This window comes from Narcine bancroftii, chromosome 10 (genome assembly GCF_036971445.1).
Source record: "Narcine bancroftii isolate sNarBan1 chromosome 10, sNarBan1.hap1, whole genome shotgun sequence".
Classification (NCBI taxonomy): Eukaryota; Metazoa; Chordata; class Chondrichthyes; order Torpediniformes; family Narcinidae; genus Narcine; species Narcine bancroftii.
Window position 1 is genome coordinate 34,915,006 of NC_091478.1, and position 130,278 is coordinate 35,045,283.

The following is a 130,278-nucleotide window of genomic DNA, read 5'->3' on the forward strand; positions in this document are numbered from 1 at the left end:
CCCATTTTATTTTGGATAGCTCCTCCCTCATAGCTGCAAAATTCCCTTTATTTAACTGAAGTACAGATGCTTCCGACTTCCTTTCCATTTTCCTTTCTAATTGCAGCTTAAAAGTAACCATACCATGGTCACTATTCCCTAATGGCTCCCCTACATCAAGGTCACTTATTAAGTCTGCGTCGCTGCACAGCACCCAGTCCAGAATCGACTTCCCCCTGGTAGGTACCTCCACTAGCTGTTCCAAGAAAGTATCTCGTAGACATTCTATAAACTCGCTCTCTTGTGTTCCTGCCCCCGTCTGATTAACCCAGTCCACCTTCATGTTGAAGTCCCCCATAACTACCATATTGCTACCACTTTGACATGCCACTCTTAATTCCTGATTTATACTACTACCGATATCTGAGCTACTTTTCGGAGGCCTGTAAATGACCCCCATTATATTCCTCTTGCCCTTGCAATTTCTTAATTCAATCCAAACAGACTCTACCTCACCTGTTTCAATGTCCTTCCTTTCAAATGCCTGAATCTCATTTCTTACCAACAGAGCTACCCCACCTCCTCTTCTTAACTTTCTGTCCTTTCTAAAGGACGTGTACCCTGGAACATTTATTTCCCAATCCTGCCCTTCCCGCAGCCATGTCTCCGTTATTCCGACAATGTCATAACCTCCCATCGCCATTTGCGCCTCAAGCTCATACATTTTATTCCTTACACTCCTTGCATTCATACACAATACCTTGATGCCATACCTCCTTTCTCCCTCCACCTTGGTTCTTGGTGCATTCGTTCTTATTCTCCTATCACTTTTAGCTCCCTTATTCCTTATTGTTTCACCGTCTATCGGAACCACCCCTATATTCTCTCTCCTATCTACTTCCCTATCAGTCCTGTTCCCTTCCCCCTGCCAAATTAGCAATGATCATACACTACATACTATGTACAGTATTTAGCAATACCCTTACATACTATATAGAGTATTTAGATGAAGACACTGCATAATCTAGAGCTAGAATCTGCTGCAGGTATTGGCTTTGAGTGTTTTACATTCAGGGCAAAGAGAAAGGATCATATAAATGGCAACTTGCTAAAGGGTGAAGACACGCTGATAGTATAGACAAGAATAAAGATCAGGGAAGTTACCTGAAAGAGAGGTTAATGAATAGAGACAAAATATTGCATTACTTAATGGTAAACCTAGCAAAAAAATCGAATATAAAACTATCACACAATTTCAAAGAGCATGAATTATGGTTTTGTCTGGAAATCAGACCCGATTCTTTCCAACATGAGTGTTGATACAATGGCCTATCTCTCAGTTTCTTTTTCAGCATAAGGATCAAGGTCTCGGTGCCACAAGGAAAACTCCAAATGCCATCAGATGGCTTCATGGAGCACGAAACCAATATTCTTTCTCGGCAAACACAGAATCTCCATTTTCCTCCACAGATGCTGCTTGACCTCTTGACCTGTTGATTTCCTTCTGCAATTTGTTGGGGGTTTTTTTGCTCCAGATTCCAGCATCCGCAGTTTCTTGTGACTCCAGAGTTTCTTTAACTGTTGTGCTAGTTTTTTCACTCACAGTCAGCATTCGTTCAAGAATTTTAAGTGCTAATTACTTTGAGGGAAACTGATAATTGTTTATGATCATTTGCATTAGCTTAAAAAAAACACATCAAATCTAGGCCTATCCCTTGCTCAAATTACTCATCACAGTGAGTTTCCACAAACTGCAAATACTTGGATTCTCTGTAATAAAGATTCAAAAACCTAAAATGTTTCTTCATGCCTTAAAAAAAGTTAGCGGAAATATTTAATTCAATTTTACTAAGAAATTGATCATCTTACCTAATGATTACCAGGAAATTGCACTCTGTACTTTTATGTATCATTTTTAGTAACTTTAAAACAACCTTAACACAGATGGTGGGTGGGTGAGACAAGGATCAAGAATATTTCCGTTTTAAGCTTCAAAAAGCTTTCAGTTGCTCTATCAATTTGGTTGCCATTCATAGCTGTATCAAAACAAATTTATAGAATAAAATTGATATATGTTATTTGTAAGTGTAGGTTTAACATCTGAGTTATTGTTCTGCCCTGTGAGAGTTTTGCATTTTCCTTTTCTTAGGTTTGATGAGAACATTTCTCAAAATTTGAATAGTTTCAACACAATCTAGCTCAGTTTATCAATTTGTCATCATCTTGACTACCTTCAAGGTCAAGGATAATGGCCTTTGTTCCTATGATCCCAAGATCGTGTTGTATGGCGAGCTCTCCACTGGCCACCGTGACAGAGATGCACCAAAGAAAAGGTACAAGGACTGCCTAAAGAAATCTCTTGGTGCCTGCCACATTGACCACCGCCAGTGGGCTGATATCGCCTCAAACTGTGCATCTTGGCGCCTCACAGTTCGGCGGGCAGCAACCTCCTTTGAAGAAGACCGCAGAGCCCACCTCACTGACAAAAGACAAAGGAGGAAAAACCCAACACCCAACCCCAACCCACCAATTTTCCCCTGCAACCGCTGCAACCGTGTCTGCCTGTCCCGCATCGGACTTGTCAGCCACAAACGAGCCTGCAGCTGACGTGGACATTTACCCCCTCCATAAATCTTCGTCCGTGAAGCCAAGCCAAAGAAGAAGTATTCAAGGTATACTCCAAGAAGCACACGATACTTCACAAATCAACCAATTTTGAATTACACGCAAAGCAGAAATACAACTTTATTTTATCATAAAGGAGCTGCTTTTCAATCTGATGCAATAGAAGGAGAGTCACTAAATGATTTCTCCGTGAGATTATGGGGAGGGGTGCAGGAAAAAAGGAAAGAAATGGAGGGCTGGTTTCAGGAAATTTATGGTCAAAAAGTAAGGTGAATTGAAAAGATATCGGCTGGTAATGTTGGATTGGAATGATAAGTGTATTTTAATATGTATTACTTAACCTAAATTGCTATTTTGCACCATGTAAATGCGTTTTAGTAGATTTAATATTTTGAATGATTTTTAACAATTTAAAAAAAAATAGGTTTATTCATTCTGAAATGTAAATAAAACTGCTTCGATGTCAGTGGTCTCCACCTGTCCTGTTATGTCTGGAGAAATCAGCAAGAAAGTGTTTAGCATCCACCCCTTGAAGCCAAGATGCCATTCATGGACCATTTCACTTTGTCAAAGGGCCATGGCATCAAGGCCTGGAGCAAAATATTTCCCATTAATTCTAATCCAGTGGTGCTTAGTTTGTTTGGGAAGATGAACAAGCAAAAATATTACATGGACTATTTTCAAACATTGTCTTTCACTACTCCAGTTTTTTTTTAAAGAAATAATTTCATGTCTAACATTGTAAATGTAATGTGGCACACTATGTTTGAACTGCCTAATAAAATTGATAAACACAGACTAAAAACCTATATATTAACTTTTGGCTGTTGATACAGTCAACGATCTGAGGTTAAGCACTTGTGACACAAGGTAAGAGCTAGGAGAAAGACAAATAACACTTAGCGTTGATAAAAGTTTGGCAAATAGCAAAAAAAATGTCAGAACAAGTTAGGCATTTCAGATAGGTAAGATGCAACTAGTTGGGTGACACATGGAATCAGTAATGAGGACTCTCAAACATTTATATGTTTGGCTCCGATAGCTCAGTGAGAGTCTTGTAAACCAGAGGTCGCGTGTACGTTCCTCACAGGGGCCTCATTTCTGTGAGGGGTGCTTGACAAAGTGGCGACTCTCTGTCTTCCTTACGGTAGACAAAGTTCAATATAATTATAACAATAATGGAACTTTTACCTTTACATCGCCATCCCCTCCCCTCATTGCACCCACAACCTGCTTTCATCCTATTACTTTCACCCACCTAATTTCAGCTGCCCATAACACACAATTAATCTTCTGGGTCTCCCAACCTCTTCTCCAACTGATTTCATCTGTCCATCAGCCTCCCTTATCAATTTCCTGATTTCTATGTTGTTTCTGAGTATCATCTTCCAGCCAATGTCTCGACCACCCCTCTCCCCTCCCCCCAACCTGGCTCCATCTGCTCATCATCCTCATCACCTGGGTCAATATCGCCTGCCTCCCCCTCACCTCTTTATATTAGCTTTCTTCGCTCTACACTCTTAGGCCTGATGAAGGGTTTCAACCCAAAATGGCTCTCTGCTTCCACACTGGTGCTGTGGTGATATGTAATTACACCACTAGGTCACTAGGGGTCATCCCAGTGACCTTGTATATAAAGCAGTCCAGAGCTACAGTCTAGCCTTCCAGGTTGGTCTTGCAGAGAGACAAGACCTCTTAGTGTACATATTAGTTTATTATAACTCTCTTATACTCGCACTACTGGTGTGGTTATTGTCAGTACAGGTACTACAAAGTTCCTCCAGCAATTTATAGTGTCTGAAGAAAATATTTTGTTAAACTCTCATCGCCATATCCGACTGGAGTTCAGAAGAATAAAAGCTGATCTAACTCAATCATATCAGATTTTGAGGAGACCACAAAATAGATTCTGGGAGGATATCAGTAATGTTCCATGAGAGGACATTGTTCTTTTAAAATATTTTATTTATAATTTTTAAATCATATAATATTAATTATAACATATTCATACAAATATTGTATCATTGAATTAAAAAACCCAACCTCCGTCACCCACCCCTCAAACACCCTCCCTCTTCCCCCTTCCACAAAAAAGAAGAAAGGAGATCATCACTTAAAGATAACAATAATCAACTTTTTAGTTGCGGAGACGGAGACACCCACCGGAGCGGACCACAAGATTAAATCTTCATACTAAATGTATGGCTCCATACTTATACAAACAAATTATATTTATCCCTCAAATTATACATTATCTTTTCTAAAGGAATACAGGATTTCATTTCAGCTTGCCATCTTTGCATTCCTAAAACTAAATCAGATTTCCAAGTAATAGCCAAACACTTTTTAGAAACGGCCAAAGCCAAACATAAATTGGATCAAATGGTAAACTCACTTTTAATACTTGCTCCAAAAACAATTTAACTTGTATCCAAAAATTCTTAACTTTAGAACAAGTCCAAGTCAAATGAAAAAAAGTACCCATCACTTGTCCACACCTAAAACACAACTCTGAAGAAATTAATTTAAATTTCCTTAATTTCTGAGGGGTTAAATGCAATTAAATTGCATTAATCTCTATCTTACATTTATAACCTTATACTAACCTTACATAAATTTCTCCAAACATTTTTGTCTATCTTTCTATTTAAATCAGTTCCTATTTCATTCTTGATTTATGAACATCCAACTTAGGCATTTTATTTCATAATAACTCATACATCTCAGAAATAAAATTTGTTTCTTCCTTAGTAAGCAATAATTCCAAAGCAGATGGTCTAGGTAATTTTAAACTATAGCCTAATTTTTCCAATTAAAAAAGTTTCAACCTGATAATAACAAAAAAAGTATTACCAGGAACTTGAAATTTCTCCTTCATTCAATTAAAAGATAAAAGCTTCCCTGCTTCTGAACAATCTTCAACTTTTTAAATCCCCAATTGACTCCTTATCTTTAAAAACCGATTATTTACAGTAAAAGGAAAAAGTTTACTTTGATATAAGGGCATTTTCGCTGAAATCTTACCTTTTCCAACTATCTCATAATCAATTTTATTCCTTTTTTTTTAATTAAATGTTTCAGAATTAGTGGACCCTTACCAATTAACAATTTGGAATTCCATTTATAAATAAATTCTGACATAGACCTCATCAATTATATCTAACTCTATAATCACCCAAATAGAAGGTTTATTTCAATCAAACATTGCATTAATAAATTTCAATTGTGCAGTTTTATAATAATTCTGAAAATGTGGAAGTTGAAAGCTACCTAATTCAAATTTCCAAGTTAATTTCTCCAAAGATAGACCCTATTCATTTTCCCTTTCCATAAAAATTTCCTTACAATTGAGTTAAGATCTTTTAAAACATTTTTGGGGTACTAAACAAAGAATAGATTGAAAAAGATATTGGATCCTTGGAAAAACATTTATTTTAATTGTTGTACAATTTGGATCACTCCATTTAAAATGGAAGTGAGGTGGTTTTCTTTTTTCTCTCAGAAGGTAAAAAAAAAGAAAATTGGCAGATGCTGCGGTCTAGTGCAGTACACAAAAGTCCTGGAGAAACTCAGGTCATGCAGCATCCACAGGAAGTAAAATGCAGTCAATGTTTCAGGCCTGAGGCCTTCATCAGAAGTCTGTGAATCATCAGAGCTTTTTTTTAAATGTCAGAAGGCAGTGGAAGCTGCATTACTGAATTTACTCAAAGCTGAGTGAGATAGATACTTCGACAATTCAGGGGATAAGGGCAATGTGGAACAGGTTGGAAAAGGGATTTGAGACAAAAACCAGATCAGCTATGATCTTACTGAAAGACAAAAAGATGCTCAAAGGAACAGATAGCTGAACCCCACATCTGTTTCTGAGGTTCCAATATATAATCCTTGCTATTTTTAGCTACATATTGATGATCAGTGACAGTAAATTAGCAGCCTTGATAACACATTTTGCATGATATTCCCATGGCAATCTGACACTGTGTCCTCCAAGTTAATGTAAACAACATCAGAAATAATGTCAATAAATAGAATCATTGGGGGTGCATATCTCTGTCTCTGGGTTTTAACTACCAAACCAACAGAACATGATTGAAGTTTCTGAGGTGTTAGAAATAAAGAAGCAAATGGCTAATTTCAATTTTGGTTGAGATAATCCAGCCACTCCTCAACCAAAGTAGTCAAGCGATTCCCATGATTAGAAACAAAATTAAAAATACCATGAAACATTAATTGGCAATATTGTCCTTGAGATGACCACATTTTTACCACTTCCACGCAAGGAATGGAGAACCATAGAATCACTAACAGCCACAGCCTACTTCTCCTGTCACCCTTCAACAGGAGCTCTACTGAGCACATCCTGGCTGGTTGCATCACAGTGTGGTACGGTTGCTGCAGAGAAATGGATCGAACATCAATCCACAGGATTATGGGTGGCAGAGGGGATCACTGGAGTCTCCCTCCCCCTGCCCCATCGACATGATCTACTGGGATTGTTACCCGAAGAGGGTGCGCAAAATCATTGAGGACCTCTTCGCACACAGTATCTTTCAGCTGCTCCCATCGGGAAAAAGATACAGGAGTATCAGGGCTAACACCACCAGGCTTGAGGAACATCTCCTACCCTCGGGCAGTGAGAATGCTGAATGACCAAAGGACCTGTTCACACTAATCATCCGAGACTCATACTTACAAAACTATATTCAATATTTGTATAGATTAACGTATCGTCTCTCTGTATGTGTGTTAAGTCTTGTTGTGAATCTACGTGTTTTGCCCTGAGAACCAGAGCACGCTGTTTCATCAGGTTGTACTTGTGCAATCCTATAACAATAAACTTGCCTTGCTTGGGATGCCCCACACTTTCAACTAAAGCCAGAGATCCTACACCCGAAAATAAATAGCCAGCAAAGACTGCAATATTTTGGCTCCTCCTGGTCCATTGTTTCTCCATCACAGTTGCTATTGTCCCAATATCCCACTTGAGCTAGAAAATTGACAAGGTCCCTGGAGAGGATATTTCAACCTCCTCCTTCATTCTGTGCAAGAAGGGCTGCTGCTCTCCATCACTTCATGGCAATGAGACAGACAGACCCTGGTCACATTTTCGGATCTCACCATTGACTGTGCTCAAGGTCTGACCTACCACCAGCAATGGAGCTGGTGATCAAATGAGGACTCTCTGATGAGTCATCCTGCCGCAGAAGGGAACCCCCAAAATGCCCAGAGTTTGTAATATTGTTCCCTCCTTTCGTTTCCGAACTGCTAAAGTATGAAAGACAGATGGTTTCCACTCAACAGTAAAACCTCTGTTATTCCCCGTTTGTTTTTGGAACCGCATACCGACCGGGTTGGAAAGTTCGGTGGAGATTGTTACAGCCTCCAGTTGCCAGTCTTCTCAAATGACTATTTATGGAAAATATAATCACTTACTTTCTCTTTACAAGAAATCTGCTCCGATCCGAAGTAGGCGGCTCCGACTCCAGCTGTAAATTGTTCGCTCACCACACCACGTTTAACCCGTGCTGAACAGTTCAATGGAACCGTGGCTCCTGCTTTTCCAATTTAGGTAAGACCGCCTGCTGGAGAATCCTTTAACAAGAGAAGAGTGCAATATGGGGGGTGGGGGTCTTTTGCCCCCCCACCCCACCCCACAATGAGACCGGACGTTTCACGATAGCTTTACCTCGAATTGAGCAACTCTTGAATTCCCAGGCCAGCGCATTCTTTGCACATTAATGGCTAAATAAGGAAGAGAATGTCAAAAATGATTTTTAATTCCCTGAACTTTGTTTACAGATTAAATCAGTAGCGTTGATGCATTCCTTATATGATGCAAATGGGAAGGATATTATTTGAACCTGGACGTGACACCCTTCAGAGGAAGACCATCACCCACCCCTTTACCCAACAGTTTTGGCTGCATTTATTAATCCCGATAAAAAAAAAATGTTGGCGAGAAAAAGTTTAGATTATGGGGGGCTTTTTGTATCAATGAACGGACGAGTAGACTGGCCAACGTGTTTCATACAAAATCTTCGCTTCTGTTTAGAATTTACAAGTATTAAACCAGGAGTTGGGGGGGGGTCCGCGTTTTTTCCCCGGCTGGACTCGGCACCGAACAGTTTGGGAGTCATTTTCAAGCCAACACTGAAGTTGATGAAAACAAATCAAACTGGCAGAACGCTAAAGCTGCGGCGGGGTGGACGCCCTGGCGCTGCGCTGCGCTCGGGACGGTCCCATACAGGGATATCTGCGGCGTGCACCGCCCTATACACGGCCGCTTCTTTTACCCAAGAAGGGGGAACAATCCTAGCCGGTGGCGCCCACCATCCAGAAAGTGAGTGTCCCCTATTGTTCCCAATGATTGGAAAGTCCAGTTGGCAAAAAGTGAGAAATAGCCGACAAAAATCAGATGAAGCCAGGTCGATATTTGGAGTGGGGCAGACACAAATTAACTTTCTTTTTTGGAGGGCGCAAACTGCTGAACCCGAACCAGGAAGAGCTGGCTCACTCGGCCATCCATATAAGGATTTTGCTGACGATGTCTTGGCTTGGTCAGCATCCAGCTTTTGCGGGAGACGTTCAGCCAGCCTCATTCGGCAGGGAAAGTTTCCCTCGGTCTTTCACGCACTGGCTGGTCAGATTCCACCAAAACTTTACGGAAAAGCAAAAACAAACTACTGCAAATGCCGGAATTGGGAAACGTTGGAAACACTCGACCAGTCAGGCAGCATCTGTGGAGGCAGAAACTTGAGTTAAGGTCACATCGTGATTTTTACGTTGGGAATTCACTTAGGGCATGAGAGCAAGTCTCCGTGGCTTCTTTCCAAGACGTCAGACACCAAGATCACCTTTGCCATTAACTCTTTCTTGATTCCCACTATATCCCAAACATTCTCTTTGTCCTCTCTGCCCCTCCTTCTGCTGTACAACTTAAAAGATATTTTATTTCTAACTTTTCCTGGTTAGAATGAAAGATCAGCGTGGAAAGTCTCCATTGATGCTACATGATATGTTGAAAATTCCTACCCCTTTCTGTTCTTTGCATTAATCTAAATAAGATTTAGAATATCTCATTAAATGGTCCAAATCCTGAATATCATCCAAATGCACTAACCATTCAGCGTAGTTTATGGATTAATGGCCTGAGGTTCTAACTGATCAGGGAATGAATATTATCTATCTTGTACTACAAATAGGATCGGTATTTGACATTTAGTGTTCTGCTTAGTTTACATTACCATGTATGATTCATTCCAAAACTATATTTTATTCATTAAGTTTAAAAATATTCTATTCAGTACATTTATAATTCCAATTTGAATTATAAGATAGGAAATATTCACTCTTACGATGCATGGCAGACACGAATGGCATACAAACTTAGCTTTACATCTGGTTTACAAATGTTAGTTCCTTTTATTGCCATGCTCGTCCTTCATTGTGCAATGATCTGCCTTTCTGAATAAACCTATTTTTGTGGGGCCTGTACTGTAGAATGTTTCAAATGATTGGAAGTTTCCATGCCAACATGGCCATGACCTTAAACTGTAGCCTTTCCCCTACTGTGAAACTGCAATGTGTCCTTAGCATTTCGGTCCAAGCCATGGAATGTGCCTTCCTTCATTTGGGAACCACTCCTTGCTCTGGAAGACCAAAGATCTGTCTATCATTCCTTGAAATTAGCAACAAATCAATTGGATGGTGAAGATCAATGGCTTCATACTTGCCTGTAGAATGTAGAATATAAGAGTTGGGATGCCGTGTTCCAATTCTACAAAGCACTGGTCCAGCCGCATTTGGAAGATCATGAACAGATCTCATCATTGTACTGGAGACAGAACAAAGAGGTTCACCTAGATTTTGCCTGAGTTGGAAGGTTTTACACATGGGAAGATTTTAAATGCGCTGGGCTTGACTTTCCTGAAGTAATGGAAGCTGATGGGATGACATGATAGGAGAATACAAGATTATGAAAGGCATGGAGAGGGTCAGTGGTGCAAATATTTATCCCATGGCAGGGGTATCAAAACCAAGGAGGGATGGGTTGAAGGTGAGAGGAATGAGATGTAAAAGGTGTCTGAGTGATATTTTTAACACAGAGTGGTTGATATCTGAGATACACAGCCAAGGAGGTGGTGAATCAAATACAAGTACTATGTTTAAAAAGCATTTAGACCAGTGGTCTAAAAGCATTGAGACCAATGCCATAGGTGCTCTGTGATTAATAAAGGATTACTTAAGGTGCTAATGTGAGTGGAAAGAAAAAAATTGAAAATCACTGATTTAGACAAACAATTACGGAGGCAAGGCACTAAAAGATAAATCAAAACACAAGAGATGCTCAGGAATTTCGGCCAGTCTCATAGCGTCCATAGGAGGTAAAGTTACATTACCAACGTTTCAGGCCTGAGCCCTTCCTTAAGGTGTTAGTGAAAATAAACAAGCATCTGAATTAAAGGCTGTGGAAAGAAAGAGGAAGAATGAGAAGTAGATGAGTACAGACCAACAGACACCTCATCATCTATCTGGGCACCTTCCAACCAGATGGCATTAGCATCGATTTCTCAGGTTTCTGTTAAAACCCCTGCCCACCATCTTCTTCTCCCGATTCCTTTCCTCTAGCTCAGTGGTTCTTAACCCTTTTATTTCCACTCAGATCCCACTTTAAATAATCCCTAATCTGTGATTAGTAAGGGATTGCTTAAGGTAGGATGTGAGTAGGACGGTTGAGAATCACTGCTCAAGATCCAATTGTTACTGAAATATTTTGCTTGAGAAAAATTGTCATTGGCCCATTTCCTTTGGAGTTAGGAAACTGTGCACATAACGAGTCAATTAGGTACGATTAAAACTGTGGTTTTCAACCTTTTTTATTTCCACCCACATCCACCTTGAGCAATCCCTGTCAAAGGTGTTTGTTTATGTAAACCTTTCTCTGAGGGACAGGTGGACAACACAGTGTAATTGAATGGGACTGAACAAGTCAAACATTTCCGGGACAACCAAGGTGAGTTCGATACTTTGCCGGCCTCCAATCCAGTCCATGGAGCTCAAGATGATTGTAATAGTAACTTGTCACAAATTGACTATCCAATGGCTGTTACAATATCTGCTGCGAGCAGATAACAATCACTGAAATTCTTACTGCTGGCAGCCACACAGGTACATAAAGTGCGAATTTCACTGCATTTGTACATTGTACTTGATAATAAACACTCTTATGCAAAAATTTTGATGAGATGAAAAGATACTGAAATAACAAAAACTTTAAAAATATGCAGTGGATCAGACATTATTTATAGAGAAAGCATTGTGAAATATTAATGAATTTCTTTTCAAATATAAAACTAATCATTTTGTGGTAATTCAGCATACCCCAAGATGGACTAAAAATATGCGGTTCTTCCACTGCCACTGGAAGTGTAGTGAGCTGGGGATACAGCTGACAAGTGGAGGCAATGTTAAACCAGCCCCAAGTGCTGAGAACATTTCAGTAAATAAGTGTTTTCCTTCAACTTAGTTTCATTTTTAAATATTCTTCTGGTTTTTTTATCCTCATTTATCTAGCCTCCACAATGCAACATTCGCTCCATCCCGCGTTCATCCCATCTCTATAATGTCCCCTAATGGTATTTTACAACAGTTTACAAAGAAGAATTCTTTGTTAGGGAGCATTTTAGTCAACTCAATTTTACCTGATGGGTCAATGTGCTATCACACCAGGTACTTTAGCTGGCAATTTGCTAAATACTTCAGAATGTGCTATCTTGATTACAAGAATAGAGTCTGAACATAATCAACTTCTAAAAATTAACATGTAACAACCCTGAATGAAACTTGACTGGCAAAAGATTTTATTTGACCATTTTAGTACTTCAGTGCTAATATTTTTTTGTGAATAAAAATTTATAGCCTGGCTCTTGCAAAAGACTGCAATGGTGTTGTACAGAGTCAGAGAACCATAATGTGTACAGCAGAAAAATAGGTCTTTCAGCCCACCACATTGAGGCTGAACTTTTTGCCCATCTACCCAAATCCAATTTGCTTGAATTTGGACCATTTCCTTTCATTCCTTGCCTATTTATGTTTATCTAGGGGCCCCTTTAACATCACGATTGTATCTGACTACACAACCTCCTCAGACAATGAGTACCAGCTATTAAACACTCTTTGTGCAAAATATTCATGCCTCAGATCTTCTGTAACATTTCTTCTTCTCACCTCAAACCTATGCCCTCTTGTTTTTGATATCCACAACATGAGAAAATGGTTTTGACTATCCACTTGTTTATGTCTCATAAACTTTTATGCTTCTGTTAGATCATGCCTCAGTCTTCCTTTGCTTCAGGGAAAACAAGGCCAGCCTATCTAATCACTCCTCCAGTCCTGGCAAATATTGGGTGAACCACCTCTGCCCTCTCTCCAGCACAATCATATCATCCCTGTAGGTTCATGACCAGAACAACAAAGAATATTTCAAATGTGGCCTAACCTGTGTTTTGTAAAATTGCAACATAAAATCCCCAAACTTACATTACATGCTTTGACCTATGAAGATTGGCGTGCCATATATTTTCTTTTCACCCTGTGTTGGCACTTTAGGGTTGTATGGTGCTGAACCTCAAGGTCTCTCTGTTCATCACTATTCCTTAACATCCTTCCATTTACTATATGTCCTACCCCTGCTTGACTTCCCAAAAGTGTATCACTTGACACTTGTTGGGATAAAGTTCCATCTGCCAATCTCCATCCTGCTATGACCTTAGACAACCTTCTTGATTATCCATAAACCTACTGATTTTCAAACTTTTGTTTTATTGCACCCCACTTCACAGGAGTTTTTTTGCACCTCCTTCTCTGTAATTAGATTTTTTTAATAATTATCCAACTCCTTTCTAACATTATATGCTCTCCTGAGGACGTAACTTAGTGATAATTGGCCACTCTGATCTGAGCATGGCCATGTCATCAGAACAGAGATGCTCTGCAAATTTTCTCTGGAAAATGATAAGTGGGGCCAAGACAGAGCAAGATTTTTCCACCTTCTGGGCAAAAGCCTTCCGTTTTTTATTTTTTGTTTTCTGTTTTTTATATTTTTTTCTGTTGAAGAAAAGTTAACGGTGGACCTGGGTGAAAGGAACTAATTTAACAGATCCACATTCCCAAATTTCTCGAAAAGGTTGCAGACCGTTTATGTTTTGAATGGAGAGCCAGCAGAAACCAGCAATTCTGCCACAATCCAAAGCAAGAACCAGTGCAACATTAGTTTTATCTGCTAACTTTAGAAGAACCACAAAATAAGTTTGATTTGCTAAATGAGAAGTGGGAGAAATCCCTTCTGGAAATACACAGACTAGAATGTGTAAGAAGAATGGTTGGAAATAATTTATCTGAGAGGAGACCTATTAAAACAATTATCGCAAGGAGTAGTTGAGAGATGGGTATGGAAAGACCTTCAATGCAGAGACTCCAGCAGTTCACCAAAACAAGCACCATGTTCAGACCAGTCTGGAATGGAAAAAAAAAACCCTGATTTTTGAGCTAGGCACATCCAGAGGTGAAACTTCTCATTCGAGCTTTTAATGGAAGATCAGATAAACAATTGAAATGTAAGAAGAAACAGACTGAAGGGAGCTAAGAGTAAAACACAAAAATCTGTAGACACCACAGTTGAAGTAAAAACACAAAGCTGGAGAAACTCAGCAGGTCAAACAGTGTCCTTTATATAGCAAAGGTAAAGCTACGGAACGGACATTTTGGGCTTGAGCCCTTTGTCAAAGTATGAAGGGAGCTAAGATTTGTGTTGGATTTTTCTGACAAAAATTCTTCTTTGGCTTGGCTTCGCAGACGAAGATTTATGGAGGGGTAATGTCCACGTCAGCTGCAGGCTCGTTTGAGGCTGACAAGTCCGATGCGAGACAGGCAGACACGGTTGCAGCGGGTGCAAGGGAAAATTGGTTGGTTGGGGTTGGGTGTTGGGTTTTTCTTCCTTTGTCTTTTGTCAGTGAGGTGGACTCTGCGGTCTTCTTCAAAGGAGGTTGCTGCCCACCGAACTGTGAGGTGCCAAGATGCACGGTTTGAGGCGATATCAGCCCACTGGCAGTGGTCAATGTGGCAGGCACCAAGAGATTTCTTTAGGCAGTTCTTGTACCTCTTCTTTGGTGCACCTCTGTCTCGGTGGCCAGTGGAGAGCTCGCCATATAACATGATCTTGGGAAGGCGATGGACCTCCATTCTGGAGACGTGACCTACTCAGCGCAGTTGGATCTTCAGCAGTGTGGATTTGATGCTGTCGGCCTCTGCCATCTCGAGTACTTCGATGTTGGTGATGAAGTCATTCCAATGAATGTTGAGGATGGAGCGGAGACAACGCTGGTTGAAACGTTCTAGAAGCCGTAGGTGATGCCGGTAAAGGACCCATGATTCGGAGCCGAACAGGAGTGTGGGTATGACAACGGCTCTGTATACGCTAATCTTTGTGAGGTTTTTAAGTTGGTTGTTTTTCCAGATTCTTTTGTGTAGTCTTCCAAAGGCGCTATTTGCCTTGGTGAGTCTGTTGTCTATCTCGTTGTCGATCCTTGCATCCGATGAAATGGTGCAGCTGAGATAGGTAAACTGGTTGACCGTTTTGAGTTCTGTGTGCCCGATGGAGATGTGGGGGGGGGCTGGTAGTCATGGTGGGGAGCTGGCTGATGGAGGACCTCCGTTTTCTTCAGGCTGACTTCCAGGCCAAACATTTTGGCAGTTTCCGCAAAACAGGACGTCAAGCGCTGAAGAGCTGGCTCTGAATGGGCAACTAAAGCGGCATCGTCTGCAAAGAGTAGTTCACAGACAAGTTGCTCTTGTGTCTTGGTGTGAGCTTGCAGGGGCCTCAGATTGAAGAGACTGCCATCCGTGCGGTACCGGATGTAAACAGCGTCTTCATTGTTGAGGTCTTTCATGGCTTGTTTCAGCATCATGCTGAAGAAGATTGAAAAGAGGGTTGGTGCGAGAACGCAGCCTTGCTTCACGCCATTGTTAATGGAAAAGGGTTCAGAGAGCTCATTGCTGTATCTGACCCGACCTTGTTGGTTTTCGTGCAGTTGGATAACCATGTTGAGGAACTTTGGGGGACATCCGAGGCGCTCTAGTATTTGCCAAAGCCCTTTCCTACTCACGGTGTCAAAGGCTTTGGTGAGGTCAACAAAGGTGATGTAGAGTCCTTTGTTTTGTTCTCTGCACTTTTCTTGGAGCTGTCTGAGGGCAAAGACCATGTCAGTAGTTCCTCTGTTTGTGCGAAAGCCGCACTGTGATTCTGGGAGAACATTTTCGGCGACACTAGGTATTATTCTATTTAGGAGAATCCTAGCGAAGATTTTGCTTGCAATGGAGAGCAGCGTGATTCCCCTGTAGTTTGAGCAGTCTGATTTCTCGCCTTTGTTTTTGTACAGGGTGATGATGATGGCATCACAAAGGTCCTGAGGCAGCTTTCCTTGGTCCCAGCAGAGCTTGAAAAACTCATGCAGTTTGGCATGCAGAGTTTTGCCGCCAGCCTTCCAGACCTCTGGGGGGATTCCATCCATACCTGCTGCTTTGCCACTTTTCAGTTGTTCAATTGCCTTATATGTCTCTTCCCGGGTGAGGACCTCATCCAGCTCTAGCCTTAAGGGCTGTTGAGGGAGGTGAAGACAAAAATTAATACAGTCACAACTACTCCAATATTTACAGGGAAGTGTCAAGTGTGAGTGCATTAAGCAGTAAGGGAATGCAAAGGAACTGTTATAAAATTAAGATTCCTTTATTTTAATGTAATAAAATAGTTGTAATATTACACAAGATTCACCATCAGCAGAAATTGCCAGGCTCCTCTTACAGGCAAAGAAAGAGAAGCAAGAGTCTCCCAGAGTCAGTGAGTGTCTGTGGATTCACCTCCAGTGCTCCCACAGGCTCTGCAGCCACACAGACTCCAGTCCAAACCACTAGCAACCTAAGCTCCAGATCCAAACATCTGACATGATCAGGAAGCCTTCAGCTCCCTTGGCAAATAAGGGACAAAGAAATCCAGACTAAAGCCTACAATAGAGCAGACAGAGTGATTAAATAGGAAAAATAGAAGAGGAAGGGTGAAAGGAATTAATGAATAATCAAGATCAGTTTAGATAGGGTGTAACTGAATAATTATCTGAATTAGCCTGAAGAAAAAGAATATGAGTTCAGAAATGTGAAATGTACTCGTTGGTTAGGAGACATTGTTGAACCCAGTTATTGAACTGGTGTAACTAAAATATGTCCAGTCACAAGGTGTGGTTCCTGGAACTTAAATTAAACTTAGCTGGAGCAGAACAGGAGGCTAAGATCAAGGAGTCAGAGGTAGTTAGATGGAGAATTTAAATGAAAAGCCTTTGGAAGCTGTGATTGTGCTTGTGAGAGATATGTGCACAGTAGCTTCCGAAAGTAGGTTGATACTGGCCACCTGTTCCTCTTCCATTAAAATAGGTAATGGATGTCTTTCACCCAGGTTTTAACTTCAGAAAAATCCAATCTTACCTGCACTGAGGATTTAAAAATTCCCATTGATTCTTTAAATTTTTTAGTGTAATTCTGTAAATCTATGCCCAAAAATGTTCTTATGTGAGATCATAGGCCTGAAAAAGATAATTCCATTTCCGTCTCCATGGATGGTGCCTGACTTACTGAGTGATTCCAGCATTTTTTTGTTTATGCCTGAAATATTTGTTCTTTAACGGGCCTGGTACTGTGCTGTATGTCTATTTTAAACTCATGGCTCGCACCTAAAACAAATGACTGGTGAAAGGGAAGGCTATTACAGAATTAACCCATTGAAATGCTGCATCTTCCAAGGAAGGATAATCCTGTTACTACATTGGAATCTACTGATGTCAGTCTTTCTGTCTCGTTATTTTACAATTCATTACTCCTTTTATCTTAGTCTGCCACATTGCCTGATGTTGTTAGCCAGCCCATTCCAAACGGAGAGCTCATTTTCCACACTAACGCAAGATAATTTTTACCCGTTGAAGCCAGAGAAACTAAACTTATTTAACCAGTTAAATTTGTGAAGCATCCTCTTGTTTTACAACAGATGTTTTTAACATATCAAATATGTTCCATTTTACTTATGTCACAATTTTGAACGAGACTAGTTTTTCTTCTCTATTCTTGGGAGTCCCATAAGGTGATTTGCTTCCACGCCATTTCTGTGATTCTGAGATGGCCGATGGGGCCCTTGAGTGATCTAGAGACTTGGCAGGACAGGTCAAGAAAGAGAGAGAGAGTTTGGGAGGAAGTGCTGTTCTTCTGTTTACACTGGATTTAAAGTTATCAGTGCCCGCCTAAATACGCCTTCTCTGTTTTCAGCAGGTTCCAAGAAGTTGGCAGGTACATTGCATTTGGTCAAGGAGGCTTTGAGGCTATAATTGAATCCTTTCCTCCAATTACACAAAGATTTCTTACTGTAACAGAGCTCAGAAGAATGTTACTGTTTCGAGAGTCGAACAGAATTGTAGTGCAATGCACAAAAGTTCTGGAGAAACTCGGCAGCTCACACAGCATCTTTAGGAAGCAAAGGGATAAAATCCACATTTCTGGCCTGAGCCCTTCATCAAGACATGAGCAAAAATGCAGACAGGCATCTGAATAAAAAAAGGTGGGGGGGAAGAGGTGAGGAGGGAGGAAGGGGCAGGGGAGAGGTACAGGTAAACAGATGATATGGATGAGAGGGTAGAAGAGAAAAAAACTGAGAAGTGCTGGGGAAGGAGGTAACTCTCTGAATGGAGAGGGAAGGGGTTGGAGAGCTGGAAGAAAGGAAAAAGGGATAGGGAAAGAGAGAAACTTGGGAGAGGGGTTTAACAGAAATTGAAGGTCAATGTTAATGCTGTCTAGTTGGAGAGTGTCCTGGTGGAATATTACGTGTTCTCCCTCCAATTTGCAGGCAGCCTTGGTTTGATACTTCCTGAGACCATGGATAGTATGTTAATGGTGTGTGGAAATAAAATGACTGGCCACTGGGAGATCCCTGCTATTGCAGTGGACAGAGCAAACATCCTCAATGAGCTACAGTAGCTCCCAGTCTCTCAAATGTAGAGGAGGCCACAACGACAGCACTGGGTGCAGTAGATGGCCCCTGCAGATTCACAAGTGAAGTGTTGTTTCACTTGGAAGAACTATTTGGGGCCCTGAATGATGGTGAGGGAGGAGGTGTGAGAGCAAGTGTAGCATTTGTTGCGGTCACAGGGGTAGATACCATGGGGGAAATTAGTGGGAAGGGATGAGTGAATAAGGTAGTCCAGAAGGGAGTGCTCCCTATGGAAACAGAGAGGGGTGGGGCAGAGAAGATGTGTCTGGTGGTGGGATCACAGTGTAGGTGGCAGAAATATGTTGGATGCAGAGGCTGGTGAGAGGGAAGTTGAGGATAAGAGGAATCCTGTCATTGTTGCGTCTCAGAGTGGAGACAGCCAGAGCAGATGTGCAGGAAATAGAGGGCAGAGCTGATGGCAGAGGAGGGCACCTCAGATGTTCTGGTATGGAATACCTCGTCCTGGGACCAGATGCGACAGAGGCAGAGGATTGAGAGAAAAGAATTGCATTCTTACAGAAGACAGGATGTGAAGAGGTGTAGATGAGGTAACTGTGGGAATGGGTAGATTTGTAGAAAATATCTGTAGACGGTTTGTCTCCAAAGATGGAGACAGAAGTATTGAGAAAGGGAAGAGATGGATCAAGTGACTTTGAGGTCAGGGTGAAAGTTAGCAACAAAGTGGATAAAGTTGACAAACTCATCATGCCTGCAGGAGGCAGCACCAATGTAGTCATCGATGTAGCAGAGGAAAAGTTGAAGGGCCTTGCCTGTGTAAGCTTGTAGCATGCATTGCTCCACGTAGCCAACAAAATGTTTTGGGAGTCTAGTGTCAGGCATGTAAACAGTTCAGATACCCAATGGATATGACTAAGCATTGTCAATGGCTTAGTGATGGAGATTTTGGTCTAGGAGAGACATTCATTCATTTATTCTTCCCAGTAGATTTGGACGATTTTGCAGAGGCAGGATTTATGGTATCTCTCAATTGCTTTGAGATACCTGCTATTAGTACTTCTGGCCTCAGAATAATGAGGAAGGACTTCAATGAACAAATCAATATAACATTGGGCTTGGACTCTAAATTACAACGATCATTGGGAATCGACCTGCAGTGAACTACAGCGCCCCCAGAGAAACTCTGCAGAGTCCTTCAATGGTAATTTTTGTCTGGCTATCCCAAATGATAAGCATCAATTGTGAACTGTAACTCTACTCTCAAGGTTGGAATCATCTTGGTTCTTGACTGCAGGCAAGGTCAGTTGGGAACAGTTTCTCATTTTCTGTATAGTTTTGCCACATTCCCTTGGAGAACAATTGGAGATGAGACTAATTGGAGGAGGGTCTTCCCTCTCACCCAATTGACTTTATCTCCAACAACCTGGATCTAAGATAACAGAAAATGGAGGTCAATATTAATGCTGTCTAGTGGTGTAAAGAGAGCTTTTGACATATTTGCCTTCATAAATCAAAATATTGAAGATAAGAGATGGCATGTTATTGGCAAAGTAGCATAAGAGGTCAAATTTGGAGTATTGTTTGCAGTTTTTGTCACCTAACCACAAGAAAAATATCAATAAGATAGAAAGGAGCCAGCAAAGATTAATTAGGATGTTGCCTGGACTTCAGGAACTGAGTTACAGAGAAAGGTTAAACAGGTTAGGGCTTTATTCCCTGTGGCCCAGAAGATGAGGGGAGACTTGATAGAGTTATTTAAAATTATGAGGGGGATAGACAGAGTAAATGTAGATAGGCTTTTTCCTCTGATGGTAAGTGAAATACAAACAAAGGCATGGGTTAAAGAATGAAAGGGGAAACATTAAGGATATGTGTTTTAAACTGTCCATATACTAAATTCAGTTTGTGAAGATTGCCTTGGCACTGGCAAGGAAATGTATAGCGGTGACGTGGAAGACCGACTCCCAACTAAGTATTACATGATGGAATATGGAAATGAAAAGTTGTATTCCCCTGGAGAAAATTACATACAATTTAACAAGGAAATATGACACTGTAGTGACCCGCAGGCCTACTCCGCGGCCCGACACAAATAGCGACGTCTGAACATGACGATCAATCAGGCAGCATGGGCCTAGACAGCCTTCCTCCATGGGCCATAATGTCAACGGAGAAAACGGACCAATCAGTAATAGGTAGGTTGTAAAGCCGCCAATCTGTGATCGGCAGAGTGTAGGCCACGCCCACTGATGACGTAGCAGCAAGGCTCAGCCGGCCTATAAAAGGCAGAGTGAACGTTCCAATAAATCAGTACTGTGTGTACTCTCGAGTGTGCGCGTCTTCTCTAGAGCTCTAACCCACAGCTATAGCCTCAGCCACATGCCACAACACATTTGTTGGGGTTTTAGCTGCCTGATCTGCAACATATAGGTACACAGATGTAGCTACACTCCTTCCAAATAGAAGAAAGGTTAAAATCCATACTAATAGCGGAATGATTGAGATGAATGAAGTGGGTCGTGGTGCAGATGATGGGCTCTTGTTTCGTATGTTTTTCATTTTACTTCATGCTACACTGGGTTTATATTTAGTTTGGTGACTCTATAGATTTTTATTTCTTTGTGTTTGTTTAATTTACATAATTTTTTTCCTATTGGTATTAGGTTATAGGAGGGAAGGGAGAGGGGTGGCGGGGGAATGTAATGTAAAATATTATTGTTGAGAAGGTTGTACTGTTTTTGATTTGTGAGAGTCTTGGAAAAATAAAAATTAAATATTCAAAAAAAAGAGTGAAAGGGGGAAAAGTTTAGGGGGAATGTGAGGGGGAAACTTCTTCTCACAGAGAGTGTGAAACGAGCTACCTGCTGAGCTGGTGTATGTGGGCTCAATTTTACCATTTAAGAAGAATTTGGACAGGTACATAGATGGGAGAGATGTGGAGGGTTAAGGACTAGCCGGAGGTCAATGGGATAAGACAAAAAAAATGGTTTGGCACAGACTAGAAAGGGCCTGTTTCTGTGCTGTCATGTTAACTATGGTTCAAACAATATAAACATTGCCACAGAAAATTGACATTGAAGGTCTCTGCGGAGATGGTCTTAGGTCGTAGTTCTCTGCAGGTCGATTCCCAAAACCACAAATGAAGCAAAGTATCCCCAGAGACTGCATTGCCCTGACGTTGACCATAATTAGCAACTTTACCTCACCCCCTGAAAGAGCTAGGACTGATTCAGTGAGAATGTCCGAGAAATCCAGCAGATAATTAACCACCATTGGAAAGTCCACCACTCAAAGGCACCTGAGGTTTGAAGTCCAGTGAAAATCCCAAAACTGAAAGAATTAGGTGGAAGGATCACTGGATAATCATTATGTACCAGCTATCCCTAGCACTGTCGAGGCAATCTATGGTCCAAACAGTCAAAACCACACCAATGAGAGCCATGAATAGGGGTGACTAGGAAGAAAAGAGGCAGTCAGCTTCCATTTGAAGGAACCCTTTAAAGTGTCTCTGTCCTTGACATGAACACCTCTATTCTGAAAGATTTACAGCAAATAAAGAAAAGACCAAGGGCTCAGATGCTAAAACAAAGACTCGAGATGCTGCAATTGTAGTTTAAAACATGGAAGTGCTGGAGAAACTCAACAGATCATGCAACGTTCAATGGAAGCAAAGTCGTCCAACTAACATTTTGAGCAAAGAGCCAACTGGTGCCTGAATACAAGGGTGGAAGGAGGAGGGAAGAAGGGGCATGGTGAGGAGAAGAGGCCACAGGTGGATTTAGGTGGGAGGGCAGAAGAGAGAAAAGCTGAGAAATGATATGGGGAGGGAATAGCTCTCTGACTGGAGAGAGAAGTGGAATACTGTGCTCATTTCTGGTCACCAAATTATAGGAAGGATGTGAACAAAATAGAGAAAAGATTCACCAGATGATACCTGGGTTTCAGCACCTAAGTTATAGAGAAAGGTCATACAAGTTAGGTCTAGATTCCTTGAAGTGTAGAAAGCTGAGGGGGAGGGGGGGATTTGATAGTGTTCTTTAAAATTTTGAGGTAGATAGATAAAGTAGATGTGAATAGACTTTTTCCATAGAGGATAGGGGATATTCAAACAAAAGGACATGAGCTGAGAGTTAGGGGGAAAAAGTTTAGGTGCAACACAAGGGGAAGCTTTTTTACTCAGAGAGCAGTGTCTGTGTGGCATGAGCTTCCAGTGGAGGTGGTAGAGGCAGGTACAATATTATCCTCTAAGAAAAAATTGGATAGGTACATGGATGTAAAAGGTATGGAGGGTTATGGGCAAAATGTAGGTCAGTGGGACTAGGAGAGTACAAGTGTTTCCGCACAGACAAGAGGGGCTGTGATAGCTTGTTTCCAGCTGTAATTGTTACATAGTTATATGGTTTATATGGGCAGGAGTTGGAGGAAAGGAGACAGGGATAGGGAAAGAGGGAGGCTTGTGGAGGGGGGGGAGCTCCTTCATTCATGCAATGTTCATTCAGGAGTCCAATAATGGCAAGAAAGAAACTGCACTTGAATCTGGGGATATACGATGTCATATTCATTAATCATCTTTCCAACAGGAGAAGAGAGAAGAGAGTGTGGTCAGGGTGGGGGTCAGCTTCTCTTTGGACAAAACCAGGACATTTATACTAATGCTATTACTAGGATTTAAAGTCGATGTACATGCAGGTTTCATGTTCACTCATTGTGTTGTGAGTTCATGTCAAGCTGACATTCCTGTTTGCAGACTTGTACAACCTAGTTGGCTTAACCAGTGTGATTCGTACAACAGACTGGTTTTAGCATAAAGTGCTGGTACTTGACCTTCTGTTGGAATTGTCGAGCAGTGAAGACGATGCTCACTGTGCCTCTAAATGGATTGAATCCACACTGTGATTTGGAGAGCAGCTCTTTGGCCACTGGGAGGAAGACGGATCAACAGAATTGAGGTGGAGATGATAGAGAGCTTGAAGTTTTCTTGTGTAAGTACTGCCAACAATTTGTCCTGTTCCAACCATGTCAACACTCAGGCCAAGAAGGTACACCATACCTTTTATGACTCTCGCATCAATGTGAGATTCAATCCATTTAGAGATGCTTTTCCGAGGAAGCCAAAAGGGAGAGGAAAGAGGATGGAGAACCGAAGGAAAGGAGACAGTGGGAAAGGGGAAGAGAGCAAGGGAGACAGGAGAGAGGCCTAACAGAAACTAGAGAAGTCGATGTTAATGCCATCTGGTTGGAGAGTGCCCAGTCATAATATTAGGCGTAGTTCCTCTAATTTATGAATGGCTTCATGTTTGGCAGTGCATGATGCCATGGACAGACAATTCATTGTGGGGGGGGGGGTGTGGATTGAAATGTTTAGCCACTGGGAGGTCCCTGCTATTGCAGCAGACAAAGCAAAAATGCTCAAAGAAATTATCTCCCAGTCAGTGCCCAGTTTCCCCGATGTAGAGGAGACCACAACAAGAGTACTGGATGCAGTAGATGACCCTTGCACATTCACAAGTGAAGTCTTGCATCACTGGAAAGGATTGTTTGGGGCCCTGAATGATGGTGAGTGGGGTTGGTGTAGCCACAAGTGTAGCAAGTTCTGTGGTCACAGGGGTAGGTACTACGGGGGCGATTAGTGGGAAGGATGTGGATGAGGGAGTCATGGATGGAATGGTCCCTGTGGAAGCCAGAGGGGAAGGTGTGTCTGGTGATGGGGTAATGTTGTAGGTAGTGGAAATTGCAGAAGATTATATGTGTGATGCAGAGGCTGGTGGGATGGTAGGTGAGGACAAGGGGAATCTTGTCCTTGTTGCAACTCGGAGCAGAGGGGTCCAGGGCAGATGTGCAGGCATTAGAGTAGGTAAGAGCTGAGTTGATGGTAGTAGTGGGGATGCCACGTTTTTGAAGGAGGGAATCTCAGATGATCTGGAATGGAAGACCTCATTCTGGGAGCAGATGCAATGGAGACAGAGGAATTGAAAGAAATAAATAGTAGCCTTAAAGGGGATAGGGTGTAAAGGGGTGCGGTCAAGGTAACTGTTGGAGTTGGTGGTTTTGTTGAAAATATCTGTAACCATTTGTCTCCTGAAATGCAGACAGGGAGAATAAGAAAGGGCTCAGGAACATGTGATTTCCTTTCAGGAGTTCTAAAACCTGGTGATGAGGAACTTGCATCACAAGTCCATCATTTCATCTTCCACATCCAGTTTGAAGAGGACATGCCTGGGGATCTCAGAGATACTGATACCAACTTCAAGTCAGGAGACATGTCCCACTGCAGTGTCTGGAGAGCTAGCTGTCTCTCTGGTTTCTGATGAATTGTATTGAATTGTGGAGTAGGTACCAAATTGAATTGAAATGATTTATTGTAATCCATGCTGAGATACAGTGAAAAACTTTGTTTTGTTTGCTATTTCTATCCATAAGTACCACAGATAGTGCAAAATAAAACAAAAGAACAAATTATAGTTTACAGAGAAAAAAAAACAGTTAAACAGTGTAAGGGCAGCATCATTTTACAGATGAGAGGACCATTCAACTGTCTGATAACAGAGGGGAAGAAACTGCCCATGACGCTGATGCTGTGTGTTTTCATACTCTTCTGCCCAAAAAGAGGGGATAAAGAAAGAAAGGGACAAGATTGGAATGTGTCTTTTAATATGTCGGCTGCTTTCCCAAAGCAACTGGAAGTGCAGGTGTAGTAGATGGAGGGGAGGTTTGGTTTACACCATGGCCTGAGCTTCATTCACAACTCTGCCATTTCTTGCAATCCTAGGCAGAGCAGTTCCTGCTCCAAGCTGTAATGTATTCAGATGGGATCCTTTCTATGGTGCATCCTTAAATATTGATGGGAGAGTCATAAAAGGTGTGGTGTACCTACTTGGCCCGAGTGTTGATATGGTTGGAACAGGACAAATTGTTGGCAGTACTTACACAAGAAAACTTCAAGCTCTCTATCATCTCCACCTCAATTCTGTTGATCCGTCTTCCTCCCAGTGGCCAAAGAGCTGCTCTCCAAATCACAGTGTGGATTCAATCCATTTAGAGGCACAGTGAGCATCGTCTTCACTGCTCGACAATTCCAACAGAAGGTCAAGTACCAGCACTTTATGCTAAAACCAGTCTGTTGTACGAATCACACTGGTTAAGCCAACTAGGTTGTACAAGTCTGCAAACAGGAATGTCAGCTTGACATGAACTCACAACACAATGAGTGAACATGAAACCTGCATGTACATCGACTTTAAATCCTAGTAATAGCATTAGTATAAATGTCCTGGTCTTGTCCAAAGAGAATGCCTTTCTGAGTAATTCTGAGTAATGTTGTATTCAAAACAAGGCAATTAATAAATCATATGTGTAAAGCAAAAAAAACTACATATATATATATATATATATATATATATAATATATATATATATTATATAGATATATATATATATATATATATATATATGTATATCAATTCCAGAATTAGAGAATCAAGAAATTCGGTGCAACTGTTCTACCCTTTCAGCAAATAATTTTAATCATATTTACCCTTTCTATAACACTTCGATTACTTTTTAATCATCCCCCCATTTAACCTGTCCTTAAATACTTGGTCACTTTCTGTTATTTGTCATCTCATATCATTCAAATGAACGTCAATCCAATAAGAATAAAAATTATAGGGAAATGCAGACACTGGGATCTTGAGTGAACAAAAAGAGTCAGAAGGAGCTCACCAGGTCAGCAGCATTCATGGGTAGAATGGGGAGGAGGGGAGAAATGAAGTGAATAAAGAGTGGGAAGAAGAAGGACTGGGGAGAGGGCTAAAATGTTAATAGAGGTATGTAGAATAAAATTATTTATGAATATAAGAAATAGAAGGAGTAGGCCACACTGTTCCTTGTGCCACTGTGCTATTCAATACGATGACCTTCTACCTCTCAGTGGAGTAGACAGGTTCTAAAGTTATGGGGAGCGAGCACATAAAAAAGGGCGCCAGATGGTGAGTCAATGGTTGAATGGCGGGCCGCTCTGATTTTTTTTGGCGGCGACAGACCTGTGGGGGGGGGAGGGGTTGGGGGGAAGTGTCACGGGGGAAGGGGTGGTTGGCGGCAGCAGTGGACCCTGGTTGGGAGGGGCATGGTGGCGGCGTCAGACTGGGGGGGAGGGGAAGGCACTACTATTTTCAAAATGTGCTCAGGATAAGCAGTCGCTCCCCTTCACCCCACCCCCCCAGCTACACCATTGCTACATCTATGCCAAATTCCTGCAACAACTAACATCCATTAATTTCCTTAACGTCTCTAAATTTATTCATTCCCTCCACAGTTTTCTTGGGTGATCTATTCCAAAGATTTACTGGGTTCTGGGTAAAGAAACTTCTTCTAGTCTCAGTATTGACCAACTTCCCATTTTCAGACCATTAACACCGGCTCTCAACACCCTGGACAGGAGAAACTGCATTCACCACTACATCAAATCCCTTAAGAATACTTAATATTTTATTGAGATCATAATTAATCTGAATTTAATACAGGCTAATCTGCTTTGTCTCTCCTTATACAAGATGCATACAATTTTGATGAACCTTAATTTCATTCCCTTCATACCCTTCCTTAGTAGGGAAAGTAATGTTTTACCCCAGACATTCTCACCAGCGTTTCACATAATTGGAACATGACAACTCTCCCTTTATATTAATGATTAAATTCACATCTGTGATCACTGGAAGATCAGAGGTGGAGAGAGTGAGCAAATTTAAGTTCTTGGGAGTCACTATCTTGGAGGATCTTTCCTGGACCCAACACACCAATGGCATCATGAAGAAACCACGTCAGTGCCTCCACTTCCTCAGGAGTTTGCAGAAGTTTGGTATGACACTGGAAACCCTGGCAAATTTCTACAGAAGTGTGGTGGAAAGTGTGCTGATTGGCTGCATCATGAGAACTCCAATACCCCTGAGCATAAAGGCCTCTAAAAGGTAATGGATGCAGCTCAGGACATTTCAGGCAAAACCCTCCTCACTAATGAGTACATAAACAGGGAACATTGCCGTCGAAGGGCAGAAACAATAATCAAGGATCTACATCACCCAGCACCTGCTCTGTTCTCGCTACTGCTATCAAGAAAGAGGTATGGGTGCCACAAGACTCATACCATCAGGTTCAGAAACAGCCACTACCCCTCCACCATCAGACTCCTCAATGAAAAACTCAATCGGAGACTCATTTAAGGAGACTCTTACTTGTGCACTTTATTGATTTTCTTTTGTCCTCCCTGTACTGAGCAATCAGTTTATTTACATTCATTATCTGTTTACAGTCTTTTATTTGTTTACCTGGTGTACAGTTTCTTTTTTTGCACTACCAATTAGGGGTAGTGCCTGCAGGAAAAAGGAATCTCAGGGTTGCATGTACTCTGACAATAAATCTGAAATCTGTTTCCAAGGTGGGAACTTCTCTGTCCATTGCACATCTCAATGTCCCAGGGCAGAAACAGTAGGGAGGCATATTCTTGAACCATTGCAGTCCACATGGTCTTGGTAGTCCCAGATGCTTTTAGAGAATTTTGAGTTTGATCCATTAATGATGAATTATGTCACATTAAAATGATAGACAACTTAAGCATTGATGGGGGACTGATGCATCTGCTGCCTGTGTTCTCTGAGGAAGGGAACCCGTGGATTAGGAGGTGCTGAAGACTTGCTGCAGTTCTTCCTATGCGTTGTACACATTGGAATACAGCGAATGAAAGTAATTAACCTAGATGAATAATAAATTAATCCACCATCAACAGTGCATCAATATACTGAAATCATCTCCCCAAATTTGGAGGCAGTATAATCGTTTTAGTATCAGTGCTAATTAAAGAATTTCTAGTCTGAACACCATGCCGAGAAAAATGAGTGGTATACCCAATCTGACCAGGTTTGGAAGCCTTGCGGTGGCGCACCTATTCCACCCTTGCGCTCCCTTGCAAAAGATGATATCAACATTGAAAGTACTTCAACTCTCGCTTGTTGAAAAGAGGGACGGTTTTGCCTTAAAAGCAGTCCCTAACGGTTTAGCCAACATCTGCTGTGGCTCAGTGAAATATGACTTCACTTTATTATCAAACTCACGGATTGAGTGGAATAGTTGAAAAATGCCTCCAGTGAAAATGTACCTCCGAAATACGAACTTTGTAGCAATTTAACTTTAAATCCCGAAATTGAAATCTTCCATTAAACGTGATGCGGCCATCGCTTTTGTTTCTAACCATCTATGGCTAGTCTTGATTTCCCCATCGGCTGTGTGCACTGAAGCTTCTTCGTTCAAGTTACATTTTACGGTTGCCGAAAATTGGACTCTACTCATTAGCCATGTGCAAAAATATGAACTCCCATTTCCGAACCTGCTTGCATTGGGACCCGTTGTGCCTTTTTGGTTACAAGGGATTTCCAGGGGGTGAATTTCCAATTTCGCATCTGTTTATGCTAGATGTGGACCTCCCGTCTCCTTGATGAACTGAGCGCTTTGAATGTTGTCAAATGGACCGAAAGCCCTCGGCCACCCAGAGAAGTGCTTTTGTGCGAGAACCGTATATGGCTGTAGGAATCCATGTAAACCAGGCTTGGGGTCTGGTCCTTTTTTGGGGCTGCTGTGGGTGGAGGCAGAGGGTGACGAGACCTCGGGGCTATAAAACTTAACAAAGCAGGGAGGGAGAGTGCACCATCCCAGACTAAAGGACCCCGGCAAAGCACTGACAGGGTGAGTCCCAGGCAAGGGTTAACCAGCAATTCTTTCTATGTCCATTTGTATTCTATTATCAATCGGATTATTGCATCTGGCGGACGCGAATTGAAATCGATAACTTGTCTCTCGTTGCTCCAATAATTTCAGTGTTAGTAGGGGAGTATTGATATACGTTGATTGTAATAACGTGAGAGGGAATGTTTTAGAATCTAAAATAATGTGCAGGGTTTGAACAGATATTCGGTTAATAAAGTGGATTCCTGAGCAATGCAAGTCTTTGATAACATCTGTCCTGAGTACGTTTATTGTATGTGCAATGAATTTGTAAGTGGCGTTGATGCGTGACCTTTACAATCTCTCCCAAGTAAACGTTGTCCGGCAAGTAGCTATGTAGATTCCTGTATATTTGGGTGGGGATCCGTCCAGAACTTTCCACTGAGTTGCATTAATTCCATTCCGGATTCTCGATGTCACCGAGCACGGGGCTCAATCGATGTCCCACGATTGGCCATTTAACCAGAACCACCGCATGTGTGTTATTAGCTGGAGTCAGTTCACCCCCTGAGCAGTTTGTGGTTGATGTGGCCAATCGGGACAGAATCTAGCGGAGGATCACAGGTTCACCGCGGACGAGTTTGGCTCGTAGCCGCCTTACGTGTGAATGTTGTAATATTTTGGCCTGCAGACGCTCAGAGTTGTGGATTCTGGGGTTACTGTTTGACTAAATATGGTTCTTTCTCTGCCCGTCTCCAACGCCTCTCAGGTCACTGTTCGCATTGCAAGTGAGGGCAAGGAACGGGCAACAGCCACTGCGAGCCACGTCCCAAAAAAACACACTAAAGAGAATTTTTTTTTAGAGTTGCAGGGATTTCCTAATTAGGAAAAGATACATTTAAAGAAGGGCCTTGGGTGTATTTGTACTTCCTAGCTGAGCAGGAGGGGTGATCTATTAGCAAGAATGTAACGTCCTACGATAATACACTGAAGGGTCGGGTCCTGTAATCTGGGTACCGGGGAAGGCGATGCGATTTCTAGTGGATATATTTATCAAGTTCATCAAGAACTGCACGATTTTTTTTAAAGTTAAAATAAATCAGGACACTTTCGAGCAATTCAAATGCCGTTTTCTGCGCCCCCGCCCCTCTAAATGCAAGTTTCTCCAAGTCCCATTACGATCAACGGAACCAGTATTTGATGCATTTATGGATGCTGTTAAATTTATTGATAAATACCCGAGCTCGCGTGGGGAATAAAGTTTCAACTTGTCACGCGTGCAGTGAAAAGTCTGGTCTTGTGTGCTATTCAGCAAGTCAACCCATCAGCACAGCGGAAACGAAACAGCAACGAGAGATCATTTCGGGCGGAGCCAGGACCACTTTAGTGAGACTCACCCCGTGGTCCTTGAATCTTCGGCAGTGGAGGGCAGTGTCCGGGACCGGACGAGTCTTTTAATGTGTTGGCTGCTTTTCCAGTGCAGGGCGATGTGTAGATGAAGTCCAGTGGAGAGGTGACATCAAATCGCACGCCTGCTTGTGTTGTCTGAGCAGGACCAGTGACTGACTGGCTCCCTTTATCCCATCAGACTCGCCAAGTTTGGCCATGTGTGACGAGGAGGAAAGCACCGCGCTGGTTTGCGACAACGGCTCCGGACTGTGTAAGGCTGGCTTCGCCGGGGATGACGCTCCCCGTGCCGTTTTCCCCTCCATCGTGGGCCGCCCCCGGCACCAGGTTAGCCGCCCCGCAACCTCCAGGACGGGGGGTGGGGGGGGGGGGGGTGTCTCGGCCGAGACCAGATGGTGGAGGGGAAGTTGCTCGCGTGATTGGACGGAAAGAGTGGGGGGTTTGGGGTCGAGATTGCTGCAAAGGGAGTGCTGGGGATTAGAATGGGGGAAAGGGGAAGAGGGGGGGGGGGGCGAGGACTTCCACTGCGGTCGGTAGCCAGAGGGCGAGCGCCGGCGGGACGGGGGAGGTGGGCAATGGGTGTTGGAGGGAGTGAGATCGGGCAGTCTCTTGGAATCTGTGATCCTAAATGAGGGGGAGAAGCAAATTCAACAACAGTTTTTTTTTAATGGAATTAGAATACAATCTAGATTAAGAGATTCTAATGGTTCTGAATTGATAATACAAACATGGGAATAGAAAATGATCCGATCAGTTTTCTCCAGCGTTCCCCTTTACGCCTCAGTCCAGACATAACTGGGAGTCCTGGCATAACTGTGAAGGGTGAGTCCCCTTATATTGCCAGCTGTAAATGGATGAATAGACCAGCCCATCTAGGAAAGAGCGGAGAACAACTGCAAATTGAAGATCCAAGCACGTTTTGCCCCGGCGGCGCGCTGAATGGTGAGCGCTGAGCTTGGATGCGGGGAGACGGTCGAGCGCACACATGCCCACCACTTGTTCCGTTTAAACTCCACAGGGCGTCATGGTCGGGATGGGCCAGAAAGACAGCTACGTGGGTGACGAGGCTCAAAGCAAGAGAGGTATCCTGACCTTGAAATATCCCATCGAGCACGGAATCATCACGAATTGGGACGACATGGAGAAGGCAAGGGATTGTTTCCATTTTTTCCCCCAGACCCGACCCCGTTTAACGCATCTTGTTTCAAGTACCAGCTTTTATTTAAAAAAAACCTCGATGACCATTGTTTCCGCAGATCTGGCACCACACTTTCTATAATGAGCTTCGGGTGGCTCCTGAAGAACATCCAACTCTGCTCACCGAGGCTCCACTCAATCCCAAAGCCAACCGTGAGAAAATGACCCAGGTACTGAGCGGCTGGTCACCTGTTTGAGTAAACGATGGGCGGGCAGTGCGGACGGTAGCCTTGCTGACAGCACTCGGTAACCATGCTCCCGTCTCTGGTCGTTTCCAGATCATGTTCGAGACCTTCAACGTGCCAGCCATGTACGTCGCTATCCAAGCCGTGCTGTCCCTTTACGCCTCCGGCCGTACAACCGGTAAGTGACCACAGGGCTCCTGCCTGAGCGCCAGTAGGCGGGGGTGGGGGTCTTCTGGCTGCTTCTGACCCGGTGTCTGTGTGCAGGTATTGTGTTGGACTCCGGAGATGGTGTCACCCACAACGTGCCGATCTACGAGGGCTACGCCCTTCCCCATGCCATCATGCGTCTGGATCTGGCTGGCCGCGACCTCACAGACTACCTCATGAAAATCCTCACTGAACGTGGCTATTCGTTTGTCACCACAGGTAATGGAGCCCGGCTTCAGTTCAACAGCGTTCTCCCCCATTCAACCCAGGTTGAATGAAGTGTGCTACCACCACGCACTAACCATCATTTCAAGGAAACCTTTCTTCTTAAGCAACTAAAACAAATAAAGCATTCCCCCCCCCCCCCCCCACCCCAATCATATTTAAGAACTCGAGCATTCAAGCCACATCTGTGGGAAGAGAACCCCAGTTCAGATCGGGGACCCTTCCTCCAAACTAGAGAGAGTCATTGAGTTCAGAATAAGGGTCCCTTTTGAAACTGGTTTTCTTTCCAGAGCTGCTGGAGTGGCTGAGCTCTTCCTGTAATTTGTTTATGTACAAAATAATGCAGATAGAGGCAGGCAAGTTGTTTCCATTGGTGGGGAAGACCAGAACTAGGGATTCCGGGTAGTAGATTGAGGAGGAAGTGCTTTTCCCAGAGGGTGGTGAATCTATGGAAGCAGTGGAGGTGACCTCAGTACATCAACTTAAAACAAAGGTAGATAGATTATTTTTAAAAATTAAATAATTTAAAGAATTAAGGGATATGGGGAAAAAAAAATACATGTAGATGAGACTATCATCAGATCAGCCATGATCTCACTGAATGGCAGTGAAGGCTTGACAGGCCAGAAGGCCAATGTCTGCTTCTGTCATTATGGTTTCAGATAACATCTGCATTTTCAAAAATGTTTTCTAAGCCCTTTTCAAACCCCAATTTAAAATAAACATACCACAGAAAAAGTGGCAAAATTTTGCCCAGTTATCCACCTGATCTTTTCAACCACCATTTCCCAGGCTTGGGCATTCTTGACTGACCTTCAACACAGTGACAGGTAACCACACACAATCTTCACCCCTCATTAAGACATGAACAAGCAAAATAGCAACTGACACCTACAGCAAGATCATGGTGAATGCAAGTGGGAGCTCAGCTGATGTATCCTGTCCAATCCACTAAATGCAAAAGATCCCATGTTTCACATGTATCAAGTTACACTAGTTTAAATACATTTTTTTTAAAAGGTGGCACAGTTAGCGTTGCGGATAGTGCAACATTATTACAGCGCCAGCGATCAGGACCAGGGTTCAAATCCCACGCTGACTGTAATGAGTTTGTATGTTCTCCCTGTGTCTATGTGGGCTTTCCCTGGGGTCTCTGGTTTCTTCCCATCATTCAAAAACATACCAGGGGTTGTAGGTCAATTAGGTGTAATTGAGCAACACAGTCTCGTGGGCCGAAAGGGCCTGTTACCGTGCTGTATTTCTAAATTTAATAAAATTTTTACCCTGCAAATTTAAAGAATGGAGCAATCCTTATTGTTGGCCAACATCTCTGCAAACTTACAATCAGCCAGGCCACAAAAATCAAATAAGCCCTTTATTAGATTTAATTATAATGCATTAAAAATTAGCACATGAAGACCGACCTTATACATCATTTCTCTGATTCGCAGCTGAACGCGAGATTGTCCGTGATATTAAAGAGAAGCTGTGCTACGTGGCTCTTGACTTTGAGAACGAAATGGCCACTGCAGCCTCCTCTTCCTCTTTGGAGAAGAGTTACGAGCTGCCGGATGGCCAAGTCATCACGATAGGTAACGAGCGTTTCCGATGCCCTGAGACTCTCTTCCAACCTTCTTTCATCGGTGAGTTCATTTTTGAATTACAAATATTTGCTACTTCAGGTTTCTCAAGAAAAATATACACTGTCTAGCTGCGCTACATTAATTAAGCAGCAATCCTATCACCGAGAAGCTTCAGTGCCAACTCAAATAGGGAACACAATTAACAATTAATTAAAAATTATCTCCAACATTTAAAACATATTGAATTTTCTCACAGATCGGAAAAGGAATTCTCAGTTAAGAGTCCAAACACGACAACACACCGGTGGAGAGAGAGTTGTTGTGGATGTGGTTCCTAAACCGATGACTGAGAGAATAAACCTGAAAGAATACAGAGAGTGGTGGGAGTATAGAATGAGCAGCCATCTGAATGTAGGCTCAGTTTTAACACGGGAGAAATTTGGACAGGTACATGGTTGAGAGAGGTATGGAGGGATAATGACTGGCTGCAGGTCTGTAGGACGAAGCAGAATAAGAGTTCAACACAGACAAGAAGGGCCTGTTTTCTGTGCTGTAATGTTCACTTTGGTTCTATATTCTAGCTGATTCTCTCAGTCAGTTGTGGGGGTCTCACCAAAGCAATCATGTTGAGGGTCTTCACACATCAGAGCACAAGAATACAGGCAAGAACTGGGTGGATGGGAGGGTTGAACAATATAAACAAGGCCATTACACCTATTTGGTTTCTGCTTCATTCATTGGTGTTCATAGACAACACCAAATCTCAACATCACATTCAGATCCTCATGCCTTTACGAGGATAATCAAGCTCCAAGATAAAATTTTAAAAAATTAATTTTCACGTGAAAATCTCTTCAAATGTACTTTCCACGGATTAACTATAGCACTTATTCCGTAGGGATGGAGTCTGCAGGCATTCATGAAACCACATACAACAGCATCATGAAATGCGATATTGACATCAGGAAGGATTTATATGCCAACAATGTCCTGTCTGGAGGTACCACCATGTACCCTGGTATTGCTGACCGAATGCAGAAGGAAATCACTGCACTGGCTCCCAGCACCATGAAAATCAAGGTCAGTTGAAAGGATGTTAAAGGAAAAGAAACAATGTTTCTTTGTCTTTGTTGATCACTGTTACCAGTACCATTAAGCAGGATCCTTCTCCCAGGAAAGTGATATTTTCAACAGCCTTATTTGTTACATTTGATAGCTAGCTGGTAGTTCAATATAGGGTGAAGGAAAGGAACATTTTTTTTTGTAGTAGTTATGTTTAAGCCACAACATGAGAAAATTACTTCTACGTTGATGTCGGGATACTGTAGTCAAACATCTTTGAGAACATCAGTTGACATTTATCGTGTATTAGGCTTGGCTCAATTAATAACAAGATTAACTATGGATGCAAATGAAATGTGGGTTTAAAGAATTGAATCATGGTCCATACTCTTGAAAATGTTTCTTACCGAGCCTACACGAAACTTTGTCCTGATTTTCATATTACTAGCGGAATAGTTCACACTTCCTCATTCGACTTGTTTGATTGCCTCACTTGTAATCTCAGTTTGAAGATATTTTTATACAACATATAAATGCTGTGATTGAAACTAATTACTATCGTATGTGCATAAAGTGAAATGTATGTGCATAAATTACTTATGATCTTATGTGCCTTTTTTTAAAAAATAGATTATTGCTCCTCCTGAACGCAAGTATTCCGTCTGGATCGGTGGCTCCATCCTGGCATCGCTTTCCACCTTCCAGCAGATGTGGATCAGCAAGCCCGAATATGATGAGGCTGGTCCATCTATTGTACACCGCAAATGCTTTTAAATAGTCTCTTCTCTCCCCCCCCCCCCCCCCCGTCTCTCTCTCTCTTTCTCTATCTATCGCTCGCTCTCTTTCCCTCTCTCTTTTGTATCTTGTTGCAACAAAAAAACTGTGAACTTGCGATTTGAAAAAAAACATACTTTCTACAGTTTCCATTCCATTGCTCTATCTATAGACATTATCTGTAGCTTCAACTGAGTGAATGGGAGTTTTTAAAATAAAGTCAGAATGTGCTGCCAGTATTTTTCACAATTGTCTTTTGTTACCTGAAATATGTTTGGTACCTATTTATTTAGTTAATGAAATGAGTATGCCAGATACAATTTAAACCTGTATCTCGGTGTAGCGGTCCGCTACCTAGGTGCTACTGCAGAACTAGTGAAGAACGATACACACATGGGTGTAAGTATAGTCAAGACTGACTTATTGATCTCCCCAGCCCTGCTTTTTATAGGCCCAGCTTCCCGCCTCTGGGCCCAGTATTCCCGCCGTTGCTGGCAGATGTGACGTCACCTGTGAGCTGGCCTTTGATGGGCCGTGGTTTCCACCGTGCAGGCGACTGGCCTGTGAAGGCCATTAGTGTGCGTGGGCTTTCCCCGCTTGCCACGTCAGTCCACCATTTTGAGTGCAGGCTCGCTTGCCAGGTAGCGCGCCACTACACTGGTTTATTTATTTCGATACATCAATAATTCTATAGCAGCACATTTCATTTTTAAAATGACTGAAACCTTTGGCTTCAGATTAAAAGGCCTCCCATTGTTACTTTTATAATCTGTCCTCTGTCTCCTTTCACCAAGATGTTTTCTGCTTTTACTTGTTGAGGGAGAAAAGAGTTGCTGGAATTTATTGCTATTTCAAAAACAGATTTCTTAAATTATCACAAAAGATGCTTGTTTCAAGGAGTACAGTCGGTTTCTAAGTTCGTTTGTGGCCTGTGCTCCGAATGGGTACTAACATGTAAGAAAAAAATCCACCTGATCACTTAAAAATTAATCCCACAGGAAATACTAATAAAAACCAGTGCAATAAGGAAGCAACCAGATACATTGTAATATGGCAATAATTTTGTTCCCTTCAACTTTTCTGCCTATTCTCATTATATTGGAACAGTATTGGACCATAAAAAGAAATGCATGTACCAAAAAAAAATTAATTTATTCGTTTCTGTCCGCAGGTAGGTTCAATTTTATAAACACTCTCTTTGGGTTGATGAACATTTGTAATTCACATTGTATTTGTGAAACATTTGGTGCATTTCAAAAATAAATATTAGCCACTGGTATGCATTTTTCTTCATAACCTAAATGTACAAAAAAAGTGTTAAAACTGGTCATTGAAATTTTAAAGTTACTTTTGTGTCCTTACAATGGTAATGATTTATACTGGTTCCATGTTTGCAGTCATCTCACTGTCACCTTATGTCCAAGATGATGACATTCATATCTTTTATAATAATGTGTTTGCAAATCTGAAAAGGAATCAGACACAAGTTTGATAATTATTGTTCCATTCACAGAATATTTTAAACAAGCAAGCCTCATAAGCAATCCTCAACTGAATACCATGTATTTCTTTAACTTTTCACCCTTAATTGTTTAACTTGTGTTATTATTTATTAGGTGGGCATCCTCTGTACTTTTATGTTACAGCCTTCAGTCTGGTTTTTTTATACATCCTCCACAGCCTCTTACCCACTACAGATACCATGGTAGCAACCATCTAGGCTTGAAACTCAGGAATGAATTCTTGTTCACAATTTAAGACACTGAATAGTCATTTGGGCAAGGTTTTAAACAACCATCTCAGCAAGCCTCAACAATATTAACAGTACATCTAACTGTTCAGAATCAATGCTGCCTATGTAGTGAGCATATTGTTGGATCTGTAAGATCAAGTACCATCTAACTATTCCAGATATTGTTTTGCTGCCTGAAGCCTTCCTGATCCTAAATGGAGATACCCTGCAAGATGTAATTTCATCACATGTCTGAACCAGGAAAAACTCCACCCACAAAATGGCAGGTCTTAGACACCCCATCTTAACCAGCTGTCAAATCTGTCATTAATTTTTAATGTTTCTGAATGATCTTGACTTTCATTAACATTCATTTCAAAAACTATTTCAAACTCAAGTTATTAAAATAAATTAAAAATTAATTTAAATATCTCTCAATTATTTACTTTTTTTTAGTTACTAGAGAAGTATTTTCTGTTCTCTCTTGGAACCATTCCTCTCTGACATCATGAATGGACTTGCTGCTCCTGTGCCAGGTCCAAATGAACCCTAAAGCATAACCACTGTGGGCATGGAGCAAATTTGCATCCAGCTCCACAGTTGGGAAAAGCCCCAGCAAAGAATATCCACCAAATTATAGGGCTTCATATTTCAGTAGAGTCTCGATCTTTCTGATACGAATGAATACATGTCAATATTTGGAACCACAAATTTCTATTCCAGTGTCATATTTACTTTTAGTCTGAAAATTTCCCTCCATTAAAACCATCCTACTGCTTTGCAGGTGGTTAAAACAAAAAATATTATCATTGAAGAAGATAATTCAAAACAATTGTTTAACAAATTTCAAAAGAACAAAAAGAATTAAGCATGAAACAAATTAATTTTAATTAGCCTGATTTGCCTCTTGTCTTCTAACCTTTGAAATGATCCCCAGGGAAACCATATTGGCTTCAGATGCTGCAGTAGGTTTAAGTTGGTGCGGGATTTACATGGCATTTCCCCTTTGTGTAATCCCAGCAAGACCAGGGCTGCTGCTTTTAGGCTTTTTGAGGTGTCCAGTAATGGAAATGAAATGACATATTCGGACTCCAAATTTGTCCTGAAATCCTAGAGGTGACTGCCAACTTTTCGAATAACTGGCCACCAGGAGGGTGGGGAGGAAAGAATCTGTTTGCCAAATCAAATGTTGGGCCACTGTACCAAGTTTCTTCTCAAATTAAATAAAATTTTAGATAGCAAATAAAGTCAGAAAAAAAATTTCAACGCAGTTTATTGATACTTATGGCGGGGGGGGGGGATGGGATTAATGAAAAGCAGAAGACACTGGAATGATTTACCATGGCTGGGGTGTCCAGAACCAAGGAGCATGGCCTCAAAATAAAGGGACTGTCATTCGGGATTGAGATGAGATTTCTTCACCCGGGGCATGGTGAATCCTAAAAGGATTGAGGAGGCTCCGTTGTTGAATATTTTTAAACCATGATCAATAAGTTTCTGGACATGAGGATAATCTAGGAAATGGTGCATGAAAGTGGCACTAAGGCCAAGATCTTGTTGAATGGTGAAGCAGGAAAAGAGGGACAAATGGCCTACTCTTCTAGTTTATCATCATCTGACTGTACATATGTGAAGAGGCTTTCTACCATGTGTTCACAGTAAGAAGTAATGATGGCATGAGACTGGGCACATACTTGGTATAAAGCTGGCTCTTTAAAATGTGGGTGAAACCCTTTCTTTTGGCAGGAGGAAATTTCCAGCATTCCTGCAGGAGTAAGACGGAAGGCTCCAGTCCTAGAAAACATCAAACTCTAATCAACAAGAACCAAAGATATCTTTGCAGCCAAGTAAAATAACGTGCAATGTGCATTCAGTTATCAGAAAACATCAATTAAATGTCGTATACAGACTGTAAGCTAGAAATTAAGACAATGACAGACCTGCAGAGCTACTACAGTAAAACCCCTGGCACCAATGGAGATTGGCGGATGCCGGAGAAGTGAATTTTCACTTGAGATTGCGCATTGCCGTTAGTTCGCCAATCATGCAAGGCGCGCCAATTTTAAACTTCTGTACTCGTTACCTATTTATTTTCCACAATTTTTTTAATTTGCCAGTTGCTCGAATTCAGAATGACAGGGTTTTTTTGTCTACTGTAAGTATCTTGGTCGAAAGTAATCCTACCCAATATTTCAACCTAAGAAATAAGGATCAATAGACGAGACATCCTTGGAACCTCAAAGAGCAAATAAAGTCAGAGACATGCAGTACAGAAATATCAGTGCATCATGTTCATGCCAACAATCCAAGACTAATCACATTGCCAGAGATTCAAGAGCTCATCGAGATGGTTCAGAAAGGAACAGAGAGAGGGCAAAAGGGGATGTAGAGAAAGAGTCATCAGTACAAAATAGTTACCTAGAAATCAACGAGGGAATTCACAAAAACTGTTCTCATGATGAGAAGGGTGAGGAAATAGATGGGTCAAAGAGACCAGATAAACACAGCAGAAGGGAATAAGAGGTAAACAGCCAGCCAGAGATGAGCTAGTGGAGCTAGTCCACATGGACCCTACTTGTCAACATGGTTTTGCTTGCTTTTTTTTTAAGCCATAGGAGGCCACTCAACCCATCGCATCCACATCTGTTGAAAAAGAGCTTCCTTGGAAGAAGTCCATTCACTTTTTTGTTTAGTTTGAACAAAGCTGTTTCCAGAGTGCCAAGTGCTGAGAGGAAGCTTCGGCTGACAACAACAGACAATATAAATCTGAATGAGAAGCTGGAAGGACTCAATTCTCGGGCAGAATCCATGGAGCGATACTTCTTGGTTGAGGCTGGAGTGGGTAGGGAAGTCACCAAGAATTAAAGATGGGAGAAGGAAGGCAGGTGAGCGGTCAAGAGGGGATAGGATTCTTGACAAGTGGTGGGGTGGAGAGAGACAGGTGGGAGAAAGGGATGCTCGAGAGATAATTGAGAAAGGGAGCATGTAAATGATAGATGGAATCAGTGGAACCAGACAGGGGTGCAGGTTCCCAAAATCTGGAAAATTCAATGTTTATGCTGACAGGTTTAAAATGACAGGAAGAATATGATACGTTGTTCTTTAGGTTTACGTTCGGCCTTACTCTGGTAAGGGGTGAGGCAGAGGACAGATGTCTATGTGGGAATAGTGAAGGGAGTTAAAATGTCTGACAACTGGCAGTTCCAACTTACTCCCAAGGGAGGAGCGTATGTGCTCAGAAAGTGTTTGGTTTCAATTTAAAGTTTATTATCATCTCATGCAACCAGATGAAACAGTGTTACTCCAGACCAAAGTGTACACACATAATACAGTTTTCATACAGCACATAATCATGTACACGAATATATGATGTACAATAAATGTATAAAATATAATACAAAATAAATGTGTAAATACTCAATTTCATTACTGCAAGAGCCAAGGTTTCAGGTAGGATACCTTTCATCAATCCTACAGAATGTGGGAATAAGGTATTTCCCAGCCTGGCTCTCATGATTTTGATGCTCCTACCTGATGGTAGCAGGTTGAAGATGATGTGTGATGGATGCTGGGGGCCCTCAATAATTCTTTAAGCCTGATTTAAGATTACCAGTGACCTCCTGTTGAAGAGTTCAGGCCCGAAATATTGATTGTATTTTACTTCACTTTGGCGGAGTTTCTCCAGCACTTCAGCTGACTACTAGTTTTTCATAATTTGCTCAAGATTCCAGCAAATGCAGTTTTCATGTTTCACTTACTACAAGTCTGAAGGCATCAAACCACCCCCCCTCTATACTTCACATCAAATGGTCAAATTATGATTGAGAGAACATGCTAGTTTTTTTTAAAAAAAGACATACAGCACAGAAATAGGCTCTTCCTGCCCACGAGCCTGTGCTGCCCAATTAACTTACGACCCTTGTGCATTTTTGAAGGGTGGGAGGAAAACTGAACACCCGGGAGGAAGCCTACACTGACAAGGAGATCATGTACCAACCCAGGTCACTGGTGCGGTAAGAGCGACGCACTAACCGCTAATGCTAACTGCGCCGTGTTCAGGATGCCCACCCATACACTCTGGGCAATTAAATACTTTTGAAAGGTAGACAAGTTCTATCATGCGGGATAGAACCAGTCTGCAAAAACAGATATGTCACAATAGCTAGGGCCAGATCACGTGTTCAAGTTGTGGGGCCCGCTGAGAGCGACTGCCTTCTGTGAAATAATGCCTCAAACAATCCTTCAAGAGGAAGAAGATGTTCTGTACAATGTCCTCAATAATTTGATGAAGCACCAATCTAAATTGAGCACTTGCATCTCAAAAGTAGTTCTTTTAGCCCTCTAACCTTCTCACACATAGAGGGTGAGAGTGTCTCTACTAACAAAGGGCATCATAATCCAACTTCCAACAGCAGGCAAGGCTTCACACTGGCAAGGCAGATTTGTAAAAACATAGAATAATTGGGAGTCAATTGTTGGTGACACCAAAATCAAAACTATTAGATCCTCCTTAGCACGGCTGTAAAGAGATAAACAACACTGGACAACAAAGATTTTGCTTCCTGAACATTTTGGAGGGTATTTTATGGATTTTGGGTTGCTAATCGTGAAAATCACCTTAAAATTTTTCCTATCACATCTGGTTTTTTTTTAAGATACAACCTATTTTTGTAATTTCCTTAATGAAACATACAAAACCATGAAATCAACAGGTCATTGAAAATTCATTTTTTGTTTTCGCACTTGGACTTCGTCCTTGTGGATCTTGGTGCCGTCAGTGATAAACATGGTGTAATGATTTCACCAGGACATTGCAACCATGGAAAAGTGGTATCAGGGCAACTAAAATCCATCAATGCTGGCCTACTACTGTTGGACACTGACACGAAAGGCATCAGATGCTGAGTACAAATGGAAATTAGTGGCAAAACATTTTTAGGACAGTTGAACTGACACAATGTGTCAGCACCATTATGTGATTGAACATGCTAAATACAATAAAAGTTAATTTAATGTTTCTCCCACTTCCTATGTAATATAGAAAATCTGAAATGATCTTTTGTGCTCATCTTGAAGTTGTTTATCATAATCCTCTTTTTTTGTCAGGAAGCAAACCTTTTGAAAAAAAATTGTTGTCCGTCTTTCCAGTAACTGTGAACTGTACTCAAGAGAAAGTATGCAAAAAAATGTAAACTGGAGAAAGAAATGTAAACAAACTGACTGTACAAATACAGAAAATATACAGTATATTCAGCAATAAATAATGCGCAAGCAAGAGTCAGGAAGCAAACCTTTTGAAACAATTTGTTGTCCAGTTAATTACTAACTGTGTATCTTCACATTGATATGTACACTTACTCATTGTGTTTGGGGGCACAAACAATTGCAATGGACTCTGGCAACATCAACTGATAGGAGCAATGAGTATGAAGATCAACACTTGAAAGAAATGCAGTCTGTGTCGGGTGGGTCTGCAAATAGATTTTAGAAGTGCTCATTTAATGCAAAAGGCAAAAAAACTTCTTTTGTAAGAGTTTAAAACTGTAAATTTTTACCTGACTTGCGTTCATTCTTTACCTCCCCCACTAATAATCCTTCCACCAGCCTGTTCACTGGCTAAAACTAACCCCTCTCGTTAGGCTTGCTACCTACGCTAAATAAACTCCTCTCAAGTACATTTAAAGAGCTTTGCACCTTTTTGACCTGATTCTGCCACAGTAAATGTTGGAGGAGTTCCACTGACACTGCACTGTCCATACATGTAACAATAAACTTGAACTAAAAAAAAATCACCCTCCGTTCCCAAGAACGTCCATTTTGTTAACTTACATGGATCCAGCCCAAAGTGATGAGGCCATGTTCATTCTGAATAGTAAACAGCTCCTCTTCATTCTCCGTGTCACAGTAATCTGGTCCCCCAGATTGTTTAGGAATTATCACATGAGTAATTGTAAACTCATCATGCATCTGCAAACAAAATTTTAAAACAAAAAGCATCAATATTAAAAATGCCTTCTTAAGGTACTTTAACATCGTAAATCCAAGTTACAACTGTTCGTTTTTTTTTATTAGAGGCAAGTTTAAGTCTAAGACCTGGAAATTAACTTAAGTTTATTACATCAACTTCACAATCCCTGACAAATAACATTCCTGAAAGGTGCCAAGGCGCTCACTGGCCCATGAATTTGTGTGTTGCCTCAATCAATGAAAGCCATTTGTGGCCATGTACTGTGGGTGCAGGAGATCCCAGTCTGTATTCTGCAGCTCATCCAGAGAATGGTAATAAGGGCGCAGCTTGGGAGTGAGAGCTGGTCCCAGGAATCACTGCCCCTACCTTGGAGTCCTTCATGGAAGAAGTGGAGGAAAGATGGACTTGATGAACAGAGGAGAGTGGGCCCAGAGAGATAAGGCAGTCAGGCCCAAAGACATGCATTGCAAATGCATGGCGACCTCAGAAAAGTGATGAAGGGTGTAAGAAATGACACAAAGAAGAAATAATGGGCTTGTATCCATTAAAAAAAAATTCACCAATGATTTTTGCCAGATTAAAGAGTTTGTGATTTACGTGGAGGACAGCTCCCCTTTACATGCAGGGTTACGAACCAGTGCACTGACCAATAATCATAACCAAGTCCTGGAAGGTACAATCTTTAGAAAAATCAACAGTGAAACGCATGCCCTCTTCACTCTGCTACCATTGGGAGAAAGGTCCAGGAGCCTGAGGTCAAGCACTCAATGGCACAAGGAGAGCTTCTTCCCTCTGCCATCAGATTTCAGAATGAACAATGGAGTACAGTCACTACCTCACTTTGTCTTTTTCTTGCATTATTTTTATTTATTTTGAAATGTGGTTTAATATAAATGTCTGCACTGTGACGCTGCCACAAAACAAATTCCGTGTCGTGTTCATGACAATAAATTCTGATTCAGGTCAGAGTAAATAAAACAGCAGAACTTGTTCTGAATTGAGCTGGGGCCATTCATCAGGATGTAGCTTAATGGGACCAATGAGCTACGTAACTCATCAAGTGCTCTGCATCAAAGTCGTGGCTGATCTTCTACCTCACTATCATTTTCCTGTAACACCCTTCATATTCAGAAATTTATCTGTTTTGAATGAACTCCTTTCCCCATTTTCTGCCAACAACCTACCATTATGACTCCCTGCTCCACTCTTCCCTTCACTCCCTGTCCCCTGCCGCTTTTCCCTGCAGCTGTCAGAGGTACAACACCTGTACCTACCTGCACCTCCTCCCTGGTCCCCAGAAAACCTCTTCCAGGTCAGCTAAAGATTCATGTGGAGCATATACAGCCTTGTCTCCTGCATGTAGTGTTCTCGAGATTGATGAGACTAAGTACAGATTACTGCTTAGTGGAATTCCTGCACTCTGTCCATAATGTCCATTTCGAGCTCCCAGTTCCATGCCATTCCAAATCCCCTTCCCATTTCCTCAATAACCTGTCTGTCCTTGGCCAGAATGAGGCTAAATTCAAACTATAAGAACCATACCTCACATCCTGTTTAAAACAAAATTATAGGAACAGTGAACTTGTCAACTTCAGGTAATCTGCACTTCCTTGACATCCATCTCTCTCCTTCTGATCTCCCACCTGGTCCCATTTTCCCATCGCCCACAACTACATTTATTGGGTCTCCTGTCCCTTCCCTAAACTAGTTCCATCTGCTCAACATCTCTCACTCCCCCCCCCCTTATCTGATTCCACTGCTCATCTTCCTCCCTCAACACCTTCCACCTGTTGCGTCTGCATGCCACCTTCCAACATCTGCCGCCTTTCGGGTCCGCACGCCACCTTCCAATATCTGCCGCCTGATGCATCTGCACGCCACCTTCCAGCCTGTCCTTACCTCACCCCACCTTGCTCCATCTGCTGCCTGTTGTGTCTACATGCCACCTAGCAGCCCCTGCCATTGCCTCCCTTGCCCTTGACCCCTCCCCACAACCACTCTCTCCTGTCTCTACCCATAACCCACCAGTTGCTGTCTCCCAGCTCTGCCCCCCCCCCCCCCCTCCAGCTCTATCTGCCCATTCCTGGTTCCACCTACCACCCCCTTCCTGTTCATCTATATATACTAACCATCTCCCCTCTACGCTCCCAGACCTGATGTAGGGGTCTTGACCCAATCATTAACTAGCTATTTGCCTACACGAATGCTGGTCAGCCCGCTGCCTTCCTCCAGAAGCTTTTTTTGTTTTTGAGTCAAGAACTGCAAGCTGCCCAGGTCGTGCTGGAAGGTGAACAAGTGAAAGTGGAGGGAGACCAAAGGTGATGAGTAAATGCCAACATCCACAGTCCCCATTGTAACCTCTGAAGAGTTGGGGGCTGTAGCTGGTGAGACTTCCCCTGAGCACAAGGGCAGTGCCAGAAATAATACCAACTCCCCAGTGTGCAAAGTCACACAACAATTACAATTTTGACAAGGAGATAGGTGGGGCAGAAAAAGCTGGTAGACAGGAAAAATTTAATGTTCAATAGCCTGCCAAATCACTCATGTGGACTGCAATTCCAGCTTCAATTTAGTTTTTAATTTAGACATACCAGGTAACAGACCCTTCCAGCCAACAAGCCCATGCTGTCCAATTAACCTATACAACCTTCTTTGAAGGTTGGAAGGAATCTGGAGGACCCAGAGAAAACACAAGCAGACATGGGGAAAACGCACCAACGCCTTACAGACAGCGCTGGATTTGAACCCCGGTCGATGCGCTCACTGCAAACTTTGGGGACCTGTTCTTTGTAGTATGGAAGTTTTGGTCAGCTCCATTAGCATACGTGAATCCATCATCAGAAGGCTGTTTCTGCTGCTAAAGGAGAAGAAGCCTTCCCCAACATACAGATGGTGGAAGCTCTGACCGAAGCAAGACCCAACACAGTGGGCAATTGTTCAAGGGGCTTGCAGGACGTCACAGAATTTATGTCAATCTTTGCATTGAACCTGCCAGCGACATCCTCATCAGCACAGGAATAAGCCCTTCAGCCCATCAAGTCAAGGAGATCCCTGTGCAACAGGACGAACATGTAATGAGAATCAATGGCAGCCCAGTGGAACAGCTAGTAGGATCACTGCCTTATAGCACCAGAGACCACAATTCAATCCTCTCTGTGGAGTTGGCACAATCTCAATATGACTACATCCTCCTATATCCCAAAGACATCCAGGCTGGAAGGTCACTGAGTACCTTGGGCGGGAAGAATTGGTGAGAAAGTGGGGAGAATAAAAGGATTAATATAGGATTATTGCAAATGGGTGGTTGATGGTAAAGGACGTACTTTCATTCTCTCCCCCCCCCCTCCCACTTCCCCCCTTCTCAGATTCTAAAGCACTGTTGATAATAATAACCATTACTCCAAAACAACGTGTGACCCTGGAGGATTGAGGAGTCGAAATCACTAGGGGTATGCAAAAGAGACAGCCAAACCTATGAAAGGTCAGGGAACTGAGAACTTTGTGGAGCTGGAAAAGGAGATGACACTGGGGCAGGGGAGCCACAATCAGACTAAAGGGGGGGGGGGGGGGGGAACAAGTTTACAGAGGCCACTCCTAACATTTCTTTAACGTTCTCAGCAGGTAAATCGAATCTGTGAAACAAACTGGAGTCAAAAGATCATCAGGGAACTGTGGAAAAACAGCACTAGAAGATTCCAGAATAAAAGAGGGACGTGCAGACATATTGAGGGCTTTCTTTTGAAGCCTTACCAGTTTCCCACTAAGGATTCCACAGGTTTCTATTCCTCGTGCTGTATTGGCATCAGCCTGCATCAAAAATCTTTGGCAAAGATTCTTTGGAAGGACCACGCGCTGAAGCCCATCGACAATTGGGCCTGCAACACATTAGGTTGTGATTAGTTGTGTACATGCTGTAAAACAATCATTTCCAATGGTACACCAAGCACCTGAGCAGGTTCAGCAGTGAACTTGCCAGTATGGCATGGATTGAATTGCATTAAAGCTGGTATGTTGCAGTTTTTTTCCCCCATACTAAGGTTTTACAACAATGAAATCAACTATTTGGCTAAAATGGCCCGTGCAATACAAAAATGAAGCAGGAACAACACGGGCAGGTGTTTTTGTGCGATGAAACACTGCTCCTGAGAGTTCACCCAGAGTATCACTTACAAAACATTTAGCTTCAATTTTCATCAATAATCAAACTCGTGTCAACTCTGCCACCAGAATGGAAAAAGCAAGACACGATGCACATTTCTTTATCTGCAACTGGGTCATCAGAAGTAAAGCACAGAGTCAGTCCTATGGTGTTAAATCTAGCATTTGCAACATATTGGGAATGGAGAAAGAGGTCATTCAACTCCTCCATCTCATTTGGCGCCTTTACTGCAGATTTGGGTGGGGGGATGGGTTGTGAGGCAACTTTGTTCACATCTCTCCCCTCTTCCCTTCATACACTTCCTGTGGATGGACACGAGCTGATAATTTTCCCTGCACTGGCCCTATTGCTTAATAGCTTTGCTGTTATCCCCTCAAGATTAGACAAAGATGAATTGGGTCCAGCAATATAGTGATGTGAAGATGTTGATTCATAAAAGAAATATAAATTGACTTCAGCCATGTACATTTTATTGCAGGGGATCCAGAGGTCCAAACAGAAATGGGAGGTAGATTTAAATATTACTGATGAACAAAACTGGGCAGAGTTACGCGAGATAGTGTGACAAAAACAATAAAATGTTAGATACAGGTCAGTTCAATATAATGTTCTACATCAATTACATCTTTATGCTGCGGAAATTAAATAAATTGAAGTCAGATTGTGAACAGGAGATGGGTACTTCTTTTTTTTTTAAACTTGGTCCTGTCCTGAAGTGAGACTTTTTGGAAAAACTTGTGAACTTTTTTAGAACAGGTTAAAGGAATTAAATTTCCACAAAATTCAATGTTATTTTTACTAGGTAATATTGTAGGGATAAGGCCGAAATTGAAATAAACTATATATTAAAAAGAATTTGTAAAGATTGCATTAGCGGTAACGTGGAAATCGGACTCTCGACCAGGTTTGCAGCTGTGTCCCCTTGAGAAGATCACTTATAATTTAAGAAATAAATATGATGTACTTTTGAAAATTTCACGCCCATATTTACAAATTGTGGTAGTTAATTTATAGATATTTTCCCTAAACTTTGAGAACCTCGTTAACCTCCTTGGAAGAATTAAACAATGTTAAATGGTTAGAACCATGTGGTGGACAACATCTTCTTGGCAATCAGGTTTCTTTAATTTCTTTTCATATCATTATTTCTTTCTTTGGGGATTATTTTGCTAAAATAAATAATAAAATTGGGCAAATGAGTTTAGATGGGCCTTTTCTTGCTCAGTTGTTGAAACCTCAGTGCACAAATTAATAACCACATGCAAAGAGTGTTCAATTCAAGCCAGATTCAAACAGCGAGGGGGAAAAAAAGGTCAGTCAGTCAGTCAGTCACTTGGCCCTTTGGGTCCGCTCTTCTTTTCAGCATGTCCATGGCTAATCCTATAACTCAGTAATGCATTCCAGCTCTCTCACTCTCTCTCTTTTGCAGCAAGACATCTATCCTTTTTAAGCACGACCACCTCAGCCCTCTGTGGGAGCAAATTACATAAGCTCGTCATCCAGTGAGTGATGACGCTTCTCCTCATCCCGGTCCCAAATCTCTTACACCCATTCACAGGGCAATATTACCATCTCCCATCCAGACGATCCAGTACTTTGAGCATTTGTTATATTTCAGTGGCAGCCTTTCTCATTCTTCCAAAGCTGAGTGAATGCAGACCCTCTCTTCATGCAGCTCTCCCATCTCACCTCCCTTCCTCACTACTCACTTGCTACATTTTTTGCGAGGACACTTGGATCTTCTCTCCTATTAGATGACTCTTTTGATTCCTCATGATCTTCCCACCTCTTTTACCTCAAGTCTTACTGAATAGTTTAAAAGGGTGGGGGGGGGGAGGGGTGAAAGCATTTAGCCATATCAAAACAAGAAGCCAAGTAGAAGCTTGGCCTGATTGATGGATACAAGGCTGGAAAATGCAGCAAAAAACAAAAACATGATCCATTTGAAAAATCACAGAAGGTATAGAAGGGTCAACTTCTGCTCCAATACTCCTGCACACTTACGATTCAGGGTGCTCTGTGGCTTGAGGGACCTGTCCACTAGGGGGCACCATCCTTGTTGGGCATCACCTGGCAACCGTGCGGCAGGGAGAACTGAAGGCTCGGCATTTCCATAGGCAGCAGCAATACACATCAGCGTCCCATCGGCACTCTGCTCCAACCCCTGCAGCTTTACCCCTTTCTGCTTCTCTTTCACCAAGTCCTGCCTCTTAAGCTGCTCCTCAAAGATATGAAACTGCTGGACTTCCAACTGTTGCTTATGAATTCGAGCCACACGCAATCTTTCCTCCTCAATCAACTTATTTTGCTGCTCTTTTTCCAAATCATCTTCTCTAGCTTTGGTCTGTGAAAGCAAGCAAACAATTAGAGGTGCGGTCCAACATGGGCGGTACACTTGGCTAGTGGTTAGCGCAAAGCCTTTACAGCGGCAGTTCTCACCGTGTCTCCGGTTCCTCCCACCATTCGAAACGTGCTGGCGATGTAGGTTAATTGGGCGTAATTGGGCAGAACGGCGCATGGGCCAAAATGGCCTGTTACCAAGCTGTATGTCTAAATTTAACGGTGCAGTGCTGCATATATGGACGGCTATTGGACCAGGATAAATGCATAGGAGTCCTGGAACCTATTCCCGCAGAAGCTAACCTAAGACAATTTCTCCATACCAGACAACCTCTGTTCAATGCACAAACGCCCTAGAGAAACTCAGCAAGTCACTTCAACCTTTTGGGTCTGAGCTCTTCATCAAACGTAGGTTACATAGCTTTGCCACAGAAGGAACGCTGCGTAGCTTGCTGAATTTCTCCAGCACCTTGGTGCATTGAACTACAATCACAGCGTCTGCAGGCTTTCTTGTTTAACTCTGAAGATATCTGTGCTTGTTGTCAATGAATTCAGAGGTGCTATAGTGAAAAAGTGCATCAAGAGCAAGTTGTAGCCCGAAGTACAATTTAAAATGCATGCAAATCTGTCTCATTTTGGTATCTGGCGTACAAGTCTACTCCTGATTTTTGAGGGTTTCGAGACTCAACTTGTACGCTGAAATATACGGTAACAATATACAAATGTGTGAAGATATTTTATCCAGTAATTATTCTTCAAAAAAAAAAGGAAAATAGTTCACTATTGGGTTTCATTTTTTTCCCCAAATGATATTCGAACATCCACATTGTATTTGACCTTTGACATGAAGTTGAGAGGTTGGAAGAATCTCTTCTGTATGGTCTTGTGGCTGTTTAATATGTGATAGCCTGGAAGATTAAAATGCAACAGAGTGGTTTATTGTGCCAAGGTGATACAACTTCTGGTGTGGGTTAGCTGATAGCAATAAATTAGCTTAATTAGAATCCATAAGCACTCAGTGCCGTTGAACTAGCATTAGAGGTGATAATCTATGAATCTTGTTGGATAATATCTAACCCAGCTTTCACGCTACAGTCAGCTGCTGAGCCTGCTGGCCTGGTCGAGGTGCTGTAATTAAAAACAGTGTCATGACGCCAGAGAGAACTGTGGCTCTGCCAGTCTACACAACTCAAAACAGGATAGAACCAAAACATCTGAAGAGCGTTCAATGTCCCCATGAGGTTTTAATCCACTTGTTAATTTCAGTGACAGCCTTTCTCATGCTTCCAAAGTCTAGTGAATGCAGACGCTCATCGATCCAATCCCACCTCACCTGCCTTCCTTGCTACACACTTGCTAAATTTTTTGCAAGGACACTTAGATCTTTTCTGTACTTCACTCATTTGCAATTTCTTTCCTATTAGATGATTCTTTTGATTCCTCTCGCCCTTTTCCCACCCCGAGTCTTACTGAATAGGGAAACAATACAAAAAGCTGTGGCCACTATTTTCTAATGGAATAAAGAATAATAAACACACAAATTGGTACTCAGATGAGGCCAAAGATGGATGGGACAGAATAAGATAGAATCCTTCGGTGCAGTTGGGTGTGTTTTTCTGAGATTGGGGTTGAAACAAGGAGTGGGAGGGAGCAATAATGCCCTCCACCCAGACTATACACTGGATCTGGGGTTGTTTGGTTACCAGCACTGTGCCATTAAAATGGAGCGTACTTCAATCCCTCAGCACTAATCTTGAGGAACAGAAAGCAAAGAACTTTCAGAAACAATTGGTCATTTAGAATAAATGTCCTTGGCTTAAAACACCAGAATGGTTGATGGTCCTGACCCTAGACATTCCCCTCCGTAGCTCTGCACTTATAGAGGAAAACAAAACCCACGGTCATTGGAAAGCAGCAGTTTTAAATCAGCAAGTCCATGCCACGCTGCTAAAATGCTCTGCAATGCACCTCTACACAAAATATTATTTGAAGGGATCTTCCTCCACTTAATTATTTGGAATATTTTAAACCAGACAAAGGAAATTTTTGAGAGACTATCAGCTCAGCATCACCACAACCTTAAACTCCTCAATACTGACTGTATCTCAGAGGCACGTCATTAGTTGCAGGGAGGCTTTGGGACATCCTGAGATTATGGAAGGGCTGTGGATAAGGGAGGGGGAAGGGAAGATGGGGAAGCATAGCACCCACCCCCTCACCACTCCCCAGTTCATCATTCAAAACAAACATGCAAAAAGGTTCCATTATTGTCACATTTAGAATGTAGCATACATTAAATTCTTTAACTTTTGTCTAGGTGATGTAATGAAGCCCACCCACTTCTCATCCAAAATATTGTTAAGCTGCATTTCTCTGTCCTTCCAAAGCCAGCAAATTTAAAATCCTGCAGACGCACTGATGAAAGATGGCATAACAAAGCAAAGTTTACATTTTCTTTAAATGATGCAAGAGTTTTCCCAGCGGAGAGCAATGGGGAAAAATACAGTCCCATGCATTGTAGACCTACTTTTCTCTTCATAACATCACCTCCCACATGCTTCAAGGAATGCAAATGTGCACAGCCAGTGAAATGCTCCTAATGCAAGGCAGTAACTCCAAATCCCACTAAAGGCAATTCAGAGACAACCAGTTTGGCATTTGAGGGATAGAGATTGGCGGGAAAACCTATGGAGTTTGAGTGTAATGCAACAAATCAAATGACTGTGAGTGGGTCTGCAGAGGTAGATTCAAGCCTGTGGACAGGTGCGGTTAAAAGGAGAATAACAAATGCCCACAAAATCGTCAGTAACCAGCAAAGGCACTGGGAGCACCAGCAATGTGGCAGTAACCCCAATCCCAACCAGAGTTGGTCACAAAGGGATAGAGAACCTCTCAGGGGGATAAATCCCCCCCCAGTATCCAGCACCTATAGGGATTGGTAGATGCAGTTAAGTGAATTTTTCTGTTGATTGATGAATTATCCGCTAGGAAGCACCAATTTTAAACTTTCATATTTTTACCTATTTATTTTCCGTGATTTTTTTTGCTTGACAGGGATTTTACTGTACTCTATGGAAAAAAAAAGTAAAACTCACTGCATTTACCTGAGCAATCACATATCGCTTGTATTCAGCATCATATTTTGCAATGAGTTGTGCCTTCAACTCCTCTGCCCTTGGAAATGCAACTTCTTTTAATTTCTTGGATTGAACAGAAAATAATTAATCATATTTCTTTCCTTATAAAGCAGGTTAAAGAATAATTTCTTCAATAAGACCAGCTGGTTGGCAACGGCAAGGCAGGCAGAAGTTGGCCTTCTTGTCCCAGGTTCAGTCCTGATCTCTGGTGCTCTCACCACAGTGTTTTTGCACGCTCAGCCTGCAACCGAGTTTTCACCACTGGATTCCTCCCGCATCCCAAAGATGGGCCAGGGGATTTATTGGTGGAAAACTGACCCAGTGGCAAAGGAGGAATTGATGGGCACATGAGAGAGAATACGTTACTGACATGCAAGGGGGGGAAAGGGGGCATAAGGACTTTTCCGCTGGAGGGCAGTATGGGACTGGCTTTAATTCTGGGTCATATTAAGTAGGATGAGCAAGCCCTGAAAGCAAGCAGATGACCTCACACCGAACCAGGGTCAGCTTAACTGCCGTATGGTCGTGCATGGCTTCCTAAACAACTGGATCATCCAGCCAGTTCATGCACTAATCGACATGAGGCAAATATCTGAGCAAGAACAGTCAAGTCATCCGGTGGAGGCCTTGACACAAGGATGAACCAATTGGAGAGAATTAAGTATCTACCATCACAAGAGGCAAACAAACACCAGACTTTGGCTACAAGACACAAAAGAACAACTTTCTTGTTTCAGCTCAAGAGAGGGAAAGGCAGACCATTTGTTCATCAATACACAACCTTTAAATAGAAATTTAAAGGAGGCAATATAGTTAACATACAGGTCAACACAGTTAGCACAACACTATCACAGCACCAGCTACCCAGGTTTGAATCTGACACTGTCTGTAAGGAGCTTGTATGTTCTCCCTGTGTCTGCGTGGATTTTCTCTGGGTGCTCTGGCTCCCTTCTACCTTTCAAAACGCACAGGGGTTGTAGGTTAATTGGGATATTAGCAGCATGCACTCATGGACTGGAAGGGGCTGTTACCATACTTTATGTCTAAATTTAAATTTAAAGATGTTCCAGTATTTATAGCAAATGAAATATTCTGAAGAGTGGTCATTGCTGTAATATTGGAAATAATGCCGCCAATTTAATCACAGGGAGCTCCAAAAGCTCCAGTGGCATTAATTCAATCCTGACCACCGCTGCTGTCTGCATAGAATTTGCACGGTTTTCCCTGCAGCTGTGTGGGATTCTCCCACGTCCTTCAATTTCCTCCCAATCCCAAGGGTGGTGCCGTGTGATTGACTGGCGAAATTACCCCGAGCCTACAGTGTGAGGGCAGCAGAAGAACCAGAAGGGGCTGAATGGTTTGTGAGGGTAAAGATGTTACAGGGGAATGGGTCTCATGGGATTTCCCCGAGAGCCAATATGGATTCAGTGGCATAATGGCGTCATTTTGTAATATAAAACAAAAAATCAACATGAAAATATACATTTTTCTTTTTCAAGGGGAAAATAGGACTTTTTTTTTAAAACAACATGCCTGTCAGTGTTACCACATAGCAGCAGTGAAGACCTTAAACCAAAGTTCTCAGAATGAAACTTGAAATTTTCTCACCCAGAAGTGGAAGTCCGTGGTCTCAGATGCCTTATAAAGATCCAACACAGGAAACTAATTTCTTAATAGATTCATTAGATCAGTGCTGGATTTCAGATCATCCAAGACTGGATGCTAAGTTGTGCAGTCATGTGAGCCACCTTCCCTGAGTTACCAGAGTGGAATTAAAAGCACATGTGGCATTAACAGGAAATGGAAATGGACTGTAGAGTATTGGTGATCATAAAATACTGCGCTGGCATCGAATGATCTGTGCAGAAATGGTTTGAGTATTTTAAATGAAAAGTAAATAACCTCGTGCTTTGCTGGAAGTCAGCGTTATAATGGACCTTCCCACACAATTGTCCACTGAGTAAGTCATTTCAATAGATCAAGAGATACAGGCTAGAACAGTGGCACAGATACAATCATCATATTACTGATGGACAGGCATACAGCACGTACTTTCAGAATATCCTGCTTTTCTGGAATTGCACAAGTTTGATAATCCCGATGCTTTGGCAGTTTCTCAACAAACAATCTTTAAAAAAGAACAAGATAACATGTTGTCACCAAGTGAACATCCACTTTTCATTGTGCATTAAACAGGGTCGGGGTTATTGTGCAATTCTCCCTCATCACTGTTCTAGAACCATAGCTTGCATGAAAATTAAGAGCGAATAAAATTCTCCTTACGTTATAAACTTGTTATATAGGACGAAAGCATTTTCAAGGTTTCCTTCTTCCAAGTAGACAGATGCCATTTGGACCATCTCCGCTCCAGATCTAAAGTAACGACGGGGGGTAATGACCTCACTGATTTCGATGTTGCAGCCCATCTTGGTGAGGACCCTTACTCGCTCTTGGGGAGACAGGGTAACGTCTGTGTGAGTGGGGGGAGCGGCCATTCTCTTCTGTGGAACGATCACATTCTTTTAGTTGGGGTGGGGGGGGGGAAACAAAAGTTTACCTAAAAATTTGTTTGGAAATCCAAAATAGTTAAACATTTTAATCCTTGCCCTTTCACGAGTAATTTGATTAAATAATTCATTCACTCAACATCCACACTAAAAGCATACAAGAGATTTTAAACACTTTTCTCATTAAATCCTATGCATTCGCCTCCCATCCCTCCTTCATGCTCCTCAGCCGATGTGGTTCCGTTCATTATTACCGTACTTCAACTGTTGATAGGACAGCGAGTCAAATCATAGGCTGGTCAACTTGGCCTTTCCATTCAGAATGAAAAATTCACCCACTGCAGTCTGGTGGTTGAGAGGCAAGATAACAGTCATGGAAATCAGGGGTGAAGAAATTCCTCCAGAGTTAGTGCCTGATATTTGGGCACAAAATAGACCAACCTGCTGGGTAGGTCAGTCACATAGTCCAAGATAAAGTTCCAACATTACGCGCTTAATAATTCAGACAGGGAGATTGATTTACTACTACTTACAAGGGTCAGAACATTTTAACGCACTGATACTTTTTACACAGGACTTTGATGTAGTGGGTGGGAACCAGCAGGGTATTTTATGTTCATTCAATCAGACCAACTGGTGCACGTGACCTGAATCAATGAGTTCATCAATTAGCTTCAGCATACTGACTGAAATCACCCTTCTCCTTTTGCTGCCTGTGTCTCTTCAAGCAATGCAACTCCGATCCTGCGCAAGCAATTCAAAATGTCTTGCCCAACTCATGATGATCAACAAGGGGCTGCAATCCACTTCCTGACTTTCTCACTTCAACTGCAAATAACTTTGTTCATAGCTTAGCCCTTACTGTAATTGGGCTTGCTATAAAAAGTTTTCACTTTCACTGAAATGATTCAATATCTGGGTTCAACAGGCGATTGGTGACCTTAGACGTATGAGGCAAGAGCTCAAAGTTGACATAAAGGGAGGAGCATCTGCATGCTGGAAACTTGCTTTCCTTATGCCACATATGGCATTTCAGATGATTGGCATAGTTGATGAGAAGGAACAATAAAAAATAATTGCTGCCTCTATGCAGTCTCTGTGGACAGTTAATTAATTCTCCAATAGAAAGTTGATCTCTTTGACCAGTGATTTTTTTTTAAAAAACACCTGATAATCAGAGGGCTCTTTCCTGATTTAAAATAAAACATCTTTGCTCTGCAAGAAAGGGATTTCTTCTGGCTCTCGGCTTCATGTGAATTACTGCACTTAGTGATTAATCTGCAATAGCAGACAATGAGCCAAAGAGGAGTTCGTGTTGGTTGGGAATTTAATGACTGAGTGAATGTTCTAGAACTCAGAAATAGAACCACTACTGTTTCTAATTTACATAACTGATTAAAAAAAATAAACTAATCAAGCCAATGTTCTGCTCCTGCAGAATTCAAGACTGAATCAAAGGGGAAAAAGCTCAAAACTGAGAATTATCACCCCATCCATCCACCCACCTCCCCCTCCAAGCTCTGGGAGATTGGGAGCAGTGCAGAGGCCATGGCACCCCCCACCCAAACTCTGGGAGACCCGGGGGCAGCGCAGAGGCCACCATCACTCCCCTCTCCTCTCATCTCCAGGAGGAGATCACTAGGCAGCCAGGAGACGGAGAAGAGCAGAGATGGATATCCCCACCCCCAGCAACCCCACCATCTTCATCGGAGACCCCACCACCAAAGGAGGATCACCCCTGTTCCTGAGCCCGAAAACAGTGCTGCAGTTTACCAAAGTGGTGGGCACAAGGGCTCAGGCTGATTGACACGGGACTGTAAGGATTGCAAAGTGGACACTCCAACAGACCATGATGGAGAATATTAAAACAGCAACTCTCAACGAGCACAGTGTCAAATTAATTAGATGAAGTGCATTTGCTTTTCAATGCCTTGCTAAAGTCAAGGCAGGCATAACTTTGCTGCCTTTACACAAGAGTGTGTGAACTATCAGATGGGATTGCGATGGTGACCCCATGGGTTGTCTGTATGGGCGGAGGGGAGCAATGGACTCCTGCAGCCTGGGGAGTGGTGCCTCCAGTCAAGGTATCTTGGTGTGGGAAGCAGCTTAGCAATCGCCGAGGTTAAGGAGGCGGTTGGAGGATGTCTCACCGCAATGAATGTAACGTACTGCAAGATCCAGCTCCGGCTGACATGATTCACTTGTGTGAAGCAAAAAGACTGACCATCCAACAGCTCCCACAGTCACTACCAATGTCCAGGCCAGTTGCTCTGGCCGACAAATCCAACCGCATCTTCGAGGCAGCTGGACGATCCGGCGACGCGAACAACAGACTGGACAGCTCCTCCAGAGTCCTGATGGAAACGGAGGACGCGCAGCTGTGCAATGCTTTCAACGACACTGCAGGTGGAGCACAGCCACAGCTCACCTGGTCAAGATCAGACAGCTTAGCCTGGTCTCATGTTGAAAGCCCTTAGGATTTTCTTTCACCTTGTCTGCCAGAACAACCTCGTATTCTTTTAGCTCTCCTGATTTGCTTAAGTTTCTTTTCTTGCATTTATTGTACTCCTCAGTACTTCATTTGCTCCATGTTGCCAATACCTGCTAAACACCCCTCTCTTATTCTTAACCCAGATCCCCAACATCCCTCGAAAACCAAAGTTCCCTGGGCCTGCTAACTTTGCCTTTAATCCTGACCAGTACATATAAACTCTGCACTTTCAAAATTTAAACCTTTGAAGACCTTCCACTTACTGAGCATGTCCTTGCCGGAAAACAACCGAGCCCAAACCACACTTTCTAGGTCCTTTCTCATTTCCTCAAAATTGGCTTTTCTCCAATGCAGAATCTCAAGCCGAGGACCAGACCTATCCTTCTCCATGATTAGCTTGAAGCTAATGGCATTATGATGTCTGGACCCAAAGTGTTCCCCTACACATACTTCTGTCATTTGTCCTGCCTCATTCGGAAATGAGTGATCCAATATTGCACTCTCTTTAGTTGGTATTTCTATATATTGACTTAGAAAACTTTTCTGACCAAATTTGACAAACCCAACCACCCTTTTTACTGTATGGGAGTCCCAGTCAATTTGCGGAAAATTAAAAACACAAAATTTTTAATCATCACAACTTCACTTCCAGTAGTTTTCTCCAATTTCACTGCAGATTTGCTCCTCCAATTCTCACTGACTATTGGGTGGTCATGAATAGAATCCCTCATTCTGCAGTCAACAGGGGTAGATGTGAGGGAAGAACTCAGAGGTGAAGAGCCAGCAAGTTACACTATTCCCCTCCAAGATCATCTTCCAATTCAGAGGCTGATGGAACCAGTCTCGTGGCAACTTTTCCTCTTTCTTGATGGCAGCACCGAGAACAGAGGCCGTCCTGAGTGTTGTGGATCCTTGACGATTGCTGCTGCTCTCCAATAGCAGTGCTTCACACAGATTTTCATGATGGTAGGCAGTATTGCATGTGACACACTGGGCTGTGTCCACTACTTTTTGCAGGGCTTTTCACTCAGAGGTACTGGCTCATACCAGGCCTTGATGCAGCTGGACAGCATACATTCCACTACACATCTGTTTTGCCAAGGTTTTCAATGCCATACCAAACTTCCGCAAACTCCTAAGTAGAGGTGCTGACGTGCTTTCTTCAGGATGACATTCGTGTGTTGGGAACAAGGACCATGACTTGACCTGGCCGGTGGTGAGAGGAGCCCTCCTGGTCAAATCCTTCCCGTTCAATGGCAACAGCACCCACAACGCACATTGTCTCAGAGATTACTGCGATGGTGTGGAGACAGTCGCCCATCTCTTTGCAGGATGCAAGTTTGCTAACAGTGTGCGAAGGAGAATGCAAGGGTCCTTGTCACGATTCATCCCCTACAGCAGAGTGTCCGAGGACTCTCTGATTTAGGGTCTGTTTCCAGGAACGCGCACACATCCAGAATTGCTAGAAGACCATCGACTTAGCGAAGGTTGCCCTTTGCTCTGCCCAAAACTAGTTGGTCTTTCGGCACACAGAGAGGTTGGTGCAGGAACATTCCAGGCTGCAGGAGTTCATGCTGAGGGACACACTGACAGTTGGTGCAGCCAACGCAAAGGTGCTCTGGGGAAGGACCACAGTCGAAAGTCCTTTCATTACTGGGCATTGAGGGGCTGAGACCGAGGGGAAGTCCCTCAAACAACAACGGGGGGAGTAACCACAAAGTGCCACAGTGGTGGCAATGGTGTTAATAGAAAATGAATGTAACAATGAACAGTAATGGAAATGTAAGGACATGACATCAAGGATGCAAAGTGATTGTTCACGATAAATTATTTACAAAAGGAAAACTGCTCAAAGTCTATTTTTCGTTAAGCTAGAGGCCTTCACAGAATCCACATACCCAACTGACACAGAGCAGTGATCAACAAAGCAAACAAAATATTGAAGTGCAGATTTGACAGGAAAATACCAGTCAAAGCTTGTGATTAAACTGGAATATTCTCATCATATCGCATCTAAAATATGCTGCTGTTCTCTAGACGATGGAGACGTGTGCTGAAGGGAAACAAGAAGTGACTCAGGGTCTTCCAGCATGAAGAAACAGGCTCTTTGGCCCAACTAGTCTATACTGACCAAGGTGCTTACCGAAGCTTGGCACATTTATCTGCATTTGGCAGAGAAGCATCTAAATCTTTCCCATCCAAATGTCTGAAATGTTTTAGTTGTACTCCCTCTGACTGCTTTTTACATCCTCTTGAGGGGGGGGGAAAAAATGTCCTAGTGGTTCCCTTTAAATCTTTCCCCTCTCACCTAAAACCTATGGCCCCTACTTATAGATTTCCTTCTCCTGGAGGAAAAATTTATTTCCTATGCTACTTAGGTCCCTTTTTCTTTTCTAAACCTCTCGATTCTCCCCTCAGCAACCTTCGTTTCAAGGGGAAACAGATCCATCCAAACTAGTCTCTACTTTACTCAAGCCTTCACGTTCAGGCAATAAATCCTTCCTGCACCCCTGTCCAGGTTAAAATCTCATCTTTCCTAAGTGTGGAGACCAGAACTGCACGCAACCCTCCAAAGGTTGCTTTGCCAATAACTCATTTAGATGTGGTGGTTAACTTACGCTCTATGGCCCTAATGTGCCCAGCAGCAGCTTCACCAATCTCGTCCACCTGTGTCACCATATTAAGGGAACCACACACCCAGGACCAACCTGCCCTGGAATAAAATGAAGGAGCGCAGAAGAAACATCAGAGAAACCTGTTGTTTTTAAGCCAACAAAAGGACAATGGGAAAATAATCTTGTCAAGTTACACAATGCTTTTGAAGTGAAAATGATCCTTTCAATTAAATTGCTGAAAGTAGTCAATTATAGCAAAAGAGACCCAAGAACTGGGGCTCTGATGAGTAGAGGAGTTGGGGTCTGGGCTCTGGTGACGCAGCAAGCCAAACCTTCCCAGACAGCAGACTGGTGCAGCTTTACTTCAAATCCTCCTCAAGCTGTCAATAGTGGATTCACCTCACTGGCAATAATAATGATGATGGATAGGTTGTCTTTTGGGCAAGAATACTGGAGAGAATTTAAAATTTTGAAGATCGATCCACTAATTTGATTATTGTAATTCACCTAGACTGACAGAAACCGTTCCCAATTGTATTGCTTCTACCTTTTAACAATGCATGTTTAGTAATTAAAGCATCAGGAAATATTGCAGATGCTGGAATTTGGAGAAAAAAATAAATCAAATCTGCTGGAGGAATTTAGCAGGTCAAGCAGCACAAGAGGGAGAAAAAGAACGGTCCCTCTGTGCAGCCTTCACTCTCTCTGTACCAGTCCCAGCATGGTCTTCAAACCTGCAGGAGAAGAATAGTGCGGTTGTGATCTGGTGGACAGCCCTCTACTTTGTCTTTTCTTTGGCTTGGCTTCGCGGACAAAGATTTATGGAGGGGGTAAAAAGTCCACGTCAGCTGCAGGCTCGTTTGTGGCTGACAAGTCCGATGCGGGACAGGCAGACACGGTTGCAGGGGAAAATTGGTGGGTTGGGGTTGGGTGTTGGGTTTTTCCTCCTTTGCCTTTTGTCAGTGAGGTGGGCTACTTTGTAGAGACTTGGCATCAGCTCTGGGATACGACGTCATACCTAACCCTAGACCACGACCCCACAAATGACAACAGGCCACTACATCCCACACTGGCACAGATCTCATTGCATCAGGAGATCTCCCCTCGATAGTCTCTGACTGGATCAAGGTCCACCTTGCTTTAATCTCTTCCCATTTATAATTCTTAGAAGTCAATTAGCACACAATTGCCTTGTGCCCCTTAAGCTACTTTAGCAAGTTGCACCATGCAAGGCAAGATCAATAGGCACTCACGTAAGGCCCTTTCAGGTGGGCTAAACCCACATGTGTAAAGCCGAAGATTATCTCCCCACCCCCCCCCCCCCCCCCGTCTACGTCTAAATATCTATCTACCCAAATGTGCCCAGAGAACCTCTGAGGCACCGATGCCAACCCTCCTCGGGGAGGGATAATCGCCGGAGCCCAGTGATCTGTCGACGCACCTGGATGTGCAGCCACCATAAGCAGCTGCTTAGGGGGAGACTGATGAATCCATCAGCCCGCGACCCAACTCCCGCTACTTGACAGCCCCCCACCCATCTGGGGAGGGGAGGTCAGTGGGGGCCATCGGGGACGGCCGGTGCTGGCTGTGACAACCCAGCTGGCTGCTCCGGCACCTCACTGGATGCTTCGGTCTTCGGGGCCGCTCAAAACATGCATAGCAATGGTGGTCCTCCCTACCCATAATCCCCACACAGCTGGAATTTGTTCTGGGAAACAAGTTATGGGTACAGAAGATTGCCATTGCTATGCCGCATATCTATGATGGGTAGCGCTGCGGCACCAGTCGCCCCGACTCCATCAGATCCAAAGGGCAGAGGGTTCACCTGAAATGAACTGTACAATTTGATAAAATTGTTACCTTCAAGGAGAAAAGTTTAAAGTGTCACATAGCAGCAAACCTCCCCATCAATTCCTGTAATGGCTGCTTATAAAATTGGCAGACATCCAAAAACAAAAGTACAATGTCTAACCTTGGTAAGTGCTATCATTAAAATAACAAGTAATTACCAGAGAGCTGAATGTGAATGGCTGATCAAACTCCATTTCTGCCCGTGAACGAACTTGGGAGCTTCCACCAAAAGTTTTGATTTAAAAGAATCTTGATTCTTCGCTTCTCCTTGCCTACGAAGAAGAAAGCACAAGTTAACAGATTCTCTTCTTCAAACAGTCCTGCCATGATATTGCACAAACGGAAGCTAAGCATTGTTCCAAGATGTGATCGTACTAATTACAGGGAGTCCCCGGGTTCCGAACGTCCGACTTAAGACAATTTGTAATTTTTTTTTTAATTTTATTTTTCACACTGTTAACCATATCAACCAAAATACATACAAACATTTCCCTCTTAAATATACACAGTGGCATTTTCTCCCCTTTTTTCCCCCCTACCTTCCCTCCCCCCTCCAAAACCAATAAACATTCAACATATAAAATAAAACCATAAAACAATATCATCACACAATGAAAAATAAACAAGAAAAATGTGTTATCTAATTTTACACACTGGATCAAGTCATTTAGTCTTCTTATCATTTTAGGGGGTGGAGGTCCGAGGCAAGCCCTCTCTGTTATGTTCCATGGATGGTTCCCAAATTTGTTCAAATAATGTGACTTTATTTTTTTAAATTTTATGTTATTTTTTCCAATGGAATACATTTATTCATTTCCATGTACCACTGCTGTATTCTCAGGCTCTCTTCTGATTTCCAAGTTGACATTATACATTTTTTTGCTACAGCTAAGGCTATCATAATAAATCTTTTTTGCGCTTCATCCAGTTTGAGGCCTAATTCCTTACTTCTTATATTACTTAGAAGATCTCTGGATTTTTTGTTATGTTGTTTTTTGTGATTTTATTTAATATCTGATTTAGATCTTCCCAAAACTTTTTCACTTTCTCACATGCCCAAATTGCATGTACTGTTGTTCCCATTTCCTTCTTACAGCAAAAACATCTACCTGATTATGTTGGATCCCATTTTTTTTAACTTTTGGGGCGTGATATATAACCTGTGTAACCAATTATACTGTATCACGGGTAATCTTGTGTTTATTATATTCTTCATAGTTCCAGAACATAATTTTTCCCATGTTTCATTTTTTATCTTTATATTTAAATCCTTTTCTCACTTTTGTTTGGGTTTATAGCTTATTTCATCATTTTCCTTATCTTGCAGCTTGATGTACATGTTCGTTATAAATCTTTTAATTATCATTGTGTCTGTAATCACATATTCAAAGCTGCTTCCTTCTGGTAATCTCACTCTGTTTCCCAATTTGTCCTTTAAGTAGGCTTTCAGTTGATGGTATGCAAACATTGTACCATGAATTATTCCATATTTGTACTTCAATTGTTCAAATGTTAATAAATTATTTCCCAAAAAACAATGTTCTTTTCTTTTAATTCCTTTTCTCTCCCATTCTCTAAAGGAAAGGTTATCTATTATAAAAGGAATTAGCTGATTTTGCATCAATAATAATTTTGGTATTTGGTAATTTGTTTTTTCCTTTCTAAGTGAATCTTCTTCCATATATTGAGTAAATGATGCAATACTGGTGAGCTTTTATATTGTACCAGCTTTTCATCCTACTTATAAAGTTTATGTTCCAATACCTTCTCCCCTATTTTATCTAGCTCTATCTTAGTCCAATCTGGTTTTTCCCTTGTCTGATAAAAATCTGATAAATACCTTAATTGTGCTGTTCTATAATAATTTTTAAAGTTTGGTAACTGCAAACCACCTTGGTTGTACCTCTCTTAATTTATCTAGCGCTATCCTCGGTTTCCCCCCTTTCCACAAAAATTTCCTTATTATTCTCTTTAGTTCATTAAAGAATTTCTCTGTTAAGGAAATTGGTAACGATTAAAATAAGTATTGTATCTTTGGGAAGACATTCATTTTAATGCAATTTACCCTCCCTATCAACGTTAGCCGTAATTCTTTCCAATGTTCTAAGTCTTCCTGCAATTTTTTTTATTAGTGGCTGATAATTTAATTTGTACAAGTGGCTTAAATTATTATCTAACCTAATAACTAGGTATCAGATTGCTTGTGTTGGCCTTTTAAATGGTGATTCTTTTTTAAACTCTGTGTAATCCACATTATTCATTGGCATTGCTTCACTTTTATTTGCATTGATATTGTGCCCCGATATTTCTCCATATTCCTTTAATTTCTTATGTAATTCTTTTATTGATATTTCGATTCTGTTAAGTATACTATGATGTCATCTGCAATAAACTGATTTTATACTCCTTCTCCTTTATATTTATCCTTTTTATTTTATTTTCTGTTCTTATCAGTTCTGCCAATGGTTCTATTGCTAAAGCGACATCCCTGCCTAGTTGATCTACTTAATTTAAATTGGTTCAATACATATCCATTATATAATGCTTTAATCCAATTAATATATTTTTATGATAGGATGAACCTCTGTAATACTTTGAATAAATAATTCCATTCTACCCTGTCAAAGGCTTTCTCTGCATCTAAAGTAACAGCCACTGTTGGCATCTTATTTCCTTGTATTGCATGGATTAAGTTAATGAACTTACAGACATTGTCCATTGTCCGTCTTTTCTTAATAAATCCAGTTTGATCTTGTTTTACTATTTTTGGTACAAAGTCGACCAATCTGTTTGCTAATAATTTTGCAATTATCTTCTAATCTGAATTAAGTAAGGATATTGGTCTATATGATGCTGGTGTTAGTGGATCCTTCTCCATCTTTGGTATTACTGTAATCATTGCTGTCTTACATGAATCTGGCAAGTTTTGTGCTTCTTCTATCTGGTTCATTACTTCCAGGAGAGGAGGAATTAATAACTCTTTAAATGTTTTATAGAATTCTATTGGGAATCCATCCTCTCCAGGTGTTTTATTGTTCGGCAGCTTTTTTAATATATCCTGTACTTCCTCTATTTCAAATGGTTTTATCAGTTTGTTTTGCTCCTCTTCTTGCAATTTCGACAGTTCAATTTTAGCTAAAAACTTCTATTTTATCATCTTTCCTCTCATTCTCAGTTTGATACAATTGTTCATAAAATTCCTTAAAGTTCTCATTAATCTCCATTGGATTATATCAAGTTGTTTGTCCTTTTTCCTTGATGCCAATACAGTTCTTTTAGTTTGTTCTGTTTTAAGTTGCCAGGCTAATATTTTGTGTTTTTTTCCTCCTAGTTCATAATACTTCTGCTTTATTTTCATTATGTTCTTCTCCACTTTATATGTTTGTAATGTTTCGTACTTTATTTTTTGTTCGCCAATTCTCTTCTTTTTGTTATATCATCCCTTGTTGCTAGTTCTTTTTCTGTACTTACTATCTCCCTTTCCAACTGTTCTATTTCCTATTGTAGTCCTTTTTCATCTTAGTTACATAACTTATTATCTGCCCTCTAATGAAGGCTTTCATTGCATCCCATAATATAAATTTGTCTTTCACTGATTCTGTATTTATTTCAAAGTTCGTTTTAATTTGGTGTTGAATAAACTCTCTAAATTCCTGCCTTTTAAGTATCATGGAGTTTAACCTCCATCTATATGTTCTTGGTGGGATGTCCTCCAGTTCTTGGTGGGATGTCCTCCAGGGGCGAGTGATCAGATAGCAATCTAGCTTTATATTCAGTTTTCCGAACTCTCCCTTGAATATGGGCCGACAACAGAAACAGGTCAATCCTCGAGTATGTTTTATGCCTACTTGGATAATATGAGTATTCCTTCTCTCTTGGGTGCTACCTCCTCCATATATCCATAAGTTTCATTTCCTGCATTGATTTAACCATAAATTTGGCCACTTTATTCTTTTTGCTAGTCTTTTGTCCAGTTTTATCTAACATTGGATCCAAAGTTAAAATCCCCTCCTGTCAATATATTTCTTTGCATATCTACAATCTTCAAAAAAATATCTTGCATAAACTTTTGATCCTCTTCATTAGGTGCATATATATTGAGCAAATTCCAAAATTCTGAATATATCTGACACTTTCTCATTACATACCTCCCTACTGGATCTATTATTTCCTCCTCTATTTTGATTGGTACATTTTTATTTATTAATATAGCTACACCTCTAGCTTTTGAATTATATGATGCTGCCGCTACATGCCCTACCCAGTCTCTCTTTGTTATGTTCCACTTCAGCTAGATGCGTTTCCTGCACAAATGCTATGTCTATTTTTTCTTTTTTCAGTAAATTTAGTAGCCTCTTCTTTTTAATTTGGTTATGTATTCCATTAATGTTTATAGTCATATAGTTCAACATGGCCATCTCATATCCTGTTTACACCTCATTTCTGCTTCCTCACCACCACCATCCCCCTTTTCATCTCTCAGTTTTCCCTTTTTAAACTCAATGTATGACATACGACAACACTTTTAAAACATAAAATACTTCAACAACTCCCACATCCAATATTCCCTTAGCCCCATATGTCCTGCCCCCCCCCCCCCCCCGAGTTGTCCCTTATCCCTTGCCGGGCAACCACAACGCCCTCCTCCATTTGGATTGTGAACCCGTTCACAAGAGTCAACTTATTTTGCTGTGACGGTTATTCTCTCCCACCCAACAACCCCCCCCACCCAGAAATCAATTTATTTATTTATTTTTTAAAAAACATTTATCACCGTTCTTCATCCTTGTTACATCTCATCATCTCTCCTTCTGTCCTGTAAGCGTTCTGCAAATTCTCGTGCTTCCTCCCGATCTGAGAACAGTCTGTTTTGCTCCCCAGGGATAAATATTTTAAGCACAGCTGGATGTCTTAACATAAATTTATAATCTTTTTTCCATAGGATCGATTTTGCTGTATTAACTCCTTCCTCTTCTTTAAGAGTTCAAAACTTATGTCTGGGTAAAAATAATATTTTTTGACCCCTGTATTCCAATGGTTTATTGTCTTCTCTAATTTTATTCCTTGCCCGCTCCAGTATATTTTCTCTTGTTGTATATCTCAAAAATTTTACTAAAACAGATCTTGGTTTTTGATGTGTCTGTGATTTCGGAGCTAGTGTTCTGTGTGCCCTTTCTATTTCCATTCCTTCCTGCATTTCTGTCATTCCCAAGACCTTCGGGATCCATTCTTTTATAAATTCCTTCATATTTGTGCCTTCTTCATCTTTCTTTTGTCCCACTATTTTTATGTTGTTTCGCCTACTATAATTTTCCAACATATCAGTTTTCTGAGCTAACAACTCGTGTCTCTAATTTTATCACTTCCAATTTTCTTTTCAAGTCATTCACTTCCATTTCTACAGCCGTTTCTCGTTCTTCCACGTTTTCTACTCTTTTCCCTAATTCTGTCACGACCAGCTCTAATCTATTCACTTTGTCTTCTGTACTTCTCATTTTTCTTTTAATTTTACTAAATTCTAATGTCATCCATTCTTTTAATGCTCTCATTTGTTCCTTGAAAATAAACTTTATCAATATTCTGTTCATCTGTTTTACCTTCTATTTCTCTGTGCAGATCTTGGTTTTCTTTTTCCTCTTCTGTGTCTATACCTGTGTTTGTATCTTCTTCTTCTCTTTGTATCTGTATCTCTTCTGACTTTCCTGATGAGTTGCTTGTCTCATTTTGCTGGGCTTCTTCTTGCTTGGCTTCTTGCTGTTGGTCCTCTTCTTCTGGGCTATTCATCTGTTGAGCCTCCTGCTGCTGCTCTTCTTTCCTTTCACTCCCTTTCCTGTCACTTTCCTCTTCTTCCAGCTGAGAGCCCTGGTGTCGAGCATCCCTCAGGTCGCATTGTGTTTGCCCGCTCCTCGGCTGGGCCCCCCTTCCATCGGAGTTCTCCTTCTCCTTAGTAAGTGCACTTGTGTTTGGCTCAGAGAGCCATTTTTGCAGTCCAGCGGTCGGGGGGGTCGTGACTCTGCGGGGCCATCACCAACCTCAGAGAATGGGCTCTCTTCTCCACGACGGCTCCCTGTTTCTTCATGCAGGTAAGGCCTTCTCCTTTCTCTTCTGGTGTCTTTTCTTCTTTTTTCCCCATTTTTTTTACTTTTTCCTTCTTGGGTGCCATTTTCTTTCTTTTCTCCACAACTTTATCTTTTATTTGTTATATTTTTTATTTCTTGAACTTTGTATTTTCTTCACTTTATTTCTTCTTTTCTGGAGAGGGCTGGTATTCTCCTACCGGCCACTACTTCATCACATGACTCCCACCTAGACAATTCTTACTTATGGACAAACTGTCCCCTCACTTCGTGCATGTGCCTAGTGTGATTCACAAATGCTCCTTCTGGTATGCAAGACATTGATGGAACAAGACTAAGTGTTAACTTTTAATCACAACCTTTTTTCTTTGTCTAAACTGTTTTAAGAATGGTTTCTTTAATTTTTTTTCCACAGTACAAAAACAAACTTTTGACTGGCACTACATAAGAACCGTATGCACCTGTTCCGACTTATCGATAAATTCGACTTAAAGACAGATGTAGGAACGGATCTTGTTCATAACTTGGGGACTCCCTGTAACATTAAGATGCAAACCACATTTTCTCAAAGTACTCACACAGTAAAAGGAGCATGTGCTCCATGCATTAGGAAGTTCTGTCGTCTACTTTGATTTTGTTTTTATTTCAGCTGTAAAGGTTTTTGAGCACTGCTCAATGTGAGAACCTTCAGAGGGCAAAGCTTGGGGTGGGGTGGCTTTGTCAAGGGCACTCTCAGCCTTGTCACGGAGCGTGTGCCAGACTGAGCAGCCCTCTTTTTCAAGCTAATCGCCTTTCAACAACTGTGTCGAAAGCTTTGCTCATCCTCAGGAACATGAAATCTACTGGCACAGTCTTCCCACAGCATTTTTTACACAACAACCCATTAACAATGGATTTTGGCAGACAAATAGAACATGAGAAGTAGGAGCGGGAGCCAGGCATCTGGCCCCTCGAGCCTACTCAGTCATTCAACAAGATCATGGCTGATCCGGCCATGGACTCAGCTCCACCTACCTGCCTTTTCCGGGTAACCCTCAATTCCTCCACCATGAAAATGTAACGCATAATATCCAATGTACAATCAGAAAGAGCCAGTTTACCAATGGGCAAGAACAACACAGACAATACAGGAGAGTGTCTGAAAGCATTTGTCCCCCTGCTGAACGCAATGACCATGACTGTGAGCTGTCTGGATTATCTAAAAGCCACAAAGAAGCTGGTTTCTAATCAAACTATATGGTCTATATACACAATGCACTGTTTTGTGTAAATAAACAGCATGGTATTTTGTGACAATATAATGATGAATTTAGAAACAAAATTAAAAACATTAGGGAAGCATGAATCCCACAGGTTTCTTCCACCCAGAGTTTCCTGAGCCTCTTTCACTGTCTCCCTCCATCCTTCCTGCTACTGGACCTAGCCCTCAGAGGGACCTCTTCAGAAAGCAGCAGCAGTCTTTAAATCAAAGCCTTTCCAATATCTTTGTTTCTGAACATGCCAGAGATAAAATGCCTGTGGAATCATCTTCCGGAGAAAATAGTTGAGGCAGAATCAATTCTTTCATTTAAGAGGAAGCTGGATATATACATGGATAAGAGGGGGTTGGAGGGTTATGGGCGGAGAATAGGCAGGGGGATCCAGCGGAGTTGTTTGAGTGAACCGGTGTGGACTTGAAGGGCCGGGATGCCCTGTTTCAACACCATAAACTGTTATATGGTTATAAATCCGCATGAGAAATAACTTTTGCTTGTTTCCATCTTAACAAATCTAGGTGTGGGCAGCTCTTCCACCCATTGTTCATGCTACATAAACAGTTCTTTAGATTATGAATTCAAAACACCCTTCAGCCTTCCCTGCATGATGAACACCAAATACTTTTCATAGGAATCCATTCTCGGTTATCTCCCGAAAAAAAAAAATCATCGGAGTAATACAGATGCTCCTCTACTTACCATGGGGTTACGTTCCGATTAACCCATCGTAAGTGGAAAAATTGTAAGTAAAAAAAACAGCACCGCACCTACCGAACATCACAACCTACCTTAAACCTGCTCAGGACACTTACCGTAGCCTACAATTGGGCAAAAAATCATCTAACGCAAAGCCAAAATAAAAAACCCTTTCAACACAGTATCGGTTGTTTACACTCGTTTGTGTGATCGCCACAGAGACTGCGAGCGTACTTGAGTGGACGCTTTTGCTCACTGCCAACACTCAGCATCTCTCAGAGAATCATACTGCACATCACAAGCGTGGGAACAGATGGGAATTCAAAATTTGAAGTACGGTTTCCACTGTACGGTATCGCTATCGTAACTTCGATAAATTGCAAGTCGAATCATCACATGTTAGAGGGGCAGCATCTGATTAGGATTGGTGGCTCATGGTTCGTGTGGCCTCTGGACGGATAGTCCTGCTTCCATCTTAATGACTTGATCTGTGAAGCCAGTCCAGTTACATCCTTCGTAAGGAATGATTCATGGAATCAGATACCAACCAGGCCCAAAGTAGTGATTTAGAAGCATTTTACATAATTTGCTGCATTTTGTACTCATTAGTGTTAGTCCAATGTTGGGTACATCCTGTGCTTTGTTCCTGCCAGGTAAGTCAGTTCCATATCTATTTAGACCATCCCTTCACCACATAACAAACAGATGGATCGATCGCTCACCTCCATTGGTGATAATTAGATACATGTTTTTTTTTAATTGAATTTTAATATTTAAAGCAACAAGCTGGTTCCAACTTGATTTGGCCCTCTGCCTCAAATTCCTGTCTGCTTGATTAATGACTTTGTTAAAGATTCCTTTGTTATCATGTAATACGTGTAGTACGGAACATATAACATTACTCAGAATTGTGTTCAACCTGCAGTAAGGCAGACCAAGAGTTGTCATTAGTGTCATCCAGTTCCCCTGACAATAAGAGAGGAAAAAGCATCCCTTCAGAATCACTGAGTGTTCGTGAATTCAACTCCAGCACTCCTGCAGCCGCACAGACTCTGGTTCAAACCATTGGCAACCCCAGCTACAGATCCCAACCTCTGACACAGTCAAGAATCCTTCAGCACCAGAGGACCTTCTTGCCCTCAGCACCTTCTCGAATCCCAGCCCCAATGCCTGGTTCCCCTAAACGATATCCACCATGAGCCTGGAGCCCATGTGGGTCTATCAGCCGCTAGGCCCCTCGTTGGTCTGCTGTCATGGTCCCCTTTCTACAGGGTCATCTCCTCTGGTTTTCATGGGGGGGGCGCATTCTTCCTGTTTCTGGTGCCCTGCTCCCCGGACTCTGTAACCCTTTGTGCCCGCTGCGAGCACAAGCACCACCATCTTGGGCAGAGACTGCTGTGGTTGCAGGATTTTATTTACAAACACTACTGGTTCCTTTTACAGACCATTTAAAGCCTGTAATGGAGCTGCTGTCCATTAGGACCGGCAGTTGAACCCTTCGGAGCAGCTCTGTGTCCTCTGGCATCACTAGGCAGGTGACACCATGACTGTCTACAAAATTCTTGTGCAGTATTTCAGCAGAAATTTCTTACTTTTTATAAAAATATCCCTGTAGAACTAACAAAAATGTTGCTTGTAAGCCCAGCTTACATGTATCAATATACCTACAAGGCTAAAACTCGATGCTAATTTACTTTTTGAACCTTTCTATTCCACACCAGTCAGAGCTGACATTATCACCCAATTCCAATGACGCTTCAAATCAAGTGATTTTGTCTGATGTTTTTGATGCTGCCTGGCGTTTTTATAGTCGCAACCCTTTATCACATTTTCTCGTGTTTTAGCTACAATATTGTGGTAATTAGTAAAGTATCTCATGTAACAAAGTTTAACGTTAAAATCAACATAATTTTGATGCAGATCTTAAATATTTTATTTTGAAATCTGTTGTTTTCTTACCAAATTTTCACTTTAACCACTTGAAACTATGTAAATATTAATATATTTAGGCTGGACATATGATATTGTACTTTAAAGTTTTAATTTTAATTTTGCTTGTTGTTTATCTCACTACTATTGCCATTACATTCAGTGATGATTTACAAGCAACATTAGTATAAAAAACATTACTGAGGATTCTGTACGGTCTGGCAGGGGAGGAGGTCCATGGGGTGCGGTTGATACCATGAATTACCGCACTGGGTGACACCAACCCTAATTATGTCACAGGCTGAGTCTCTGCTCTCCCAGGTCCGCACCAGCGACAGTGCTGCCCGGCAGATCTGCCATTTTTTCCCCCGTCACCTTCAAGGAATTGTAAACATCTCAGGTTTATCATCACCTCTTCTCTTTTAAAATGAACCTAGTGCCTTTTTTTTCTCCACTATTCTTTTGACAGAAAGGTATCACCTCACCCTTGCTGCATTGATTTGCTTCAGGCACACGGCCACCGTTTTCCTGGTTTATGTGAGGGGTGTGTGGAATCCTTCATGTTTATTACCTTTCGCCTGAATCGAGTGTTGTAGGTGTCTGTCATGGTAGGAAGAGATCTTTTCCACTGATACAGCTTCCAAACCAGGCGGTGATGCCGTTGCACAGGATGCTCTTGATACATCCTCTGTAGAATGTAGTGAGGATGGAGGGTGGGAGTTGAACTTTCCTCTCCTTCACAGGAGGTAGAGGTGCTGCTGGGCTTTCTTGGCTATGGAGCTGGTGTTAAGGGACCATGTGATGTTCTCTGCCAAGTGCACACCAAGGAACTTGATACTCACGACGACCTCAACCAGGGAGCCATCAATGGTCAGCAGAACGTGGCTCCTCACCCCCCCCCCCCACCACCCCACCCCAGGCCCTCCTGAAATCAATAACCATCTCGTTTTTTTTGATGTTCAGATACAGGTTGTTGGCTGTGCACCAAAACTGTGGGGGCAAGATGAGGAGCACAGATCCACAGGCAAGAGGTCATTGGTGGATATGGGTGTGAGAGCAGAAGAGAGGAAAATGAAAGCAGGGAAGTTGATGCTGATGCCCACATAAATGGGATTAGAGTAGTTAGGGATCACGATGGACATGGGCCAGTTCAAATGAAGGACCCATGTCTGTGCCATACGACTCTAGGCCTTGATATCAGTGCCAACTGCTCATTAACGACCAACTAGATGCTCCTCCTTCACCAATAATTTTCCTCCTTGGTTCCGTCACATTCGCTTCTCCTCTGGCAACAGGCCTTTCTGGTCAAAAATCAGAAAAGATTTTAGTGTAACCCTCCTCTCCAGGTTAGACAGCTTTCAATGCAACTCCATGCCAATTGTACAAGCTTATGACCTGGTCTGACACCCAGCATAATTCAGAGGAGAGTCTTGGAGCTCCTGAAGGGTCTGGCATTCGGTCGACAAGTTCAACAGCCTCCTTCAGCTTTTCGCTCTTGAGCATCAGAAACCTTGTCAACTACTCATTCACCTCAGTACTGCTTGCGAAAGCTTGATATGTGCAACATTTCTCAGCGAAATAGCTTGATGCCACTGCAAAAGGTACATGTCTCATGTGGAATATCTGCCTTACTTTTGAGAGACATGACATATTGAGACCAATGGAAGCCATGAGACAAAAAAAGTACAGCGTGCTCACAATAATATCGAAGGACAAACTGAATCAGTGCATCACTATTTATTCACAAAGAGAAAGGTCCTTCCTGCAAGAAGTCTCATCATTTCTGCAGAGCAGGACCCGAAATGAATATTCAGCAGAAATACCATTGCCTCTTCTGTCAGGTTTACTCCATATTCTGGTATTCGACAGAAAATAATGAAGAAAATAACAAGATTAAGGTGCTATGTCAATCATTATTTAATATGACAATCTTAAAAAGTGACAGAAATGCACTGCACTATCCCCGAACCTCCCTTTAGTTCACTCCGTGCTTTGTCCTTATTCTGCTTTATCCAGGACCAGATTAAGGTGTCGCAGGGCCAGTAGCATTTATTTTAAAGGGGCCCCAAATTGTGCTGGCTGGGGCATGTGGGACGTCAGCCCCCCACCCAAGAGAGTTTCTGACTCTGACCGTTTTGTTACGTTTGAAATAGTCTTAATTATTCTTAAAATGATGCTAGCTTTCTCAGATCACTATACATTTAGTGATTACCAGTGGTGTATCTAGGTAACACAGTGCCCTCCCCTCCCCGTTAAAACTTATACATTTTGTTGAAACAAAACTTGCTTACGGGAGCGGCTGGCTCAATACACAATCAATGGCCATCTTTATTACCCATAATCCCCTAAGCAGCTAAAACTGCTCTGCATTTCCTTGACACGGGGAAAGCGGTTCCAGTTGTATGGGAATTATAGGTAACAAAGACAGCCATTGCTCTCGCATAGAGCCGTTGCTGCAAGCAGGCCTGATCGGATGCCAGAGCGGTGCTCCAATAACCTCTGGCAGCACTGCACCACTGCTACTGCCTTGGGAATTAGATTGGGGGGGGGGGGTGGGAATGGACATGTGGAGCTAGGAGCGATGCAGTCAGGGAAGGCGAGGACAGTGGCGCCCTCTTTCAAGGTTAGCAATTTTAGCCTATCACCTTTAATCGGGGTTATAAACAGACTATCTAATAGCCGCTGCACAAAGATGAAAACAATAATGTTTTTCATAATTCATAGTTGAAAATCCAGGGCCCGTGACATTTTCTACTTTCACTACCATGTTAATCCAATCCTGGCTTTAGCTCTGATTTACAACTTCTGATGAAGGGTCATTAATTAGAAATATAAACTGTTTCTCTCTCCACAAATCTACTGAACATTTCAAAGATTTTCTGTTTTATTTCATATATCTAGCTTTTGCTGCATTGTACAACAACCAAGCATTTTCAAAAAGGTTTTGAGGAAAATTATTGAAAACAGAAGTGCAGTCATGCATCACTTAACATCCACGATACATTCTGTGAAATAGGATATTATACAATTAACACCATATTATAGTTACATAGGTGTTTACTAGGACTATCAAGACATATGCATTCTAGATTATATGTAGAGAGAGAGAGAGAGAGAGAGAGAGAGAGAGAGAGAGAGAGAGAGAGAGAGAGAGACGTGTTGCCTGCAGGAAGCCTTTGCGTCCCTTTCTCCAATCAGGATTCCTGAACCCTATTATAACCTTATGGGATCACAGTCGTCTATGTCCCAATGGAAATTGAAAACTGCAGATGCAGGAGAGATCTACCAGGATGTTGCCTGGATTAGAGGGTATAATGGGCGGCACAGTTGACAGAGCAGATAGTGCAATGCCTTTACAGCACCAGCGATCGGGATGGGGTTCGAATCCCACTCTGTCTGTAAGGAGTTTGTACATTCTCCCCGTGACAGCGTGGGTTTTCCCCGGGGGGCTCCAGTTTCCTCCCACCGTTCGGAACTTACCGGGGGTGTAGATCAATTGGGCGTAAACTGGGAGGCACAGATTTGTGAGCCAAAATGGACTGTTACTGAGGTGTATGCCTAAATTTAAAATGAGAGGTTGGACAGACTTGGGTTGTTTTCTTTGGTACGGAGGAGGCTCAAGGGAGACCTGAAAAAAAAAGGTTTATAAAATCATGAGGAGGCATTGAGATAGGGAGGACAGTCAGAATCTTTTCTCCAGGGTAAGAGTGCGACTCACTGGAGGATACACGTTTTAAGATGAGGAGGAAAAAGTTTAAATGAGAGGAGCAAGGCATCTTTTTTTCCTTGCAGGGATTGGTGGGTGTCTGGAGCAGTGGTGAAAGTGGGTACAATTTAAAAGGCTTCTTGATAGACCCATGAGTATGAAGGGGATGGAGGGAGATCCACCAGGTGAAAGCAGCAGAGTCTAAGTTCAATTTGGGCATCATGTTCAGCACAGACATGCGAGCCGAAGGACCTTCTCCCGCGCAGTACTGTTTTATGCAGTTGCTAAGAATCTGAACATTCAGAAAGATAAATAAACATTTAAAACTTCTCATCTCTCAAGGGGGAAAAAAAGGAGCTGAAAGCATTGATTAAAAAAAATTAAGCTGATCAGCATTAAAAGTGTTCAGTGAAATTATTAAACTTAGTTTTATTGATTTAAGCAAAAAGGTTCATAAATATAAAATAGTAATTTGCCACGACAGGAAACTCTATAATTGTGTCATTACTGTCGAGTGAGATCTACACAATTAAAGAGACAACAGTTGGAAGATGACAGAGAATGTGCTGTCTGCAAAATATAAACCCCCTTTCCATTAATCTGTCAGTGAGAGTACCAAGAACTGAAAGGACAGCTGCAGGACCATCTGCTGACTATCTGTCCCCGTAAACCTGAACTGAGCCTGCAACGTGAACAATTCAGTTATTAGTTAGCATCTCGTCAACCTCAAAATGCTTAAAATAGCAAGAACTGCCAGGCACTGTAAAAAAAAAGATTAAAAATCACAACACAGCATATAAATATGGAGAATAGGAAGAATGGCCATTCTTTTACGGTTGGAGTAGCAATGCCTTTACAGCGCCAGCGATCGAGACCTGACCCAAGTTTGAATCCCACGCTGTCTGTAAGGAGTTTGCCTGTCTTTCCAGTGTCTGCGTGGGTTTTTTCCGGGGTTTCCGGTTTCCTCTCACCCTTCAAAAATGTACCAGGGTGTAGGTTAATGGGGTGTGAGTTAATGGGGTGTGATTTGGGCAGCATGGACTCGTAGGCCCGATATACAGCTCCTGTTACAGTGCTGTATATCTAATTTAAATTTAATCCTCTCAAAAACAAACATCAAATACCGTACATGCCATCACACAGGGCGATCCTCGAAACCTAAAAATTTCACCTTGAAATCGGATTGTCCTATACACCAGGTCTAAAATCTGTTCCTTGATCAAGAAGTTTAATCTCCTCCACCATGTTCCCACTGGCTCCAATGCAATATCACACATGCCCCGGTTAGTTATTTGTGAAGTCTCAACGCTCTCTGCATGGTTCAACTGCTGCCGGCTCTCTATGGGGCTTTAAATGGCCTGACAGTGGTTTATTCTAAAATATTCAAATAAAACAAACCTTCACATGGTAATTTGTTATTAAAATATTGTGATTTTCCTTTAACAGCATCTACTGGGCAGCAGCAAGTGCTGGATTTGGAGGTCATCATACAAATTGTCAAAACCAACATTTTAGATAGAAATTCCAGACCGTCCCATATGACAGCATATACTGTATGCAAAGTAATAACCCTAAAAATATATCATTTGCTTAGAGTTCTTACGACCTTGTATTTCAAATAACATATTCTGGGGAAATGTCTATTTTAATATAAATTTACAACTCATCTGTATCAATGTAACGGAGGACACAAGATACAGGAGTTGGATTGAAATTTCTGAAATTTATCTCTAAGATGTATTACATATTCCAAAGTGAGGGCCTGAAGCCAGGCTTACACAGGTCAAGAGAGAGATGGGAGTCGGACTTGGGCACAACAATCAATGAATAGTGGTGGCTAGACCTGTGTCTGGACAGCATGACTGGGGTCATTAATGCCAGATACAGATTGGTGCAGTATAACTTCTTGGACCAGCTCAAAAATTACACAAATCAAAGCCAGAAATTTCAGTAATGCGCTTTCGGTGCAGTGTGGAGATTGGAACCTTTGTCCACTCCACCTGGCTGATTTCAAGGTAAGACCCTTCTGGGAGGACCTAGGAGACATACTGGAAAAAAATTGCAAAAGTGGATTTTCCACAGGATCCAGAGTTGTACCTTCTGGGAGATATTGGGGACATGAGTTTTAAACTGTCCAAATACCAAATTCAGTTTGTGAAGATCAGCTTGTCAGTAGCCAGGAAACGTAGAGCAATTTTGTGGAAGTCCGACTCCCAACTAAATTCCGCACGATGAAATGTGGAAATGCAGAGTTGCATTCCCTTGGAGAAAATCAAGTACAATATAAGGAGGAAATACATCATATTCATTAGAGTGTGGCAACCATATTTGAAATACATTGGTACACAGATTTGACCTGCCCCACTCCCTTCGAATTATGGGTACTGTAACAATCGTCCCAGCAGAGAAATGAGTGGGATTAAGGAAGTAGGACATGGCAAAGACAACAAGCTTTATCTGTTCTCTCTCTTTTCATTCCTTAGTCACCCTCGTTGTTTTTTCCCCAAGGTTTCTGTAGGGATCATTGACCCCACTAGTATTTGTATCTGTGTAATTTATATGGCTGTATTCTCATTTGTATTGAGGTGGGGGGGGGGGTGGGGCGATAAACAGACTCTGTATGCTATACGAATATTGAAAGGAATTGTATTGTTTGTTTGAATTTTTATGAAAATCAAAAATAAAATATTCAAAATAAGTGAGTTAGTGCTGAGCTGGTCATTTTCTTTCCCATCGAAAGGGACCTGGAGCGAGAAGGTGCGAGAGAGCGACATCTTAAGTAAGTGAGAGGTATAAGCGGAAAGGCCATCGTGTGACTATGGGACGGGGTTGGGAGGGGGTTCAGAAGGAGGATGGAGGGGTTCCAGTGATGATTTGAGGCTTTAGCTCAAGGCTTCAGGGAGAAGAGGCTGAGGTGGTGGTGAACGAGTTGAAGTAAGACAGCCCTATAAAGAAACAATGGGATTCGGCAAGAAGGCATGTTGTCTTTTTTTTTTAAATTTCATAGTCAGAGAAAATGGCAACCTGGGCAGGGATCTGCTCCTCTCACGGTACGTGGTTAGTCAGGGAAGCCAATCGTATACCTGGCAACTTTATCTGTGAGAAATGCATCCAGCTTCAGCTCCTTACAAACCATGCTAGGAAACTGGAGCTGGAGAAACTCCGGATCATTCAGAAGGCTGAGGGGGTGATAGGCAGGAATCACAGGGACGCAATCACACCTAGGAAGCAGGAGGAATGTAGCTGGCTGGCAGTTCAAAAAGGGAAAGGGAACAGGCAGTCAGTGCAGGGTCATCCTGAGGCAGCCCCCCTCAATAACACACATACCGTTCTAGAGACCATGGAGTGAAATTACCTATCAGGGACAAGCCACGGCAGTCAGGTCTCTGGCATGCAGCCTGGCCTTGTGGCCAAGAAGGGAAGTGAGGAGAAGAGGTGAGAGAAACAAATGAGTTTCTACGGCAGAGATCGAGAATCCCGCATGGTAGACTGCCTCCCGGGTGCCAGGGTCCAGTGATCACAATGCCATTAGTTTCAAGATAATTATGGAAAAGGATAGGATGGTCTTTGGGTTGAAATTCCCAATTGGAGAAAACCCAATTTTGTGGAAATGAGAAAGGATGCAGAAAGTGTGGATTGGGACAGGATGCACTTGGTAAGTGGGAAGCCTTCAAAATGTGACATTTTTGAGAGTGCAGAGATTGTAGGTTCCTGTCAGGATTAAAGGCATCGGGAACCTTGATTTTTGAGGGATATTGGGAATTGGTTAAGAAAAAGTGCATAACCAGCATAGACAACAAGGAGCAAATGAGGTATGAAAAGGTGCAAGAAAAAAAATATTAAAGAAATCAAAAGGACTAAAAGAAGACACAAGGTTGCTCTTTCAGACAAGGTGAGGGAAAATACTCGGGAGTTCCACAGCATATATACAATGTTATTATATTTGCCTTTTGCCAGTCATATGGCAGAGTCACCATTAGTGTCATCTGGTGCCCATTCCAGTATGAGAGAAAGAGAAGCCAGAGAGTCCCTTCGGAAGTACTGAGTGTCTGTGGATTCACCTCCAGCGCTCCCACAGCTTCTGCAGCCACAGACTCCAGTTCAAACCACTGGCAACCTGAGCTCCAGTCCCAAACCTCCGACACGATCAGGAAGCCTCGGCGCCCGAAGCCCTTCCTGCCCTCAAATCCCAGCTCGGATACCTGGTTCCCATGAGCCATTCTCTCCAGCTCGCGTGGGCCCCCCTGCAAGTCGCCAGCAGCCTGCGTTGGGCCCCTCAACCGCTGAGCCCCTTGCTGGTCTGCTGCCGAGGTCACCATCCTGCAGGATCGACCCCTCTGCTTCTCAACGAGGGACGTTATCCCCATTTCTGGTGCTCTGCACTAGTCCGCTGCTTCCCGGAGTCTTAAAACCCCTTGTGCCCACTGCAGAGAACAAGCACCGCCATCTTGGGCGCACATCTCCGCGGTTGCAGGATTTTACTTACAAGCACCATCATCTCCTTTAACAGGCCATTTAAAGCCTTTACGAAGCTGCCGACATTAGGACCAGCAGCTTGATCAGCAACTACCATTTTTTTCCAGAGAGGTGATTGTCGTGAAACATGAAAGATTAGAGACGAGTATCTTTCCAATTTCAAGAGAATCCAGCGCGAGGTGATGAGTTTCACTAATTTGAAATGGACATGAAGAGGATTTTTTTTTTCTCTGCAGAGGATCATTTGGAATTCTCTACCACAGAGACCTGGTGAGAGAGAGAGGCACTGAATATAGATAGTCAAGACTGAGATAGATTGTTTTAAAAACAAAGCAATGCTGGAGAAACTCAGCAGGTCACACAGTGCATTTTATACGGCAAAACCCCTGGTATCCAGCACCTATGAGAATTAGAAGATGCCAGATCATTTTCTGGTCACTAGAGGTTGCATGATTGTGGAAGCAGCAGTGAGCTGCGCTAATTTTAAACCTCAGTTTTTTTTTTTAAAAACTTATTTATTTTCCGCTTTCTTTTGCCAGTCGCTTGAATTCTGGATAACAGGGGTACAGCAAAGATAAAGAGATGTAACCCATGATCAGGCTGGAGATCTTCCTCAAGGTATGAGCCAAATGTTGGCAGGAGCCTGAATAAAATGGTTGGGGGTGGGGTAAAGAGGAGGAACACAGAGGTGGATAAGAGAGGGAGGGCACAAGAGAAAACAGTGGGGGGGGGGGGAATAGCTCTGTGAATGGAGAGGGAAGGGGATGGTGAGCTGGAGTACAGGAAGCAGAGAGATAGGGAAGAGAGGGAGAAAGGGGAGTGATCCAGCAGATGATTTTAATACCATCACGTTGGAGAGTGCCTATTATTCTTGTTCTTTCAGGATGAGCAACTTTATGTGGCTTTATCATTGTGCTGCTTTCACTACCTGCAATGACTTCCGAATGTCTTCAATTGACAATGCTTACTTCTCCTCTCATATACATCACTTCTGGTTTCTGCCTAACCGTGTACATTGGATGCTGGGAAATGTAGTTCTTATTAATATACAAACATAATGCTCAGACAGAATATTAGGTGTGCTCCTCAGATGGTCCTGCTTTGGCAGTGCACGAGGCCATGGACAGATAATGTCAGCCCGAGAGTGGGGTGTAGAATTGAAATGGGTGTCCATTGGAAGATTGCTGTCATCGATGTGGACAGAGCAAAGGTCCTCAGTGAACCCAGTCGGCATCCAGTCCATCCAAGAAGGTCACCACCAGAGTCGACGTCTCCTGCAGATTCACAACTGCTGCTTCGCTTGGAAGGACTATTTGGGGCCCTAAATGGTGATGAGGAAGGTGTGGGTGCCGGCGGAGGTGAGATCCCAAGGGGGTCCATTCACAGATCACCACCCCTTCCCTCTCCATTCACAGACCATCCTCCTTCCTCCTTGTTGCTTGTGTGCTCCTCCCTCCCCATCCACCTAGTACCTCCTGTCCGTGGGCCTATACTCCTCCCCATCCCACCATTTTAATCATACCTTGATGAAGGGTTCAAGCCCGCATTGTTGGTTATGTATCTTTAGTTTTGTTCTATAAAGTAAACTGTGTGACCTGTTAAAGAGTTTCTCCAGCAGTGAGCTTTTTCTTCCAACCCCGCTTCTGCAGTCTTTCATGTTTCACTCTAGAAAGATTGAGTAACAGGCATGAAAGTTTACAAGAGCAGACCAACAAATGATCTTACTGAATGGCAATGCAACAGTTAAACCACTAAACTATTAATGCAGAGACTTGTCAGTTGAAACTGGAGATGAACAGTCCAGGGACCAAAGTTCACATCTTACCATGGTACAAATTGTGGATTTTTTTTAAAAAATGAGTCATTCTTAATGTTAACATGAAACTAATAGATTGTTGTAAAAAGTCTGTTGAGCTCACCATGATCATTCATGATCATCTTCCCTCGATGCAAGTTAAATGCCCTCAGAAGTGGCCTGCAGGCCAAGAACCATTGGGAAGGGACAATTGATGTTGGCCTCACCAGCATCGCCCTGATCCTAAAACATTGATTAAAAGGGTTGAGGGAGTGCATGGAAGACTGCTGCATGTATTTTTCCATCATCCATCCACCACTTTAGCACCACCCACGCCCCTGCACCAGAGACCTCCCTCTTCCTCTTTTTCTGCTGACCTTACGCTTAATCTAACTCAAATCACGCCTTCAGACTCCTCCCCCCCCCCCACCAAGATCCCATCTTTGTCGACCTGGTGAATCCCTCCAGCTTCTCGTTGTTTGCGCAATGTCCCCAGGGTCTGTGTTCCCTCCACTTCTTGTGATTCATCGTCTTACATTGCCCACACTCTTTCCTCCAAATCTATGTCTTAGCATCCATTTGCCATGCATCATCCTAATTTGTCACAAGCCTCCTGGCCCCTGCCATCAATACATAATACAGACCGTCTCCAGGTTACGAATGAATTCCATTACCTGTGTCAGTCCCCAAGCCAAATTTGTATGCAAGGTGGAACAGATACTTGTGCTTCTTACTTAGCATTCGTGAGGCAACATTACGTGCACGTGCGATTTGGGGAACAATTATAAGTATGCACAAATTGGGGAACTGCCCATTCACAAGTACGAGTTGTTCGTAACCCAGGGATTGCCTGTACAACAAAATATATTTAACCTTTTCATCTGCTACACTGACTACGCCCTCTGAAATAAATACTTCCTTGAGATCGAAACTACTGACTTAAGAGAATGAAAGGAACAAGTTGAGCGCTTTGTTGAATATGCTTATCGTTTCCCAGTAGTTACAAAACAGATCAGGGCCATTAATCCCTGTGAGTGTGTACACAGGCACACACACAAAATTACAAAGTGGATCTCTCATTATAGCATGGAAACCAGTTCGCTAAACCTTGGCAGTGTTACCAGAAGCCTCAGATCCTGGTCAAATCACAGCACAAGGAACAATCCGAGGAAGCTCACTTCTACCAACATGTAAACAAGCAAAAGATACACCGGCAGCTGCCCCAGGTCAGAACAATAACCTGTACTTACAGATGGATGAAAATCTTCTACATACATTAGTACCAGAAGGGAACGATGTCAAGGCAATACATCTTTATACGATATTTCTAAGATACTTGAACTTTCCACTTCCACTGCAGGTTTATGAAGTGAAGTAAATCCTTCAGAAGGGCTAATTTCTTAACAAGGAAACGTACTATTTTCAAGAGTTAGCCTACTTATCACAACAGTGAAAAGAGAAAATTATATCCCAACCAGGATAGACATTTTCTTTGAACTGAAACTGCGGTACTATAACAGTTCCCTTTGTTTCATATTCCCCACGTGCCCTGAAAGTCACAATAACAAAGAGTTGGGCAAACAACATGTGGTACACCACTAAAAGATTAGCACATGGGATAAAAATAAAAATTTTCCACTCAAAGCTACTCCAACGAAGTTGAATTTAAAACAAACCTGCAGGAACAGTGGATACATAATGATATACAATCAAATCTGTTGGATTATGTTTTCAAATTTAAAAACAGAATTGAATTCGCCCATCGTTATTGAATCTACCGGGACCAATGCTTGAAGAGGGCGCACAAAATCAATGAACCAGTGCAGACTCAAAAGGCCAACATGGCCTGTTTCCGCTCTGTAAATGGTTATATGGTTATCTGGTTATATGGAGGTCGGAGGTGGGAAGTGAAGCGTGCAACAGAAACAAGTCTTACTTAAAAGTAACAACTGGGCTTAGAAGAAAATGCAGAACACCACCTTATACTGACCCAGACTTGGGGCAGCAGAATGGAGCAGCTCACAGGGCTGTTGCCACACAGTGCCAGAGGCTCAGGGTCAATTCTGATCTCCAACTGCATTTGGGTGAGGTATGCATACTCTCCCCCGGTCAAAGATGTGCGGGATGATTAACTGGCCACTGTAAATTTCCCTTGGTTTGTAGATGAGTGGTAGAATGATGGGGAGCTGATGGAAACGTGGGAAGAGAATAGAAGGTTATGCATTGTGCGCAAGGAGCATAGTTTTAGTTTAATTTGCTCTGCACAATGTGGCTGAAGGGCCTGTTCCTGTAGTCAATTGTGTAATCGAATGGATTAGTCAGATTAATGAACAATTGGGTGTTTGATGATGGTGGTTGTAGGTTTGAGCTGAAGGGCCTGTTTCGATGTTACTGTATCCATAGAGAAATACAACAAAGGATAAACTATCGTTTGCCCACGGAAACTTGTATACAGTAAAACCCCTGATACCCAGCAACTACCAGGATTGGTAGATGCCGAATAAGAGTTTTCCGGTTGCTTGAGACTCACCCTTACAATACCTAACTTAAACCTGCATTAAGAATAAACAGTTTAAAAGATTTTTTTTAAAACTACATTGTACTTATACTGAACAAACTTCACCTGCATGAATATATAAACCTGAAAGCATTTTACTTTATTTTTAGTCATATTCATTGAAAACATTTAACAGTTGGGGAATCTGCAGGTTCCTCCCCCTCCACGGGGCTGCCAAAGATGAACAATGACATGATAGATAATTAACCCCCTCCCCTCACTCAAGTTTACAGATAAAACCTTACAATGTACTTTAGACTTACTCAGCAAGGAGAAGGAGACACTTTAGGAAAGTCATCCCAATAGCATCAACCTGAGAGATGCCAATTTTATTCAAACACAACTTTATTCAAACAGCTACTATGAGCAAAGCAAAACCACGACACCCCATTGGCTGAATATTTGCTTCCATCCTCACTGAAGGTGGCCAACCTTTCAATTTTTAATTTAAATATACAGCACGGTAACAGGCCATTTCGGTCCATGAGTCCGTGACGCCCAATTAATCTACACACCTGGGTCTCATGGGTCAAAATGGCCTGTAACTGTGCTGCATGTCCAAATCAAAAATTAAAAGGTTGGCCACCCCTGGTTTAGATGTTGCTTCAGAGAACATTTACTTTTACAATTTTATTTTTTAAAAATTTATTCTTAATCATTTTAATTTTTTTGCCAGTTGGGTGAATTTCAGATTACAGGGGTTTTACTGTATAAAAATATAAAATAATATGAATATATAGTTATTTTGTGTTATGTGCTCTGTGAGAAATATAGGTGCACGCGCTGTCGTCCAGAGAAACACTGCTTCATCTGATTGTATCTGTCTGTGCAGTCAGATGATAATAGACTTGAGCTTGAAACCTAGCCTACAGAAAGCCTAAAATTAAGCATACTTTTACCTCTCAAAATGTGTCAGCCCATCTGCTTGGGTGAGAAGGAGGTTAGAGAAGGCCTGGATTATCTTTTGCCTACTGAAGAGAGCAGGGAGCCAACACCATCAAGTTGTGACCTGCATTCTACAATTCACATCTTTGTTGGAGAGTTGCAAACTCTAGACATGACCTGCAAAGACCGAGCCAACATCTCTGTGAAAGTATGACTCAAGAAGTACAGCAAATAGTCACTTTCCCAGATAATCCAAGGAAAATGTGCAACATGCAGATTCAAATTGATTTGAAAATAAAACAAAATGCACCCTGAATCTTAAGTTATTATCTTCACAGTTTGCTTATTAGTTTTTCATAATGTAGGTTTGCCTCAAACACCAAATAAAATCACTTCACCTGGTCACGTTCCCTGACCGACTAATGTCATTCAACCAATATCACTAGACCTTTTTATGCATTATCGCTGCCTCAAGTTTTAAAAAAAAAGTAATTGGATCTTTTATGCTGAATACTTATAAGGTGTACCCCATGGTCCCTTTATGCAGGGTTGAGTTGGGAGCTGGCTTCAAGAGCTGAGGGAGGGGGGGCCAAGTGATGTCAAACTTATGCGCCGAGAAGGGAAAGCGGCCTATACTCAACAATGGCGACCAAAGAATAGGTAAGAGCTCTAGCGGAGATGTGTGCAAACAGCCTTAGGACTCCGGCAAATCTCCTGTGCAACGCAATTGCCTCTATTAACCCTATGGGTTGTGTTTTTTTTTAAAAAGTTCGTGCTCCTGGGTCGCAGGCTGACGACATCATCAGCCCTCCCCTTACAGCCGCTTTTAGTGGCATTCATTTCATGGAGGAGATGGAGCGACTACACTCCACCTTTAAGTGTACTACCCCACCCCCACGCTGATGGAAGCTGGAGCATATTCCAGCAGTCCATCTGCCTTCAGGCCTTTTATGGAGATAAATGCAGTGATGTCAAGACAGAGAATCTCTGTCTTTACATTCACCTTTTCCTCTACAAGCTTGATACTAGACAGACAATCCCAATGAGGGCAGATTGGCCAAGGCACTTCCTATATAACAACAATGCTTTGCATAAAAACCAAACTCTCTCGTCCCTCTACTAATCCAGACATAATATTCAAATGATTCGATGAGGCCTTGTCACTAGAGGGAGCATAATTTACAAGATGATACAGCTACAAAATAAGGAGTCAGTCATTTAAAACTCAAGCCGCATAAAAATGTCTTCTCCCGAGCACGATGAATGTCAGGAGTTCGCTGTCTGGAGGAGGAGAGGGTCAAATCATTCGATACATTCATCTATCTCAACCTTAAATATTTGAAAGATCAAGGAATTGAGCACTATCGGGAACTGGCAGAGAGAGGAGAGAGGTCTGCATAGATCAGCTGTGATCACATTCACATAGGCTCCAGTTTTCGCCTGCTTGCATTCAGTCATTATAACCACTTCGGAAAATTCCCTGCTCAAAAAAGATACTAAATACGTCCAATTTTTCCCTTAATACCACCAACCTACCCAGGAAAGAATACAAACAGTTCACTTAGCCTGCATTCAAAAACCCCGACTCCAGAGATCCTGGAGCACTCTTTGCTCTATGCTACTCTGAGTTGTTTTATGTCAAGAAAATAACTACCTTCTTATTGGCAAGTCAAGAGATAGAAAAAAAATAGTAATTGCAAGAACAAGAACACACGGAGAGAGAACTGAAGATGCCAAGCAGCCCACTCAAGAGACCTGACAATGCCCAATTTGATTCCAATTCATGCTTGGCTGGCTGATCACAGCCACGGTGTTAGAATCGAAACACAAAGTATCATTACTACTAGAAGTATCAAGAAAGGTTTCCTATTTTAACTACTACTTCACCACACCTTTATGGAAGGTACAAAGGCACGACTGACTGAAGAAAGACAGAGGTGGACCAGGAAGTAGAGACCATAAAGTATGATTAAGGTATACCTGTGGTTAACCATGGGCTAGTCTACCATACTGTATCTACAACCTACAAACATTCAATTCTAATTCATGCCTGCATCGCCTGCCTCTCACCTTTCCTCATCAAATCCATTAACATGGTTCATTCTTTCCCCTTCACAACTAGCTTCCCTTCATGTTCACTTCTAGTAATAAGTTCTGTATTCTGCCCAATTTCTGGGTGAAGAGGTTTACTGCCAGTTATCATGCTTTTTGTAGTCCTAATTCTGGTCCCGTTTGCAACTAGATACACTTCAGCAACTCTGCATCAGTCTTAAATACTTTCAAGCCAGAACATTGTCTGGGAATAAAAGATTAATTTGCCCTGAAAGAGTAAACCTCTCAATTCTGGTATTAAAGCTACTTTGCACCTTTTCAAAATTTAACGGTTTACTTCATTGTCATGTAATACAGTTTGAACATCTTTAATCTGGCAACATCAGGACCTGGCCATTGCCAGGCCACAGAAAATGCCAGAAAACAGAAATTGACCCCCTTATATAAGCATATCGAAGGTAGAGCAAAGCTTAAAACAGGAAATAATATTGCGGGCAGAGGCAGTTAGCACACGCCTTTACAGCGCCAGGGTTCGGGACATTAGTACAAACTCCTTACAGAAAGCGCAGGACTCAAACCCTGGTCCCAATCACGGCAAATTCAAGCTTAACAGCGCCAGCGATTGGGACCGGGGTTCGAATCCCGCACTATCTGTAAGAAGTTTGTACTAATGGCGGCAGATCCAAAACATGCCAGACCACAGAGGGCTGGATAATAGATGTTCAACCTGTAATACATAAAAAAATGTAATATACATGATATACTTCAACTTTTGGCTGCCGTAACTTAAACAAAGATTCATCATGAGCATTGTCCGGTGCCGCTAACACTAAGAGAAAGAGAAGCAAAAGAGAACCCTTTCATTTACAAGGCCACTGCATTCCAGAAAATTATTCCCAAAATTCCGGAAGGCAGTCTGTATAAAAGGATAAAAACAGAAATGAGGGACTCATTCCCATTGCGATATTTTACCTCCTGGACCCCTAGAAATTATTACAGAATGACTGCAGAAAATCCGCAGCAAATGGGTTAATGAATAGGACATTATTGATGGTGTGCGATAACGTGTAAAGCGTGCAACATTGCAGCATGGGATTTTTAAATGTGCAGACATTAAACTACCAGCAGCAGAGGTGCATTTGTATAGGGCTATTACAATTCTACCTGCTGCTAGAATCAAAAGCATCCGAGGAATCAAGAGCCATTTAGCTCTTCCGTCTACTGGATATTTCAGACGCAGATGGCTCTCACCACTAACGACATCAACACATTGACGCTGTACGTTGCACACAGATTACATATCATGGTCGACACCAACACAGTGGCATCCCACGTCCAGCGTACGTTAATACCTCACCTCAGGTATTTAGTCTAAACTCACGGTGAAATACAGAACTTTGAAGTTTTGGTTGTTCCTGTGTGAACAGGAAAAAAATGTTAGTTATTTGTTTTTTTTTTTTAAAAAAACACACAAGTGGTACATAAGTGTGTGGTACATAATTTTTTTAAAAACACCATAGGCTCCTTTAGCAGGCAGTTTAAAGCCAGAACAGAGCCGGCCGGCATCATGACCCCAGGCAGCAGTGCTGATTCTCCGATATCTTCATATCTTTTTCAAAGAACCACCAAACTGACCAAAGTTTTACTTTTACAATTTACATAACTGCTCTATTTTACTATTCCTTCCCGATAGAAGTTTCTATATTTTGTTTACGAATTTGACGACCAGTAATTTACCTCACCATCTGTACCACTTGATCGCTTATTTTCCTTAATCATCTTTATCAAAATGTAGGTACTTGTGTTTAATCCATACAGATCTGCACTTGTCAACTGTGGGCTTATTCTGAAGTTTATAAGCATCTTCCTATATTTTAAATCACAATTTGTTATGTATCAGCAGGAGTTCCAAGTTTTCATTTCATGCTACAACCTTGATATCATCATTTCCAACTGTAACTTTCTAATTGTTCACGTAAACATGAACAATAGTGGGCCAGGTACAACTTCCTGTGGACTCAGACTGAGTGACCATCTGCACTCTCGTCCTAACTCTTCTCAGCTTCTTTCTCTTGCACCCTCCTACCCATTGCCTCTTACCTGTAAGTCTGTGCTCCTTTCCTCCCTCCTCTCCCCTTCCCCCACTTTGCTATTCAGGCATCTGCCTGTCTATTTTTTTTCCAGATTCCTGTCCGAAACATTGACTGCTCTACTTCCTATGGATGCTGTGCGACCCGCTGAGTTTCTCCAGCGCTTGATGGTTGGAATGGGCAGGGCAAGCCAGTTTCCATGCTGTAGGTCTCCACAGCCGTGAACAACAAACCATCAAAGCCCAAGCACAAATCTGCTGGAGGACCTCAGCAGGACCAGCAGCATCAGCGGGAAGAAAAAGAATGGTCGAACCTTTGAAACCAATCTCTTCATCAGATCTGAGAAAAGTTAGAACAGAAGTTCAGTAGTGTGAAGAGGAACAGGGGCTGCTAGAGGTTGGGTGAGAGAGGGCCCCCCCCACCCCCATGGGACTTTGGGAAAACCAAGCAGGAGTGACTGGCAGGTGCCAGGCAAGTGCTGAGGAACGACGCATGGCTGTGGTAGTGGGTGAGTCTTGGTCATGTTAGGTCTGCATTGTTCATGAATGAGTGAGACAAACACCAGACTGAGTCGAAATCAGGGTTCTTTGTTCTTTATTACCGGATTGTAACACTTGCGACTAACAAAGTTAGTCGGAGAATGCATTCTGCCGTTATCAGCAAAATGGTGATTTTTTATACCCTTGGATACATGCTTAGAACATCATCATATCATTACTTGTCCAATGACTAAAACTGTTGCTATCCTTTCCCTGCTAGCTTCCTGCCTCTCAATCCATCAATGTCTCTCTTATCTTGTAAGTACAAGGATGCATTCTGTTACTCCTTAGTACTGGGTGACTCCTTCTCCGGTCCCATCTCATGATGTTTTACCTAACAGGAGTACAAGGACACCTCCCCTTCTTGTTACTGCCCTGTACAGGGTAACTCCCTACACATTCCCATCTCATGATGTTTTACCTTACAGTCAGGACGTGGCTGAAGAGCCGGAGAGCAGCAGAAGGCACAGAGGGGAACCTGCAAGAGGGGCTCCCATCAGAGAGAGGAGGAAAACTTCTTCTTAGCCGTTATACCTCAAAGAGACTTTGCAGTGGAGCAGTCAACTGGAGATACAGTGTGTGGGTGCTGGTATCTGAAGCCAAGCAATCCACTGGAGGAACTCCTGTGGTCAAAAAGCATCAATGTGGGGGGGAGGGGGGGGGGGGGGAAGAAAAAAGTTAGTTTTGAGTCAAAACCCCTCATTGACTGAGAAATTTGAGTAAATTTAAAGAGAAACGGGTGGGTGGGGACCACTAGTCAATCCATTTCTGCACTCCTGGTTGTGGGAATAATGTTGAAAAGAATGCAGGGTGAACTCAGTGCCAAAGAACCAATTACATCCACCCAGTAAACATTAAAAAAAAAGACAGCTCGGACAATGGCACTGAAGTAACTTAATCTCTCTGATGTTTGACCCTATGCCCTCTGAAGTAGGCACAGGTTCTAACCAAGATGACAATACAAATCGACAATGAAGATCTGAACACGACATAGTGCAGAAAGTCATTTAAAATACTCCAACTCTCAAATCGGCAGCAAGCACATTGCACCTTTTACAAAGTCAAACAATAAGCGTCAAACAGTAAGAGCGTGACCTCAAAGGTCAGATACACTCTTCGGAAATCCTGCACAAGTAGGACACCCAAGAGTATTGAGATTGCCTTCGACCTGCTGAAATGCTGCATGGGTGGATGAATTATACAAACTGAACAATATCAAAATGAGTTTAGCAACTCAACGGAATGACAAAGCTGAAATGTCTGGAGACAAGAGTTGTTAAAAAAAACCAACATTATGATTTGTTCACCTGTGTCGATTAAAACACAAGAGAATGAGTATTAGAAGCAGAAGAACACTTGTCACCTTATATATTCCAGCATTTGATAAGATCATGGCACACCTTTTAGTTCAGAACCATTCCCTGCAATAACCCAAAATGCCTTTTTGCATATTGTACGAGACTCTAGCATCTGCAGATTTTCTTCTTAAAATCTGAAATGCATTGCTTCCCCTAAAAATCTACACATCTCTGTTTTGGAAATACAGATTGAATGACCCTCCACAGACAAGCAGGGTAAAGAATACCATCAACTGAAGAAATTTCCTCTCATCTGTGTTCTGGATGATTAACCCCTTTTGTTGAGGCTGCGGTCCCTAATTCCAAACATTTCAGTAAGGGTGAACGTCATTGTGGACCCAAAGTTAAAGAGCACAAGAGCCAGAATATTTCATTGCATTAAAAAAAAGTAACTTTAATAAAATCCTTCCAGGCTTTTTTTTTAAATAAAAGCTCTCAGTATAATATTTCTCACAATGTCTCTTAAACCTTTGTTCTCTGGTTACCAACATCCAGAGTCCTTGTTATTTTTTTTAATATGTTCGGTGAACTCATTAAGGAGTCTGTGTCACACAGGATCCAGTATTCACCATATAGAAAGAGTGATGGATTCTTCATATCTTTGTTCTCCTTTACAAAGTGGATATTTGAACGATGTGCTGAAGTGCTGCCATCACCAGGAAGTGGCACATTCAAGAGAAATGGATACAAGAAGATAGAGGAAATGCCATAGAAGCAAGAGCCAACTTTACTACATGCCCTGAAAGCACCAGAACAAAATTAACCAATTTCAATATGTTGGTCTCTTAAATGAGTAGCACTCCATTTGTTACTCTAAAATGGCCAATCTCAGTGGGAGCTACACAGCCCCCTGGGGGCCACACAGCTCATTTAAGCAAGAGACTCATTTTCTTTTCACCTCACATAACATTTTTTTTTAATGTAGTTGGTAGAAGTACGGAAGAAATTAAAACTTGACTGCTTCACAGGGAAAGGGGCCCATAAACAGAGCAGAGTCTGGTTGGGGGGGGGCATAGTTGGAAGAAGTTTGGGAATGGCTGTTCTAATGCACCTCAATCTTTATTCTGAGTTAAACCTAATCGATTCTCCATTTGAACAAAAGCACAAAATAACCCATGTAGGTCCTGATGAGGAGTGGAAGTCTTGGCTGGAGTTTGGTCTAGGACACACATGTCAAATTCAGGCCCGCGGGCCAAATTTGGCCCGTGATATAATTGTATTTGGCCCGCAAGATCATATCAAATATGTATTAGAGCTGGCCCGCTGGCTGCCGCGCCAGTATAGCGCATGCACAGCTAATACTACAAATCCCAGAATGCTTTGCAAATGCATTGGCGCCAGCCTGCTAATCGCCCCCACCTCCTCTCTTTACTTTCGATAGCATCTGCGACCTGTCGCCTAACTCACATGTAATAAACCCCTTACGAAAAATGGCCAAACGAAAGACAGAAAACAGGACCTTTCAAGACAGGTGGGAAGCAGACTGTATGTTCATCATTTTAAAAGACAAACTTGTTTGTCATTGAAGCAAGTTGTTATTTTTTTGACTTGTTGGCTTGTGAAAAAAAATACATTTAAAAGGAGCTTAAAGGCTATAGAGAAATATTATTTATTGAATATTTTATTTCTCATTTGTTAATGCTTCTTCTGGAAAGAGTTTAACCAAAACTATTATTAAACATTTATTTTAATAAGAAAAAGTTTAACATTCAAAGAAGAGAAAACATGCAGATGTTGTTGAAAATTTTCAATAAATATTTAGTTTGGCCCACGACTTAATCCAAGTTTTTAATTTTGGCCTTCTGTGAATTTGAGTTTGACACCCCTGCTCTAGAAGAACCATTCTCAACAGTTTTTTTTTGGCTATGACCCCCTTAGGACTCTGCTCAAAATTTACACCTCTCCCTTCCTTGTGGACTAGCCAAATTTAGTTGGCTTCTTCTGTACTTCTCTCTTACTGACTGGAGAGAATATTTTTTTTAAATTATTTCAGTCTATGGCCCTTCCACTTAAATGTGCTGTGGCCCCCTGGGGGCTGAAACGCCCAGAATGACTGGTTTAGAATGATCTCAACTGCAAATTAGACTATTAAGTTATTGTAAAATAAAATCTGTTTCTTTCACTAAATTCACACAGATGCTATTTTAATAATGTTAAACCACACAAAATAACCTTACCGGTGGAATGCTGTGAAATTCAGAACATTTTTCCATATTATGACACCACATTTAAAAGGTGTTTTGAAATTATTTTCATGTGAAATATTGGATGCACTTGTATTGCCAGATGCACATCCCTAAGTTCAGCACAGACCATTTCTTCAAAGCTACATCCAATTTAAAGCAAATTTTCCATCATCATTCATAATCTAACAAAAATAATAGTCGGTACTACACTTTTAAATTAGCTAGAGAATAATGTGAATGCTCAGACTTGGTTTTGCAATTTAAAAAAAACTTTAATTCTAATTCCCACTAGATTGCATACAAAACTATCCAAAGGCAACTGAAAATGGAATAATTGTATTTCATTACATTTTATGCCTGTAATCCCCATTCAATTTAATATTTTGACTCAATTATAAAAGTTGCTTGCGGCATAAATCACTTCTGAGTGAATTTCAACACTATTTTATATCATCTCGAGAATAAAATTCACATTCCTTTTCATATGGTAATTTCCTCACATAGTGTCCATTTAAACCTTATCATATGTGCCTATTCTGAATCTATCCAATTAATTCCCCCTTTTCCCCAATATTTATTTCCTAAGGTCATTCACATCTAATGCTATGACCATACTCCATTCAATAATTTACCTCAAGAATTCTTCATCTGTTGTGTTCCTTGGATGGATCAATCTGAATGTTTCACACTCATGCACACAAATACAGGATCCAACTACCAGACACATCTTCCCCTCTCCTACCCTCTCTGCCTTCCATAGGGACCACTCCCTCCATGATTCCATCGCACACTCATCCCTCCCTACCAAACCCCCCCCCCCCCACCAACCCTGGAACCTCCCCCTGTGGCTGCAAGAGGTGCCACACTTGCATCCGCACCTCCTCCCTTATCACGGTCCGGAGCCCCAAACAGGCCTTTTAAATGAAGCAACACTACTACATTCGGTGTTCCCTTTGTGGCCATCTCTACATCAAAGAAACTGGGCGCAGATGAGGAGGTGGCTTCCAGTGACAGACGCCAACCACTTCAGTTCTGTGTCACACACCATGGCCTCGTGCACTATCCCACCAAGACTGCCCGCAAATTAGAGGAACAACGTGTGATTTTCCATCTGGGCTCTCTCCAGCCAGATGGCATTAACGTTGACTTTTCTGGTTTCTGCTAACCTGTCCTCCTCTTCTCCCTCCCTCCCTCCTTCACCTAGCCATCCCCCCTCTCCTTGATCGCTGCTGTCCCCCCCCCTCCCTTCTCCACCTATCATTTCCTGCCTTTACGACCACCCCTACTTTTTTGTTCCGACGCCTGACATTTTTCCATCCCTTGATGAAGGGCTCAAGGCCGAAAGTTATGGATTTTATTTAACCTTTGCTATATAACTATATAACAATTACAGTACGGAAACAGGCCACATCGGCCCTTCTCGTCCGCACCAATTTAAGTGAACTCCACAAGTTCTACCTAGCTGTTCCCTGTCCATAACCCTCCAACCCCCTCACATCCAACCTCCTGAAATATAAAATTAATTAAAATAATTGACCCTGCTGCAACCAGCTCTTCGGAAGGTCATTCCACTCAGCCACCACTCTCTGAGTGAAGAAGCTTCCTCTCATGTTACTTCTAAAGTTTGCCCCCCCAACCCTTAACTTATGACCCCTCGTTCCTACCCTTAAGGGGCAGAGCCTATTCACATCTAATCAACTCATAATTTTTAAACACCTTTATCAAATCACCCCCCCCCACCCACCACCCCCCCACCCTCCCACCCACCACCCCCAATGAATAAAGTCCCAGTCTGCTGAATCTTTCTGGATACTGCAATCCAGGGAACATTTTAGTAAATCTTCTCTGCACCCTCTCTACCTGATTGACAGAACAGTGGTGAGTTTCCCCGGCACGTTGTGCTTGTACTTCAACCACCGTGTCTGCAGATTTTGGAGCTCTACCCCGTTGACATTGGCGAAATAAGCAGGACGCAAGGCAGTGAAACGCGCACGTCGCTCCCTCCTGACGTTTAGTGGACTTCATGGAGCTGAGAAGTGCCCGACAGCCAACCCCATTCTCGATTGGGGACTTTGGTAAACAACTCTTTAGTGCGCTGACGGCCCCGCGGGACGAAGCCGCTTTAGGAGACACATCCGAGCCCAGGACAGCGAGACCAAAGTCCCATCGGTTCCTGAGCGAAGCATTTGACACGCCTTACACCACTCTTTGATTCAGCCTGTCCTGATCCCAACAAGTATCCGGCCTGCCGGTTGATTGAGGAACTGAAATGCGTTAAACCGACTTGTTTCCTTAAAAACCTATCGCTGTCCATACAACACGCGGGCTGACAGGGGTCGCCATGTGCTCACATCCCTGAACAATTCTCCCCCCCACTATCCTCCTCTCCCCCCCTCTATCCTCCCCTCCCCCCCCCTCTATCCTCCCCTCTCCCCCCTCTATCCTCCTCTCCCCCCCCTCTATCCTCCTCTCCCCCCCTCTATCCTCCTCTCCCCCCCTCTATCCTCCTCTCCCCCCTCTATCCTCCTCCCCCCCTCTATCCTCCTCTCCCCCCCTCTATCCTCCTCTCCCCCCTCTATCCTCCTCTCCCCCCTCTATCCTCCTCTCCCCCCCTCTATCCTCCTCTCCCCCCTCTATCCTCCTCTCCCCCCCTCTATCCTCCTCTCCCCCCTCTATCCTCCTCTCCCCCCCTCTATCCTCCTCTCCCCCCCTCTATCCTCCTCTCCCCCCTCTATCCTCCTCTCCCCCCTCTATCCTCCTCTCTCCCCTCTATCCTCCTCTCCCCCCCTCTATCCTCCTCTCCCCCCTCTATCCTCCTCTCCCCCCTCTATCCTCCTCTCCCCCCTCTATCCTCCTCTCCCCCCTCTATCCTCCTCTCCCCCCTCTATCCTCCTCTCCCCCCCTCTATCCTCCTCTCCCCCCCTCTATCCTCCTCTCCCCCCCTCTATCCTCCTCTCCCCCCCTCTATCCTCCTCTCCCCCCCTCTATCCTCCTCTCCCCCCCTCTATCCTCCTCTCCCCCCCTCTATCCTCCTCTCCCCCCCTCTATCCTCCTCTCCCCCCTCTATCCTCCTCTCCCCCCTCTATCCTCCTCTCCCCCCTCTATCCTCCTCTCCCCCCTCTATCCTCCTCTCCCCCCCTCTATCCTCCTCTCCCCCCCTCTATCCTCCTCTCCCCCCTCTATCCTCCTCTCCCCCCTCTATCCTCCTCTCCCCCCTCTATCCTCCTCTCCCCCCCTCTATCCTCCTCTCCCCCCTCTATCCTCCTCTCCCCCCCTCTATCCTCCTCTCCCCCCCTCTATCCTCCTCTCCCCCCTCTATCCTCCTCTCCCCCCTCTATCCTCCTCTCCCCCCTCTATCCTCCTCTCCCCCCTCTATCCTCCTCTCCCCCCTCTATCCTCCTCTCCCCCCTCTATCCTCCTCTCCCCCTCTATCCTCCTCTCCCCCCTCTATCCTCCTCTCCCCCTCTATCCTCCTCTCCCCCTCTATCCTCCTCTCCCCCCTCTATCCTCCCTCTCCTCTTCCCCCTCTATCCGCCCTCTCCTCTCCCCCTCTATCCTCCCCCTTTCCTTTCCTCCCCCTTTCCTTTCCTCCCCCTTTCCTTTCCTCCCCCCTCCTTCCTCCTCCTTCCTTTCCTCCCCTTTCCTCCCTCCCCCTTTCCTCCCTCCCCCCTTTCCTTTCCTCCCTCCCCCCTTTCCTTTCCTCCCTCCCCCCTTTCCTTTCCTCCCTCCCCCCTTTCCTTTCCTCCCTCCCCCCTTTCCTTTCCTCCCTCCCCCCTTTCCTTTCCTCCCTCCCCCCTTTCCTTTCCTCCCTCCCCCCTTTCCTTTCCTCCCTCCCCCCTTTCCTTTCCTCCCTCCCCCCTTTCCTTTCCTCCCTCCCCCCTTTCCTTTCCTCCCTACCCCCTTCTTTCCTGGCGCCTCCGGAATATAGGTGGGTGAATTCCTGCTTGCATCTACTTCATTGGATACATGAAACTTGATACATACACACCCGCCACTTCAATCCAAACCCGCGCGTCTCCAGCCTTTCCCGGCTGCCTGCGGAAATGTTTTGGGCTTCCTTCATCTGTTAATTGAAAGATTTACTCCCCGCGCCCCCCCCCCCCCCCCCCCCCCCCGACACAACATGGAAAGGGGCAAGCTGGGATCGACCGCTCATCTCTCTCTACCTGGCACTTGTTCAGTCTTCAGACAAATAGGGAGAGACTGCATCCGTCTAGCTGGGCCGAACCAAGACGGGGTTGTCGGGCTGTCGCTCCCTTCTGATCCTTCGGGCGCTGCCAGAGCCCTCTGCCCTCCCCTCGTCAGCGGGTTACACTTCCTCTCAACAGCTGAGCCGGCTTCTCTGCGGCTGCCTGCCGCTCCATGTCCCCCGCCCCGTCTAACGACGGCTGGGGCATGGATACAAAAGATGCGGCTGGAACCACGCTCCGCTTCCCCTCCCACTCGGGGCTCCGCTTCACACCGGGGCGGTGCCGGTGCCGGTCCCCGGGGACGAGAAGGGCGGCTTGGATGGAGAATCCTGCCAAATCAGTCGATTCTCGCAATTAAAATTCACATCTCCAGCAGATGGAGCTTTTATTTAAAAAAAACTGCAAATCTATTCGTCATTTGAAACCGCGTTAGTTCTGCCTTCTTCCAGTTTCTTTCTTGTTTGCAAAGGCTTCGAAATTATTTATTTCATGTATTTAAAGTGGGTTTTTTTTTTAAATCGAGGCGCTCACTTTGCATCTGGTTCCTGCCTCGACCACAGATAGTAGCATCTTCCACAACATCACGGTTCACTGTTCAAATTTATTGTTACTCAAACAACCCTGAGATTCTTTTTCAACGGGCCCGGCAGATTTTCTCATGTCAGCCATACAAAAGAAAAGATGCCTGTACAAAACAAACGGCTGTTCAGAAAATAAATATTCAATCTGTGAGAAACAGAAGTCCCTTCACAGAATTTGCTCGAGACAAAAATTGAGAACAAAGAACATTTATTTTACAACAATGCAAAGTTGGGTGCTTCCCCTTACCCTGGGAATACACACATACACTGGGGCTCACCCAACTTTTATACAGTTTATTTCAGTATAGAAGTACCCTCCCCCTTACATTCTTCTGCCTCCTGGATGAGTTTGGCATTAGGCAATCCTGTCTGCCTAAGTGCTGTTTCTGTGAACTTGGAGGACCAGGGGGTATCCTGTCGGTGTCCCATCATGTCATTGTCCTTATTCACACCTTCCCGACTCTCAGGGCTTACTAACATTTATGCAGAACTTGCTAATTCTGTCTAAAAGGCTAGAAGACCCTTATCTTATTCAGACTAACTTTACTTCTGACATTCTATTATCTATCCTTATCCTATTCATACTGGCTTTATTCATTACACATACTAGTTTTCTTCATCTTTCATATTTTCATATTAGTTTTACTCATCTCTCACAAATCTGATCTCTGTACGTTTGTTTCTCTCTCCTCTGCGCAAATCAATATGGAGCGCTCCAGAAATGTCCAAGGAGGTTCAGTGGGGGTGTGCCCTCATTGAATTTAACCTTTAAGGTCATATGAACTTCAAAAGTTCCAAAAAATTTGAACTCGCCCCAGGGACACCTCAGTTAGTTGCAGTGCTGTCATTCGATGTAAATTTGGAAACCAACCCCAGTTCAATATGGGCCCCAAAAAAGCAATATTGGCAGAAGCTCTTCACATGCCCATAGAGTTAGACAAAGGAGAAAGCAAGAGGAACATCAGTCTCACCTCACTGTTGATGCTTCCAGACAGGCAAGGAGCTGGCAGCCGGAAACAGAAAAAAATATTATTTATGCAGGATTACCATAAAGTTTTTTGAGGTATTTGGTTTCAACCATCTGAGTATTTTTATTTCCTGGGCAACACTGGGTATCCTGCTAGTCATAAATAAAGTGCAAAGTAAGACTCGTTAAATGAGTTTTTGTTGTTCAGGAGTCCGGCGGTGAAGTAGTAGCAGCTGTTCCTGAATCTGGTGGTACTAATCTTGTGGCACCTATACCTTTCTCCTGATGGTACCAGCAGAACAGAGCATGTCCCGGATGGTGTGGATCCCTGATGATTCCTGCTGATCTCCGATTGCTGCGTTCCCTGTAGACGTCTCGAAGCTTTGAAGAGATTTGGCTGTGATGTACTGGGCTGTGTCTACTACCTTTTGCAGGGCTTTCTGCTCAGAGCTAACTGGTGCCCCCATACCAGGCCACGATGCACCCAGTCAGCTCACTTTGCACTACACATAAGTAGAAGTTCACCAAGATTTTTGATGTCATACCGAACCTCCGCAAACTCCCGTGGAAGTAGAGGCACTGATGACATATGTGTGTTGGGTCCATGAAAGATCTTCCAAACTACTGACTCCCAGGTATTTAAATTTGCTCATACTCTCCACCTCTGATTGTACACATCTAGTTTTCCCTTCCTAAAATCCACAATCAGCTCCTTGGTTTTGGTGACATTGAATGCCAAGTTGTTGTTGGTGCACCATTCAGCCAAGTTTTCAATGACCCTCCTGTATGCTGACTCATTGCTCCTTTTTGTACCACACATTACCATGTTGTTGTCAACGGTCAAAGGTGTAAAGCGAGTAGAGCAGTTAAAATGTTTAGAAACATGTCATCCAGTAAGAGCCCAAATTAAAATGAGCTTCCAAAGCTTGGAGGGGGGTGGAGCCTTGCCAAGACATTCTGGAAGTGAAGGGCCTATAGTTTAAAAAATATCCATCTAAACTTTACTGAATATCTGGCAGGAGAGAGAAAAAGCCAACGTAAGAGGAGAGCTTGATTCTGAATTGATCTTCTCTGTGGCAGGGTTGGTGACCAAACCAAGCCCACCATATCAGGGTCCTGGATTTGATAAAACACCCAGACTATCTCCACAACAGGATTTAGAAAAAACGTCACTAAAGTCGGAATTCACCAGGAAATCCAAAGCGCATGGATGAGATCACACTAGTTTTGGCTTTTCTTTCTTGTTAATTATTCAAAGATACAGCATGGAATCTGCCCCTTCAGCTGATCAAGACCAGACTGGCCTTTCAATGCCCATTTTTGTGCTATTCCTATATTAATCCTTTTTTAAATTTCTTTCTGCATTCCCTTAACCCCACCCCCAGATTCTCTCACTCACATATACATTAGCAGCAATTTACAGCGGTCAAGTAATGGAATCAGCAGCATGCCTTTGGGGTAGTTGGAGGAAATCTGAGCACAGGGAGGAAACCCACACCATCACAGGGAAATTGTACAAATTCCACCCAGATAGTCAGGATTCAACTAGTACTGTGCTTTGAGACAGTGGCCTCTTTTAAACTGCAGCACCTGGGAAGCCCTCCTGGGGCCCTGGGTCCATTACTGGGGCAAAGATGCTGGTAGCTTTACTCATCAAATCACCAACCCGCAATGGCACGTCACGTACTCACTGAAAGTACCGCCAGATGCTGACTGCCCGGTGGCGCACGCACACGAGCGCTGACATCACTGGAATAAGCAGGTCGGCCATTTTCGTTTTCAAATCACCACCTGTGGACTCAACTGGATTCCCTGACTACCTCTGAGATAGGTCAAGGACCCAGATGGATTCCAGTGGGGTTGACCGGGTCATACCATTTCTAACTGCTGTGTAACTGGGGCGATGTAACACCATTTTACATGACATTTTGAAAGGGCCTATTAGCTCTGCCAGCTGTATCTAATGGCGCTTCTCCTTAGGTGTCTGATGCAGTGTATTTATTTCACTTCTTCCCAACCACATTTCCTGCAGGTGCACTTTTATCCCCCTCAGCCAACATTATCATTGAAAATGTCCTCATCTCCACACAAACCATTCACCCTTCCCTGCAACAATGTCAACCATCTGCCCAGCCTCAGTTCACACAACATAAAATATATTTCATTTCTAACCCCATTTTGGTGAAAGGGTGTGACATGTTTACTCTGTTTCTCTCTCTGCAGCTATTCAATGATTTGCTGAGTATTTCCAGCATTTTATGCTCCCAATTCAGATTTCTAACTTAGACTGTATTTTCTTTTTGGTAAATTTCTACTCTGCTGTACAAACTTCAGCTGTATCACTCTACATTTAAGATACCTAGTTCTCTGACTCTTTGTCACCCACAGCACATCTCCTTTCCAACTAAATCAGTGGTTCTCAACCTTTTTCTTTCCACTCCCTGTGCCATAGGTGCTCTGTGATTAGTAATCGTACCTCATTGAAAGGACCTTCAGAAAACAACTACTCGTCCACAATATGATTTATTTTCCATTCACCAATGGGTGCAAAAATAGGGAAAAATGTACATCACCTGTTTTCAATTACCCATGAGGTCAAAGACTACATCTGCAACTTTGGAAATTCCACCATGCGTTGATCTTGCAAAATACAAAATAACATTTTGTATTAGGGTAGCATGGTTAGCGTAGCCACTGGCACAACACTGTTACAGTGCCAGCGATTGAGAACGGGGTTCAAATCCCACACTCTCTGTAAGAAATTTGTACATTCTTCCCATGTCTGTGTGGGTTTCCTCTAGGGACTCCACTTTCCAGGAGTTGTAGGTGTGATTAGGCGGCTTGGGCTCATGGACCAAAATGGCCTGTAACTGTGCTGTATGTCAAAATTTGAATGACAATTTGATTGCTGTTACCAATAATAATAGCTACTCCTGAAGTGACTACCAGTCACACGATTTAATGGACATGGATAATCAAATGAGGCCCAGGACCTTGGAATCTCGATTGCAAGAGGTGGCTACATTGCTGTTAACTTTAAAATTGATTGGCTTAGATGCAAAACGAGGAGGCTAAAATTCATTGATCTTTCCAATATGATGGGGCCACTTGGTCCGGGTGCATGTCATGAGATGCCCAGATGGGTGGAGACTTTTTGTTATCTTTCCAAACTATTGTAGATGTTATCCTCATTTAATGATGAGGGATGTTTTCCTGTTTAGGAAATTGTGCAAAAATGTTGTGCAGAAAGGTTGACACTAACTCCAACACAGTTGGCAAGCAATCCATTTTAATACAGTGTCTGGATCAATTTGTGTTCAGCGAAAAATATTATTTGAAAGTGAAGTTGTAGCTTTAACTGTTGTTAAGGAGACTAACAGTTTCTTCTTATATAATCTTCTTACAATGAGATAAAATTAAGGTTTTAATAAAAATTGTAATAAAAGCCTAGATATAGTTCATAATGCTTTCATTCCATGATGTTATCAAAATTCCTGTAAAAGCTTGTACGTCTGTATAAATATAAATATTTGTAGAGGTAGATTTTAGAGTTGGTAATCAGTGGAGACCGTTGCTATTCTTCATTATATATCATAGGAAATCAATTTAAATTTAGACATACAGGCCTTTTGGCCCACGAGCCTGTGTCATCTAATTACACTCAATTAACCTACAACACCTCATTCCCCCACCCCTGTATGTTTTGAAGAGTGGGAGGAAACTGGAGCCCCCAGGGGAAACCTACGTAGACATGGAGAGGATGTACAAACTCCTTAGAGACAACATAGGATTCAAACCCCAGTCCTGGACATTGACATTGTAACAGCATTGCACTAACTTTTTTGCTAATCATGCCGTCAAAGAGAATCCCTTCAGAAACAATTCAACACAGGGCGGCATGAGGCTCAGCTTGGATTCGAACCAAGGATCCCCTATTTACTTGGCAGGCACTTTAACCCACTAAACCACAGATAAAGTGTGTGAAAAGATACTCAAGGTCTCCAAGAGGTTCATTTCATTGGCAGAATTGGCATAGTCAGCAGGATCACTAATGCAACAGGATCCAAACTAACTAAAAAGAAAAGTCCTAGGAGAGAAAGTTAAAGTCCCACACAACAAGCTGATGACCCATTCTGAGGTAAGATGCCAACAGGCTGAGGCAAGAAGTGGGGAAGAAGTGTGAGGACTAGCAGAAGAATGAGGTTTTGAAGAAATTAAACCCAGAATAAAATAAAGAGGAATCAAAGATATTCTTGTTTGTTTCAGGGACAAACCGGTAGGATCTCATGTAAATTGTTGCATATTATGTATATACATACAACTAGAATCTGCAACCAGAACTAGAGCCAAGGAAAGGTAAACCAATTCAAAATGCTCCTTACATAACTAAGAAAATGAGTCAAAAGGCATAACAATTGATAAAACTCCGGCAGCAGATGGGAAATCCCTCCTTGGGGTCTCATTTGAGGATTGCTAAAGCTAACCCAATTCTATATTGGGGGGGCCATGAGAGATCAGTGGTACAGGTGATGAGGATTAAACTGTCCAGCAATATGAAAGAGAATCTCCTTGTTCAGATTCAAATTATGGATAAAATAATATCAGCTTTAATGGATACTGGCACTGAATCTCCCCCCCCTCCCCCATCTCCCCCCCCCCTCCCCCACCTCCACCCCCACTCTGTAGAGCTCCCACCTAGTTACATTAATGTTTGTACAATTAGCATTGTAAGTATCCCAATGGTAGAGCCATAATCTGCTCCTGTTTCTGTTAATTTAATGGGAACCACATCTCAGGACTCCTTCATTATATCCCACATGACACTCATCCCCTTGTTAGATGGGCAGACTTTGTGTAATTTGAAAGCCACAGCTTATTGTATGACCCAAGGGATGTTTCTGAAGCTACCCCAGAGTGGTACATATCATCTTGCAGATTTATTAACTACTGAAAAGCCGGCTTGCACACCTGTGCTGTTTAGTTGGCAGCTCCCAGGTAATCCCTACCAGTTTGCTAGAGATGAACTTTATCGACTGGTCTCTGCCAACTCTAATCAAGTTCACCTACTTGATAGGAGTCTCTAAAGAAGCCAGTGTTACACATTGGATGGCTAGGGGTAGGTATGCATACATCAGGATGCTCCTCATCAACTACAGATCAGCAATTAACACCATCATCCCCTCAAAACTGATCAGCAAACTCCAAGACCTGAGAGTAAACACCCCACTGCACAATTGGATCACGGATTTCCTCACCTTCAGATCACAATCAGTGAGGATTGGTAAGAACATCTCCTCCACAATCTCCATTGGTACCGGAGCACCACAGGGCTGTGTTCTTTGCTCTACTCACTCTATGATTTCATGGCTCAGTACGACAATAACGCCATCTACAATTTGCCAACGATACCACAGTAGAGGGTTGTATAAAGGAAGGGGATGAGTCAGCGTATGGGATGGAGATTGAAAACTTGGCTGAATGGTGCACCAACAACAACCTGGCATCCAATGTCACCAAAACTAAGGAGCCAATTGTTGACTTCAGGAAAGGAAAGCCAGAGTTGTGCAAACCAGTGATCCTTGGGGAAATCAGAGGTGGAGAGTATGAGCACATTTAGATTCTTGGGAGTCACTACTTCGGAGGATCTTTCCTGGACCCAACACACCAATGGCATCATGAAGAAAGCACAACAGCATCTTTACTTCCTCAGAAGTTTGCAGAGGTTTGGCATGACATCAGAAACCCTGACAGATTTCTACAGAGATTTGGTGGAAATTGTGCTGACCAGCTGAATTATTGTCTGGTATGGGAACACCAACACCCCTGAGCATAAAGCTATCCAAAAGGTAGTGGACATAGCCCAGGACATCACAGACAAAACCCTCCCCACTATTGAGTACCTCTACAGGGAAAACTGCTCTCAGAGAGCAGCAACAATCATCAAAGACACTCACTACCAAGTACATGCTCTGTTCTCGCCGCTACTATCAGGAAAGAGGTGTAGGTGCCACAAGATTCACACCACCAGGTTCAGGAACAGCTGCTACCCCTCCACCATCAGACTCCTCAACAACAAACTCAATCAGGGACTCATTTCAGGATCTTACTTGTACACTTTATTGATTTTCTTTGCTCTCCCTGTATTGCCCAGTCAGTTTGTTTACATTCATTATCTGTTTACATTTCTTTTGATTGTTTACATGTTCACGCTATGTGCAGATCATTTTTGCACTACCAATTAGTGGTAGTTCTGCTGTGCCCACAGGCAAAAGGAATCTCAGGGTTGTATGTGATGTCATATATGTACTCTGACAATAAATCTGAAATCTGAATAACATCAATATGTGAAGAAGAAGCAAACTCCCACATTGACTGCTGGGCGCCACAGTTGGTGTAGTGGTTTACGCAACGCATTTACAACACCAGCGATCGGACCAGGGTTTGAATCCCGGGCTGTCTGAAAGGAGTTTGTACATTCTCCCCAAGTCTGCATGGATTTTCTCCAGGGGCTGTGGTTTCATCCCACCGTTCAAAGACATACTGGGGTTGTAGGTCAACTGGATGTAATTGAGCAGCATGGGCACATGGGTTGATATGACCTGTTACTTTGCTGTATGTCTAGATTTTTTTTAAATTAAGTTTTGACAACTTTAATATGTTGAATAATTGTCTGGAAAATCTATTCAAACAGCCACAAAATTCTGCTCTGATGATCTGGCCTCCTTTTACAGCTCTGAATATGGGACTTATAATTGAATTACTTTATGACCACATGGCACAGTGGAAACATTTGTTAAGCCCCTGCTATTCAGTTCCCCCTCCCCCCATCACTGACCAAGCAGGCGGGGGAGCAAAAACTGGCTACCCTGTTCCAAAGCCAATGCCCTCCTGACACTCAGCCCTTACAAACTTGTCAGCTTCTCTCCTGTACCTACAAATACGTAGCACCTTATCACTAATTGGGCTAGGTTCTTCAATAGAACAAGCCAACTTCCCTGGGAAGCAGCTAACAAACAAGTGCAGATGGAAATGAGGACAATTCCACTCCTTATAATAGCACTGATTCCAATTGTAGATATAAAGTGTACCTTTTGCCTCCTGCATAACAGGGCCAGGTCATGCTACCTTGGATCTGTGGTCCTCTACATACATCATGTGAGTGATTTACAGAGTCACCCTGTTGCATCCTGAAACGAAGAGCACAGGTGATCAGTACTGTCGAACAATCTTTTGCCCTTATGGTCTTTCCTTTTGTGACAATCAGATTATCACAAGAGTTCAATACCCTGGCCTTCACCTTAGAGCAGATACCCAATGATGTGGCAGTGGCCATACAGGAATTAAATGAAGAAATGGTAGCAATAAAAACAGTTACCCTCCAGAAGGCACCTTGATCGGCAAAAATTGTTGAGCCCAATCATTCTGAAAATGTTACCAATTTGAGAAAACTAAATAAGGGAACAGGCTAACAAGCTACAGGTACACACTTCAGAGGAATGGTGGGATAACTTGTGGCATTGGTTTTCAGGCCTAGGGATCTGGCTCACACATGGGATATTGAATGTAGTAATGATTTCTTTCATTCTTTGCTGTACTATTGGCCTTGTCAAACATCTTCTGATTATTAATTGCACTGGGATGGCTACTAACAACTTTACTCCAACAATAGTCAGGGCCCAAAAGGAAGTGGTATGATACTATGACCTGAATGAGGCAGAAGAGGTTAGTTGCAATGAAGAAGAATATCAAACGATGTGCTCATACCTTGTATCTTATAATCCCCTTTTGACAACAAAGCATAAATTTAAATTTAATTTTAATTTAAATACAGCACAGTAACAGATCCTTCCGGCCCACAAGCCCTTGCTGCCCAATTACTCTCAATTGACCTACAACTCTGGTACATTTTTGTAGGGTGGGAGGAAACCAGAGCACCCGAAGGAAACCCACAAAGACATGGGGAGAATATACAAACTCCACCATACAGCCCCGGATTCGAACCCTGGTAACAGTGTTGCACTAATCACTATGTTAACTGTTTCCCCCCTCCCCATGAACCCACAGAATGCAGAAAATAAGATATGGATAGGTGAAACGTAAGTAGGCTGGATGTGTTAATCGAAAGGATTAACAAGGAGGGATCTGTTGAAAATATTTATGCAGAAAGGTTGGTATTAAATAATTGTCAACAGCCCATTTTAATACTGCTCCTGGTCCTGACGATTTGTATTCACCAAGACAGTATTTGGAAGATCAATTGCAGCCTTAACAGTTATCAAGGGCACTATCAGTGGTTAATGATGTACTCTTCTTATAAATGAGACAAAAATAAGGCTTTAATGAAACCTTGTAATAAAGGCCTTGATATAGTTTGCAATGGTTTTATACCATGATGTAATTATAATTCCTGTAAAAGCTAGTTGTCTTTCTGTATAAATATAAGTGCTTGTAGAGGTAGATTTTAAATTCTGTAAGAAGTGGACACAGCTGCCTGTTGATCTTTTCTCACACCTTGATGAAGGGGCTCAGCTCAAAATACTGCTTATGTATCATAATCTTTATCTTTGCTACATTAGTGATGGACCTGCTGAGTTTTCACTTCATCCATGGTGTCTGCAGACTTCCGTGTTTCACTCTCTCTCTCTCTGCCTGCCCTCCATGATATTATCATGTGAAATGGTTCTCGAGGCTTCCAAAAGGTTAATTTCGTTGACAGAAGTGATTAGGGGCCTGAAGATTGTGAACATTTATTATTAATTTTCATCCTCTTTTATATTATCTTTATTTTCATGTGTTGCATGTTTTATGTACCTGCAAAGCTGCATCAAATGAGACCGCCATTGCAAGGCTACCAGCCACCATTACGTCAACTCTATTGAGAGCATCCTGGTTGGCTGCAGAGAAATGGATCAGAGGTTCATCCACAGGACCATAAAAGTGGCAGAGAGGATCATTGGAGTCTTTCTCACCCCATCAAAGTGATCCACAGGGATTATTGTCTGACGAGGATGCGGAAAATAATTGACAAACCTTTCTATCCCTCACACAGCTTCTTTCAGCTGCTCCCATTGGGGAAGAAAAACAAGAGGATCAGAGCCAGCACCACCAGGCCAAGGAACAGTTTCTTTCCACGGGCAGCGAGAATGCTAAACGACCAAAGGAACTGCTCACACTAACTATCCGAGACTCTCATATTTATGAAACAACACTTATTTATTTATTTGTATATATGAATACTTGTCCTGCACATGTATTTTTTGTCTGTATGTGTACTATGTCTGGTTGTATGTCAGTGTGTTTTTCACTGAGGACAAGAGAAACCTGCTTCATCAGGTTGTACTTGTGCAATCAGATGATAATAAACTCCATTCATTCAATGTTTTGGTTTTTTTCCCATAACTTTATTTATTCATTCAACAAAGTTATTACATACAATAAGAAAAATACATATTATGAACGATAAATTTTTTTTATTTATATATAAAATAAAGGAAAAGAAAAAAAAGAACACCCCCCACCCCTAACTCTCAACTCTCAACTCTCTTTAGGAGAGCCAAAACAAAAGAAAAAAAAAACTGAAATATATTTACTAACATCTAATCAAGGTAAATCTAAATGTAAATATTCTAAATATAAAGACTACTTATTAAAAATAAAGAATAATTATCATATAAAACATACATAATTTTTTCTATTACTAAACAAGTTTTCATCTCATTATGCCATCTATTAATATCAAACATATTAGCATTTTTCCATGTACTTGCTATACATTTTTTTGCAACTGATAAAGCTAAATACACAAAAGCAATCTGAAATGTATCTAATCCTAAATCTTTCAAAGGATTCAACTCACCCAACAAAAATATTTTCGGATCCAGAGGTATTTTGATCTTATACAAATGTTCCAAAAACAATTGAATTGCTTTCCAAAAAGATTGTGTATGAACACATAACCAAACAGCAGGAAAAAAAGTTCCAACCGAATTACCACACCTAAAACAAGAATCTGATTCACTAAAACCATATTTTTTAAAACTTTTCAGGTGTTAAATACAATTGATGTAAAAAATGGTAATTAACCATTGCATAATGAACATTTACCAATCTCGTAACATTATCATGACAGACATCTAACCAATCGTCCTCAGAAAAATGTCCACTAAATTAAAATCTTTCATCAAACTCAAATTTGAATTGTCATTTTAGATTTTTTAACATTTTTTGGAGATTTATCTAATAAAGGTTCCAAAACACAGTTAAAATCTCCTCCAACCAGAACATTTTCATTAGCTTGTCCCAGGAGCAAAAATGCATCTGAAATAAATGCTTCATCATCTACATTCGGTGTATAAATGTTAAGTAAAGTCCAAAATTCATTAAAAATCTTACAATTCAACTTAAGAATACGTCCTGCATTCATTTCGAATGATTGTAATTCAAAAGATACATTTTTATGTATCAAAATTGCTACTCCCTTGGCTTTGGAATTAAATGAAAAAGAAAAAACATGTCCAACCCAATCCCTCTTCAATTTCATACTTTCTTTTTCATTCAAATGCGTCTCTTGTAAAAAAGCAATATCAATCTTCATCTTTTTAATATAAGGCAAAACTCGCTTATGCTTGATCAGATTATTTAATCCCTGAACATTAAAGGTAGCAAATTTCAAATCCGACATATCTAATACAATTGCTGGATACCAAAAAATAGACACAAAATTAATAATAACAAAGAAGAAAAAAAGAAGAAATTTTTAATATATAGAACCCTCAAATTAAAATATATAGGCCCTCCAAATAAAAATAATATTCGTTAATAAGAGAGAAAAAAACAACAAAAAAAACTACCAAAAGGTAGTAACTCCCTAAAAAACTGGTTGTGGATTACCCACTAGTGACTGATGACTAACAAAGAAATTAGTGCAATCCCCTCCTCCCCAGCCAGCCAGTCAGAAATATTAACATATTACAAAAAAAATCAGCCTTGAAATTCCAGTCCAGATGGTGAACTCATTTCAAGAGTAGATTAACTCTTTCCATTCCCGTTCTTTCCATTTCTGCCATTTTGTCCATTTCCAAGTCTATCAGATTTTCTTTTAGGAGATAATGGTGGACTCTTTCTTTGTCCTCTGACATCCGGTAACGAATTAGCAAAAACCATTGCCTCATGCTCACTCTCAAAGAATTGAAACTGATAATTTCGATAAAACACTTTCAACACAGGATAACGAAAAGCAAATTTGTAACCTTCACGCCATAAAACATCTTTAACTGGATTAAATTCACGTCGGCGACTGATAACATCTTGACTCAAATCAGGATAGAAGAAAACTCTACTATTCTGCATTATCATTGGAGCTTGCCTTTGTCTTGCATTTTGAACTGCAAGTCGAAGGATTGTCTCTATTCAAACAATTCAAACAACGAACAATCACAGCTCTTGGTGGCTGACCAGATAAAGGTGGTCTTCTTAAAGCTCTATGTGCTCTTTCCAATACCAGTCCATCAGTAAAGGACTCTTCCCCCAACATCTGGGGAATCCAATTTTTAAAAAATTTGACGGGATCTTGACCTTCTATACCTTCCGGCAAACCCACAATTTTCACGTTATTTCTTCTGCTTTGATTTTCCAAATAGTCCATTTTTTTTATTAACTCTTTTTCCCGGGCTCCTAAATCTTTAACTGAATTTTCCACCTTTACTATTGTTTCTGTATTGGATTGTACCTGTTGTTTAAATTCAGAAAGAGAAGCTTCAAATTTTTTGAAGTTTTCCCAGTTTTCTTTAACTTCTGCCTTAACCACATTTAAGTCTGAAATTATATCAGTATTCGTTTGAACCACCCGGTTCAATTGACCAGTAATAACATTCAAATAGGAAGCAATACCTTCAAACATCATGTAGACAGGTTGAAGTGCAATTTGAGTTACAGGATCCGGTTCCATAATTTGTAATTCATTTTCTTCCAGATCTTCTTCCATTTCCTGTACAGCAGTAGAGTAAGGTAAGTCTTCTTCTTGTTGTTCTTCAAAAGGTAGCATTCTAATCGTTTTGCTGCGAGTTTGGACACCCAACGACGACCCCCCGACTTCCTCAGGGGGTCGTCACTGCTGTCCCCCCTCAGACCATTTTTAAATAAAATTACAGAGTTCTCCGTAATTAACAGCGCCACCCAAGCGCATAGTCGCTGCATATTCTGCCGTCAGAATCTTTTTCCTCCGTACTCCCGTCTCTTCCAACGGGAGAGTTCTTTGTAGCCAGCCTCCAGGCTCGTGTCCAACATCTCGGGAGCACGCTCCTTCCTCCGCAGAACGGGTCGAACCAGCGCCATCTTAAGACCAGTGAGTAACTGTTATCTTTGCTTTTGTCCCCACCAGTGATCGTTGAAGCTTGGGGATAGCTGAAAACGGATCCGAGGCTGTTCCAAGTTGTTTAGGCCCCAATTCTTCTGCACTTCGAAACTGTATTTTCTTTTGTAACTGAGACTTAGTTTTTTTCACATTAGTAGCCATAATGGCTCACCAAAATATCAAACTAAAAATTTAAGTTTTAAAATAAAAAATAAAGGGTTAAAAATGGGCATTTAAAAGTCTGACCAGAGAGGGCAGGGATTACACATCTGATCTCTACGCCATCTTGCCACGCCCCCCTCATTCAATGTTTCATGTTTTAAAGATAAAGTCTTAATGATCTGTGCATTGTCTTGAGGATTTAGCAAGATTTATGGTTCAAACATTATCGGTGATTCTCAAGGTTAAATTGGAACCTTGCCCTTTACTTGCTCTTTTCTGATTATGGTATTTTGCTGACTTCAACTCAAAACCAAATGTTATCTTTTACTTCATTGACAGCCAGAGAAAAATTTTGATTAAATGGAAATATAATACTCCACCTACACACACCCAATGGTTAAATGATATTATGTCTTGTTTAAATTTAGAAAAAAGAAGATATGTCATTAAAGATTCAAATACTAATTTCCTAAAGACATGGGGGACTTTTATGGACCATTATCATAATCTAAAGTTTTAGGGTTGACATACTCTTTGCCAGGTTGCCGTCACTTGATATCCACACATTAGTTTTTTTTTCTTTCCAACCTTGTATAAGGGTAGGGGTTTGAATTATGGAGTTTTGTTCTTTTCTTTCTTTTTCTTGTAATTTGTATTTCTTTAAATAATTGTACTGTTCAATTTTTTTATTATTGTAAAACAATATTAATATCTTAAAGCAAGATTTATGATAGGTGGAATGAGAATCTAACAGTTAGAACATTGATGTTTTAATGGTCTGCTCCAGCCCAACCAAATAGGCATAAGTGCAATTTATGTTACCCTAAGGATTAAATCAGCCTAACCTGACAGCATTGTTATCAAAGTTTTAACTGATCTAGTCTTCCATATGTCTTTGTATTCCATTTTCATGGATGATTAAATTACATTGGATGACTTTCAACAGCTCCAGGTGTAATTACTCAACATGATCAAAGCCTTCCTGAGCCACCAAACCACTGAATAACGTGCAAAGCTGGTCAGTGTGGTTCAGTGATTAAGGGTTATTGTAAACATCCATCTGGCTCATTAATGTCCTTTAAGAAAGGAAAATTGTTGTCCACATGTGGTCTGCCTTATATGCATCTTCATATCCACTGCCCTCTCAAATGACTTAGCAAGTCATATTGTTGAAACAAATGAGTACATAAGGATATAAAAATAGCAGGAAACTAGATTGGCATTTAATAACATACCTGATTCGCCAATATTCAAGTCTTCAATATCATGGTCTCTTATGAAATATCCACCTGTCAGCATAATACAGAAGAGTGTGAACCTAGAAGTTCACAACATTGACTCCAGATCATCTGAATTCTCAGGTCAAAATAAACATCCTGCTGGTAGATACTTCAGGGAATAGGCATGATCAAGAAATTCAAGAATGATTGATATTCTCTGCACCACCAGTTTATCACTGGTATATAAGGTAAAGGTTCCATTACTGTCACGTAATACTACATTTAGAATGTAACATACATGAAATTCTCTAACCTTTATCTACCGTAAGGCAGACAGAGAGTCGCCACTTTGTCCAGCACCCCTCACAGAAACCTACAGCACCCGGTGCTCCTAAGTGGTCTCCACTCCAAGTACTGACCAGGCCTGAGCCTGCTTAGCTTCTGAGATCAGGAGTATTCATTAGGTGCAAATCCTACCAATAGGAATTTGACCCTGATGAACTATTTTAAGATGTGCCACAGTGAACACATCCCAAACACAACTTTAATTCAATCAATTGATACAGAAAGCAAATAACTGCATAGATTGGCTTTATGGTTCTGTGACATATTTCAGAACAAAGAGAAAGAAGGTTTTAATGACAACTACATTCTGTTACCATCTTTGAATTCATTTAAGGATTTGTTATGAGGATAAAAAGAAACTGATCTTCCAATGCTATCATCTCAATTCCATTTTTATATCTAAAGTGAGTTGATAAGAACATTAATTGGAGTAAAAAAAATACTGGTGATCCTGGAAACTTGAAACAAAAATAGACAATATCGGAAGAAGGGCTCAGGCCCGAAATGTTGGTATATCGCTTTGCTTCCTGTAGATGCTGAATGACCGTTTATCCATCACTTTTGTGTACAGCAAATTTTGGAAGGGCTCAGCATGTTAAACAGGATGAGTTGGGAAAGGAGCAGGATTGGCGTTTCATGCCGAGGATTCTTTACCAGAACTGCAAAAGTGATGTAACAACATTTTTAACTTGCAGAAAGGGTAAGAAGATTGGGAAAGCTGAGGGGATAAGATGTGGACACAATTGTCAAGATAATAATTACTTTAAAAGCTGGCAGATGGAGAAAGAATTGAATCAGGCAGTTACAGTTATTTTATGGAGAGGGAGAGAGAAAGAGATTGAGGGAGAGAGAGAGGAGAGCGAGAGAAAGAAAGAGAGATAGAAAAGTATAGTTACCCATAATTAAATTCATCATAAAGACCCAAGGGTTGGAGAATGCACTGATGAAAAATTGTTTTTCCTCAATTTTACTTGACTCACACTTACTTCTCTTGTCCAGCCTCTTCCCACTTAGAACTGTGACAACTCTAATCCCTTCTACCACACAGTTTCTAGTTTCCTAATCCTAACCAATCCCTCAGCACCTCCTTCCCAGACCAGGAAGATTGGGACCCCTTTGACCACTACTCTACTTATCCATTCACAATCAGATTTTTTATTGTTTAGTTGTAAACCTCTTTAATCTTGTGATCCATCTTAACAACTTTTTCTTAATTGGATAAAACACCAATGAACAGGTTGTTTTAAAAATCAAACTGTTATTTGTTTAAAAAGACTGGTGCTCAAAATTGGACATCTGGCAGTATAACAAACATTAACAAACACTTGTTCCATTTGGATCAATACAGGTTGTACCTGGGTTATGAGTGCCTGCCCCGGGATACCTCTACAAACAAATTAGGTCCCATAATAGTATTAAATTCAATACATACATAATATGCTCCTGTCGACAAACAACAGAACGAGTTTCCATTCTCCACTTTTAGTGATTGTTATTTTTCTCAGCTGTTTGTGCTTTTAATGCCATTCAGTAAAACATTGTGCAGGTTATGAAATGTTTTTTGTGTATTTTCTAATTGACAAAACCATTGTTTGCTGGGGACAGAATATACATGGACTGGAGCGCCATCAAGTGGTTGGAAAGTTTCTGTCCAAAAGTGCAGGAGTGAAGAGTGAAGAAACTATGTAAATTTATCTGTGTGGAGATCTCTGGGTATAGTATTCCAATTTTTTTTATACTCAGTTTCAATGAGATCAGTTGTTGATGAATTTTCTTAAATCTTTCTTGCAGAAGGGATTTCCCAGAATGTTGAGAGAAACACGAGAGGCTGCAGATGCTGTGATTGTAGTAATACCACCAAAATGCTAGAGGAACACAGCTGGTCTATTCAGCTTTCTGATTTTAACGTGAAGAAGGGCTCAGGCCCAAAACATCGGCAGTATATCTTGGTCTCCTATAGATGCTGAACAGACCAGCATTTCGGTGTTTTTTTTACCAGGATGTTGCTTGGATTAGATGGAATGAGCTAATTACAGGGGTTGAACAAACCTGGGTTGTTTTCTCTGGAGTGCAAGAGGCTGAGGTGAGAGCTGATCATTTTTTATCAAATTATGAGGCATGGACAGGGTAAACAGTCAGAACCAGGGTAAAAGTACCACATACAAGAGGATATACATTTCAGGTGAAGGTGGGAAGATCTTTCCTGGACCCAACATACTAATGGCATCATGAAGAATACACATCAGCACTCCTCAGGGGTTTGCGGAGGTTTGGTATGACATCGGAAACCCTGGCAGATTTCTACAGATGTGTGGTGACCAGCTGCATCACAGTCTGATATGGGTTCACCAACGTCCCTGAGTGTAAAGCCCTGCAAAAGGTAGTGGACACAGCCCAGGACCTCACAGGAAAAATTCTCCCCACCACTGAGAACATCTACAGGGAACGCTGTGCTGGAGAGCAGCAGCAATAATTAAGGACCCACACCACCCAGCACACATTCTGTTCTCATCGCTATCATCAGGAAAGAGGTCTAGGTCCCACAAGACTTGCACCGCCAGGTTCAGAAACACCTGCTACACCTCCACCTTCAGACTCCACAACAACAAAGTGATCCATTTATGGACTCTTACTTTTGTACTTTATTGATTTTTTTTTTCTTTCCTTATTGCACAGTCTGTTTTATTTGTTTACATGTGGACATTGAGTACAATTTTTTTTTGCACTGCCAGTAGGTGGTAATTCTCCCTGGCCAACAGGAAAAAAAGAACCTCAGGGTTGCATGTTATGTCATGTATGTACTCTGACAATAAATCTGAAATCTCTGATGTTCAGGTCAAGTTTCCTTTACACAGAGAATGGTAAGTGCCTGGAAAGAGCTGACAGGCATAACAGTGGAAGCAGATATGAGAGTAATGTTTAAGAGGCTTCCAGATTGACACACTGATGCACAGGGAATGGAGGAATATGGATCATCTGCAAACAGAAGAGATTTTGTTTAATTTGGTATCAGGTTTGACACAGATATCATGAGCCAAAGGGCAGTTCCTGCACTGTGTAGTTTTTTTTTGTTTTATCTCTATCATCCATTTCTTATAGAATGGGTTGAGCTAATGGAATGCACTGGTAGAAACTTTTATGAAAAGTTTATTGGTCTAAATTTCAGTTTCTAATGAAATTGCCTACTGTGACCATAGGATGTGGTGGGTATTCTCACTCATATGTAACTTGCATTAGCCTATGTAACATGTTCAGGTTAAGTCCTGTAGACCTTCTTTTGTAATTTAATCAATCTGTGAGAGCCAATGTGTTGTTCACCCTGAGTTGTAAGGTGCTTTAATTGACCTTTAACCTTTTTGCAATTCTAAGCGGTGGGAAAAAAGAGCAGCGTGTAATAAAGTTGGACTGCAGGGAAATGGGGGTGATGGGCAGATTATGCACACATTTTAATTCAAAAATGAATAGGCAAATAAACATATCTGAACAAAGTGAAGGGAGGAACTTTTAGGAGATAACAGGGGTACGTTTTTTACACTGAGAATTGTGGGTGCCTTGAATGCTTTGCTAGCTGTGGTGGTAGAGGCTGGACAACAGGGGCAATTAAGAGACTCGGAGACAGTCACATGGATAAAAGAAAAATGGAGGGTTATAAGGTTGAGAGAGTTTTGGGGTTTTTTTTGATAGGCATTTACAGGTCGGAACAATAGGGCCTGTAGTGTGCTGTAATATTCATGTTCTATATATGTTCTATGTTGTAAATACTGGTGTGCCTGATTCTGTAGCCTGTGGTGGTGTATATCCCAATATAACTCATCTGCATGAATAAAACAGAGAGTGATTGCACAGTCACCAAAAGTGATCCACTGATCCTCTTGCAGCCACCTGCCCTCTAATTCTGCAATCGGGTTCCTTGTTCAAAACCTCTGGATCCAGATTACCCACTAGAAATATTTTGGCATGCAGTAGCTGGCAAGGAAGACTTCCTCCCTGGTTGGATTTATGGGCAGCATCTTATCAAGGCAGAGGTAACTCTGTTTTGGCAGATTGGAAGCTGACAGATGGGGCCACAAACTTAGTGAAGGGAGCAGGGGTGTGCATTAAGCAGCGAGGTTTCTTTTGTTGTGACTTGTTTCAAGCAGATTATATCTATGCGTTTTAAGAAAATTCTATGTGCTATATTAAATGAGTTGAGCTGAAGAGCATGTTTCATGCTATATGGGGTTCTAGGGAAGAGATAACAGTGTCATGATGTTTGATAGGAGACCAGCAGATGATACTGTAACAGATCAGTCTACCTAATGGGGATGACGACATCAGGAGATTTTTCAAGGTGTGTTGAATATTAGAAAGCAGGTTAGAATGTTATAAACAGCTTTGTATCGATGCTGATTTCAAATGACACTGAAAGAGAATAAACAGGTGGACTCCATTTAAAAAGTATAGCCACGAAAGGCAACAATTTCTAGATTATAACCAAATCCATGCATATTAACATAGCTTAATGTAGTGTACGTGTTTACAGTGGTTTTGCAGTTAAAATACAAGACCAGAAATCTAGAGGCCTGGAGAAAGGACAATACAGTCATGCACTGCATAACATTCGTTCAGGCAACGTCTGACCGCATATATATCTGTGGTTCGAAAAGGTTATAATAGAGTTTGGAAATCCTGAATGGAGGACGGGAAGTTATGGACATAACTGGACACAGCAAATGCAACAGCTTCATGCACGCAACACGTGTATCTCATGTCTCACCCAACATTATGGTAGCCCTGCAAGCTCCAATTGTGCTAAGTACAAATTACATATTAGCCTTTATAAAAGTAATGTATATTACAATATATTATTATATTGTGTATACAGTATTGTACAGTATTAACCTACTTAACCCAAATATTACATGGCCAGATACATCAGCTGAAATACAGTACAGTATGTGTACAGTATCTTGGCTATGTAGTCAATACAGGTACTCTACAATATCTTTGCTAACTATAGAATATGGTGTTCACACAACATCCAAATTGCATAACGTCCTATTTCACAAAAAGTATCATGGATGTTCAGCGACACGTGATTGTACTGATTTGATTGAGGAAGGTTGAGAGGAGGCTCAGTCACAGATAAACATCAGATTTAATGGTCTGTGCTAAATAGCTGATTTGCACTCTGATGTGTTTTCAATTATACTTTACACTTTAAACGGAGGCAAAACCACAGATTCGAGAAAACTGTTCAGTTGAGGTTTGAGCCAAATAGTAAAACCAAGTTTTAGGTTTATGAGGAGAATATCTAAACAGATGAATCGTAGAATTAGTCTCTAACATATTGGGTGCCACATTTGAATAACCTATTCTCTTGAATTCTGTCTCATGTCATGCAGAGGGTTTGTACTCCATTGTGTCTGGTTCTCATCTACTGCTGGGAGTAATGTGCTAAGGACAAGTAGGACAAGCTACTAGTCAAGTTAGACAGCACAGAAGAGTGCAATGTGGACCACTGGCAACATTAGATTTGCAGCTATATCTACTTATCTGCTCTTCCAGATACGCCAATGTTTTGAGAGTCCTTGTGTGAGAAGCAGAGGTGCCTTCACAGTTTTCACTCGAGACAAAAATTGAGAAGAAAGAACATTTATTTTACAACAATGCAAAGTTGGGTGCTTCCCCTTACCCTGGGAATACACACACATACTGGGGCTTACCCAATTTTTTATACATTCCATTTCAGTACAGAAGTACCTTCCCCCTTAACATTCTAATGCCTCCTGGATTGGTTTAGCATTAGATAATTCTGCCTACGTGTATTCTAACTTCTTATTAGTTTATGTGCCTTTCTGCAAACTTGTTTACCAGGAAGTGTCATGTCTTTGTTCTTACTTATTAATCAACCCCCAGGACTTGCTAAATCTATCTACTTGCTATCCTGTTTTTGAAAACCCCTATTTTATTATACTTGCTTAACCCTTCCTCACATTTCATTCTTACTTCACCCTTATTTAACCCATCATAATTCATTCTTAATTAGCACTTGCTTGACTCCTCACATTCCATTATCCCTTACACTTGCCTCCACCATCCCTTGAGATTTCTCTGTGTACAACCACTATCAGTAGATTTATCTCTAAAGCCATCCACTAAACAAGGGATTTGCTGCATTATGTCCAGGCATGGGTGACATGGAAACACACCTCGGAGACCTGCTGCATTATGTCCAGGCATGGGTGACATGGAAACACACCTCGGAGACCTGCTGCCTCTCTGCTCCAGTAATTTGGGCATGATCTTGACCACCTGCTCTGTCTATATCTAGTTTGCGTGTTCCTCCTGTGACCACATGGCCTTGCCCAGGGCTCTAGTTACTTCACACAACTTGCAGGTTGATGCATTAATTAGCCACTGTAAAAATGCCCAGGGTGTGTAGTGGGGCGGGCTATATAGAATCTGGAATGAATTGATAAGGAATGTGGAGAAAATAAAATGAGGTGAGTATTCAGGAGTGTCTGCTGATTGGCATGCAGTCAATCGTCTGAGTAATCTGTTTCCGTGCTGAAAGACTTGACAGAAGCCACTTTATCAGGATTCCACTCAATTAGTTTGTGTCTGGAACTCACACCTTCCACAGTCTTGACTGATGATTTTGAACTTAGTAAAGTCTAAAGATGCCCAACACTTAGTCAACTGTGGTACATGGTTATCAAATATTCCATGTACATTTTCTACAGTGAGCAGGGAATTGTACTTTGACCCTATTGATTCTGTTTGCATATTTATTAATGACTCATTGGGACTCCCATCAGCGCAGTAAAAAGCAGTGACGTTCAGCCAGTCCATTAGCATTGCTGCATGTCGGAATCTCTGTCCTCTCACGACAGTACACGGAGTGGTGCAGCGAAGGAGAAGACTCCTTATTCACCGCCAGCACCTGCCACTCAGAGGAAACATTTCAACTTAAGAACAATTTAGTTTGGGAGGACAAAATCAACTTGAGGATAAAATCCCTCAAGTCAAGCATTTTATCAAAAAAAGAACACGCAAGTATGTAATGGGACATTCGCTGTCAAATGACAATGAGTTCATGTCATCTTTAATGTATACAGTATATGCACCAAAATTCTTACTTGCTACAGCAAAACTGGAACTTTGTCAAAGAAAACAATAACAAAGATTACGCATTAAATCGGGTTAAATTAAAAGGAGAGAATAAATATTTATGCCGTAGTTACCATGGTGCAAGAAAAATGGCATAACAATACTCCACATAGTCCTTTTTTGTGATGTCAGTCTACAACTACTATCAGTAGATTTATCTTATAAGACTATAAGACTTCGGTACTGCACACATGCAGGCAAATTTCTGACTTATGTCCATAAGGTACTTATGATTGCTGTGGTAAGGGGAGGTTTAGTAGACTGATAACCATTGGAAGGAAATGGGTCCAGCATCTAGATTTCAGGTTTCTGTGCTTTCTTTCTAAAGAAAGAAAAGGTTGTGGTCAGGGTGATGGGGATAGTTTAGGATGTTGGCTGTCATCTTTTTATTGTAATATTTTATTCATCATTTTAAGTGTATTTAACCATCAACAATCATACCAAATACAAAATATCAAGAAATCCCCTCCCTCTACCTCCTCCCCTCTATACAAGTCCAATTAAACAGAGAAAGAATGAAGAAAAAGAAAAAAAAAATCATCCCAATGTCTGTGCATACAGTAAAACATATGGAGACATGATAATGCCACAGAGGTCTACTGGCTAGCCAGTAGCAATCGTAACCCTATATTGGCACCAGTGAGGTACTTATATGCTCTAAATAAGGCTGCCAGATTTTTTAGTAAGATGTTATATCCCTTCCTGAGATTGTATGTGACCTTTACAAGTGGAATGCAACTCTTCAACTCTGAAGACCACCTATCCATGAGTAGCTGGGAGTCAGACTTCCACGTTACAGCTATGCATTTCCTGGCCACACATAAGGCAATTTCTGTGAATTTAATTTGAGAATTAGTAATCTACCAACCGGGGTAAAGTTCCCCAGAAGACAAAGCTCTGGGTCTACTGCGAAGGTGACTCCCGTGATCTTGGTTAGGGTGTCACAGAGGACATACCAGAAGGGCCTCTCCTTTGTGCAAAGCCGGGTAGAATGTAAAAAGGAACCTCCCTCTGCACCACACCTAAAACACATCTCTCTGATAATTCAGGTTTATATTGGTGTGATTTCTGTGGGTTGAGGTACAGCTGATGGAGAAAAATATAATAGACCAATCTATACCTGGCATCACTAGTAGCCACAAACTTCTGAGACATAGATCTGACCTGAGTTGTTCATCAATTGTTATGTTTAGGTCTGACTCCTATCTCACCCTAGACATATGCAAACCTGGCTTTGGGGTTTCACTCAACAATGAAAAAGTTCATTCTAGAAATATTTGGCTGCCATCTTGAGATGGCTCCCTACATAGATGTCTTCACTGGATGGGAGGTCAGAGCCTAAGATGGACCTGCCTATTTTTGCTACTTTCTACAGTTTTCTGCTTTTCTGTGCATTTGAATTGGCAAACCGGCTGTGATATAACCTGTCAGTATGCTTTCCTCAGAGTATTCAACGACATGCCAAATCTTTTCAGACTTTAGCTAGTTGAGGCATGCCTTCTCCATGGTTGCCTTTATATGCTGGCTCCAGGAGAGGTCTTCTACTATATGGACTCCCAAGAACTTAGGATACTAACCCTCTCCACCAGCATCCCATCAATGCAAGACAGCTGCCTTAGGGCACTTAATTCTTGTGCATGCACTCACCAAACTCCAATACATGAACCATATGCCAACTGATGACACGGACATGCGCTCAGGAGTCAAGATAGCCATGCCCAGCCTAAGGATGCCAGGATCCTGGGACACTGACTAACAAGATAAGCATGGACCAGGATGTGGAAAGATTCGCTAAGGTTGATCGATGAATTCGGGAAGCTTTAAATTGTTATCATCAAATCTACAATGAAAAAATTATTTGATTAAAAAGTTTACTTTAAGACTTCGGTACTGCACACATGCAGGCAAATTTCTGACTTATGTCCATTTCGAGATACGACTGATCCTACAGTCCCAATTACGGTCGTAAGTTGGGGAGTACCAGTAATCACCTTGGTCTTGGTGATGTTGAGTGCAAGATTGCTGTTCTAGCACCACACAACCAGACTCTCTCTCAACTGTACTGACTCATCATTTCCAATTATTTACACAGATGTGGATTCGGCACTGTGACTACCTCCGATGCTGGCTTAAAGATGGAACAACAATGACCCCCCCCCCACAACCCCATTCTGTGTCTGTACCTTTTACACAGAACGGCATGGCGCAATGTTCCTGGCTTGAAGAAGCTGTGTAAAAGGAGCTATAGATTTAATTGTAGAGGGACCAGATCCCTCAATTTGGTCATGTTTTGCGGGTATGATGATGTTGAACACCAAGCTGTAGTCATTGAACAACAGCTTCACAATGAGATTCTTGTGGTCCAAGTGATTTAATGTCGAATGAAGGGCCAACAAAATGGCATCTTGTGATGACGATAGGTGAATTGAAGTGGGATTAGGTCCTTATTTATTTATCTGTCCACACTATTACAGCGCCAGTGATGCTCTATCTGTGAGGAGTTTGTATGTTCTCCCCGTGTCTGCAGAGGTTTCCTCCAGGGGCTCCGATTTCCTCCCATCATTCAAAAAACATACCGGGGGTTATAGGTTAACGGGGTGTAAATTGGGCGGCATGAAGCTAAATGGCCTGTATGTCTAAATGTAAATGTACCTGTAAGGCTGCAGCAAATAAGAATTTCCATTCATATGTTCATTGTGGACGATACACACATTGTCATTAGTTCCCTGAAAGGGGCTAATTAGATAGATACAGAGGTGAAGGAACCATGTGGAATTCTTTCTTTCATTGGTTAGGCCACAGATTATATCACAGTCCGTTGTAACTTAACAAATACCAGTTGTAGACAACTAGACTATTGTGTGCTCTTCTTATTGCCAAACAATAAGTGTGATGGCTGTTGTAGTGAATGCAGAGGAGATTTACCAGCATATGGCCTGGATTAGAGGAGTTCTGTTATGAGGGAGCTTGATAAGGCTGGGTTTTGTTTTCCCTGGAGTGAAGTAGGCTGAGAAGTAATCAAATTATTAGGAGGCATAAATGGTGTCAGTCAGACTCTAGGTTTATGAAAATCAGCAAGTCCTAGTTTAAGGTGAGAAGAAGGACTTTGAAAGAGGATCTGAGGGGGAAGTTTTTCCTTGCACAGAAGGTAGTCGATATCTGGAACTCACTGCCAGTGGAGGTGGTAGGAGTCAGACACAATCATTATCTTTAAGAGGCCTTTAAACAGACATTTAAATGGACGAGCCATAGACGAGATTAGTGCAGAGGGGGAAAAGGGCAGCAAAAAATGGATGTGCTGGGCCAAAAGAGCTGTTCCTAAGCTGTACAACTTTGTGACTCTAAATAGACATCTAATACTTCCCTCGGTCTAATGGAATATTGAGCACAAATGATTTAATATGAGAAAGACGTTGCATCCTTTCAAAGGTGTCTATCTTTGAATAGGATACTGTGATTCTCTAAAGTCTATGAAAGGAACGAGCCTTGGTGAATGCACTAATGTAAGCAGGTGAAAGATCACAAACAATGGGTTATTAACTGAGGTAACATTATTATTGTAAAAGAGCTATTTGCTAAAGGGCTGTGATATTCATCAATAATGCATATCCATGAAGGTCTACTTCCTTGCTTGGTGATCGGTCATATCTTTAGAATCCGCCAGACCATATTTTCTACACCACCAATAACTAAAACTACAGGGGATGAGAGGTGAGAAGTTACAATCAAATCTACTTGTGTCGGATGTGAATGTTAGTTTAAATTTCTAACAGTGAAACAGAGATGTTGCAATGTTTCTTCAAAAGGGAAAATTACGACTTTTTGTAGCAAAATATGGAATGTGATTTTTTTTAAAGTGCATCAAAGCAGATTTCTATTGTACATTTCTAAAGGGTACTTGAAGTCGTGATTGAAAAGGAAGATTGACATAGCTATGGTGGAAAGATTAACCCATTGTTATTAACCCAGAAGAATGAATCTGTGGAGCCTGTGATTCAGCAATGAGACATGCATCTGCAATAATGGGACCTTCTGCTCATGTGCACTATTTTAAGGGAGAAATTTATTGGTAGAAAGCTTAGAAATTGTCAAGTAACAAAATAAAATAAAGGCTGCAAAGCTAATATTTATTTCTTTGATTTAATTTTAAATTGTAATTGAGAGTAACAACTTGAATCTGGCCTGGAGTTATCAGAAAGCTTAAATCATTCCTCTATCCATTGGCATAGTAAATCGAGCATAGTTCCTTTTCCACTTGTTCTCCCTTGCAGTGTACATCAGCTGCATCAAACTTTAACTTTTTAAATTTTTTAATCAACGTGAAGTTACAAAACAAACAAGATCAAAGTAACATCACAGATATATACAGTAAAATACCAAAACTGAACTACATGTTGATACACAAAGAAGGAAGAATTAACACATTATCACAATTATCGAATTCTGCACTAGTGTTTACAAATACAAAATTACACACCCTGCCGATCCTTCAAAGAAAAGTAGGAAACAAACAAGAAAAGAGGAAAAGAGAAGAAAAGAGAAAACTCCCCTCCCCCAAAGAAAAAGGAGTAATTCTCCTATGTGATGTGACAAAATCATCTGTTTTCTAAAAGCATTAATTAGATACAGATGAAACGTTCTGTGATTTATCTAGTGCTTACTTTCTCCTTTAAGGGATAAATGTCTTGATATGGACATCACAAGGGATACTGGAGATAATGGTTTTGGAGACTGGAGGGGGGGGGGGGATCATCAGAGGTTAACCCCCGCATATCTTCAATTTGGGTTCCATATTCTTAAAAGCATGTTGTAACATTTTCTGAGGTTGTAAATAATCTTCTCCACATCTATGTATTTCTGACTTCCAGTGGGTCAGAGTCAGTTGGGAATCAGATTTCCAAGTAATGGCTATACATTTCCTGGCCACCGCTAAAGTGAGTTTAACAAATTTCCACTGATATTTCGACATCCTCATTTTATGTCTTATATCTGTTAATTTCCCCAATAAAAAAACAAGAGTATCGAATTCTGGTCATTTGTTCCAGGAGATTTCCCTCAATCTTCTCTGAAGGATATCACCTTAGGGCATGACCAGATTGGATACAAAAAGGTCCCTATATCTTGACCGTCTCAAAAGCATAAATTGGACAATTCAGATTTAAATTTATTTAATTTTTGCAGAGTAAGGCACAGCTGATGCAAAAAAAATTATATTGCACCAGCCTATACCTTCCATTAATTGTATTGTTTATGCTGACCCGACACAGGTCACATCAGCAAAATGGATCAATTTCTAAACCCAAATCTGATTCCCATCTCTCCCTTGACCTATCTAGGCCTTGGTTAGGGGCTTCCACCTGAAGTAAGAAATACATTTTTGAGATAAATTTCAAGCACTGACCTTACTGCAATGTACTGAAATAGAGACTCTGATATAAAAAGGGGATCACAAAGAAATTTATCTCTTGCTTGTGCTATCTTAAAATCAAAATATGGTTGACAAATCCATTTATATAGTGGAAATGTTAATCACGGAATTTCAAACAAATGAACTTCACCCGGCACATACTGAGAAATGTAGAAGTTAAAGGTGTATGGCATTATCCCACACATGGCAAATGCGATTTTTTTTTGGTGAGGTCATTTGTGAAACATAAACAACAGCAGATGCTGGAATCTCAAGTAAACAGAGAGGCAGGGAGTGAAATGGACAATCAATGTTTTGGGTCAGAACAGTTTTGTTAGAAGAAGGTGGGAAGGAGCGATGGCGAGCATGAAAAGGAAGGGAGCAAATGCTGGAAAGGGACCAATCAGATCCTGGAAAAATGAAGGTGGGAGCAGTGGATTGGGAAACAGGTAGGGGAGGATTCCACTGTAGGGGAGTGATGGGACTTGAGAGAAACATGAGTACTGAAATGGGCTACGAAATTGAGGTAAAAGACAGGTGGAAATAATGAAACCACATAGCGTTGGTGGGGGTTTACCTGACATTGTAAAATTCAAAGTCCATGCCATTTGGTTCGAGGCTACCCAGGTTGTTCTTCAAGTTCATATTTAGCCTCATCAAGGCCATCAATGAGGCTAAAGATAGTCAGTTTTGTGTGGGAATAGTGAAAGGAATTAAAAAGGCTGGCCACTGGTCATTCCAGTCAGCATGCAAGGGTAGAGATCCAGTGTTTGACAAAATGGTCACTCAATCTGCGCTTGGTCTCACTGATGTAAAGGAGGCTACACTGAGTGCAACCAATGCTATAGATTAAGTTAGACAGGATGCATGTAAAAATACTGTCTTACCTAGAAGGTCTTTTTATGGCCCTGGATGGAAGTGAGGGGAGAGGTGCAATGACGTGTTCCAGGAGATGAGTAAGTGGGTGAAAGAATGAGTGGGGAGTGAAGAGTGAATCAGGGAATCATGGAGAGAAAAGCAAAAATGGGCGGTGAGATGAGGCTGGTGGTAAGAACATTGTAGTTGGTGGAGATGAGGAAAATGAAGTGGAGTGTGATGGGGTGAAAATTGAGGATCAGGGGAACTCTTGTTCAGTCTGGGAGGATGGGGGAGTAAGAGAGTCCATGAAGTGGGAGAGATATGGTAAGGGCTTTATCAATGACCTCCCCTCCAGAGGTAACTTTTTTTGAAGAAGGAGGACATTTCATTTGTTCTGAAATGAAAAGAAACATTTCCAGTGAAGACTGAAAGGTATAGCATCCTTACAGGGTGGGAAGAGGTGTAGTCTTGGAAGCCGTGGGAGTGTTGTGGAATAAGTGAACATGGAAATGGGAGAAAAACCACCTGCTTTTCATTCATTCATGTCATAATTTGTGAACATCTGAGCAGATCTTGGTTTCAAGTCGTGTTTATTGTCATCTGATGGCACAAGTGCAACCAATGAAACAGCGTTCTCCAGTTCTCGTGCAAAATACAACCAGACATAACGCAGACCAATAATACATAAGCAGGACAAATATTCATATATACATAAATAAATAAATATTGCTTTGCAAGGATGAGAGTCTCAGATGGTTTGTGTGAGCAGTTCCTTTTCGTTCAACATTCTCACTGCCCATGGGAGAAGCTGTTTCTCAGCCTGGTGGCGATGAATCTGATACTCCTGTATCTCTGTCTGACGGGAGCAGCTGAAAAATGCTGTGTGCAGGGTGGAAGGGGTCCTCAATGATTTTGAACGCCCTCTTCAGACAATGATTCTAGTCAATCACATCAAGTGGGAAGAGGAGGAGGGAAGAGAGACCCCAGTGATCCTCTCTGCCACTCTTATGGCCCTGTGGATTGACATCTTATCCATTTCCCTGCAGCAACCGTACCTCACTGTGATGCAGCCAGGCAGGACGTTCTTGATAGAGATCCTGTAGAAGGTTGAAATATTGGTGGATGGTAGCCTTGCCTGCTTCAGTTATCTTAGGAAGCGCAGTCGCTGCGGCACCTTCCTGAGAAGTGAGGAGATGTTTTGTGCCCATGATGGGTCACTAGTTGAATGAACTCCAAGGAACTTGGTGCTTTCCACTACAGTTATTGAGGTACAGTGGAGATTGGTCATTCCTGGTCTTCATGAAGACCATGATCACCTTCTTCGTTTTATCCACATTGAGCCTCAGGTTGTTCGTCTCGCACCACATTACGAGATTTCCCACCTCTTCTCTGGAGTCAGATTCATCGTTGTTGCTGATGAGGCCAATGACCGTTGTGTCATCTGCAAACTTGATGACACCATTAAGGTTGGATCTGAAGGAAGGCAGAAGGATGTAGGAGTCATTATGAACAGTGAGGTGACTATGGATAATTGTAAACAGAGTTAACATTTCAAATTAATGATTGTCAGAGTTCTACTGAAAGGTCATAAACCTGAAGAGTTAATTCTGTTTCTCCCTCCAATTTCCAGCATTTTCTGTCCTAACTCAAGATTCTTGAATAACATCCCGCACATTATATTCCTATTTCAGCTGAATATTAATGTGATCTTGATGAGTAGGTTGATAGATTCATGCTATCCTGTTTCCTTTTCAGTTAAACTCCCCATTCATAGCTTTCTTGCCAGATCATATGTGTAGGGCTAGAGTGCTACCACCAGGAGGCGTCAGAGATGGAGTGTGTAGCATCTGGGGAATGTTGCATGTTGCGAGTGCTGTTGCACCTTGGGTAGATTCAAGAGGGATGCATCCACATGAGGTCTGGCATGAGTATGTTCTGTCCTTAGTGTTGTTTGATTAGATAATAAATCTAGTTGTTTTTAAAAGAAAGCCAAGTTTCTTTATTGTAATAAAAGAAACATCACAATATGTGGTAAAGGTCTGTTTGTTGACTCAAGAATATTGCCCTTTTGGATTATTTCCATTTGTGATCAGCAAAATCGACAACATGTTATGAAAACAGAAAATAGTGTCAATGTTTAGCATTGTAGGTAGTACTCATGGACAGAGAGAGAGAGAGAGAGTTGACACATCAGGTCGAAAAGCTGAAAAAAACAGACAAATGCTGGAGAAACTCAGCAGGTCAAACAGTGCCTTGATGTAGCAAAGGTGAAGATACATCACCAACGTTTTGGGCTTGAGCCCTTCATCAAGGTGTGGGGGAACATGAGAGATGCCCGAACAAAAGGGGGAAGGGAGGGTTGGTGAGGGGGAGGAGTCCAGGTTAGGTGGAGAGAGAGAGAGGAAGTAGGAATTGGAATGGGGGGGTGGGGGCAGGAAGGAGGCAAACTGTGAAATGCAGTGAACTCAATCTGCCTTGGCGTTGGAGGGTGCCCAGACAAAAATGAGGTGTTGTACCTCCAGTCTGCAGGTGGTCAGGGTGGGTGTGGTGGTACACCACCGTCCTACTGCAGGGGGCAACCTCTGTACCTGCAGGAGTGTAAGGGGACAGGACAACACCTGGCCGGCTGTCAATCAGTGGGCCTGAA

The 130,278-nt window shown here is 42.0% G+C and overlaps 2 protein-coding genes across 10 annotated transcripts; one reads left to right on the forward strand and one right to left on the reverse strand.

Annotated features, from left to right (window-relative positions):
- The first annotated feature begins 8,154 nt into the window (after positions 1-8,154).
- On the forward strand, positions 8,155-36,231 carry acta2 (actin alpha 2, smooth muscle). 7 transcript variants are annotated; one of them, XM_069900627.1, is made up of 9 exons: positions 8,155-8,173; positions 30,944-31,089; positions 31,781-31,909; positions 32,019-32,129; positions 32,238-32,322; positions 32,409-32,570; positions 34,028-34,219; positions 35,058-35,239; positions 35,852-36,231. In XM_069900627.1, the coding sequence occupies exons 2-9, from the start codon at positions 30,961-30,963 to the stop codon at positions 35,993-35,995; spliced, it is 1,134 nt and encodes a 377-aa protein (XP_069756728.1). In that variant the 5' UTR covers positions 8,155-8,173; positions 30,944-30,960; the 3' UTR covers positions 35,996-36,231. The 7 variants fall into 7 exon arrangements, with proteins under 7 accessions (XP_069756728.1, XP_069756726.1, XP_069756732.1 ...); XM_069900625.1 differs by lacking the exon at positions 8,155-8,173 and adding an exon at positions 29,281-29,376; XM_069900631.1 differs by lacking the exon at positions 8,155-8,173 and adding an exon at positions 29,296-29,376 and having other exon boundaries at positions 30,944-31,015.
- Positions 36,232-37,122: 891 nt separating this feature from the next.
- Positions 37,123-98,951, reverse strand: stambpl1 (STAM binding protein-like 1). Of its 3 annotated transcripts, none has more exons than XM_069900621.1 (11): positions 98,564-98,951; positions 62,954-63,067; positions 55,615-55,832; positions 55,384-55,459; positions 53,299-53,394; positions 49,859-50,198; positions 47,446-47,570; positions 43,557-43,694; positions 43,086-43,198; positions 39,422-39,521; positions 37,123-37,460 (listed from the first exon to the last, which is right to left on the reverse strand). In XM_069900621.1, the coding sequence occupies exons 2-11, from the start codon at positions 62,987-62,989 to the stop codon at positions 37,404-37,406; spliced, it is 1,299 nt and encodes a 432-aa protein (XP_069756722.1). In that variant the 5' UTR covers positions 62,990-63,067; positions 98,564-98,951; the 3' UTR covers positions 37,123-37,403. The 3 variants fall into 3 exon arrangements, with proteins under 3 accessions (XP_069756722.1, XP_069756724.1, XP_069756723.1); XM_069900623.1 differs by lacking the exon at positions 98,564-98,951 and adding an exon at positions 96,258-96,499; XM_069900622.1 differs by lacking the exon at positions 98,564-98,951 and adding an exon at positions 69,887-70,049.
- Positions 98,952-130,278: the final 31,327 nt, after the last annotated feature.

Coding starts and splice junctions, on each gene's coding strand:
- acta2 (XM_069900624.1), top strand. CDS start 30,556: ATGCATTTATGGATGCTGTTAAATTTATTGATAAATACCCGAGCTCGC. Junction 32,323..32,408: donor CGCCTCCGGCCGTACAACCG/GTAAGTGACCAC, acceptor GTCTGTGTGCAG/GTATTGTGTTGGACTCCGGA. Junction 32,571..34,027: donor CTATTCGTTTGTCACCACAG/GTAATGGAGCCC, acceptor TCTGATTCGCAG/CTGAACGCGAGATTGTCCGT.
- stambpl1 (XM_069900621.1), bottom strand. CDS start 62,989: ATGGAGTTTGATCAGCCATTCACATTCAGCTCTCTG. Junction 39,522..43,085: donor TGTGCCCCCAAACACAATGA/GTAAGTGTACAT, acceptor GATGTTTTCTAG/GACTGGAGCCTTCCGTCTTA. Junction 37,461..39,421: donor AAGAGCCAGCTTTATACCAA/GTATGTGCCCAG, acceptor ATTCCTTTTCAG/ATTTGCAAACACATTATTAT.